At 37.3% G+C, this 144,179-nt stretch overlaps 1 protein-coding gene across 1 annotated transcript; it reads left to right on the top strand.

Annotated features, from left to right (window-relative positions):
• The first annotated feature begins 25,449 nt into the window (after positions 1-25,449).
• Positions 25,450-143,695, top strand: LOC134531813 (sensory neuron membrane protein 1-like). Its single transcript, XM_063367762.1, has 9 exons — positions 25,450-25,595; positions 109,770-109,927; positions 120,910-121,057; positions 121,997-122,260; positions 127,174-127,385; positions 131,045-131,229; positions 137,496-137,614; positions 139,428-139,553; positions 141,710-143,695. The coding sequence occupies exons 1-9, from the start codon at positions 25,452-25,454 to the stop codon at positions 142,262-142,264; spliced, it is 1,911 nt and encodes a 636-aa protein (XP_063223832.1). The 5' UTR covers positions 25,450-25,451; the 3' UTR covers positions 142,265-143,695.
• The last annotated feature ends 484 nt before the right edge of the window (positions 143,696-144,179 follow it).

The following is a 144,179-nucleotide window of genomic DNA, read 5'->3' as shown; positions in this document are numbered from 1 at the left end:
AGACAACTTTACGCAAGTGGTGCTCTGAGAACGTGTCGAACCCTCGAGAGGTGCTGAGGAATTGGGTAGCTGGGGGGGAGGGTAACATATTACTGTTTCTAATCCGATTAGGTTGTAACGATAATGGACTGCGCCCCATCCGCAGGCGAGCGCGTGGACTAGTTGGCGAGCTGGTCTACATCTACCTTGTTGCCCCGCATCCGCTATCCCCTTCTTAAATCTGTTTGTCCTGAACAGGTAACACGTTTTAAGCTTAGAGCACCTGCATTTCTTTCGTTGCGTGTTGTACAGCCGCAACAAATCGCCTTCCTGAAATCTGGTGAAGTTAGTCTTCAGGTCGTACGTTGTCTTCATCTGGTTAGCCGCTATTGAAATTTTTACGAGGCTGGTTTAAAAGTGCCATATGCTCCTCCATATGATTGACATAGTCGGTTGTGCTGGCTGGTTCTTGGCGAGGCCAGCCGAACTTGACGTCACAGGATAGCGTCATATCCTGTCTAAACACAATACTCGCAGGAGTCTGTCCAGTTGTCATGAATGACATCCGTATAAGCCAACAGGAATAATTTGATGTGTTGATCCCAGTCTTGTTGATGGTCAGCCACAACCTTGATATGGTGCTCATCTAGGGTCCTGTTGAACCTTTCCACCATGCCATCGGTCTGAGGATGTAAGGCTGTGGTCCTGTTTTTCTTTATCCCGAGTAACCAACACACCTCCTCAAATATTTCGATTCAAAATTGCGGTCTTGGTCTGAGTGCAGCTCCATCGGCACCCCGAATCTGTATATGCGATTATTGACTAGTGTGTCCCCCATTGTGGTGGTTTCCTGGCTAGGAAGAGCATAAGCCTCTGGCCACTTACTGAAGTAATCAATGGACATGAGGATACACCGGTTACCATCTTTAGTCTTGGGAAATGGCCCAGCAACGTCAATGGCTACACTCTCAAATGGGGCTCCAACATTGTAGGACATCACTTTTCCACGAGTACGATACTGTGGTCCTTTTCGGGCTGAACATGCGTCACACGGTTTACACCAAGCCTCTACATTCTGATGGCACTTTAACCAGTAGAAATTCTGATGAATCTTAGCTAGAGTTTTATTTACTCCAAGATGCCAACTTGAGGTTCCATCATGCATATGCACTTCTGATAACCACTTTCCCATTGTGGACTCACCCATGCCCAGGGCCGCAACTAGGGGGGAGCAAGCAAGGTATACGCCCCGGTAGCAAAGCTGTGGGGGCGCCGAAATCGCTTGCATTGTAATTCCTACTACAACTGGTAACTGGTAAAAAGTTTTTTAACATGCATGTCAGGAATGTCTAATCTGATTTACAATATAACGTCTCAACATATATTTAATGAACAAGTCTAGTTATTATACGGACTACTTTATGGACATAGTGGGTTCATTCATGGAAGGTACAGTAGCACAGAAACTGTTACATGTAGGTATGGAAAATGCTTAAATAGCACCATTTTTCCGTGGGAGGGCCCCCGGACCCCCCGCTTAATTGGTGTGGTATGTGCAAAAAAAGAGGGGGGGGGGGGGGGGGGGGGGTCGCATGAATCCATTCATGCCCCGGGTGCCAGAGACTCTAGTTGCGGCCCTGCCCATGCCCTCTGCAATAACCCATCCACCATTCTTAAGGAATTCCATTATGCCTAACAAGCTTTCTCAGGCCTTCGGTCACTAAATGTATGCCATGGTGTATGTCCTGTATCCCTCTCTAATCAGTATATAATGTGCCCTAGGTCAGTACCTTGTTGCTGTGCCACTTTATGGCTCGCATGGATGGGTGATTGGGGTTCTTTTTTCTCGACGTCAGATGTTGACAGTAATTATCCTTTTATTTTGATCGTCAAGTGTGCAACATTTCATAAAGAAGTATCAAAATTTTCTTTAAAAGGAGCGGGAGAAGTGAGATGGGGGTAATTTTTCGAAATCTTTTGTAGACAGTAGACTTCGTCTTGGTTTGAAGGTTCAAAATTTCATGAAGCTCGAATAAAACTTTAGATTTGTATTTTAAAAAAAACATAAAAAAATCTATTTTACGTATAAACACATATACATACGCACATGCACATATATGCACATTCACACCTATTCTATATTTATGTTTATTATGTATAACTAAAATAAAAATTATGTATCATTACCTAGTATTAAATAACCTAACCAACAGCTAAACTGCATATTATAAGTTATTATAGTATATACTTAAACAAATATCAATATCGTATATACTTTTTTTGCCTATAGTTTTCATAATGCAATAATCTGTTACATAAAAATTATATAAAGTTGCTGCTGTTGGCACCACTGTGTTACGTATACACATCTTTGTAATGTTTAAAAAATTGGAGTGACAAGGGTACAAGCCAGGTTTCTGACTTATACGCTCCTTGATTTCTGACTTATTTTTTTAGTTTGCGATTATTTCTTATGTATATAAAAGTTTACGAAATGTATGGCAGCAAAGTTCTGCATGGATGCATTTGACACTCCGATACGCTTGTTACGTCTTCCGATGTTCAAGTAGGCGAATATGTAGGCGAATATAGGTATACAGGTTTATGCCGCCACACGCGGTCGGCTATGTGGACGACTTCGGCTCGTAGGCGCATGCGCAGTTACGTTAAAGACGTCATCACGTTCAACTTCCGTCCTTGGTGCGCGCGCAGATCGACATATATTTGTTGCATGAACACAATTTTCGAATCACAATATCGGGAAGGCTGGGAAGCGATGAACGTGAATATTGTTATAACCAATCACGTTTGATAGTGACAGACTCCACAACCAGAAAATATTTTCTATTTCCATAGCGTTGCGGGCGCGACGTTACTGAGATAAACCGTCAGGATTAGTTTCCGAAAGATAGTTGAAATGGTGCGTTGGTAATAATACCACCATCATTCGTGTAGTTTTAAGGTTTTGATTACTAAATTTATTCGTGTGATCTGTGAAATGTATTCACATCAGACACGGTTATTTTTCCCAACCAACTTACTGTTTACTTTTTTTTTTTTTACAAAAGCGGAAATTAAAAAAAAAAAAAACTGCGTGTACTTAGTACGCGTGCTAGAAGTTTTATTTACATGGCGTAATAAATAAATAACTTTAAATTTGCATGCAAATAATTAACAGAAATAAATTAATTAAAAATTCTTGTGATATTACAAACACGGCTGGTAAAGTATAAATAAATTCAATCAAATTAGAAATTTTAAATAAATACGCAGTATTATATATTCATATAAACAAGTGCATAAAAATAACTATTTTATTTAATAAAATAATCGAAATAAATTTTAATTAACAATGAAAAGAATGAAATATGATAATTGTTTATTCTAATTTTTAATTTTAAATATTTATTAAATATTAATACAATTATTTATATTTTATATTGAAAATTCATTATACATACAGAAACATAACTTCACTTATATAAATCCACTTGAAAATACCCTTTAAAAACTTTATAAACATAATTTATATCAATAATATTCACAATAAATAAATTTTGTTTTGTGGATGGCTCCGTGGACCTATCTTTCTTCCCCATGAAAGAGGATGAATACAGGTGAATATTCCCTTCCTATTAAATAAAATAAAAATTAAAAAAGTCCCTATATGCTGTGAGAGTGACCGTTAACCGAACATACAAACAACCGAGCGAGCGAGAAGAGAGAGAGAGAGAGAGTACGCGCGCGATGCGCAGAACGCGTCAATCACAGCACCGTCGTGAGCCGGCTTGTATCCGGCGAGCATGCACGCGAGGAGGTGTACGTACATGTTCCGTGCTCGCTGCCTCGTCGAAGCTGGACTGTCGAAGCGGGCGAGCGCCGCGCCGTCGTATGGGAAGCGCGTGCGCCTCAAAACAACCCGTTACGTCGTTCATTGCGCTCCACGGCTACCAGGCGCTCAGCCCAGGCGTGGAGGTTGTCGTTTGTCCCTCCACGTCTACGTTGCTTTGTGTTGCCACAAGGCAGGTGCTGCGGAGCTCATATCAGACATTTAAAATAAAAAATTGGTTGTCTGTAAAGTCGGTTTACGGACGATAGTTTAATGTGACAACGTCATAACAAAACATTGATGAAATGATTGCATATTTTTATGAATAAAATTGAAACATTTTTATTGAATTATCACTATTTTGTATGGATACAAAGAAGGAGTGAAATGAAATCTACAATTTAATTGATAAATTTACTTTTATTTGCACTCATTAATTCAAATATGTTTATTACTTTAATGAAGAGATTATTTTAAATATAACTTTCATACATTTTTGCTATTTAACTTCTTCCAATCTGTGTTATTCTGTTAAGGATAGGACGATAATAGGAAAAGTAGGAAACGAATGGGAGTGTTTCAAGTTTAATGTGCCTCGAAAAAGTCAAATCGATGTTGTTCCAATCGAGTGGAAGAGAGATAGATGCGGCGCAAGCGTACAATGAGCGTAACTGGACACAGCGTAACGGGACAATGTGCGTTATGGGACACTTTTTCGTGCGTGCAGCCAGTGTTCATCGATTTATTAGACGTCACGTCAAAAAAAAAACTTAAGAATTATAAACTTAATCTGTACGCCTACGAGCACATGGTTGAGTAACATCCAGTTTATGATTGAATTAGTGGTCTTTCCATTTCAGCCAATAAAACCCGGGCGAGAAAGTAGCCATGTTATTTAAATATAATTTTTTGTTTGTTTTCGTAGGTATCGTCTGCATTTTTTTTAAGTGCATTTCGGTTCGGAATCTTTACCGATTGCTAATTTGCTAAACATAAAATTTTTATTCATTGTAAAGTTGGTTATTTATGTGCTTGAAATACCAGACACATGGCTGGCTATGTTTGAACCTAAAAATTGCAATATTTCAGCTCGTAATTTAGAATTCGTACACAAATCAGAATCGAAGATATTTAACTTTAATAAATAAAATGCTAATATTATTTTTTTAAGCCACCACAGAATGGCTCTACAGTTTGAAAATATATTCATGGATTTTAAATACTTATTTATATACTCGTATAATAATAGCAGGAATTAACCAGAAAGATATAAGAAAAATCAATTTCTCAAATCTTAAAACAAAATAAATTATCCCAATCAGAGTTTTTTTAATGTTTCATGCAATGTTCTTTCAAGCAACTTATAATTTATTAATATGATGCTTGTAATTACGTATTCCCTACTCCTTTCGTACTAAATCACAACCTGCTTTCCCAATGAAACATTATTTTGCACCAGCAACACATTCTACTGTGCTCTAATTGGCACTTCCCATTATTCTTAAAGACAAATATAAAAGTAACCATCTCTGTTAAGTCTTAAGTCAACATGTGATTCTCACGCATGCCGTCAAAATTCCTACACGACAGTCATAACACATCCCATTAGTATACACAGAGTCATATGTTAAGAACACGAACAATTCTTAATTTTTAATTGTAAACCCACATTTAGTCCCTATGCTTAACCAACCTCGAAATAATTCATCAACTAGTATGATTTAAAGTTTTTATTCGAGCGATAATATTTGTTTTCGATAACATAAATTTTTTCTTTTGCGTATTTAAATATGTAATGGTTATAAAGCTATTTTATTTTAGTTTATCGAAATTATCACCTCCATTGTAGACATAAATAAAAATGTCTGATGAATGGTCACATTGTTACACATGATTATGTATTTATGACAGATGTTTATAGTCTTACACACGTGTATACTTTCGTGGTTTATGTTGCTAGATGATTAAAAATAAAAAAAATAATGGTTTTCGAAACTTGAAAGTGGGCAGAAACACTTCTGAAACGAGAGTCTATTGAGAAAATAGACTATGAAATAAAAAGAATCAACGAAAATGCTCTCCTATATAGTCATAAAAATAAATTGTATAGCCTATAGATAAGATATTATATTTTCACCAAAGAAACTCAATATTTAAGATGAATATATTAGTTATTAGCATTAGTTTGCAGTAAATAAGCACTACTGCATACAAAACACGCTTTTTTTACATATCATTTGGTTCACCCACCTCCTTACCCCCCCCCCCCCCTCCTTTCCGGGTGAGGGTCATTACTGACTTAGGTTGGTACGCATACTGAGACCTACTTGCTATCCACCCACCACCCCCAAAAGAAAGACCATCCAATTAAAAAATCTCTCGCCGACATGGAAGTGACGTCTCTGTTTATCTTTGATTACTCTGTTTTCCAGTGGCTGGAGAGCATTGGGAATAGAAGTATACTTAGGTTCCGTCTGGTAATGGAGTCGGAATGAGGTGTGAGGTGGGGTCAATTACCGAACGCCATGACGTCACTGCGGCCATCTTATATGACTTTGACCCTCGACCTTTACTTTGACCGGTCATTTTGGATTGGCCATTTTGTTTTCCTCCATTTTTTTTCTCTTGGAATCGATTGCCCCACCTTACGTTGCAATTTTCGTTACGGCCGCCATCTTGAAAATAATTTTAATGCTCGAAAATTGGAAAAATTCCAAAACAAAAAAAAAAAAAATACTTGTTAAAATAATGATCGATCCGATCGTAAACACCGCTTGGTTCAATCCTTGAAATATAAAAAAAAAAGTAATTTAATTTAAAATATCAGAAAAGTGACAGCTTTAAGAAATGAAACAACAAAATACAAATTAAAAAATATTACAGAATTAATACTCTACTTCAAGGAAAAAAATCCATAGCGTTTCTAGATGTCTGCATCTGCTACCCACGAATTAAAGCGAGGCGGGAAGCCCCGCCACTTGACGTAGGATCGTCCATTTCTTCGTTTAAGAATATTCTCCACCAAATACGTATCAGGATACATCGTAGGCTGAATCTCTTCGGCACAGAAGCCGCCACGGATAGGCTTGTGGTCCAAATCTTTCAGATGCAGGTCATAGTCTCCGATTCGCGAACGTGGGTCACACAGAAAAGTTCGGGACTTCAATTCGCAGCGAAACCTTTCTCGAAGGTGCTTTTCTGCTTGGAGATCCGCACAATGTCGCCGTTAGTTTTAAGCTTTCGTGGATCTTTCTTCCGTGTTGGAAAGCACTGTTCGAAGGAGGTGTTCGTCCTTCACGTATTTAGGCTTCATTTTCGTGGAAATGTATTCGCTTATTAGTCTCGGAAAAATATCCAGCCACTTGTAATTTCCGTTAGCCGTGAACTGTCGCCACATCTTTGTGCGCAAAGTTCTGTTGAACCTTTCGACAATGGACTAAATGCAGAGTAGCGTTTGATGCCAAACTTCTTCAACAAAGCCTTGAAGGTCGCATATAATAATTAGGTAATTCGAACAAGGGCTCGCACTGCTTCTAGCCAACGTACACATTTATGCAATTGTCGCTGCTGCAGAAAACCCACAGAATGTCTCGCTAACACTACAGTCTATCGAATGTATGCTGCCTCACGTCCAAGTGAGCACGATCGAACGTATCAAGATGCTGAAATGACGAAGAAAATGGCAAGAACATTGACATACCATTCCGATCCTGGTACCTGTAAACGTATCCTGGCTTGCCTCAAAGTCAGCGTATTCACTGGATAGTAAAGTCTAGCTTCGCTACCGAAAAACCAAGATACTTCATCGCCGGACTTCAGACCGGAAGACAGCTCAATGCAGGAGTTAACCGCTCCGTGTTTGCTAACTGCAAAATATGTAAAGATTATTTAAAACAGCGAAAGATGCCCGTATGTCAACATGAACATGAACTTTGAAAACGTAAGATTCCTGCTCGCATATCAAATGTACGTATGTCAAGTTTCAGCAAGCGTACTATGGCCGCGGGCAGTCGCCGATACTGAGTCCCAGTAGTTTCAAGAACAAGGCTCCGTTAATGGTGTTTGACGTTTACAAACAGGACTATCGAATATATTCAAAAATTATTAACTGTAGTATCGAGTTATTGACGAGCGGAAATATTCCAGACAACGTTTATGCTTTTTCTCTGATACTTCACGATAGACTTTGGTCTGGAGTGGGACGAAGGTAAAATTCCGTACCACCAAGTGAAAAACACTCTAGATGATTTGCTACTGCAAGTTCCGCGTGGCATCATTTATTTCACCAGACGTGAGCAGAATAAATGGCTGAGCGAGTTATGCGATGGAGCCATCGAAATCGTAGACCTGCAGACCGACGCATACTGATTCAAAATTATTACGACATACAGTGTAACCTGAATGGCGTAAACATTAAAAAAAAAATATCGAATCAATCTTCCTCATTGGAAGAACCATTTAAGAACTGTAGCCTACAATTTTATATTCATTAAAAAATTCAAATACTAATTCTATTTAGTTAAAATAGCTCAAATATGCGTTGTTCAAGATTCAATATTAAAATATGAAAATCCGTATTTAACCAACAAAATATTATGTTCTATTTTTCAAAATATTGAATGTAATTAAAACAAAATTTCGACACTACGAAATAAAAATACATATTCACTAAGTAATAAATTTCTAGTTGGATTACCATTCTGATTAGAAAGTTAACATTATCTCACTAACAATATAATCTTCCCTGTAAACCGTCAACGATAAAGACGCCGTGGTGACACGTTCGTTCAGTTCCGATTTCCTCACTGAGAGGACGAGACGAAAATAAACACCCATGACTAGAAAGGCCCTTTAAGGGGCCCGCCTCGTCAGAGGTGTATCTGTGATAGGGAGGCGAGATGATAAGCACGACGCTCGCTGGTATTTATAGCGCGGTATAACCTCAGTAGTATAGGATAGCCGGTGCGGGCGCACGGGTTCTGGGTGTGGATTGTGATTGTCGGTCCGCCATATTGGATTGTGACGTCACGGCGGCCATCTTGGAGGAGTGTAACGGGACACATCGTAACGGGACAAGTTTGACCTTGACCTTTGACCCTCAAAATTCGCCAAAATTGGGCAAAAATTGCCCAAAATTCCTCAAAATTCGCCAAAATGTACATTTCTGTGGAAAAAAATTCCGCCAAAAAATCTCAAAAAATTCCACAATTCAAAAATTCCCGTTTTCGAGAGAAAAATTCCCGTTTCGAGGGAAAATTTCCCGTTTTTAGTCCTTAAAAATCCCAGCGGCTAGAAATGTCCATATGTAGGCTTAAGCATCCATGTCTACAGCCTACGATAAGCCTCTGACGTCATCATGGATGATGACGTCACCGTTGCAATTTACGTTACGGCCGCCATCTTTAACTTTTTTATTTATTATCCGATTTTAACAAAAAAAATTAAAAATTATAAAAAAAATCAAATAATAAAAATTTAATGAAAAATATTTAAAAACATTCATTTACGACACGGAGGTCAGAGTCCTCGGTTCGAACCCGACGAGGTCAAAAAAAAATTAAAAATGGCGACAGGCTCCTTCCTCAATGGTGGGTGCTAGCAGACTGACTCCCACCACTTTTACCAATGCATATATATCGTCACCTAGTATGACGTCATGTCCGCCATCTTGTCTTCGTTGCTGGAGATCACCATCTTGTTTTCGTCGGCGAGAGTGCGCTGACGCTATGTTAGTTTAGTTCTTATCCGCTACAGTGCAGTAATCATTTATTACTGTGACACCTGCCATCTTGAAATTTGGTCTCCATCTTGGAAATCCGTAATTATTTAGCTAGGAATTCGGGAAAAGTTCCAAAATTCATTAAATAAATCACTCATTAATTTACATATTGATTCGATCGATTCCCGTCCACGGATCGATACCCGAACGATGCAATAATGTTTAATTTTATGTAAAAAATAATAATTACAATAAACCATGTTCTAAATTCATTAAATAAATTTGTAATCCATATAATGATTGATTGGATCGACTTAGGTCCTTGGTTCGATCCTTGGCCGATACCAAACAACTTTAATACTTTAAAAAAGTACCACAATAGTGTCAGGTTTGAGAAAATAAAAACACCGCAAGTTCCTTTAAAAAAACTTTTATTACATACATACTACACTACTACAAGTACAAAAAAAAATACACAGACAAATTACTAAAGTTATGTGGATTTCTCGATTCAACAGTCTTCTTGTTGTATGGTACTACAAATGTGTATTACATAATCCCGTAATTTCAAGTTTTTGATCTTCTCACAGTACGTGCAGTCGGGTGATGGAACACCGCTGGATGCTCCTTCCTTCATCAATGCCACTGGAACTGTTGACAACCATTGTAACACTGCTGACATGTTAACTTCTGAAGCCTTTGAGGTCTGCTCTGCGGAAGATGTTGCACGCGTCGAAATCTCCTGCTGTGCTGAGAGAGTAGGTGTAGCTGTAGACGTCGTTGTCATCGTGCTCTGCACTGATGATGGTAGACCTTCGATCCAGGTTGGTATATATATAGTGGTAATGATGCCATCGAGTTCTCAAGAATAGCTAGATACCGGTCTATTATGTTATACAAGTCTAACTATCCGATCCGTTCATTACCGCAGCCAGAGACGGACTGAAGTCCATATCACCAGGGTCTCACTTATATAGACTCATCAGTCGGTACAACACATGAGTCAAAACAAGAACCATGTTCATTATACTCACACTTAACTTTCTCGGAGCATTTTTTATAATGAAGATGTAAGCTATCAAGACGTGAAATTAGTTTTTTGCACTTATTGCACTGAAATTGTATTCTTTTAACATTATTAGAACAACTGCTTCTTTCATGTCTGCGAGCATTTGAGGTGATAGTAAATGATGCGTCACAGTATTTGCACTGACGCAATGTATGCTCTTCATTAGTTGAAGAATCCACTGCTGACGATGAAACTTCGGATGATGGTGGTATCACATCTGTTGAAATCTCCTCCAATGTTGACACCGTCGTTGCCAACGGGATCTGCACCTTCTCCATCGTAGCTGTCGTCAAGGTTCCCGTAGACGATGGTACAACCTCCGAGTTTGACGTTAAAGACGGTAAAGATGCCATCGAGGTCTCAAGAACAGCTAATTGACACGACTTATGCACCAGAAGAAACAAACTAGGTGATCCTTACACCGCCGACGTCAGTAACAAACTGAGCGTCCTGCTGTCTAGGACTCGCTTATATACATGCACCGTATGGAATAATACTCTAATCAAATCAAGAACCATTTACAATAATACTAGAGTCAAACCTACAAATTAAAAAAGAGGATCATTTGATCGAAAAAAAATTCTATCTCTCCAATATACGCCAGGCTCCAAGAGCTACAATTCACGTCATCAGATCCATCTACATTCTGCTCCTATGCATCAATTGACCATTAGCTGCAAGTGATCCAACAGCTCCATCAGCTTCAACACGTAATGTACGCAATGTACGCGCAATACATGCAATTTACACGCAATAAATGTAATGATTACACAGTACACACAGGAAACGGAACGTACACACAGTACACACAGGAAACGGAACGTACACACAGTACACACAGGAAACGGAACGTACACACAGTACACACACACACACACACAGGAAACGGAACGTACACACAGTACACACAGGAAACGGAATGTACACACAGTACACACAGAAAACGGAACGGACACACAGTACACACAGGAAACGGAACATACACACAGTACACACAGGAAACTAAACGTACACACAGTACACACAGGAAACGGAACGTACACACAGTACACACAGGAAACGGAACATACACACAGTACACACAGGAAACGGAACGTACACACAGTACACACAGGAAACGGAATGTACACACAGTACACACAGGAAACTGAACGTACACACAGTACACACAGAAAACGGAATGTACACACAGTACACACAGAAAACGGAACGTACACACAGTACACACAGAAAACGGAACGTACACACAGTACACACAGAAAACGGAACGTACACACAGTACACACAGGAAACTAAACGGATACACAGTACACACAGGAAACTAAACGTACACACAGTACACACAGGAAACGGAACGTACACACAGTACACACAGGAAACGGAACATACACACAGTACACACAGGAAACGGAACGTACACACAGTACACACAGGAAACGGAATGTACACACAGTACACACAGGAAACTGAACGTACACACAGTACACACAGAAAACGGAACGTACACACAGTACACACAGGAAACGGAACGTACACACAGGAAACGGAACGTACACACAGTACACACAGGAAACGTAATGATCGCACACATACAGTAGCGGAAACACACAGAGGCTTAGTTGGAAATCAGAATACAAGAAATAAAAACATTAAATTTTTACTTTCAATATTTTATTACTTCTCAACATTACACAAATACAAGTAAAAGAAGCCATTATTGTATGTAGCCAGCTTTCCTCAGTTCTTTGAGTATGAAGGATATTTCTTTGATGCACGGATAGTTTCCTGCACAAAGCGAGCCATGTAGAAGTCTTAGCCGGTCAACCAATATGTTTGTATCTTTCCATGATGTGTAATCAATCTCTTCTACCACCATCTTACTTGCTTGTTTATTATAAATACTTTTAATATCACAATCGTCCCAGTGATCATAATAAGCATTATCAGATTTATTTATTATAACACGACGTTTCCATCGTTTCGGTCTCAGGACATCGCCACATTCTTCGATCTTGTCAGCTCTAGGTGCTTCATCACAGTCTATGCCTTTGTAAACAGCCTCAGAGTCACTGTAACAATCACTGTAGAAGACATCCTCTTCACCCAGATTACCGTATGAATTTGCTATCGATGATGTCGTAGTGTCTTCATAGTCTTCATGCTTCCTTTTTAGGAGTCCATCATTTTTACAAAGAATGGAGGATCTACTGAATATAGGCTTGAATGTATTCCCACTTTTCACGGTGTTGATACTTCCATTAGTTTCAGTCTTCCCGAAGCCATTAGCATCCTTCAATTTATGTTCTTCCTCACGATCGGGTGAGCTAATACCATCACGCTCAGGACAAGGAAAATTATTGTCATAATGCAGATCACTCTTCTTTAGTCTAGTGGATCCATCGGTGTCCTCTATGCCGTAAGTAGTCTTGACTTTACATGTTCTACCATGTCTTTTTAAGCTGTCAATTCGTGTTAACAACCTGCTACATCGATTACAGCTTAACATGTTGCGTAGTGGGTTTCTAGCACAATCATTCTTCTCATGACGTCTAGCATTCCTTCTCATGACAAAATCCTTGCCACAGTATCTACAGCAGCTTCCTTCCGATTCAGCTATAGATAACAAACCACGATCCATGGTAGCTTCTGTGACTAATGTTAGATACAAACTGTCAGTTTTCTCCAATTGGAACCATTTCTTAAATAGAGTTTTTGAAATATTTCATCAGCGAGAGTTAAGTTATCTAATGCAAAGCAAATTGATGCAAGTAGTTCTGACTGTCGTCAACAGATGACGCCACGTGTTGCTTGTAGGTAAATAATATATATTTCATTAATGTGGGATGCGGAACGCTCACTATCGATCGCAAAGGGAGGTTGGCTTCGATAGTATCCAAGGAGAAAAAAGTTCGTCCTTCCTGCTAGTGCTTCTCAGATTTCTCACGGTCCGCCATCTTGGATTACGACGTCACGGCGGCCATCTTGTATGGGTGTGACCTTGACCTTTGACCGAAACCGCAGGAATGATCGCAAGCACACGGATTAACCATCAAAATATTGATAAGAATAATCAGGAGCACACGGAGAAAACCGCCACAAGTTTTCTTTGATATCATTAAAATACAAAAAAAATTAATAAACAATTAAAAACAAAAACGAAAAAAAAATCCAAACATTCTGCTAGCTTGTGAACTTCTCATTGTTGAGCAAAGATAGAGTTCTAGTACAAGCCAGAAAGTTTGGATTTTTTTTTCGTTTTTGTTTTTAATTGTTTATTAATTTTTTTTGTATTTTAATGATATCAAAGAAAACTTGTGGCGGTTTTCTCCGTGTGCTCCTGATTATTCTTGCCAGTATTATGATGGTTTTCTCCGTGTGCTCCTGATTATTCTTGCCAATATTATGATGGTTTTCTACGTGTGCTCCTGATTATTCTTATCAATATTTTGATGGTTAATCCGTGTGCTTGCGATCATTCCTGCGGTTTCGGTCAAAGGTCAAGGTCACACCCATACAAGATGGCCGCCGTGACGTCGTAATCCAAGATGGCGGACCGTGAGAAATCTGAGAAGCACTAGCAGGAAGGACGAACTTTTTTCTCCTTGGATACTATCGAAGCCAACCTCCCTTTGCGATCGATAGTGAGCGTTCCGCATCCCACATTAATGAAATATATATTATTTACCTACAAGCAACACGTGGCGTCATCTGTTGACGACAGTCAGAACTACTTGCATCAATTTGCTTTGCATTAGATAACTTAACTCTCGCTGATGAAATATTTCAAAAACTCTATTTAAGAAATGGTTCCAATTGGAGAAAACTGACAGTTTGTATCTAACATTAGTCACAGAAGCTACCATGGATCGTGGTTTGTTATCTATAGCTGAATCGGAAGGAAGCTGCTGTAGATACTGTGGCAAGGATTTTGTCATGAGAAGGAATGCTAGACGTCATGAGAAGAATGATTGTGCTAGAAACCCACTACGCAACATGTTAAGCTGTAATCGATGTAGCAGGTTGTTAACACGAATTGACAGCTTAAAAAGACATGGTAGAACATGTAAAGTCAAGACTACTTACGGCATAGAGGACACCGATGGATCCACTAGACTAAAGAAGAGTGATCTGCATTATGACAATAATTTTCCTTGTCCTGAGCGTGATGGTATTAGCTCACCCGATCGTGAGGAAGAACATAAATTGAAGGATGCTAATGGCTTCGGGAAGACTGAAACTAATGGAAGTATCAACACCGTGAAAAGTGGGAATACATTCAAGCCTATATTCAGTAGATCCTCCATTCTTTGTAAAAATGATGGACTCCTAAAAAGGAAGCATGAAGACTATGAAGACACTACGACATCATCGATAGCAAATTCATACGGTAATCTGGGTGAAGAGGATGTCTTCTACAGTGATTGTTACAGTGACTCTGAGGCTGTTGACAAAGGCATAGACTGTGATGAAGCACCTAGAGCTGACAAGATCGAAGAATGTGGCGATGTCCTGAGACCGAAACGATGGAAACGTCGTGTTATAATAAATAAATCTGATAATGCTTATTATGATCACTGGGACGATTGTGATATTAAAAGTATTTATAATAAACAAGCAAGTAAGATGGTGGTAGAAGAGATTGATTACACATCATGGAAAGATACAAACATATTGGTTGACCGGCTAAGACTTCTACATGGCTCGCTTTGTGCAGGAAACTATCCGTGCATCAAAGAAATATCCTTCATACTCAAAGAACTGAGGAAAGCTGGCTACATACAATAATGGCTTCTTTTACTTGTATTTGTGTAATGTTGAGAAGTAATAAAATATTGAAAGTAAAAATTTAATGTTTTTATTTCTTGTATTCTGATTTCCAACTAAGCCTCTGTGTGTTACCGCTACTGTATGTGTGCGATCATTACGTTTCCTGTGTGTACTGTGTGTACGTTCCGTTTCCTGTGTGTACGTTCCGTTTCCTGTGTGTACTGTGTGTACGTTCCGTTTTCTGTGTGTACTGTGTGTACGTTCAGTTTCCTGTGTGTACTGTGTGTACATTCCGTTTCCTGTGTGTACTGTGTGTACGTTCCGTTTCCTGTGTGTACTGTGTGTACGTTCCGTTTCCTGTGTGTACTGTGTGTACGTTCCGTTTCCTGTGTGTACTGTGTGTACGTTTAGTTTCCTGTGTGTACTGTGTGTACGTTTAGTTTCCTGTGTGTACTGTGTGTCCGTTTAGTTTCCTGTGTGTACGTTCCGTTTTCTGTGTGTACTGTGTGTACGTTCCGTTTTCTGTGTGTACTGTGTGTACATTCCGTTTTCTGTGTGTACTGTGTGTACGTTCAGTTTCCTGTGTGTACATTCCGTTTCCTGTGTGTACTGTGTGTACGTTCCGTTTCCTGTGTGTACTGTGTGTATGTTCCGTTTCCTGTGTGTACTGTGTGTACGTTCCGTTTCCTGTGTGTACTGTGTGTACGTTTAGTTTCCTGTGTGTACTGTGTGTATTTTCCGTTTCCTGTGTGTACTGTGTGTCCGTTCCGTTTTCTGTGTGTACTGTGTGTACATTCCGTTTCCTGTGTGTACTGTGTGTACGTTCCGTTTCCTGTGTGTGTGTGTGTGTGTGTACTGTGTGTACGTTCCGTTTCCTGTGTGTACTGTGTGTACGTTCCGTTTCCTGTGTGTACTGTGTGTACGTTCCGTTTCCTGTGTGTACTGTGTAATCATTACATTTATTGCGTGTAAATTGCATGTATTGCGCGTACATTGCGTACATTACGTGTTGAAGCTGATGGAGCTGTTGGGTCACTTGCAGCTAATGGTCAATTGATGCATAGGAGCAGAATGTAGATGGATCTGATGACGTGAATTGTAGCTCTTGGAGCCTGGCGTATATTGGAGAGATAGAATTTTTTTTCGATCAAATGATCCTCTTTTTTAATTTGTAGGTTTGACTCTAGTATTATTGTAAATGGTTCTTGATTTGATTAGAGTATTATTCCATACGGTGCATGTATATAAGCGAGTCCTAGACAGCAGGACGCTCAGTTTGTTACTGACGTCGGCGGTGTAAGGATCACCTAGTTTGTTTCTTCTGGTGCATAAGTCGTGTCAATTAGCTGTTCTTGAGACCTCGATGGCATCTTTACCGTCTTTAACGTCGAACTCGGAGGTTGTACCATCGTCTACGGGAACCTTGACGACAGCTACGATGGAGAAGGTGCAGATCCCGTTGGCAACGACGGTGTCAACATTGGAGGAGATTTCAACAGATGTGATACCACCATCATCCGAAGTTTCATCGTCAGCAGTGGATTCTTCAACTAATGAAGAGCATACATTGCGTCAGTGCAAATACTGTGACGCATCATTTACTATCACCTCAAATGCTCGCAGACATGAAAGAAGCAGTTGTTCTAATAATGTTAAAAGAATACAATTTCAGTGCAATAAGTGCAAAAAACTAATTTCACGTCTTGATAGCTTACATCTTCATTATAAAAAATGCTCCGAGAAAGTTAAGTGTGAGTATAATGAACATGGTTCTTGTTTTGACTCATGTGTTGTACCGACTGATGAGTCTATATAAGTGAGACCCTGGTGATATGGACTTCAGTCCGTCTCTGGCTGCGGTAATGAACGGATCGGATAGTTAGACTTGTATAACATAATAGACCGGTATCTAGCTATTCTTGAGAACTCGATGGCATCATTACCACTATATATATACCAACCTGGATCGAAGGTCTACCATCATCAGTGCAGAGCACGATGACAACGACGTCTACAGCTACACCTACTCTCTCAGCACAGCAGGAGATTTCGACGCGTGCAACATCTTCCGCAGAGCAGACCTCAAAGGCTTCAGAAGTTAACATGTCAGCAGTGTTACAATGGTTGTCAACAGTTCCAGTGGCATTGATGAAGGAAGGAGCATCCAGCGGTGTTCCATCACCCGACTGCACGTACTGTGAGAAGATCAAAAACTTGAAATTACGGGATTATGTAATACACATTTGTAGTACCATACAACAAGAAGACTGTTGAATCGAGAAATCCACATAACTTTAGTAATTTGTCTGTGTATTTTTTTTTGTACTTGTAGTAGTGTAGTATGTATGTAATAAAAGTTTTTTTAAAGGAACTTGCGGTGTTTTTATTTTCTCAAACCTGACACTATTGTGGTACTTTTTTAAAGTATTAAAGTTGTTTGGTATCGGCCAAGGATCGAACCAAGGACCTAAGTCGATCCAATCAATCATTATATGGATTACAAATTTATTTAATGAATTTAGAACATGGTTTATTGTAATTATTATTTTTTACATAAAATTAAACATTATTGCATCGTTCGGGTATCGATCCGTGGACGGGAATCGATCGAATCAATATGTAAATTAATGAGTGATTTATTTAATGAATTTTGGAACTTTTCCCGAATTCCTAGCTAAATAATTACGGATTTCCAAGATGGAGACCAAATTTCAAGATGGCAGGTGTCACAGTAATAAATGATTACTGCACTGTAGCGGATAAGAACTAAACTAACATAGCGTCAGCGCACTCTCGCCGACGAAAACAAGATGGTGATCTCCAGCAACGAAGACAAGATGGCGGACATGACGTCATACTAGGTGACGATATATATGCATTGGTAAAAGTGGTGGGAGTCAGTCTGCTAGCACCCACCATTGAGGAAGGAGCCTGTCGCCATTTTTAATTTTTTTTTGACCTCGTCGGGTTCGAACCGAGGACTCTGACCTCCGTGTCATAAATGAATGTTTTTAAATATTTTTCATTAAATTTTTATTATTTGATTTTTTTTTATAATTTTTAATTTTTTTTGTTAAAATCGGATAATAAATAAAAAAGTTAAAGATGGCGGCCGTAACGTAAATTGCAACGGTGACGTCATCATCCATGATGACGTCAGAGGCTTATCGTAGGCTGTAGACATGGATGCTTAAGCCTACATATGGACATTTCTAGCCGCTGGGATTTTTAAGGACTAAAAACGGGAAATTTTCCCTCGAAACGGGAATTTTTCTCTCGAAAACGGGAATTTTTGAATTGTGGAATTTTTTGAGATTTTTTGGCGGAATTTTTTTCCACAGAAATGTACATTTTGGCGAATTTTGAGGAATTTTGGGCAATTTTTGCCCAATTTTGGCGAATTTTGAGGGTCAAAGGTCAAGGTCAAACTTGTCCCGTTACGATGTGTCCCGTTACACTCCTCCAAGATGGCCGCCGTGACGTCACAATCCAATATGGCGGACCGACAATCACAATCCACACCCAGAACCCGTGCGCCCGCACCGGCTATCCTATACTACTAACCTCTAAGCGCAAGGCTCTGAATTGGCGCGCAGTCTTTTAGTCGTCAATAAGACAAATGTGAAAATTGCGCGGTGACCGTATCATTATATGGCGGAGAAATGAAGATAAAGGTGTAATGCAAGTTCCTTAAGTGCTTTCAAGAATCTGAACCGGTTGTTTTACGCCTAAACATTACTCTAAATACACGCTTTTTAGCCATTTTAACTCTTCTAAAAATACTGTTTAAAAACTTAATCTGAAATCAAAAGTATATTTCGGCCCTCAGCGAATTCTTAATACTTTTCGTAAACAGACTCCACTCGGATATCTTGAGTAATTTTCAAATCGCGTTGTTTTTCCTGAAGCTCTGCGCAACGTTTGTGTGCCCGGGTAGGCGGGGGCCTTACAGGAAAATAAGAAAACTTTTGGCTCTTAGGCGTGTTTGGTTCTGAGGTACAGTCATCAGATGACACGTGGTTATCTTCAGTTTGACTCTTTGCTAGCAAGGAGGTCGTGGATACTTCTTACGGTTTGATTGTATATGTATGTTTATGTGTGTGCAAGTCATTCTTATGTGAATCAGTGGTTAAGATAGACGTCCGCACGTGAGTGGCACTTAAGTTCTAACTAATGGTGAGTCATGTTAAACTACCAATGATATGAAAACCTGAGCTTCAAAACTCATAAAAAAAAGTCGCCAGGTTTTGTGGAAACTATAAAAATTAATATATGATTTCCCTGTTACTGCGGATCTGGGGGGAGTGGAATTTTAATAGAACATCCCTCAAAAATCAATAGTGATGTTTTAAAACGCACATTTAGGTCATCTGAAAACCCTCAAGTGGCTTTTAAAAACCTGAAATTCTTAAATTAAAATTGCGACCTATGAAATTAAGATACTTATAATGTCACAGCTTCTGATTATGGCATATATGACTAAAGAGAAAGCTACTCTCTAATTTTGTTTGTTAAGTAGCCATGAATTGAGCCAAAGATAAGTAATTTTAAGTTGAGTTGCGCTTTAGAAAGGGGCCATGGAGCCTCCCTGCCTCTTCTGATGACTACTCATGTTCTCATTGACTTTATTCATGTCATAGTTTGTACGCCACGAAATAAACTGTATTAGAAAAATGTGAGTCTTTCAGTACTCACCAGTGATTTGTAACATCTAACATCGGTAAAAAACAAATTTATGCGTTCTAATGTTACAAATGCGCTTATAATGCGACATTCTGACACGAAATTTAACTTATAGTTCTTTAAAATAATGCCGGGCGTGATAAATATAAGCAAATTGTGTTTTCAACTACATTTCTGGACGCGAATCACACTAAGTTTCCGCACCCGCCGCAAGAATTCACAGCTGGAGCAGCTACGACAACTATTGAATCATTTGATTAGCAGACCGAAATTTTTAACTATATAATAGAACGGCTCCGATAAACGAATTGAAAAAAAATAGTGAACTCCGTCTTTGGACATGATTTTCGACAAGGAATTATATTGAAATACTGCCCATCTTCACTAAACAGCAAATATTCTAATGTTTCCCTTTGTCTTTGTGAACTTTGAATCGCACCATCCGTCACAGGTGGCAGCACCATGGTTGTTACACGTTCTCGTTCACGAAATTTCTCCCACCGAATGCCGTATACCAAGAGCTAAGATTTCACACACAAAAAAAAATACGGCCAAAGAGTTCCGAATGTTTACTCAAAGATTGTTGGACAGTCGTCAAAAGTCGTAGCCGGGAGAAGCTTTGACTCTGTAACACGCTGTGATCTCACTGTGGAACAACACGGACGTCAGACCGGGTGAAAGACGCTCGTCGCTGCAGAGTGCCAAGTATCGGAGCGCGTCGAGACTGCCGCCTCCCCTGCCGTCGTCGCGTCGCGGGCCAGTGTGGTTGTCGCCGACGAGGCTGACGTTCCCGTCGTGCTGAGTGTGGACACAAGTGTCTCGTCGCCGATCGCGGGCTCTGTGCAAACTGCTCTGTGCGGGCTGTTTGCCCGGTCTCTTCGGGGTTCGTCGCAGGGACCTGATCCACGGTTTTTCAACACACCCCGAATAATCCATCGACGTGAGGCATCTCAGCTCTCGGCATACGGCACTTGGCAGGAGTAGTTTCGAGAATGGAACGGAAATGTGCAACCACGGGGCCGCCATCTGTGGCGGGTGACGCGAACCAAATTTCGCTGAGGCAAAGAGAAATTTAACAGTGTTAACCGGTTAATGATTAAACAAGATGGACAGTATTTTAATAAAATTCCTTGTCGAAAATCAGGTCCAAAAAAAAAAAAAAACTAATTTAGTACATTTTTATGTCTTTTTCACGTTTACCGGAGCCCTTTCATTATACAGTTGAAAATTTCTGTCTGCTTAATCAAATGATTAAATAGCAAAACGTAGCTGATCTGGCTGCGAATTCTAGCGGCGAGTGCGGAAACTACGCGTGTTTCGCTTCCAGAAATGTACTTGAAGACACGATTTTGCATAAATATTTTATCACGGTCAGCATTATTTTTAAGAATTATACTTTTAATTTCGTGTACGAGTTTGGTATTGTGAGTGTATTTGCAAAATGAGAACACATTAATTTGCTCGTTAGCAAGTTTAGATATTACACATCACCAGCAACTATTGAGACTTGATTGCATGTTGTTTTTTTTTTTTTTAGTTTAATTCTCTTTCTTCTTCTTCTTTGCAAACATGTAAATTTTTGTCGTACGACTGGACAGCTTGGTCTCTCTGTTGAGAATGTATGAATCTCCAGTGTGTTTATTTTATTATTTGAAAGAAAAAAAAACCATACCAATAAACCTATAAATCACACTTAGAATATGTTTTAGTAATAACAGCTAAAAATCAGTGGAGTTTGACTCAGATATTGTTGAAACTGCTCCATTGGAGACAGTAGATTCCAGATGTTTGTTGTAGTAACCGAAAATGACTGCTTCATGAGCGGTTTTCACCAACTTTCGTGAAGTCCAATGATTTACCCAGTAATAACCTGTTAGCAGAATTTTCAGTTACTAACGTTGCACTGGTTAAAATCAGATTTGTCGTAAGATGACTTTGGTGGTTTACAGTATAATTCACCTGACTAAAAAATTAATTAAAATCAAACACCATAGCACTTTAACACATTATTGCAAAATTTAAATTTGCTAAATATTCTTCTCAGTGTCTGAATACGAGAGCTGTGATTGTACTTTTATTGATATAATGCCCCGTTGGAAGTACTTTAGTTCTGTCACAAAAAAAAGTGGAATTTGTTAAAGGGAATAAAGAAGAATATTAATAATAATGATGATTTAAGTCTCATACAATAATGAATTATCCGATAGGATTGAAATTTTTTGTGATCGGCCCTCACTGACCTGCACTATTAATCATGACTAGGGACTGGAAATATTCGTGGGTTCATTGACCTGATGGATTAACTGTATAATATTATGCATGCAGATGCTGATATAAATATGCTTGGGGCAGGTATTTTACCACGAAACATTATCTGTTTTTTCTTTCGCTTTGATATTTATTAATATATTTTCTGTTTTACCATACGTAATTGATTGCACTTCTTTTCTCGGTCTGTTTTGGAATCAAACTTCAAACTTAGAAATGTGTTTAAACGCAAGCTAAAAACCTTTAATGTAAGCAGCTAAACAAATAAACCAACTACAAAAACCTTTAAGGTGTTAAAGGTTGCCGGCAATACCAGGTTAACATTTTGGGGGTTATAATTTCATCCGTCCGTCTGTACGTCGAAAGTTAAAAGCTGAGAAAGTTGTTTGACGAATGGATGAAATTATTCTAGATTTCTGATTGGCTTAAGGTATCGTTACTGACAGACGGATGGGAAACGGACAAACGCAATGGATCTTTGTGAATTCAGCTTCATGGTCTAAAGTACTTCCCAAGGCTGTTATACGCCTCTGGAGTTGGAGCTGCCACAACTTCTAAATTGCAAATAACGGAGAAAGTACCTGTTTGACATGTGAGCGCTAAACGTCTGGATAGTGTTAGATCGATACAAAAGTTCTACCAACGTACGCAAAAACTTGTCGCGGTGGTAAATGATTGAGTTCACTGCAATAATGGCGTTACCCAGCAATTATTAAAAAATAATAATAATTTTACAACAAAGTTTAAATCGAGATCATAGAGAAGAAAACGAAATGAGGTTAGGGTAGCGATATATATAATATATATATCGCTACCCTAACCTCATTTCGTTTTCTTCTCTATGTGTTGTTTGTGTTTGTGTGTGTGAGTGGGGGGGGGGGGGGGGACCCCGAGAATACCTCCCACTAGTCACCGTAAAGGTCGCGCCGCATTTTCCGCTTGCGAAAAAAAAAAGAATTCCGGATTTGACCCTGGAGAGTGAGTGTTGTGACCATTCAATTATTGCAGTAGTGAAGGAGGGGGGCGGGGGTTTTTGTGCGCTCGTGATTCATTGATCTCCGATCAGTACCGAGCAAGTCCGAAGTTCACCGCTCGCTCGCACAGGAATAAGTTTCTGTACTTTAAAAAAAAATATTCCTTCAGAAAATAGTTGCCAATAAAAAGAAATAGTTTGTAATAATGAAAGAAATATATCATAACTTTTTAAAACACACGACTATGGCAATTTTTGAAATTGGAAAATAGTGTTTCGAGATAATACTTAGTATTTCTCATGAACATTGTCACATAATATTATATATTAATTGATGTTTCATTCAAGCATCATTTTTTTTATCAAACCATGGACAAAAATAATCGAATACTCAACAATTTTACTTTTTTTGTTGTATCATGCTTTTTAATGTGCGCAGTTAATACAAAAAAAACTTTTCAGGGCACTGCTTACAAATAAATTTAACAATTGGAGATTCTAGAACAACACAAAGCATAAATGCCCCATTAAGAATCCGAACCCAGTATTACTGAGCACACTATTTTGTAAGTGATGCAGTTGTTGCCAAGTAAATGTACAAATATAGCTATACCATGTGGATAGATATTTTACTTTACGAAAATTAACGTTGTATAACCCGACAGTCTACAACTTGAGCGCTCAAGACGAGATTGTGTTATTTATGGTATGAACTTGAAAGCAAGCGAAGAGCCGTTGAAATAGCAACTTGCATTTATGATTTTGTAATGATTCAGCATAACATCGATGTCAGATGGCTGTGGTGGACATCAGAAGAATGTAATACTTTTAACAATGTGCAGACTCATTCAGGGGTCGAAACCATCTACCATAAATTCTTTCAAAGAGGACATACTGAAATAAAGTGTGATTCATTATGCTATAAGATTGAAAAAAAGCCCAAGAATATCCCGGTTTATTTTCCCGAAGGGTGGGCGGAGATAACTCGAACAAGCAGGAACAATCCTCGCCCATTTATAGACAGAACAATGTTTAAATGACGATTTTTTCTTGAATTTAAGACTAACTCAAAAATAATTCCAATAAATTCCCATGAGATCCATATACTGGCTACAGACAAGTCTCAATCAATGTACAGTAAAACAGATTTTAACGAATCCTTTCAGGAAATGCAGATAAAGAGGACAGAAGGACTGCCCTCAACAACAGGAGTCACAAAGGCATACGAGACTTTATCAATCTTTGCACCCAAGTACAAAGATCTATGTTCAATGTGTGACAAGTTTATAATTCTGAGAGAACACCACGCATGTTATCGAGCATTGAAGGGTGATTAAACGTATTCATGATGCACTGCCAGTACCAGACAATGACGAGTCGGGTGAAGAATTCACATTATTAACTATTAAATATTCTGCTTTTCCACTGTCAAAGTGAATTGCTAAGTGGTAGGTACTGAACTTTCAGTTGTATTAATATTTTCACGAGTCGATAACCAATAAATGAAATTCAAAATGCAATTTTACAAATAGTATAAACATTCTTTTTATTGGTTTTAATTACTGTCGCAGATTCACAAATGTGTCAAATTTTTACTTAATTTATACTTAAATTTTGTAGGGGGAGGGGGTTGGTTTTTAATAACATTGAAGGTACGGATTACGGAGGATCCTAGGTGCGTCTCAGGCCGAAGCCCGAGACGCCTAGTCGAGCTGGTATTAGCCGTGCAGGAAGACGGTCGGATGCATCGTGCGTTTTGTTCGGGGATTGACCAGCCGTGGCAGCGATTGGCGCCTTGACTAACCCCCCTTTAAAACTAGCTTAAAACTATGGGCCAAGGTAAAACCGGCATAAGACCCTGGTCACAGATATACGGAATGCAAGGGCATGCATTAGTAGCGTAGGAGTATGCAGAAGACAGAGAGAGTGTTATGAATGAAGAGTTGGACAGAGTGGGAAAGAGTTAACCGTGCTGACGATCCGCAACGTGCGATTTATGTAACCGAAGATGCGTTGACGATCGCGGATTGACCCGGGGTCGGCGGAGAGTCGTAAGGAGGAGTGGGGAAGAGAGAAAGGTGGGGACTTGTAGTTGTGGAGGGGGGTAGAGCCGCAGGGGGAGGGGAGCAGCCGCGCCGGCGCCGGTCGGGACGGGCAGAGCGCGATGGAGAAGCGCGGCGTGAGGTCGTACCTGACGCGGACGCCGTGCGTCGCGGCGGCCGCCGCCTCCGGCGCGCTGCTGACGCTGCTAGGCGCGTGCCTGGGCTGGGTGTACATGCCCGCCGAGCTGGACCGCCAGGTGGTTGAGGTCAGTGTTCAACAGCAGTACAGCATGTCCACAAAAAAAAAAAAAAAGGCCCAGTCATAAATTTTAATAGCATCAACTCTTAGGCTGGGTTCACAATTGAAAAAAATAACAGTAACAGTAGGTCGTGTGCATAGGATATGAACGCCATGTTTCCTAACCTAACGATTCACAATAGCAGAAAGTTGGTCGTGTGCATGGGAGCGAGGTCGTTCGCATAGGAGTGAAATGAATATATTTTATTTCGGTCGCGTACGCATGGCACAACAGCCAATGAGAGAAGAGCAGGGTGCTTTTTTGGCGGGACTAGAAATATGTTTATATTTATCAACCATATTGTGGTAAGAAAATGTCGAGATAATAATAGTTTTATCGTTATTTTGAAAGTTAATATGTTTATTTACTGACACTGAAAACAGATGTCGCATAGTTCGCGAAATTTCATTGGCTGAAATTAACAGTAAGAATTCAATTGTGAACCGATTTCGCAGTTCGCACAGGTCGTGTGCACAGGTGTGTGCATGGCTTGCTATGCACTCGCTTAATTTTTTTTAATTGTGAACCCAGCCTTACGCGTTGTTTGATGTTGGTTCCAGGTCACAGTTAAAAGAGTAACTCAAAAAAACAGTTTTTAGATAAGTGCATGTTTTTTTCTCGCTTGCAGAGCCAATTGGCGACTCCTGACCGTAAAGCGTTCTGTGTTCTGCAATTTGCTAAGAGCGAATCTGTAATTTCAGTTCAACGTGCGTTTCGTTAAAAATTTTAATTGTGATCCCCCACGTGAAAAAAAACTGCCGATGGTACAGGCAATTCAAGACGACAGAGATATGTTTCGCCGGCTTCCGTGATCACCTGACATATCGCCATGCGATCGGGTCTACGTTCCGTCGCTACCTAATGCTTTCCCAGAGTTGAAGACACTGAATTAATCCATTAATCTGGACTTGTTAACCATAGTGTTGGAAAAATTTTACTTTAGCCTGGATGTGTGTCACAACTAAAGGTTCACCAATTGGACTTTTGTAAGAAAAACTAGGTTAGTTTACCTTCAATTTGAATTATGATTTGTTGTTAACAGTCTAAATTAAACTGGGCCATTATTTTATGGATATTATGTGTAACAGGATGGAAGTTCACTTTGGCTTATTTTCAAACGAATGAAAAATAGTTTCTGTAACAGATTAGAATATTGAAACAATAGCTACGACTACCAGTAACGGATATATTTTAATATTTAAACCAGTGAATACTGTGTCTGCAATTTAGTTTTCTTCAGTTTTACTTTCAATTTACTAGCAGAGAAGAATTAGTTAAAAAACAAATGCGTCGACGATATTTAACACTTTCATGGTACAATTTAATAGGACGAACCGTGCGTTGTATCGTTTTTTTGATGCTAGCTCTATGTTTATCTCTGAATAATATAAAACAAAGTCGCTATCCGTGTCTGACTTTCTATTAATAAACTTCTTTTAAGCTGGACCATATAGTTCGATGCGGTTTTCATCATAATTTAGAGAATTTCGTCCGGAAGGTTAATGTATGTAATATATTGATATTAAATTTAAAAATAGTAGAGAAATCTCTATGTTTTGTAATCAAGTCCTAAAAAGACGCTTTTAAGGCTCACATGACTGATACATCAAATTAATATAAGTACATATTACAGAATTGTATGTCTTCAAACAGAATGTTTTTGAGCACTTGAGTGCTTTTCACACAACTACATGTAGCCATTTCCTAAACAAAATATGTTTGTGTTATCTTATAAGTAAAAAATCTGTTAACATTTTTTTACAAATAAATATTTTATTTATGGGTATTACGGGCTAGTAGGTATTTAATTTTTTTTTAAACAACACCGGACTCTTGCGAGAAATCTTTGCTTAAAGGTTCTTACTTATTAAATCTAGACGATGTCACATTTGTAGATCGCATCCATGTGAAGCAGGAGCAGGTTGCTAGTTTTTTTTAAAATAATTCAAAATTTGTAATTACGCACGTACATACGACCACACACCTTTTAAAAATTAAAACTTCATTACATCCAACAGGGTAGTTCGAAATCATGACTCATCAGAGCGTAACTAAATATGCAACGCTCACGAGTGGGGCGTTCGACGGCCTTGGGGGGGGGGAGGCGTAGTAACGAATGAAATATAGAGTCAGACTACGAGAAAGATATTGTAGGCTTGTACAACTCTTGGCTGCGGTTATTTTTGCATAAATGAAATACGTTTTTCGAAATAATACTGAGTATTTCTTACGAAAACAGAATATTAATCAAGTTATAGTTATCAATACTTCTACTGGGTGCTTTGGTTAAAAATGTTCTTTAAAACTTATATTGGTTCAATATGTTCAGTGGAGTAATTAAAATCTCTGAGGTAGCAAGAAAATAATTATTCAAAAATAAATGTGGACAAAACATACATAGCTCTGGTCACATAAAACGATTACACATAGTTAACCCTTGTATTACAGAACACTACAAATCAAAAACTCAGATCATTAAAGGTGAGCAAGAAAATATTGCATTCGAAGATACTATATTTAATCATAAAAAGCAATTATTTCAATACAATACTTCAATAAATGTATATGCTGAGATGTGGTTATAAAATAAAGCCATGTCAATACGGTGAGTTCAAATCCAACAAATGTCCAGGATTCAGTAGAAAAATAAATTTGATATGTTTTTAAAATATCATGGAAATTTTCAAATAATAAACAGTTATAATTTTCCATCGTAAATAAGCCAGATATGCACGAGGATCTATCTCATCCTATGGACTTGTAACACGATATTCAGTTCGTATTTTTCACGTATTATTAATAAAAATAAGCAAATCATTAAAAATCTAGACTAACAATAATTCAAATACTTGTGCAACTGTTTATTACGTTTAAGTGCATGTGCGTGTGCATTTAGAGTGGCTAAAATAACTTGGCGTCAATAAAATTTGCAGGAAGTACCTTATAAAATGCACAAGATGTGTGCAGGAAAAGGATGCCAACTTATTTAAGTCATTTTATGCTCTAATCTCTACGCGCTTGTAAACAAAAAATTGCTAAAACAGTTCGTGTTGTATGCACTATTTCGCTACATCAATACTTCCGGATGTTGCAAATGCACACACTAATATGCGTGATTACGACGTGCTTGGTTAAGGCCTTAGCTTAGTTAGCCACTATGGCCCGTAATCCACCTAAGTTCCGTTATCCAGCAGACCTTTGTCTTAGCGTTCAAGTATCTCACTCAACAATCGAGGGCAGACCTAGAAAGTTAATAATTTCAACTGCGCGCCGTGATGACGTCAGCCAATCAAAACATTTAAGACAGATTTACGCTTGGTAATTTTAAGTAAAACTTTAAACATGGATCTAAGGGAATTAAACATTATGCACTAAATCAAGACACAAATAAAGACACAAACAAAAGTAATACAAGCATTGCTCAAAATCTATTTATTTATTTTACTTTTACAAAAGATTTATGTTGGACACCAGTTGCCAATAAATAGTTTGTAATTCTACAAGAAAGATATTGTATCTTTGTACAGCACATAGTTATGGTTATTATCGCATATAATGACATATTTTGTAGAAAGAAAAATTAGTACGTATTTCATATGAAAATTGGTGCACAATTTAATATTTTAATTGATGTTTTATTCAAACATAATTTTTCTGAACCATGTAAAAATAATAGAATATTCCATAATTCGACTTTATTTTTTTATTAGACTGATTAATGTGCGCAGTTAATAATAAACAGCTATTCAGGGAACGGTTTGAAAATAACTTTGAACTATTTGAGGTAGGCCTACTGGGACAGCATAAATACTCGGGTAAGAATTTTAACCCAGTGTTACTGCGAACAATATTTTGTAGTGATACAGTTGTTTTCATGTAACTGTACAAATTTTCAAGTACATTCAAACCTCATTACTACACGCTTTATATTAGCTTCACCTGTATGTTTGTTTGTATGTTTGTATGTTTGTAACTGACTCCTTTGGGTGCGATTTTGACCCACTTTAAACGGCCAGATTTCATTCAAACTTTGTAGATTTATCGAGGACCTATGACAATACACTAATTTGATAAGATTATTCCATTATTAAATTTGAAAAATAAGATTTTTGTCAATTTATATAATTTCACAAGAAAAGATTTCGCACATGACCGAAATGGTTTTCTTTGCAATGTGCGAACTCTTGTCTTTCAGTTGGTCTTTGGCGCGATATTAACAAAGCCTACTAAATATTGTGACATTTAATTAAATGAAAAGTGAGAGTGGGTTATGATTATTGTGAACAATATACTTTCTTGAAGAGAATATTATCTATATTTGTAAAAATATGAAAAAAACCCTGAAATAAGGGCTTTAAATGTTGTTTCTTTCGTTAAATAGAGAAACACTATTACGTCTTTGTTTCATTTTACCAATCAACCAAGAGTGAAACATTATTATAAAACAACATTTTCTGCAAATATTTCACGAACAATGGAAAAATTGAGGTTTGATTTTGCTGTGAAACCAACCGCAGATGGGAAATCAAACACCATATGCATAACCTCATTAGCTACACCTGATGGGCAGATTTTTGAAATTCCACTCGAAAACCAACCTGCAAATCTACACCAAGCAGTTACGAATACTCCAAACTATGCCAAGGTCAGTAAATCATTAAATAAAAGACATCAAACACGGAAAATATGGATAATTTTGACAGATGATATATCAAAAACATATTTGGATAGAGAGCAAAACTTACAGTGTAAGGATTTTTACCTGGAATAAATTGATGGAAAAAAGTGCTGAATCTATAGCTAGTGGATAAAATAAAAAAAAATGGAAAAATTGTTACAAAAATTTCTTGAAAAATAAAACTATATCTGAAACTCAAAATTTAGGGAAAATTACAAAATATTTCATGACTGAGAAATTCACGGGCAGAAAATCAAATGATTACCAGTGGATTAAAGATTTCAACAAAGAATGTGAACGTTTCCTAATCAAAGAAGACAAAAAGAAAATAGAAATTTAAAACATTTCTTAGAATACTCCAGTGTTGTTTGGTACAACTGCATGCAAATGAAACTTACAGTGGAATCGGACTGGAAAAAATGGGAGAAACTTTTTAGTGAGACATTTGAAAACAAAGGATGGTCACCCATCAGATATGCTGAATTAGAATAAACATCAATGACTTCCCGAATATATTGATTTCCATAGCAGGATTTTGAAATTATTGAGTACTATAGTTCTTCAACACGCTATATTGGATATATATTTTAGAAGTAGCCAATATCTACTCAAATTCACTTTAATAGCAAAGTCATGTAATAAACAAAAAATTGAGCCACATCTAGAGACACTTCTGAGATAAAACAATATTTATCGATTTTATTTTAACTGCAGCCAATATCTATTCAAAACCTACTTTAATAGTAAATTGATGTAATAACTATCAAGTTTTTTTACATTGTTATAAAATTTCTTGCATACGTCGATAAAGAAGTATCACTTTAAATTATAAATAAACCAAACTAAAAAGTAGAAAAATAATAATAGATTAAAAAAACTAAAAAAACACGCTTTATATAGAAAACCAAACTAAAAAAAAAGAAAATAAATTTTAATAAATTTGAATTAAGAAAAGTGTAAAAATTTTTAATAAATATAAATTAATAATAGTGTACTATATAAGAAAAAAATTATTTTATTTAAATAAAAGCGTGGGGTGCATGGTGTCAATAGTTATAAATATTTCATTGACATATATGAGTAGAAGGATTATCATTTCGATAATATCTTAAAAAATACCCCACGCTTTTCTGTGGGCGTTAATATTCACCACTCCTCTATATTTATTTTGGAGTGGTGAATAATTATATTCTTTATACTGCACCAGACTTTCGAAATAAATTTTATCAATAATATTGTATTTTACATATTTAATACTACTATTTTTGTCCAACCCCCCAATATTTTTTTGTCTGATAAACTTATTATTCTTATCTGACAACCTAATAATTTTGTCTGATCACCTAATAATTATCATGAGAATGCACATTTTGCGAAAATCTTCCGAGACTAGCTGAAAGTTATAAAACTTTAGCATCATCTCTGTTTTGTGATTGAGTGGGTTTCTTTCACGTTCGTGTCAATTTTTACCTACAGCACCAATCACAGTAATTCAGTGCGGAAGCAAACGCGTCTTGAGTGGCTCGGTCAAAGCAAAAACCTCTCTCGCAGACGGCCGCCATTTACAAAGAAGAAACCGAAGTTGCAGGCATACCTTGTTGCAGTCTACTGAGCAGAAGGTTTTCGCGAAAAATGTTTTATCGTCCGCTATTAATTTTTGTCTGATACCATAATAATTGTTATTATTTTCTGATTCCCTTACATTATTTGTGTAATCCCTAATAATTTTTTTTCTGAACCCCTAATTGTTTCTGTCGGTGTACATCGTCGAGGCCGGCGGGTAAGGTCGTCCCTAAGAGATTCGTTACGAGACGTAAAACGTAACGTAAGCTTTGACCGCGTGTTACGCAACACGCGCGAAGGTCGCCGCGGGAGAAACAACAGCGGTGCAGGATTACGTACATTAAAAACCCATGTCTGTGGCGAGTTCGCAGAAGCATGAATGTTCACCCGTGAGCTAGCATGGTAATGCGGCGTGAAATTACTGCCGAGGCAAGATGAAAATCGCAAGCAAGCGAACGTGATTCGTTTTGTCGGTGACTGCCCAACATTACGTTTACGTAAAAGCTACAATGATAAAACGCTAAAACAGGCAGCAAATTTTAGTGTTTATTTTTTTTGTTAACCTTCTCTATATTTAGTTTTTTTTTTTTTTTTTTTTTTTTTTTGCAGTTGCATCCATGTGTTTAGTTAGACCATTACATCACTCCTCAACTCGCTTCACAGCTCTTCTTCTAGTGGTGCGATGCACAGTCCGTATTTATTTAGTTATCTGACCGATGTAATGCGTCCACTTCTACGATTTATACCCGGCTCTGAATATATATTTTTTGATTAGTTGCATTAATTTTTTTCCGCAAAAAAAAATGGGACGCTCTTTAGATTGCAATAATGTACATCCGCCCCAGAGGTTTCTTTCTTGCAAACTGACGGCCGTCTGCAAGAGACGCATACCATTTGCCTAATGTCGCTAGGCCAATCAGGACGCGATTGCTTCCACACAAGAATGTTGTGGTTCGTGTGCCTGATACAAACTCAACAAATTACTAAACACAGACGACGCAACAGTGTTTCAACACACACACAAATACACTGCAAAAAAATCGTAAAATTTAATATACAAAGAAGTAGTAATTTCACATTTTTGTCGTGTTTTTTTGAAAAAGAAAAAACAAGTAGAGATGGTGAAAATTTACAAAAATGTTTCTAGGAAACCAAATTGTGCTACGGCCTTTGGTAAAAATATACGAATTATAATATATTGTTACAATAACTTACGCGTAACATTACACATGTGGATGTATAAATGAAATTACACGTACATCTAGTGTTAAATTAAACTCAGTAACCTTTTTTTGTCTGTTCAATGCACTTATAGGTACACACATACGTCATTGTAAAAGTAAAAAAATATTAGTCAGAGTAAATTTACAACTACCAAGGAACTGGGAAAAAAATGTATTTTCAATTTATACTAAAAAAAAACACTTACGTAGTTTATATAGGTTACGAAAGTGGCATTTACATTATTTATAAATTTATCAGTGTGCACGATGTTAGGATGATAGAATAAAAATCGAAAAGTTGTGAGTTCTATACTCCGATAAATCAGTGAGATTGTCAGAAGTGTTTACTTGAACAATTTTAAAGGTGACAAAATTAAAATTAGCTCGAAAGTACACATTGTTAATTAATAACTGTAAGTTAAAACAGATAGAATATTTTAGGAATTAGTACAAATTAACATGTTCATTGTTAATGTAAATGTACTCAATGATGCATTAAAATTATCTGACAGTTATGGCAAGAACATACATGCATGCATTATGTGAATACCTACATGTTTACTCTTTTGTTCAAGAAAAAAAAAATCTGTCGAGTGTAACAATACTAATGCTATGGTCTGGTAAATATTTCAAAACTGTTGGTGTATTTTAACTATGGTATAGTTTTTATTTATATATAGGCCCCTATTTACTATTATATATATATATATATATATATATATATATATATATATATATATATATATCAGTAAACATACACCAGATCATAGCAGTTGTACTGTTACATTCAACAGTATTTTTACTTGAACAAAAGAGTAAAAATGCATCAACACATGTAGGTGTCAAATTATAGTAACGGAGGGGGAGACTCGGTTGCCTCATACATTTTGTGTCAAATTTATTTTACAGTGACGAATTTTTTTAATTTTTTTTTGCTAAACATACATAGCTCTATCTATGAGGAAACCTTGAAAAAAAATGTAAATCTTCGTTAACGAGCAAATCTAGTACTATTACTATAACCATGATTGTTTCTCAGAATCTTCTCGCTCCGGGCTAGATTCAATTATTCCCAGAGTGTAGGTACTCATGGGTCAATACCATTATCAGAGGATTTACATCCTTTCTACCGGGTAACACCTGATTGGCTCAACGCTTCAACTCATTTCTTATTTCTGTCTCTGGATTCGTCAAAGGGCGTGTCAAGAGACATGTGGTCCAAATACAAAATAAAGGCATATGTATAGTTGGTTCAAGTCTATTTTACCAAGTGAATCCGTGAAATCCTTGTGTTTACTCTGGCATGGCGTAATGTTTTCTTAGAGAGTTATTGGTTTCTTTCTTTCGGGGCATCAGCGGGACATAATTGTTTTAACGGTAGTAATGCTTGTGAAAACTATTAGCATCGTTTCATGGTTATTTTTACAACACCATTAAAATATATTTTTATATAAATTGTTTAGGCACCTTTGGCATTACTGATTTTCCGGCAAGGCGTAATATACGTGATAGAAACTATGTTTTATGAAATAAATAGGAAGGAAGTAAATTTTAAACAGATATCTGAAAGTAACAAGTGATACTCTGACGAGAGGAAAAATATCATGGATAATAAATATACCATTGATAGGAACTCCAAAAACAGTAAGTTTTTACATATACCTTCAGTTACCAAATAATTAAACTATGTGATAGCGTTTTCAGGGAGACATCTAGTCCACACAAGTGAATCAGGATATATATTAAGTTTAATTGTATTTGTGTAATCGTAGTCTATTTATGTTTACTCAGATTCACAACATCGACGTGTACCTATAAACGAGATTTAGTTAAAGTTAATTTTGACAAGTGGGGGGATTTCACACATTTTTACGGGCTAGCAAAAATTTGGCAAAACATTTAAAACATTTTCAGTTAACTGTTTTCTGTCAACCCGCAGCTAATCGCAACAATATCGGAGCAAGAATGTATGCTGAAAATTCGTCTGGATAGAAATTTTCAACTCAGTTATGAGAGCTGTTTAAATTAAATAAAGAGCCTGCAGTCCCTTTTCGTCGACTTGAAAAATAAATTTAAAAAAAATATTTTACTATGTTTACTGCAAATATTTTTCCCAACAATTTAATTGCTTTTAATAGGCTACAAAAAAAAATTCAACTATTACGACTGTTAGCGCAGTAGGCTGTGAGAATGATGGATGCCAACCCTTCAGGGTCGATGGATGGTTGAATAAACTTTTGAAAATTTGTTAAATATTTGGTTATGTACTCATTTATACGAAATGAAAATTTAAAAAAAAATAGTGCTTTCATGCAAATGTTATAATTAGCTAGTAAAAATAATCATTTTATTAGTTTAGTAAATTTAATTGCATATTAATTTTAATATCGATTTATCTATAGCATCTCAAAGGGTTATTCAATACATGCAGATAGTTTTTTAAGGGGGGGGGATTTTTTAGGTAAACTTTGAAAATTCATTAACACAAATCCGTGTAAACATGTCCTTCCTAGTCACCGTCGCCCAAAGGAATTAATATGTTTTCTTAGTTCAGACTAACTTTTATTTTTCGACGTAATGGTTCAAAGCGTTTGAGCAGGACGACAAAAACAGAACCGTTAAATGTAAATCAGTTTCAGCTTCGTGTTTAGCTGAATGAAGGCCGTTCTACAAACAAACTCAACCACTGGTGCGTCATTGATCTTTGCACACAACGCCTGTTCTCTTTGTCGATAGCGAATGTCATTTACTTATGTGAAAGGTGAACACGTGACATTTATGTGACTTTAGCGTCAAGCCTAATGCGGGCTGCTTCATGCTCAATACTACGTAGGCCTAGTATTACTTTAACTGATCATGGAATGAATTTTTTTTACTCGATAATACTGCAAAAATATTTAAAATATATATATAAATTGTGGATTTAAGTTAGAGATGAAACAATAAAGAGCTATATTCTAACAATAGCTAAAACTACAAAAATTCGTTAACACCCGAATAATAAGCTTAAATTAAACCAACTTTGCTAACGTTTCTGATTTATGAGCATGTTATTAAAGTTTTATTGAACTAATTTCTCTATAGTAATTCAAAAATTTAATACGTTTTCAAAACACCTAGACGCTATGTACAGTAACGATGTATGTATAGTCTGTGCCCTGTAACTTGTCTAAAATTTGGCATTCCTCTAAAGCAGTGCCCAGTGGACTACGAATCCTTCTGTCATTGTAGTTCTGTCAACAGTGTTCACGAATTAACCTCATTCTTTGCTTTGTAAGGGACATTTGGGAAGTGGTGGCACTGGTACTAAATTTGAAAACCGTCATATTTGGAACATGCAATATGGCACATGCTTTATAACAAATTATATTTGTTCCAAGGTAATTATGGTCTCCATATCTTCTTAAAAGTTAATATTCCAGTTCATTTTCCTGTACACATAATAAATAAGAATTTATGTTAATCATTGAAGTGATCTTTACTTAAAGTTAAGTTAAAGAGTTTCTGCTAACTGACCAGATAGTAGGCTTAACTGCAAAATCAGTGGTTTAAGCAGTAGGTATGGGAGCTGTTGCTACAGGGTCTAGAGCGTAGTGTATGTGTTGGGTTCCGCAATCTTGGATTGTTATGTCACGGCCGCCATATTTGATTCGGCTATTTGATAATTATGACGTCATGTCCGCCATTTTGTTTTTCAGAACTTTCCCCATCTTGGATTTTAGAAATTTTTGCTTCTTTGTATTCCGCCATATTGGATTAAAGAACTTTGCACCATAATGTATTACACCATTTTGAATCAATATTTATCCCATCCGCCGAATTGAAAATCGGTAATTATTTTCCAAAAAACAGTTGAAATAATTATGATTTATAAAAAACTTAATGATAATTACAAATAACACAAGTCATGGACCTGGGTGTCCTCGTTTAGATTCCCGTCAAGGTCATTTGATTAAAAATTGCGAACAGGACCTTCTCCCATAGTGGCTACTGGCAGACTAACCCCTACCACTATGCCAACGAATATATATTACGTTAATCATTATGATTTCACGGCGGCCATATCGGTTCATTTTTCGTCTGCTGAGTTCACTGCCGCCATATTGGTTTAATTTTTACCTGTTAGAAAGAAGTAGTGTCAATCACCAGACTCTCAGCTGTCATTGAATCCACCATTTTGTTGGCCATCTTGGACGCCATATTTGAAATTTGTAATAATCAACCAAAATTTTCGAAAAAAAATGCAAAAATATTATTATATTTGTATTACATCGTAGGTAGCCTATCAGTTGGCGGGTATCAACAAACGCTAAAAACTTTAATAATTTCCTTGTTTGTACGTGTATTAGAGTAGAATTTATGCAATCAATAATGTTTGTAATATTGTGTTGTTTTATTTCATGAGCTGTAGACTTTGGTTGTTATGGTAAAATGTAAAATAAAGATTTTTTTAGCTTAATATATGTCTAAAATAAAAACAACAGAACCAAATCTTTTCTTCGACCAAGGGTCAATACGAGAACAGGAATCGATAGAATATATATATAGGCATACTGGTGTGGGTCAGTCTGCCAGCAGCCCTTTTTAATCGAATGACCTCTTCGGGTATCCAACCAGGACTACAGGGTCCATGATGTAAGTGCATCGTTTATTAAAATTTTATTGAAATATTAAAAAAAATTTTGTTACCATTTTAAAATTGTTTCTCGATTTCTTTGGATAATAATTCCGCGTTTTCAATATGGTGGACCTGACATCATAATTCAAAATGGCCGTATCCAAAACGGCAGAATGTTCCAGAATACACGATGGCGGAATCTATTATGGCAGCTGGGGTGAATATCATCTAATACTTCCGACAGGATTAAGGTCATCGAAGCTGATGGCCGGGGTCTAGGTCAAGCTCAAACAACATGATGGAAGTGGCGTCACAATCCATATTGGTGGAACACTGACGTTGACAATACACCTTGGACCCTTTACCAGTTTCTAGTTTACATTGGGAAATTCCCTGAAACATCAGGCGGAAATCGCTGTATGAGCAATTGAAACCTCTTTGCGGGTGTCATTGAAATAATCAGTGGTATTTCATTGATTTTTAAGTTGCAGTTCCATTTTATTTGTAGTCAGACTCTCCCGATTTAGAAATGTCCACTAATTTGAATTTTAAGTGTGCGCCAACTACGAAAGCGTTTTGATTCTTCCTGTTTATTACTAGTTTAGGTAGTCGTGGGCGGGTCAAGAGAACTTGGGATCAGTCTTTAAAGTAAAGCAAATAAATGGTCGTATACTCGAATACTACCTGTTACACCGATAAAAATGCATGGCTTAGGAATCAAGATAATTATTACGCACCCACAATCGTTCAAAACTTATAACATAAGAACAGCAAAAGGTGTCATAATAACTGTTACTGCAACAAACATAACTGCTTTAATATATGGTATATAATGTTCTGTATGCAAATAATTATGTTTTTGGTACTGACGTGTGGTAATCGCTACCTTTTGAACCTATCACAGAACGTCATATCTGTTATGTTGCCCTTTCTCTGCTCGTTTTTCTTACTGAAGCGAATGAGTAGTTGGGCGAAATACTAAAATTACTTAATTGTAAGCTTTATATGACCAGGCTGTTCTCATACAAGCGAACTTATTCGCTGAATTGCTACTACGAAAGCTAGTCTTTTTTTTTAAATTTGGTTTAACTTTGTCCGCTTGGTTGGTGTCTGAAATAAGAAGGAAAAAAAATCGCTACTCTTGGCACCAATAGGATAAAAACCCTCGTGCTATATAAACTTTGCAAGTAACCTTTTTTAGAGGTATGAGTCGGGAGCTACACTTCGACCTCTGCAAAACAAAATTGATACTAAAGGTAGTCAGTAACTAACAGTTAGAACAGATGTTATAAACAAAGCGATAAAACAAGAATAAACTCTCAAGGAGAAGTAACAATAAAGAAAGTGAGACAAATGGCACAGTCAATTTTGAAACACTTTTCACTTGTCTAATAAGTAAACAAAATTTAAAGGTAGGCGTTATTTAGTCGTTAATGTGATTAATTTTTCGATTTTAAATTTAAATTTTTTTTTATTTGAAGAGTTACAATTTACAGAAGTTATCAATGTGACGGTAAACTCCCATAATGAGTTTTATATAAAAATAAACTGTTTAACCAGTAAGTACAACATTTACAACCAAATATTCGCATTGCTATTTTTGTTACTCTAATCGCGAGTTATCGATATAGATTAATTATATCGATTACGAATCACGAATTCCTTGCGTCTGTGTCGGATGGATCTCGATGGATCTCGATGATCTCGATGATAATTAAATATGTTCGGACGATCGCACTTCTCTCTCTCTCTCTCTCTCTCTCTCTCTCTCTCTCTCTCTCTCTCTCTCTCTCTCACTCTCCTCGGCCGGTATTCCAAGACACAAAAATGAGGGTTTAGGTGTTGAACATGCTACACCTGCACCCTAACCGTATTCCTAGTGCACGATAGGACACAGCCAGTCCCTTATTTTTAGGGAACGGACTTTTATGTCCTATCCGTTGCCGATCTGTTTCTCAAATTCCAAGCATGCTCACAGATCACTTTTTCGTTGATTTCGTCCAGATGGCAGACCCGTGCCTGGCGCCATTAACTCGTATGTAGTCACTTTCGTGAACATCGGGGGACGTACGAATCGTGTTGGTGCGCAATGAAACTTAATGGAAACGAAACTATCCAGGAGTACATTCGGTACACAATAATGGTCATGACAAGAAATAGTCGCAACTTAAAAATTATAAAAGCGCTTCTATTTTTGTGCGATCGTGCAGTTATCTCTAGTATTTTTGCCGTAAAAAAATTGGTGTCGATGGTTGCGAAACGTCCGCCAGAATGAGTTGAAAACTATTTTCTAGCCTCGCGCAAGGCACCGTTCATTGAAACAGTGGTTGATTTTCTTCCTTGCTGGGATTCGGTTTGGACACATTCTGGAATACGGCCCGCGAGTTAGGTTACGGTTGTGTCCCAACAAGGCAGTGCTTATTCGCTACGTCTTCGAATACCGTCCCTAGTCTCCTGGGTTCGAGGTCGGGCCGCAGCCTTTCACTACGGCGGTCCACTCGCTCGCTGTTGTCACGACAAAGACAAAGGCCACCGACCTGTTCCTAGATGGCTTTTCCGTATCCAACCATTTCCGCGCTCTACCCATGCTAAACAAATTCCGCATGAACCCAGATACAGAAATTTTCGTGTTTATTTTTTAATTTCATTATTTGTAACATCTTAGCTCTCGGTATAAGGCATTTGGTAGGAGTAATTTCGTGAATGCGACGGCATCCAAGGAACGGAAGTGTGTAACGACCACGTTGCTGCCATCTGTGGAGGATGGCGCCAGCCAAAGTTCACAAAGACAAGGGGAAACGTTTTAACTGTTTAATGGATTTTAATATGATGTGCAGCATTTTAATAAAATTCCTTGTTGAAAATCAGGTCCAAAGCTGGGGTTTAGTATTTTTTATCAAGTATTTTTTTTTGCGTTAACGGGACCCGTTTCATTATGTAGTTTACGATTTAGATCTGCTAACAGAATACTGCGATAGTCGACGTAACTGTTCTGGCAACAAATTCTAGAGGTGTGTGTGTGGAGACTACGTGTGATTCACATCAGGAAATGTAGTTGGAAACACAATTTTCGTATATATGTATCACGCTCAGCATTATTTTTAAGAATTCTACGTTATATTTCGTGTCAGAGTTTTGTATAACATGTGTATTTGCAACATGAGAATACTCGGATTTGCTCGTTCCCGAGGTTAGATGCTACACATCATTGGCGAGAACTGAAATACTCGCTCACACATTTTTTTTTTTAAATTCGTAATTTGCAAAATTGAACTAAAAATATTGCTACGTTTCTTAAGAATGAGTTAGAAGCATTGTGTGTATACGCCATCTGGTTAAACAAGGAAATGATTATTTAAAAACGTAGCAAACAGGAAAAAAAGCACCCTTCTGTATCAACAATTGTGAGAAATTTCCATCAAAAAAAGGAAACTGTAAAGTAACCAATTACTGAGCTTCGAGGAACATTTCAATTCGGACTAGAGATGGCGAAACTTTTCAACGCATCGATATATCTGTCTTTCTATATATGGCTGGAATTTTATCAATACCGATAAAATATTGGCCTGAAAATGTCTATATTTTCGATCCACTGATCTTTTGTAGTACTTATACAAACTTAACCCATGGTTTGCTTATTATAAAATTTATATTTAAGTATATATTATATTAAGTTCTTTGAATATCTAAGATAATTTAAAGAAATTATTTAAAAAAGGTTTTGTTCTTTCTAGCAAACGCTTTCCCAACAGTTGACCTGTCACTGCATTGCAAGGCTTCAACGTAAATAATAATTTGCTTGTGACGCATCTATCTCGCTTCCACTCCATCGGCCGATGCGTCCGAGTAGAAGAGAGACAGCTGCAGCACACAACCTACACGTGAACTGTTTTGTCAACTGTTTATAAAGTGAAGTGAAAAGTTAATGCGGTTTCCATTGTTTATTACAAAAACAATTGCGGCAAAAGAGGTAATTAATTCTTGCATTTTAAGAATTTGATTAGCGATATAATCTCATATATTTGTTCTTTGATTATTAAAAAAAGTAGCATCGGTCGACGATTTTGACTAAAAAAAATATTATTTCATATAAACGGTCGTATAAAAGGTCAACTGCTTTTATTTAGTATTCAATGAAAAAAAGTGTAATTTTCAATTAACTCCTTCTTTGTAATATACAAAATAATGATAATTCAGTGATAATTATAGTTCAATTCAATTCATAAAAGTATGCAATTTTTCATCAATGTTTTCTTATGATTTATAACGTAAATTATCGTCCGTAAACCGCCTTTACAGGCAACCCCCCTTTTTTTTCCTTTGTACATACCAGCTTTCAGCGGTGACACCGGTAGCAGGATAATCGGGCCGGTTTCCAACCTCGCTGGATAACCTGCCTCCGGCGCCGGTGGTAAAACACGCATCGACGTGTCACGACGCTTGTAGTAGCCGTGACGTCACTCACGCGAGCTTCCAGCAACTACCACGTGCTTGTCGCTCTGCGGGATAAAAGAGTGGTCGTCGTTATCGCCAGTCGTTCACGAAGCAACAGCTCGTGAAACTGCGTGCACAGACCTGAACTCACATTAACGGTCTTTCATCAGATCTCGTCTCGATGATAATACCAGGCGATACGAGTCTAAACATATGTTCGAGTCTCTAGGAACTCCTGCCATCAAATTAGGTGACGTCACTAAATAAGAGAGAGAACATTCTTATAGAGTAATATTATGTTTGGTATTTTACATTCTGCATAATTTTTCTACCTGCGTATTATAGAATAAAAATTCTTGATTGCCTAGTACCTATTTACCCAAAGTTTACAATACAATAAATTATGTTTAGACGTGAAAATTTAATATAAATGAAGATACAACTGCAAGACAATAGAAACCAAAATTTTGTAGTCATGTTCTCAAACAACAGAAATTTAATTGCATCTGACTCACGTCTATCAAAGTAAATCGCTCTCATAAAAATCTGCTTCGAACGCGTTTTACACAGTTTTGTTAGTTAGCAATGCTACCAGAAGAGGGCGTGTTAGGGCAAAATAAAACGTATGTTAATCCTAGGTATAAAAGTGCTTCTCGAAGCTTATTTTCTTTTTATAAGTTTCGTATTTCCCACCTCAAGTGATGTAAGTCTGATATGTTTTTTTTTTCTCCCCCGTTTGTATTTTCGGGGAAGGCGCTTCTAAACGAAAATAAATGTTGTAGTTCTGACGTTTCCTTCGGCGCAGCGTACAGATGGTTCTCCGTAGCGACTTGGAACGACCGGAGGAGCCACTATTGAATATCAGAGATTAGGGAAATATACATATGGAGCATAAGGTCCGATTCCGGACGAGGGAGTTGAAGCCAAGAAGGCTACACGTACCAATGTGGCGGCCGCTTGTTTGCAAATATATCAGCTGTACCTGCATTGGAGGTTAAATTGAGTAAAAATTTCAACTCATATCATTACATTTGTATTATGAAGATTCATTTTTTACTTTTAATAATGATGATATTTTTATCTAATTTTCTTCCGAACAGCTTAACTACAGTCGTTAATACAAGCCGGCTAAAACAGCTAATACAAATATAAACAAATGTCCGCCATATTGGTATGTGCAAATCAGAAAAAAAGGTAAAAAACCGGCTTCATGTCTGACAGCTAATACTCCATCTGTATCCTTTCATGATCCATCTGTAGCATTTCCTAATCTCTGCTGGGTAGACGGAATATGGCCACTAAAAAATTAGTGCGATTGAGAAATGTCAACAGCAAATATTGAGTTTTAAATTCAAAGAAAACATAGAAATTTCTTAATCATTATAATTTAAATAAAAAAAAGTAATTTTACAAACATTCTTAGTTTAGAATTTATGGAATGGTGTATTAACGGAGTGGCGTATTGAGTATAATTGCCAAATATTGTTACGACCTATGTAATGTGGTGATAAATGGGTTCGTAAGGGATAGCCCTATTAAGTTTTATTACGGTTTTATTCATTACTAATATTTATATTAGTAATAAATAGTTGTACCTAAAAATGTCCGATCACAAATCAATGGCACTTAAAAAATGTTTATTCTCAAGTCACTCAATGTCTGTCAAGTTCCACACAGTTCACACTCCTCACTGGAGCTAGGCTCAACTGTGGTTCGCCCCCTACCTCGCGCTTGTCCACATTCAGTCGTGCGCCACTCAGTCGTCGCAATCTCACGATCCAGTCGAACACTGCATAGCGCCACTCTCTGGGAAGGGGAGGGGGGTGGTCTCTCACCCTCTTCGCCGATGTCGCACTTCCCTTCGCTTGGGATTCGCTCGGACTCGCTCTGAACCCCGTCGCGGCACTCCTCGTGGAACTCCCGTGTGGAGGCCGGCGTCGCGGCTTAAGTACTCAGGGGCGCCCTTCTCGAACCGACGAGAGCAAGCTTGACGAGTCGCGTCATCCCGGGCCGACCCGACGCCCGAACAGTCCAGAAGGACTGCGTCCATTATCGCCACTCCGCGTGGCGGCCCGCGGAATTCACAAGGCCGCTCAGCGATAGCTAACGGCGCCGAGGCAGGACGATGCGCAGGGATCGGAAGGGGAAGGGAGTAGCGACGACCCTTGTAGTGGAATGCCTTACGTCAGCGGACCGCACGTGCCCGTGCAAGGCCGCCAGCCAGCTCCGAACCTGGCATCGCGGCCTGGTCTCTCGCGTTCGTAACAATATTATACTTTGGAATAATTTTTGACAGTTTTGAATTATCTTGGCAGAAATGAAATAAGCATAACTGCCATGTGCATACGTGCAGACCACGGTCATATAGATAGTTCTGGCTACTTACCTACATTCTCCGTCGGCTTAGTGAAGCTTGCGGTGGTTTGCGAACTGACGGCGCTAACGGTATCCCCTTCATTAACACTATGTTAAATGATAGTTTCGTATAAAAGTGGGCATATTTTTTAAAACTCTGTTTAGTTTTGAATTTAGGTTAAAAGTTGGCATTTTTAATTTATTTGGGAGCTTTCTTCGTGGTTAAATTCTTTGATATAACTTGTAACTTTGCCGCAGTTGTCAGTTAAAAGTTGGAGTTTTGGAAATTCAGACCTCCCCCCCCCCCCCCCCCCCCCAAAAAAAAAACTGGGATCTTCCATAATAAAGCATGCTATAATTTTAATTGCGTATTTAAATCAAGATATATCATTTAATATACGAGCAAGTGTCATTCTTTAAAATATGATTTTTAAAATCCAATAGGTAGTTATTTTGATCTTACAAAGGGAGGGTCCTAGTCGGGGACCACCTTTTTGTCTTAAACTGTGAGAGTGGAAGCAGGTAGGTGCCCCTTGCAACGTCCTGAAATATCTCGCCTGATTCGGCACTAGGAAGCGATAAAAGGCTCTTTATAGATTTTAAAGTATATTTATAGAACATTTTTTCAAACATTTTCAATTCAGTTGCTTGGTGCGGTGGTCAAACGAATGGCTTGAAAAATCTACGGATTCAGTTTCGGTTCGCAATGGATACATTTTTTTTTCAAATTATAATTTTTTTAATGTTTTCATTACTAAACTTATTATTACAGGATTTAAATATATGTTAACAGTTAAATTACATAATTGGGTGAGTTTATAAATAACACAAAAATTTACGAAAAATCTAGCAAGTAATTATCTACTCTGCTTTTTATTTATTATCAGAAGAAACTTTAATTTTTTTTTCCATTTTAATAATATGTTTGTATGACAAAACACTGCAGACACGCTCACAACGTGCATTATGTTCACAAATGTAGAGACTGTTACTAACTGTAGGGAAAAAATAGTGTAGTAATGGACGACTACAGGAGATTTGGAACAGCTGCCAGTGCCATGTGCTCTGAATGCACAAAAGATAATAAAGAAAAAAAAGATGAAATGGGGATATAAGGAGAACAAAACGTTTTAAACGTTTACTTAACGTTGCTATTGAAAGACAAAAGTTTATATTACAAAACACGCACTACACTAAATATAATACAAAAATGTATCAAACAAGTCCTGTTTAAATATACTAATTAACTAAATTACAGTAGATTTGAATAAATTAAAATTATTAATTTGAAATATATACAATAAATGATTAAATATATTTAATTTATGTAGTTAATAGTGTAATATTGCAAGAGATTAAAATAATTAAAAACAGAGTTTCTATTGGAAATCGTACCCGAAACCGCAGATTGTTAGGCCTAGCGTTTGACCACTTTTTAAAATTTGTTTTTATTGACAAATAGTTTCAGGCAGTTTATAAATGGTACATACATTGATACATTTGTGGGCAGAGGCTCAAGTGCACATACCCAAACTTTTCACAGTTTGTATTCACAATATTGTTATATTTTCAGATCAAAAGAAAAAGAGGTAAGGACCAAACTCTGGTTCAAGAGTTTTGTTTTTTACCGCAGTCCATCGGGCCCTACGAAGGTTTTCTATAAAGTCACGTACTAAATAAGGTGTTTGGGTGTGCCGGGTAAAGTCGATCATTTTCATTACGAACCAGACCAAAGCTCGCCGTTTTACAGTGGGTAACACTGCAAAATCAAGGAAACATGTTTTATCTACATTAATGTCATGGATAGGGACAGCGAGTTGTCTTGCTAGAAGTCTTCTACACCAACCCTAGAGAGGTTCGTAACATAAACAGTTTTCACAGCGATTATCATTGTCCAGGGAAATGTGTGTCCACTGCACCAACCCAGTGACTTAATGGTAACTAAAAAAAAAAAAAAAAAAAAAAAGTTCTATAAATATACTTGAAAATCTTTAAAGAACTTCGTCTCACTTCCTAGGGCCGACTCAGGTGACATATTTCAGGACGTTGCAAGATACACCTACCTGCTTCTACTCTCACAGTTTAAGCCAAATCGGTGAGCCCCGACTAGGACCCTTCCCTTAGTAAGATTTCAGCTCGTGATTTTCCTGGTTTCACAGCTTGCAATTAATTTTTCTTTTAACCGGGTCGTTAGGTAGGTATATAAGTGAAAAAAAAAAAAACCTCACGGTTTCAAGCCGTAACTTTCAATACAGCAGACGCAATACCAGAGCGAGGCATTCTCTCTCACCACTTCAACTTAAGGGGATTGGTGCACCAGCATCGTATTAAAAAAAAACAATATATTTGTTGATGATTCAGCTGCTAGAGAAGATTTGAACCATTCTGGTGTAAAATTTATTTATTTATTTTTTTATTTTAATTAAGTTATTGCTGAATTTCGGGAATTTTTTAAATTCAAGCTTTATTAATAAACTATAAATAATTCAGTGGTAAAACTTTCGCAGATAAATTTTCAGACACGGGAGATATGACTGTGACCATTATTTTATCTGTAATCATTATTAATTTAACGTATTTACAATTTGAATTTTAATAAATGAGCTGCTACGAAATTGCGTGATATTCATTTGCGAATTTAATAACATTCGAGTTTTCATTTGTAATTCAAACGCCAACATATCTGTCGGCTGAATGATTGACTTTATTTTAGTCTTTAGCTTATTGCAGTCGGACCTAAAGTAAAAATGTAGCTGTAGAAATTTGAGCAGCGTGCAAGCTCGGATACGAGAAATTATGGAGCGCGCTGGACAGTAGTGACACCTTGCGACAGTTTCCCCAACTGTTTGCAGCCAGTGTTTTCTCTCGTTCTCACCCAGCCACAGCTGTCTGCTGTTTACGAAGGGGAGACGGGATTTCGCGCGAAACTGATATGAAGGTCAACGTATTCATTTTCAGTAGATAAGAGAACGTGTTTGGTCTATCTCGGCGTATAATTGAATGGTTATTCCCTGTTATTATTTAGCACAGTGATTTAGCCAGATGATTTTTGTTGTAAGAGTGAGATTTATTCAGGAATAAAATGCCGAAGAAACCTCCACCAAGCAGAGTACACAAAAGAACAAAACTATCGAAAGCCATTAGAGCGCTTAGAAAAAAGAATAAAGAAAGATAAGAGATTATTTTATTATAGCTTTTTTAACATACATTTATTTTTTAGAGTTGCGTATGTACAACGCGATGGACGCGATGTGACAACAAAAAGATGTGTAAAATTGTAAACATGTTTTTTTTTTTTTTTCAGCAATGCGTGAACCATTCATAAACTATACTCAACATGTATCCGTATAATTACGTTTGAATTTTTTTTATGACAGGCATCAATGTTAAAAAGTTTATTAAGCCACAATAGACTTTTTTTCAGAAAAATAAGTGTAGCAGAAAACACTCAACATAGTCTCACACAAAATCAGTTTACATGAATGCAGTTTTAAGAAGTAAGCTACGTAAATAATAGTTAAACATTATTTAATATCTGCTGGTAACGTTTCCAAAGTATCAGCTTCGCCTTCATTCACGAACAATATTCGTGGCCTTATTTATTTATTTTGCTGGCGTTTCGTTGGTGACTGTTAGGACTGCAAAATTAGTAAACATTTTTCACCCTATCCTGAGTTAAATCTAAGTGTGCGCGGTTAGATGAGGACCTAGATGTGTCTCATGCTTACGCCTTTACACTCTACTCATGCGGGTATTAACCATGCGCGTAAGGGCGCGTTGCCAATGACCTGTACGATAGTCTCAACAATCCTCTACGGACTCGAAAAATGTCACCTGCTCATTGGCTACTTGACTTGTGACAACTGTTTGTTGTAATGCCTGTGATTCATCGTTGATTTTGTTGAGGAGTTTTCAGTGATTCAGATCTTCCCATTTAACTGTAGCCGAATTGAAGAAGCAGTACAAATGTTACATGCTTGAATTCATAGCGAATGGAAACCACAAATATTTACTGATGTAGTGGTTGGTAAAAAAAAATATTATTCGTATCGCGTCCATCGCTTCGCGCCATGTTGGCTCCTATATTATATGGATTTACAAAATATAACGATTCATTTACGACACTTAAGATAAGGTGTGTAGGATTTTAAGAATTCACTTGAATTAATATTTAAGAACATATTTCAGGATAACTTGTGAAGACGCTCGTACAGACGGCACCGGTTGTGATGACTCATTGTTACCAGAGCAGGTGTACACGAAGTGGCATGTGAAACCTCAACACAACTCGAAAATCAGTACCGTAAACCGGGGTAACTTTGGGACTGGGGGTGTAAATTTGGGACAGTGAGTAATTTCTGGCTTTAGGATTTCCTGTCAAGGCAATGTATTTAGAAGTGGTACGCAATCACCGCTTCTATATTCGCTGGTATGTGCTACTATCTCATGCATTTATTTGAAGCTGTAGTTGCACTGGTGGGATAGAGGCAGTGGATTTGTTTTCAACCACATGTTGTTAATATTTTTGTTTTTGTGTAAACTTTCGTACGCACTTTAAAAACGGCAAATACTTCACGAAAGACAGGTATGTATTTGAAGAAGTACAAGCCTTGACATCCATTTAATGTGATGCTAATGTTTTTGATACTTGCATTTTATTTTATAACCTCAAAATAGTAAATTTTCATCACTTGGTGGGGTAACTTTGGGACTGTCCCAAAGTTGCCCCAAAGTTGGCGTAATATGTTTTACTGCATTTTTTCTTCATATTTTTCAGAATAAAGCGACCAACCATGCCAATAAATCCCGAACGTGCTCTTGGTACACGGCCATATAAAAATTACACAGAGGAAAACTTGAATGAAGCCTTGCAAGCTGTACGGAACAAAACATTGTCGATTCGCAAAGCTTCAACAAAATATGGTATTCCAAAAAACACTTTGCACCTAAAAAACCAGGAAAAGCATTTTAAAGCTGTCGACCGAGCTCCTGTTTTCACAAATGAAGAGTAGTTGCAATTTGTAAGTCACATTGTAGCCGTGTCTAACTATGGATTTCCTGTGGATATGTTTGACCTTCGATGTGTTGTCAAGTCCTACCTGGACCGCTGTGGAAGAAAGGAGCTACGATTTTAAAACAATTTACCAGGAAATGATTGGGCGGAAGGGTTCATGCGACGGCACAAAGCAATATTAACTCAGAGAACAGCAAAAAAATTTCTTACTCTAGAGCAGCAACAGAAGAAAAGGTTGTGAATAAGTTTTTTGATAATTTGTAAAAGGAGCTGATAGGAATTCCAAAAGTGAATATTTGGAATTACGACGAAACAAATCTTGTAGACAATTCTGGAACCAGAAAAATCATCACGAAGAGGGGAATTAAGTACCCTGAGAGCAGGGGTGCAACAATTAAATTTCCAAAGGAGGGGGCAATATAACTTTTTATAAAGAATCATCGATCCCCCTATTGAAGCGGGGGGCCCTTGTGTCTTCCCTCGGGAAAATTTGTATTTCAAGGTGGAAAATGGTGCTATTTAAGCAGTTTTATTATCTAAAAATTGATTACACAGCACTTTCTTTGCTCCTGTTTGCCCCCACTTCAAGGTTTCAGAGGGGGGGGGGGGGCAAATACCCTTGCCTCCCCCTGTTGTTGCGCTCCTGCCTGAGAGGATACAAAATTTGTCTAAAGCGTGCACATCTATAATTGTTTGTGGAAATGCAGCAGGGGATGTAGCACCACCTTATGTAAACTATAAGGCGGAGAAAATTTGGACAACTTGGACTGAAAACGGACCCTCGGGTACTCGATACAATAGAACTAAATCTGGTTGGTTTGATGGGCATGCTTTTGAAGACTGGTTTACATCTTTAATGTTACCTGTTCTAAACTACCAGGAAGGTATGGTAATTCCAGACTGAATTTTACTCTGAAATAATAAAAGTTTCCTAACTACAAGTGATTTTTGCTGCAAACGTAGATCAAAATCTTCCAGGATGCGATTTGCTTAGGTAAAAATGTTAGTATGATCGACTCTTTAATTTCTAAATTATAAATAAATAACAACAATAGAACTTCCCAGAAAGTGGTGATAAACTGACGATATTGCGCGAGTAGCAGACCCGTACGTGACTACAGAGAAAGGCTATTTTCCTTGACCGTTAGGATTTCTGGTACGAACACCCTCTCACAGCTAGGGTCATAAAATACGGTCAAACTCTTGCAAAAACATCCACCACCGCTCTTTGCCACTAGCAATTTAACGAAGTCAGCTAGGCGCAGCACTCCAATAAATTAACTTAGAAAAAAAATACTAAATATGTAATTCTATCAATACATTTTACAACACAACTTATGTTTTATTTATTTTCTGGAAAAAATAATATTATCATACGAATTATGTTATAAAAGTGACAAAACTCAATAAGTAAATTTACGGTGTATCGTTTTTTTTCAATTGTTATGTAGTAAACTAATTTTATACAATTAAATATATATTTTTTATAATATAGGCTACATTAAAATTTTGCATAGTTATGATCGAAAATAATATAATGTATTAGAAATAAAAAATAATTATATTTTTTGGTATTAAAATAATTTTTAATAATAAAATTTTTGTAACAAAATACTAACACACATATATAAAACTAGAGGTCCTCTAGAATTTTTATTTACAAGTTCCAAGCAGAAATTGTTTAGCTATTGTTAATTTTATTGTATCAAAAATCATTCATATAAGAAAAAAGAATATGTATATCTCAATAGATGTAACATGAATACACCCTATCATATGCATTAAATATATTTTAAGTAATCCTTAAATAAGACCAAGTTTATTGAGTGTCGCAGTACGCAGCGTGTTTCAAAGCACGCCGGCCGTGAAAGATCAGTACGGCCGCAGTACACTGCAACGCTCGGGCAGCTTTAATGAGGCAACTAATTATGCTAGACTCTTTATAAATATACTACCTTAAAGCTAAAAGTATAATTATAAACATTTATTTAGACATTTTATCGCATTGGGCTCTTCAAATCGGTGTAAATCGTATTTTTATCTGGGTGGCAAAGATTAAAAAAATATGTCGTGAATTAATCTCTTTATATCATATCTTAAATATTAAAAATTTAATTTTTTCTTACAATAATGGGTGAATTACAGTTTCTCGATTATTTTGGTAAGTTTACGGACAGTCAAAATTAAAAACTGTATAAATGGGTAGCATTTTAATGTTTTTAATTTGCTGTCACCTAGGACTTAAATGCAAATTTTCGGTTATAACGCACAAGGTCTACAGCGGTAAACTTTCGGTATGTTATTAAGCACAGTCAACTCTACCAGAGTACAAAAATCTGGAGTAAAACGAAAGTCTACACGGGGAAGGGCGGCTACCTGATCCGAGAATGAAGGATAGGGCGAGATGGGAAGCGAAGATAGGAGCTGGTTATCGCGGTTCGCTTTCCTTCCGTGTTCGAGAGAGAGAGAGAGAGAGAGAGAGAGAGAGAGAGAGAGAAAGGCGATATTGTGGAAGACCTTCGAAAGATTCCCGCTAGATGGCAGGCCTCAGAGCTGCAACATTCGACAACCTCCCCTCACAGAAGCTCTCTCGCCACTAACTTGCCAAATCTCACCCGCTAGCTTATATACGTGCTGGCTGGCCTTACAGTAGTAATAAACAAGCATTTATGAAATACTTAAGCTCATTTCCAACAAATTCTGACGAATGACTGTTTTTTGTCCTGCACCAATCCCCTTAACTAACAAATGTGGGAAAAATTTTAAGGCATTTGTACAGATTATGCATTTACCCAGCACCCAAAATAATGAAAAAATAGTAATTTGGGGAAAAAATTTAAAAAATCGATACGGTATATTTAGGAATAATATATCTTATATGAAACTCCCTTTTAACACAGTGTTAATGATGGGTTCGACTACTACTAGCGCCGTTAGTTCGCAGGCCGCCGCGAGCTTCACTAAGCCGACGAGACACGCCAAGGCAAATTACAGGGAGTGGCCAGACCTTTCTATATGACCGTGGTGCAGACGTGTGCACGTGTGTATTGTTTTTGTTTTTTTTTTGTTTTTTGCATTTGAAATTATTCAGGTTATGATTTTCAACTCTCATACTTTGAGGCTTTGCAGGTTTTTAGTTTTTGAAACACAATATAAAGCATTTTGACATTATGTCTTGGTTGTTCCGTGATGCAAAATATATGATCTTAAACATATATGGTTAGTATTCCCAGTATACGAACCACCACAAAAAAAATATCAAGGTTGCCAAACATTTACTTTCGATAATTGGATGACTTTTAGGTAGTTTGGGTTGCTTGTGAATGCCGCACAGTTCGCTGATTGCCAAAGAAAACAAGAGCGTCAGTTGTAGCAGTGAGTCGCGACTGCTTGCTTCGCGGGCCATCGCGTGCCTTGGAGGACGGGCGGCGCGCGGCGGGGCGGAACACCGCAGGCCCGCGGGCCCCTGGCCATAGCGCGGGGACGCAGGTCGCGCGTGACGTGTGCCGGCCTTCCTGCCGCTGGCCCCCGTCGTGCCAATCATCAGCATCTCCAAGACACGTCTCGAGTTCCACACGTCTTTTACGATGTATCGAGGATGGTATATGCGAGGTAACATGTCATTGATCAGCATCTCGAAGTAACATATCGAGTTAAATTTGTATTTTACGATGTCTCAAGAATTATATCTCGAGGTCGATATGCCATTGATCAGTATCCCGAAGTAACATTTCGAGTTCGACACGTCTTTTACGATGTCTCGAGGTCGACATGCCATTGATCAGTATCTCGAAGTAACATTTCGAGTTCGACACGTCTTTTACGATGTATCGAGGATGATATATCTCGAGGTAACATGTCATTGATCAGTATCTCGAAGTAACATTTCGAGTTCGACACGTTTTTTTACTATGTCTCGAGGATGATATCTCGAGGTCAACATGCCACTGATCAGTATCTCGAAAGTAACATTTCAAGTTCGACACGTCTTTTACGATGTCTCGAGGATGATATCTCAAGGTCGACATGCCATTGATCAGTATCTCGAAGTAACATCTAGAGTTCGACACGTATTTTACGATGTCTCGAGGATGATATCTCGAGGTATCATGCCATTGATCAGCATCTCGAAGTAACTTCTAGAGTTCGACACGACTTTTACGATGTATCGAGGATGATATCTCGAGGTAACATGCCATTGATCAGCATCTCGAAGTAACATCTAGAGTTCGACACGTCTTTTACGATGTATCGAGGATGATATCTCGAGGTAACATGCCATTGATCAGCATCTCGAAGTAACATCTAGAGTTCGACGCGTCTTTTACGATGTATCGAGGATGATATATCTCGAGGTAACATGTCATTGATCAGCATCTCGAAGAAACATCTAGAGTTCGACGCGTCTTTTACGATGTATCGAGGATGATATATCTCGAGGTAACATGTCATTGATCAGCATCTCGAAGTAACATCTAGAGTTTGACGCGTCTTTTACGATGTATGGAGGATGATATATCTCGAGGTAACATGGCATTGATCAGCATCTCGAAGTAACATCTAGAGTTTGACACGTCTTTTACGATGTATCAAGGATGATATTTCGAGGTCGACGTGCCATTGACAGTTTATCGCGGTGACATATCAAGTTTGACCTGTCACAGACGATGTCTCAATGATGATATTTCAAGGTCGCTGTGTTATTGACAAAATTTTGAAGTAAAATTTCGAGTTAAAAACGTCTCTTACGATGTATCGAGGATGATATATCTCGAGGTCGACATGCCACTGATCAGTATCTCGAAGTAACATTTTGAGTTCGACACGTCTTTTACGATGTCTCGAGGATGATATCTCGAAGTCGACATGCCATTGATCAGTATCTCGAAATAACATTTCGAGTTTCATACGTCTTTTACGATGTGACAAGATTTTGCTGTGACATATCGATTATGACATACTATAGACCATGTCTCAAGGATTATATTTCGAGGTCGTCATGTCATTGACAGTATCTCGAGGTAACTTTTAGAGTTCGGCACATGAAAAATGATATCTAGAGCGTGATACTTTTTAGTTGAATCGTCGAGGGTGACTTGTTAAAGGCGACATTTCAACAACGACACAGTAAGGGTGACATTTTGAGGCCGGTTTCAAGAAAATCACGTCCCGATGTCCTACTGGCATCTATCATCACATAGCCGACACCAAAATGTTCGATCCTATCATTTTGAAATATAAATTGTGACTGATAGTATTATATGTTGTTTGAATACCTATAACCCAATATTTAGTTTGCTTATACGATTGAAAAAAAAGTAATACTTTCGAAATTTTAATGAAATTTTCTGCAATGATAATGTACAGGTAAACTATTTTAACAATGAAATTGCCAAGCTTATGTTTTGACCACAAAAAAAAAAAGAATTCTGTAGTTTTATAAAAGATTCCTTTGGAAACTATTTACCAAGAAATATTTTGTAATGCTAGAATATAGATGGTACTTTGTACAATTCATGGCTATGTTTATTTTTTGCAAATATTAAATACGTTTTTCTAGATAATACTGAGTATTTCTTACGCAAATTGGCGCATAATTTTATATATTTATCTTATTTAAGTTATACTTATCATACAATGTTCTCACATTCAACGTTTGTGTTACTTTTTAACGCTGCCGTGGAGGAGGAAAAGAAAGAGAGGGCTAGACGGTAAGTGATTCCTCGATGGTGCGGTGTTATCGATGGCAGCAACAACTTATGATTTCATATTCTTTGAATAATTCTTGTTTGTTTCACTCACTTTCTCATACTTTTGCTTACTTTCGCATACTTTCGCAACTCACAATTCGCAACTATATAACCTCTCAACTCTGAGGTTGGATGTGAGTATTAAATTGTGACTATTTGTATATAATGTCCAATCCAGTGATTAATAATTTTTTATCCATCACTAGCTGCAAGTACCCGCTTCCCTGGTTTTTCTGATCATTTATTTATAATACTACATTTTTTTGTATAAATGACATGCGTATAAAGACTTTTCTTTATCAAATTCTTTTTCATTTTTATTATTTTTTTACATAAAAATTTGACATACTAAGTAAACACAAATATCTTAGACATACTAAATTATTTAAATAAGTCAGATTATTTTAAATTATTTAGAGTATTTGAGAATATAAAATATTTTTAGTCATATTTTCGTGTGGTATTAGTATATGCTGGTTTTCTATGCAACTTGATCTAGATAAGTCAACTTGGCCGTGGGAAAAACAGTATTTTCTCACATATATTCCGACATACTTAAAGTTTGTTCGTGCGCTTTATTTATAGTGAATGCAAACGTTACATTCACAAGAAATTGTAACATTTTCAAACTGAATGGTAACCCCGTGGGTATCATCGGAATGCGAGGTATTAGTACTGTTTGCCAAACTGCTAGCTCATTTCGTAAGGACTGAAAAATTTCACGGATTCAATGACCTCCAGGGTAGACTACACAGTCCTCAGTATGCTCGGGCAAATAACGCCAATTCGTTGGTTGGTTACTTGTGATCAGTCTCAACTAGGTTGTCTGTGATTGGATTTTTTCTTTGGTTGAGGGTGTCTCATTGGCCCAGAGCCCTCCAGATAAATAGTAAGCCAATAGCGAAAGAAACTCAAAAGGTATACGTATTTGAATTTTAGCCTATCGCGAAATGAATCCGGTCTTTTTTCCCGTTGTCTATTAATGTGGCAGCTTGTGCCGGCAGCAGGATGCCTCTTTGTGTGGAACGCCGTGCAGTATGTGACGTCATCGGCCGTCCTTGGTGACAATGCCGCAGTGTTCCCAAGGCGAGGACACGGCATCTCGCTTCCGCCAAACTCACGGAACTGCCCTCGTGAGCATTTAATTTTTTTTTCTCCAGTGTCGAGCGTAGATGGAATTTCCCGCGCCTTGGCTGGGAACTGTCTGTGTCAAGGAACTCATTCGACTGTTCTCTCATACGTACACTGTAATTTATTTTCGTAAATGGAACAAAAATATTCATGTTAAATTACAGATCATTGTAAATTTGTACATTTACATGAAAACAACTATATCACTACAAAACAGTATTTGCAGTACTACTTACTGGGTTCAGATTCATACTCAAGCACTTATTCTTTGTGTTGCCCCAGTACCTCCAATAGTTAAACGTTATTCGTAAACAGTTCCGTGGATAGATTGAAGCATTAACTGCGCACACAATAAGCATAATAAAACAAAATAAAGCCAAGTTATTGAATGTTCAATTTCTCATTTACATGGTTCTTTTTAATATGCTTGAATGAAACATCAAATTAAAATATAAAATTATGCTACAATAAAAACGTATTTCTTATATGCAAAAAATAACCATAGCCATGTGATGTACAATGTTACAATATATTTCTTGCTGTATTTCAAACCATTTCTTTGTAACTGGTTTCCAAATTCATCTCCTGTAAAAGTACAGAATTTTTTGTCTTCTGTGTAGTATCATTGGACAACGTATACCTACTTCACCCACTAATACAAAAAATGTAAAAAGTCGCGTGAGTTATAACAGTTACGAACATTTGAGCTAATTTTTACACTCAGTATTTGTGAAAGTATTATGTCGTGTTAAAATTTGCAAAATATCCCTTGAATAATAGTAATTAAGCTAAATTGAAGAAAAAAAATCGAGCCTTAAGGGAGTAGGCGTAGAGGCCGAAAGACGCCATCTTCGATTCAACCGTTTACAGGTCTCAAAATATATAATATCGTTAAGAATTCAAAAATTTTGTCTTCACAGATTTTTTGATACTTTAAAAGTAAGACTGCTGATATTATATCTGGAGCCAGGGGCACAAATCTGCAGGATTCGCAAAGGTGGAAGTGTGGCCGGTGGAAATTCACGGGTGGAGGTGGCCGGGGTTTAGCACATGGGTTTTAACCGATACAAGTCATCTCTCGGTTAGGGTGCTTGCATGTTGTAAACTGCCTATATTTTGGTCTATATGCATACAATAAACAGAAAACTGTAAGATATACAGAAAGTTTTCCATAAAACGTAAGCTTTGACGTTTACGTCTATCAACCCCGTTTCACAGTCACGATTTTGCAAGCGCAAGAGAGCACCCTCAGTCAGGGGATGCTTAATTCCAGTAGTAGTCATTCATTAATGTTTAACAGGATCTCAAACCCTCAATGATTTCACAGGGGAATCTTCTATCAGACGCAGACAATCACTGCCCAACTTCAAGCGTTCCGTTTATACACTATGCTTTTAGGGTTTACGTCCCGTTCCAGGCCATTATTTTATATTTATGTTCCACATTGTTAAACATGCCAAATTTTTGAGCGGCTGAACTTTCACGAAATGAAAAAAATATATATATATCACAAACATTTTTCATTATTAGCTGTCAAAGTTGCATTTTTAACGTTTTATGCACTATTGACAAGAATAATTAAATGGAATATAAAATTAAAATAGAACTAAACATTTTTGGGTTAAAAGTCAATTTTACTGGCCTCTACGTTATATGGTTTAATTTCTTTCAAACAAAATTTTTTTAGCTTGCCTTTAAAATCCTCAGAATTGTTATGATTTTAAAAGGTTAAATAAAATTAAGTAAATTTTTCGGTAAGAAATTTCAAACATACCACGCAGTAGCCACCATAATTTGATTTAAACCCATATTTTTTTTTAAGTTCTGCCACTAAAAAAGGTCTTCAAGTGTAACCATGTTAAACGAAAAAATTAAATAATGTCTTAAGATTTTATCAAATTTTTTATTGATAGATTAAAATTACTTTTTAAAAACAAAATCTTGTTGAAGTCAAGATGGCGTGTTTTAGTTTCTGTCACTTCCCTCATTGATCCGTATCTCCGCTCGCGGTAACGTCGTTCATCGTTCACGTCTCCTTCGGGTCTCAAAGTCCGGATGTGTGCAGTAGTTGAGGAGCAACAGTTACGACCAATTGCACTGTGTCGTACGGGGAAATAAGGAATGTTTGGCGAGCCACGAACTATCCTGATCCTCCTACTTCCGTTGCAGCGTATAATTCCCTGCTCTTCAAAACCACAATATTTTCCCTCCACAGACCGGCATAAACGAGAAGCATTCTTATTTTGTTTAACTAGTAAGTGGACCCCTGCAGAATTGGCATTATCATTTGGAGGGAGGATGAAAAACCTACCATAACACACTTTAACTGTGTATTCATTGGATCATATTCCTATACTGTAAATTTTGTTTTATAAACGGTACAGAAATTATGTTAACTTACAGATATTTGTAATTTTGTATCTACATTTACATGAATGCAACTTTATCACTACAAAATAGTGTTCGCAGTAATACAAGGCTTGGATTCTTATCCGGGAATTTATGTTTTGTGTTGTCCCAGTACATCCAATGGTTAAAACGTTCCCTGAATAGCTTTCCAGTATTAACTGCGCACATAATGATAGAACAAAATAATGTCAATTTGTTGAGTATTCGTTAGTCTTTTCCTTGATTTCAAAAAGTTATGCTTTGATGAGAAATCAATAAAAACTTAAAATTATGCGCCAATTTTCGTAAGAAATACTCAGTATTATCTGGAAAAATGTATTTAAAATATGCAAAAAAATAACCATAGCCATGTGTTGCGCAAAGTCACAATATCTTTCTTGTAACAGACATTTTACAAACTATTTCTTGGCAACTTGTTTCCAAGTGAATTTTTTTTTTACAAAATTTTCTGATTTTTTTTAGTGTAGTTCTGGCACATTCCGAAGGACAATAACATTACGAAATTCAAATGATTCCATCACATGCAATACGGCCCGAAGGTAGAATGTGGCAAAAGCCAAACGGCAATCAACGCTGCCTTTATTGTGCAAAGTTATGTCGGTTCTACCCTGGTACCAGAAAACTACGCAAATATGGTACGTGTCTATACTGATAAGCTTGTTTTCTAACAAAAGCTATTTACTCACGTTTCTTCCTATCCATTATGAAGAAATGTGTATGTAATCCAATTTTAACAAATATATTTTATGATGTTAAATTAATAAATAAAGGTACGTGTCGTTCGTTGCAACACTAGTGACAGTAATTCAGTGCGGAAGCAAAAGCGCGTCCTGAGTGGCTCGGTCAAATAAGGCGGACGACTTCTCTCGCAGACGGCCGCCAATCACAAAAAAGAAACCGCTGGTGCGGGTATACATCGTTGCAGTCTAATAGGCGCTCAGATATGTTTTGTCGCGGAAAATGCCTGCTCCTATAAAGTAGCTATTTCTCCGTCTGCAAGAGAAGCCATTGCCCTGTTTGGCCGGGCCATTCATGGGTGTTCGCAGAATTGCTCTGGTTCGTGTACCGATGTTGGACATGTGTCTGAGAGAAAGTAGTGGTCGCATGGTCGTGGAAGGGGAAGGGGGGGGGGTTACGGCCCCGCCCTCCCCTTCGAAATTGGGAAAAAATTGGTTAAAACATTGGTGAAGGCGGTTTGTAGATTTTTTTTTGTAATTCAAGGTAAGCTGTTACAACACCTGCAATTTTCAACCGCATGTGAAGCCGCGTAATTTACGATTACTTCAGCAGGTCCATATAGAGTAACTGGAGAAATTCGCGAATTCATGAGGACTTTCAGGGTAGAGAGACTACACAGTCCTCTGGGCAAATAACGTCAGTTCGTTGGTTGCTGACTTTTGAGCAGTCTCGACTGGATTATCGGTGATTGGATCCCCCCCCCCCCCCCCCCCTCCTTTTCGTTGAGGATTTCTCATTGGTTCAGAGTCGTGCAGATAATTAGTGAAACTGTAGCGAAAGCAGCCTGAAAGATAAGTGAGTTTGAATTTTAGCCTATCGCGAAATGAACCCGCGAATTTTTTTTTCTTGTCTGCCAAAACATCAGTTTGTCAATGTCAATATTATGTTATTAAAGTATTACATGTGTTCAATAATTTATTTTTTTCAATTTTCCCTTCCCCTTTTCTAAAACAGAAGTATGTATCCGCCACAGCTGAGAGAACTCGACCAATTACGAAAAACGAGCGACGCTACAGTGTTTTTACACACAGCTAGTCTTCGAAATAATAATTTTTCGCGAAAAATGCGTGTTCATAAGTAAAATATTTTTTTTTAAAATATTTTTATCCTGTTTTCACATTAATACGCGAATATATATATATATATCTTTATATATATATTTCTTCTGTGCATGTGTATGTCACTGAACTCCTCCTTAACGGCTGAACCGATTTTAATGAAATTTTTATTGTGTCTTCAGGTGGATTCGAGAATGGTTTAGATTCACAATTCAGTCCACTGGAAAATGTTTAATTCATTAGTTTTTTATTTAAAAATTGTTGTGGACCTTTGGATAGTTTAAGTTGACAGTATGTATATATGTGCGTGTTGTGTATTTATTTATGTGTAGTTGTTAATCTTTGGATGGATTCCATGAGTTGTTGTTATTACAGTAAAATTAAAATAGAATTGTTTATTGAGAATATTATATTATAATTTATTGAAATAACATTTTAATGGGTAATTAAAAATATACATTGTGCAAATTTGTGAGGTTCAGTATTGAAGTGAGTATTTTACATTATTTTTCGTGATTTTAATTATGGATACACGTGCATTCAATACCAATCAACTTAACCTGCAAATTTAAATAAATTGTCAGTTCTCTTTTTATTCTAAATTTTAAAGTGTAATAAAAATATACATTGTGCAAAATATGTAAGGTGCAGTATTGAAGTGAGTATTTTACACCATTTTTCATTACTTTTTATTATGTATAGACGTGCATTCAATAACAATCAACTTAACTTACAATTTTAAATTGTTAGTTCTCATTTGATTCTATGCAACTAATGACGCATTGAACGCTTCTTTGAAAATAAAAATATAAGTTTGTAAAATAAATTATAACATTTATTAAATAAAGATTACTTAAAGTAATTAAAGTTTACAGTATGTTTAAATTTAAAATTTTATATTTTTAATTGATATTTTATTTAAAAAATAATAATAATTTTTGGATTTATAACGTTTCAACAGGACGTCTGTTGGGTCCACTTTAAAGTTTGTGTTCAGGTGAATTCAAGAATGGTTTAGATTCACAATTCAATCCGATAAATAATATTTTTTAATTAATTTATTTAAGTAATGTTGTTATTGAACTTTGGATGTTTTACATTTGATCCGGTAGGAAGCGCTGTGATCGCGTTATCGAATATTCAAAAATATTTTATTTTTATTTCAGTTCGACCCGGCAGATGGTGTTGCGATTAGATTCAGGGAAATTTCCTGTAAATTTTCGAATTTAAAACGTTTCAACAGAACAACGTCTGTTGGGTCCGCTAGTATATATATATATATATATATATATATATATATATATATATATATATATATATATATATATTCCCCTGTGGCGCTTTTGGAGTTCACGACTGGCTCCCTTCTACTGTTCCGCCAAACTTCCGACCGGATTTCTAGGAGACTGCGTTTCGTTTTCATCACCTTCGGCTGTCCCCGTCCCCCCTTCTCCATTTCTGAAATCTCTCTCTCTCTCTCTCTTTCTCTCGCTCGGTAAGTCGCCGGGAAAAACCTCTCAACGTCATTGCTAGAGAGACTGTTGTGGTTTCGCCGGATAATTCAACTGCTCAATTTTTTTTAGGAAGGGTCCGGGTTACGGAGGGACCTAGGTAGCGTCTCAGGCCGAAGCCTGCACGCCTAGTCGTGCGGGGACTAGTCACGCAAAGAGAGGGTCGTATGCCTCGTGAGTAGGGGCAAGCATTTTTCGCGAAAAAATCTGAACGCCTATTAGACTGCAACAAGGTATACCAGCACCAGCGGTAGCTTCCTTATGATTGGCGTTCGTCTGCAAGAGAAGTCGTTGCCTTACTTGACCGAGCCATTCAGGATGCGGACTGAATTATTGTGATTGGTGTTGTAACACTCAACATGTAGATGAAAGAAACTCACCCAATCACGGAACACAGACGATGCTAAGGTGATTTAACTTTCAGCTATTCTCGGAATCTTTTCACGAAATATGCATGCCCCTACTCGTGAGCTTTGTGCGGGGATTTGCCAGCCGTGACTAGTGACCATGTTTTTATTTTGCGAGAAAAAAAATCGGATCGCTCGTTAGTTTGCAGTAAGGTATTGATTGCCTGCACCATTGGTGGCCGTCTGCGAGATGAGCCATCGCTCTGTTCGGCCGGTGCCATTCAGGAAGCGTTTGCTTCCGCACTGGGTGGCTGTGATTGGTGCGTCGACAGTGGTCCTGTACCTGAAATATACCCAGCCAAGCACGAAACACGGACGATGATGAAATTATTTTTAAAAATAATACACAACTGGTCTGGAAATTTTTTTGCGAAAAATACGTGACCCTAGCCACGACTAACTATCCTATCTTAAATATAGAATAATACAATTAGTTAATTTTGGACACAGGTAAAGTCTAGACTGTAACTGTCTACATATTTCATTAGCCTAATCATTGGATTGCAGGTTGTGGGATATTTTTACCTAACACAACTAACCCATCCACTTGTAACAGTTACAAAAGCAATAATAATAATAATAAATGCTCGAACGCGGATAATTAGCTAACTGTTCATTTATTTTAAACATTGCACTTTTAAGGGAGTGCATTATTAAAAATTATTATACATAAATTCAATTTAAGGGACTCTTGACAAAAATAATTTTAATGACAGTTGACATACTAACTTTGTATTCTTATTTAAGATAAGTCACATGTGGCGCATAGACTGAAAGTATAATATAGGGCTGTGATCGATGACTTGGCCCATGGTAATGACAATTATAGGTATATGAGTTTTGTGTGTGTGTGTGTGCGTGTATATATGTATACACATTATAAATAATATAATTTTTCAGAGCTAATGTATCTATATCACAACATTTAATTTTTCAATTTGGCGGAAAGAAAATAAGTAGTTAAAAAACTGTATTAATATATACTGCAATGTAACATGCAAATAAAAGGAAATTTTACGATTCTTAAAAAAAAAAAAAAAAAACATTCAAATCAACTGAAAAATGCTACATGAAAATATTATAAAAAATTCAGGGACTTTGCATAATAGTGTATCAGGTGCTAAGCCGAGAAAATTTATGTAATTATACAAATATATGATGTAAAGAAGGGTTTCCGTTTGTTTATTTATTTGTTTTTTACACAAATCTACAGTTTTACTCCTATCTCTATGAAATTTTGCACACTTGACCTTCGAAATACGCGGAAGGTCACTGTCTGGGTAGATTCTAAGAAAACTACCCCTTAAAGCAGAATTTTGGTAGTTTTTGATTAAAATTGATCTTTTGCATCGTTGATTGCTTTCTTCATCTCCTGGAAACGGCTATTGCATTGTGAATGCTCGCATTATGTTGACATCCACCTATTCAAATACGTTCTTAGATTTCGAGCGAGTACAGTTTACCATCCGATTTGCGTTCGCCGAGAGTATCAACAAGGCTCAGAGGCAATCAGTGCCAATCACTTTTCGTGGCAGACATTGGCGTGGAAACGCCGTGTTTTTCGTACTGGACAGTTAAACATGGCTTGTTAAAAAAGAGTTTTTTTTACAATCCGTATACACAAACGATAAACATTCAGTACTCTCAAGCTATGTAATAAAAGGTTTAAAATAAATTTTGGATAAATTATTTGTTTGGTTTTTTTTTGTAGCTGAATATAATCTACTATTATCTTCATGATATTAAAACAAAACAAAAATTTCCTTCCCACTAAAAGAAGCGTCTTCACGACACCTAAAGCCCAGGCAACGCTGGGCTAAATATATGTGTGTGTGTATATATATATATATGTACATTATATCTGTATATTTGTTCGCTTACTTCTAAACTACAGAATGGATTTTGATGCGGTTTTCACCATAATTTAGAGAATTTATTCCGGAAGTTCCATGTGTATGTGTATAATTTATTCAGTTTCAATTTAAATATAGTAGAGAAATCTCGATTTTTGTAATAAAGTCGTAAAAATACTCTTTTAGGGCACTTAAATTCCTTACACTAACTTACACATGAATGATACTGATTTTAATGCACTACATAATTGTAGGCCTTAAAATGTTTTACAAAAAATTCAGTGATAGCTTTTGTCTATCTTAAGGATAACTCACATTAACCATTTTTTATCTTTCAAAATTGGTTAAAAAAACTAATGAGTTGTTGGCGAAGCTATTTTCACCGACTTCTAAACGAATTATATGTGTTGTCTCAATTAACCATTTTTAACTTTCAAAATTGGTTAAAAAACTAATGAGTTGTTGGCGAAGCTATTTTGACCGACTTCTAAACGAATTATATGTGTTGTCTCATGAGAAAAAAGCTGTCAACATTGTTTACAAATAAATTCTTTAGCTAAGTGTTAGTATGCATATATTTATTGAAAAAACTGGACACTTATTACTTGATACTTATAAATACATACTCATTAAATCTAAGTGAAGCCACATTAGTAAATATGGAAGCAATCGTGCTTTATCTTTCGTTACTTACTTCCTTTTAAACGGGGTTTTTTCAAAAATTGTAAGTATTTAATACTTTTTAGTTTTTACGTTTACATCCGTCAAGGTTTTTTTTTCAAAAATAGTAACTTTTCTTTTTATTTTAAACTTTTAGAAAATTCTTACGTTACTGTCTATTTGATTCCGAACCGAAACAGGAAAAAACACATTTTGTTAAAAAAAAAATTCTTCAATTTACTAAATTACCCAAAATAACTCATTCTAAGAAATACATGCAATGCAAATACACATGTATTTTAGTTTATAAACGGAACATAAACTCTCGTTTTTAACTCGTATTTCTAGCTTGTTTCCATTTGTTTGTTCACGACCGTTAGTTGCTTATTTAAACATGAATTACTAGCTACGTGCCTTCGCATAGTTTTCGACGATGTTCTTCTGCTCTATCATCAGAGCCTCAGCAGTTCATATAGAAGCAAGAAGAAAAATGTTTATTACAGCACCCTCTGGTGAGTTAACACCATAACACCTTTATGAGAACTGTCGCTAATGAATCACAACCTTTTACAGAAAACCGTATTGAAATCGGTCAAACCGTTTTGGAGATAAGTGGGAACATTTGATTTTTTGCACACACAAACAACCTCTCGCCCTAAGAGCATTCACCTTCTCCATTCCGTCGTGGGTAAATATTAGTCCTGAGTAGCCAAGCATTGCCACGAAGCTGGTGTCAACCCAAAGGGCAGACACTTCACAATTTTTTTTACATGTGATATTTATTTTATGGTTTTCTTCCTTAGACAATACAAGTGTCGAAAACACTCTATGATACTGGAACGTCGCATAAAAATTTGTTTCAACTTACAAATGGATACAATATCAGAGTCGTAAAACTGAAAAAATAATCCAGATATGTCTTTTCAGACACAAGACATTTTGCAGAACTTAAGATGTTGAAATCAACAACAAGAAAATAAAGTAGGTTGTGCAAGAAAATAAATCCCACACTAACCATTCCTGTATCCCCATTGCTAATGCGAACGTCAGCCTATACTTTGTACCTCAACAATATATAAAACAATATAATTATTTTATGGTGTAACAAAAAATAATTTCTCTGGTGAAAAATATCGCTTTTTTTTACGGCATATTCCTGGACGTCTTGGTTGAGTTAAACAGCATTTATAAGGTGGTTATTTCAAAGAATAACCTTCAATTTGTGTCTCTTTGTACCGTGACCAAACGAGCAGCAAAACGCGAATTTTTCTCACTACACCGTGATGAAGGTCATAGCTACTGCACGAGTTCACATAAACTCGACATGCTGAACCAGGAAAATTGTCTGTTAGCTTTTGCGCCTTCAGCTGTGTACTTTCATTCCAACCTCGCTGCTTGTGTTCATATATTTAGCGCGAAGAAACTTTCTTATCAGACACAAGCCGTGAATGAATTCAAGTTCACAGCTCTGTTCTTGGGATCCCGCGTAGGTACTTCAATGTCCGCTGTGGTGCATTTAAAGCAGTTCGCACACGTACAATTGTAGGCCTCTACAAATGTGTAGCCAGCTGAATATGTGTTAGAATCAATTTTTTTTCTTCATTTAATCAATCAATTACAAGCAGTTTATTGAAAAAGGAATGTACACTTACTCGAAATTCTTCGTTTGATGAGGCGATAAGGGGTAAGTTTTGTTTCATCATAAAAAATTATATCCCCAGAGAAAAGCGAGCGGGAGTTGAGAACCCGAGCATGAATATCATGTATATTGAGTTACCTTGCGTGTTTTTATATTTTATCGACTTTAGCCTAAAAAAAGGGGGTAAAAGGGGCTAAGTACTGTTTTACAGTAAAATATCGTATCTACAAAGAAAACAAACAATATATAAAACACTAAGCATAAATAACTTAAATAATTAGTTATGTAGGGTGTTTTTACCATATTTCGCAATTCGACAGAAAGGTAGTGAAACAGGTTTAAGTTAGTATTTATATAAATGATTACTATATCTACTAGCAAATTAAGCGGGACGTAAGAAACTGGGAAAGAAAAACCTAGACCATATACTTTCATAGCATATTTTTATCACTTTACGGTACTCGACTGCAAAAGGGGTGAAAATGTTTTTAATTTTTTATTTTATTTAAATAATATCTCTGAAGCTAATCAAGAGGGAGGTACGGTATTCGGTATGAAATATAAACATTAAAAATCGACCAAATATTTTTTTACTACTTGCTGAAATTGTTTTTCCAAAAGCTTGAAAGGTTCCATCATAAAACAATATATACTATTTCCAATGATAAATAATTTAAAAATTGTCCATGATTTATAAACATACCTTGAACTTAAGTTGAACACAGATAAATATTGATTTAAAATTTAAAGAGTTATAAAATATGAAAACTAAATTATCAGTATTATAGTAAATTTTGCAAGATAAATTTAAATACAATATAAATATTAGTCGGTTTTAAATATTTGGTTTTCACGCCTGTGTTAGTAGAAACAGACTCAGATTGGTTTTATTTGATTAACGGATATCGCCATATCGACTAAATCTGTTGTTCTGAATTTTCACATAGGCATCCCTATGGAAAAGGGACGAGGAGTAAAAATTGTGTTAAATTAGTTTAATTAATACTAAGCATTACTACTAACCAATTAAAAGTTAAGCTAATGACATGAAACTTGTACTCTACGTTAATAAATTATTAAATTGTGATTGGTTAAAATAATATTGTAGGTATCTGTAACAAGGTAAACATTGATGTTTTATGTTATTTATGTTTGTAACATGGCCATAAACAGCCTAGGGCTTTATTCTGAGCATAGCTATAACAAAAAAAATTGAGGTGAAAGTTTAAACGATGGCAGTAGTATATATTAGTATATATCCTGCGCCCAGGTGCTGGGTGTGAATTCAGATTGTGGGATCCACCATATTGGATTATGACATCATAGCCACCATCCTGTTTTTTTTCTGCTGATGTCGCCATCTTGGATTATGATGTTAATGCCGCTATCTTAATTTTTATGCTAGAGGTCACCTTATTGTATGACGTACCTAATGTTTGCCATCTTAGTTTCTGCTGTTTATTCTAGAGTGCGCCAGCGTCACTGTCTCATGCACGTAAAGTAGATGTTCCATTACCTACCAGTAATGATATTGCCCTTGTGGACATATCAAATAGAATAATTTATACAAAATACACTGAAATAGAAGTGATTTGAACCATGACAGGTCGAACCTATGGTATGGAAAACATACGCCTTTGACCACACGGTCATCGAGAAATATACCAGCCCCATATGTAAGCAAGGTATATATAAATATAACACATATATAGTCCTGAAATATTTTAATGTGAATGGATAATAGCAGCACTCGTTAGAGTGCAGTAGTGCCTCTCACCCAACTGTCCTAGCATCCGCTATCTTGTCCACCATTTTTATCGCCAAAATAAATCTCTGTAATTGGTAGCCAATAATTCAGAAGAAAATCCGAAAATCATTACAAAAAAAATACCTATCAATATTTTAATTGATTCGAGTAATTCCTATCCTCGGTTAAATCCTTGTTTAAATAAATATTAAATCAGTTTAACATTATTTATACATACAATACAAAGTTAAAGGAATAAATCAACCGATTATTACACACAAAATCTATAATATAAAAATGAATCGCAAAATGTGTTGGTAAGCGCATAACTCAACAACGCCTGGACCAATTTGGCCAATTTTTTTTTAAATGTTCGTTGAAGTTCAAAGATGGTTTTTACGGCGAGAAAAATTCGAATAATTGCCGGAAAAACCCTAAAACCAGCCCTTTTCTTTTTCCCATACAAACGTTTTCTAACTAAAACGAGCACTCATTGTTGTTTAAACAATGTAGGTATGTTCCTAACGTCAAAGAGTCAATTTGCACTTTATTACCTCTGTACAAAGTTCAATCATATCTATCAAAACAGTGTGTGTTTTAGCACAGATAAACAAAAAAAAAAAAAATAAACCGAAATCGATTAGTTCAATTTGGTCGGCTTCGCGATATTATTTCATTTGTTTTACTTTAAAATGCATCAGTTTTCAAGTCATTACATCAGTCAAACAAAACCAGCGTTACCAAAAGTATTTCATAAGTTTAAGTTTTTATTATTTATTTTCCCTATTTTAAATACGGCTTGAAGGATTTGACTCCCAAGTCATATCAAATTTAAAAAAAGTTGAAACAACAACAAACTGTCAATGTCAGTGTTTTTTTTTCTTGGATTTTAGGTTACCTACCCTAATGAGTTTTCTTTTGTCAACTTATACACGAAACAAATTCTTACCTATATAGTGTTTTGTGCAGTGTTTATTTACCTATGATCGCTATTTATTGCAAGTGACAAAATAATCTATAATATAGATATGCCTCCTATTAGACGAATCAATTTAGGTAGAAGAACCCGAAATGCTACAAACCAAGCTAATTACCGATCTAATCATGCACTACAATGAAAATAAAAATTATTATGTTTCACATGATTAACAATAAAGAGATTACTTATTTTTTGTTTATCTTTTTATTTATATGTATTATTAAATTATATTTCTTATTCACAACACCCTATCACCAGGGTGACGGTTCTGTTTAGGAGAATTTTTTGCCCCGACTATAAAATATGTAGGAACAAGAAAATGTCACATTACAAATCATTTTGACAGGACTTTATTGCAATTTAATTAGGCAGTACGAAGTCTGCCGGGTCAGCTAGTAATCAATTAAATTCTACAAGTACATTACGTACTTAACAGTGCAACAGGTGTTGTATACAGTTTATACACTTCTGAGACTTGAGAAGTAGGGGCAGGCATTTTTCGCGTAAAGAACTGAGCGCTTGTTAGATTGCAATAAATTATGCCCGCGCCAGCAGTTTTCTTCGCTGTAATTGGCGGCCGTGTGCAAGAGAAGCCATTGCCACCTTTGGCCATGGCCAATCAGAGCGAGTTTGCATCCGCACAATATTGTTACGATTCCTGTGCCGGAAGCAGTCATGCACATGAGAGAAACTCAACCAATCACGAAACACAAACAATGCTATAGTTTTTTAACATACAGATAGTCTCGCCAGATAGTGCATTCACCCTCAGTGAAAAGGCACATCAAGAATTGTGAAGGACTGGTTACACATTCAATAGGACCAAAATGTATTTTCTTTGGGCAAAGACGTTTCGCACACAGGTTGAAGTGCAAGGCTTAGTGAAATGTGTCACTGTTCTTGTAAATAAATATATAACCACCAGGAGTGTAAAATATGCGGAGATATTCTGTCATGAGGAACATCCTTGAAAAATCACTTGCCAACATATGCAAATGACTCGCTTCACATTCAGGGAAGTCTGAGGGAATCGATAAATGCTATTTCTTTATTTGTACTTTTAGTAGTGTATAATTTATGTAATTGATTTTATTTCTAATAATGTGTTGTTTTATTTCTAGAACTTTGATTTTTATGGTAAAATGCTAAATTGAGGTTATATTTAATTAAATAAGTAACTTTAAACAATACTACTCTTTTTTCATCGACCAAGGATATAATCAAAGACAAAAATCGATAAAACTATTCGTTATATTAATAAATAAAATATTTAATGGTTTTTATAACTTTTTTCCGAATTTTTAATATAGTAATTATAGATTTTAATGTGGCGGTACAAAAGGCCTTCAAGATCGCGGATACTATGGCAATCTCTTGATTGGCATGACTGCACTCTAGAGAGTAAAAAATATACCAAGATAGTGGCAGAGCACTCTAGCAGAAAATGTGTGCAATATGCGACACTAGCGCTCCTAGAAGCAAACATTGAAAACAAAGATATCAGCAGCTAACTCTAGCATGTGCTGTAATTATTTCTTAATATAAAAATAATAAAAGTTCGCGTATATGTGTTATTTTTAAGTATGCCCTATTTAATTATTGGTCTCGTATATGTATCGATGGCCCATACCAGAAGTATAACCTGTCATGGTTCGAATAACCTTGCTTCTAATGTATTTTGTATGAAAAAATTAAATTTAATATGTCTGTATGGGGCATAACATCACTGGTAGATAAAACATTGACCAAACGTGCACGAGACAGCGACGCTGGCGCACTCTAAGAACAAACAGAAGAAACTAAGATAGTAATTCAACGATAAAGAAAAGTGCAACGTATGGGAGTGAGTCACTCGATAATAAGATGGCCACCGTGATGTCACAATCCAAGATGACCGCCGTGACAAAACAATCCAAGATAGCGTACGCCACAATCTCAATCCACACCCAGCACCCAGGTGCATGACATACCAATATATACTGCTGATGACATAATCTATGTAAAAATAAAATAGGCCCGTGTTTCACAATATTTAACATGACTACCTATCTTATATTCACATTAAATTTTATTATTTATATTTCTTTAATAAAAACTTTCGCAATTAATCACATACGTTTCTTACAAATGTAAAATATTAGCAATACCTAGAGACCAGAAAAATTCGCGAATTCTATTCGCGATAGGCTAAAATACAAATAGTTATACATCAGTGCTGCCTCTGCTATTGGCTCACAACTCACCTGGATGACGCTGGGCCAATGGGAAACACCCGACCAAAGCTTTATCGAATCACAGGCTGCTACGTTGGGACGTCTCACAAGACAGTAGCCAATGAATGGGTGATATTTGACCGACTGTACGTAGATCTATGGAGTTCATCCTGGAGGTCATTGAACCCGCGAATTTTTCCGGTACCTAGCAATACCCTGAAATTACGTGAGCGAAGCCGTGGATCATTGGCAATTTTACTATAAAAACCTTATAGTCTATGTAAAAACAACTACTTTTAATTTTATCGAACTGTATTAAGGTAACTCAATAGTGCTGTTGAAGTGCACTGTTTCTCCTGTTTCATGTCGCAGTTATGCGTAAATTCATTAAAGCATTAAAGCTACTCGTCGATAAAACAAAGTGGTTTTCAGTAGGCCTACACATCGTGTTTTGCATGCAAAGTTCAGATTCAGGGTCAAGGAAGGCGGGATACACTCATAACACGGAAACACACAACTCAGAACAGTCATAATTTAGAATTCTCAACAAAAAAAAAATCCACATAAACTAGAACTGCCAGATGTAGAGACTGTGGAAAAATTCGTGGGTTCAATGACCTCCAGGATGGACTCAGCAGTTCTCTGCACACTTGGGCAAATATCGCACGGTCATTTTGCTGCTCACATGTGAGGACTTATCAACTGGGTAGCCTGTGGTTAGTCAATCTACTGGTTGAGAGTTTTTGATTGGCCCATTGTCCTCCAGACGAACTTTGAGCCGATTCCCGAAGCAGCATAAAGCTATATGTGCTTGAATTATAGCTTATCGCGAGATGAATTCACGATTTTTTTTCCGGTTTACATTAAAATCAGGATTATCGCACATAATCTTTTCACACCAGGCTAGACTCACCCATGCTGTGGATAATAAGTTAATGCAGTGTGCTCTATGTCTGATTATAAGGTTAGAAGATTTCAATTCCTTGGACTGGGTAATTCCTTGATTGGGTCATCATAAGGGCCATGTATTTTTAGCGGAAAGATTTCCAGATCAGCTGGCTGTTAAAACGTTGAATGTGTTGATTGGTTGGCAGAGGTTTTTTTCCAGGCACATTACACTGCCAGCACACCAATTATAGCTAACCAGTGTGGAAGCAAATGCGTCCGGAATGGCCTTCCCAAACAGGGCACTGGTTTTACTTGCAAGAAAGAAACCGCTGGCGAGGGCATACCTTTTTGCAGTCTAATGAGCGTTCAGAACTTTTTGCGAAAAATACACGCCTCTAGTCATCAGTAAACCTTCCACAGCCTTGGCCCCCATACTCCACCAGAGATCTCGCGGATTCTTTTAGTCGCAAGGTATACTGCAAGCATGCTTACCTTTGCATTACTTTGATGATTGGATCACAATTGTTTGGACACGCCCTTCTACGACTGTCGGCCTGTCAACTACCATCTATCAGTAGAATCGCTGCATCACATCGACCCACAGTTCTGCAGTAAGATCAGCCAATATGAAAGTATATGTGGGTAAAGTACAAATAGTACTATGAATTTTAGCCTGACATAAAATTAATCCACGAATTTTTCGGGTCTGTAGACATCAGTTCTTGTTTTTTTTAATCACTTGTTAATAGTCATTCAGGACGTGTTAAGACAATTGTGGTTAATAATAAATTAGAGACCTGAAAAATTCGCGGTTTCGATGGCCTTCAGGATAGACTGCACATACCCCTGTACACTCGGGCAAATAACGCAAGTTCATTGGCTGCCAACTTGTAAGTCGTCTCAGCTGGTTTGTCTGTGATTCGATCCTTCTTTGGTTGAAGGTTTATAACTGGTTGAGATTCGTCCAGATGAACAGTAAGCCAATAGCAAAATTATCTAAGAGGTATATGTGTTTGAATTCTTGCCTATCACCGAATGAATCCGCGAATTTTGCAGGTCTCTACTGCAGTAAGATCAGCCAATATGAAAGTATGTGTGGGTAAAGTATAAAAAGTACTGTGAATTTTAGCCTGACAACAAATTAATTCCACGAAATTTTCGGGTCTGTAGTGGTTTTGTTAATAGTCATTCAGGACGTGTTAAGACAATTGTGGTTTATAATCATTCCAGTGAAGCAGATATATACGTATTTCAAGTCTATACGGGATGAGTCTGAATTCGACCTACGAATTCGTCTGTAGGTTCATCACGACAAAATAAGTTAAATACCTTTATAAAAATTATGGTTTTATTGCTTCTCAAGGCTGGTATACATCTTTGAAGTTGGACTAAAACACAATTTTTTTTGTAAATAATTGAAAACTTTTTAAGATGTAATACTGAACTTCTGAATTATGTTAATTGAATGATTATCTATAACCACCACGAATTTTAAGTATGTAGCAAAATTATTTCATTGAAATATTTCACAGAAATAATTTTTCTACAGCCACAAAATGCACGGTGGTTGCAGAACTTCAATCAATGAAACAATACAGACACTCAGTGTTCCATCTTAAATACGTTCTGTATTAATTTAAATTAAAACTGTTGCCCAGCACCAATTACAAAGACGTTTACCTGCTTATAGAGGTATTCATTTTATTTTGTCGTGATGAACCGTCAGCCGAAGTTGTCGGTCGAATCCAGACTTTGCTGCCTAATGAGTAGGGACCGGAAATATTCGCGGTTTCGATGGCCTTCAGGATAGTCTACGCATTCCTCTGTACAGTCGGGGCAATTGACGCAAGTTCATTGGCTGCTGACTTGTAAGTCGTCTCAGCTGGTTTTTACTGTGATTCGATCTTTCTTTGGTTGAGGGTTTATAATTTGTTGAGATTCATTCAGATTAAAAGTAAGCCAATAGAAAAATCATCTAAAAGGTACATGTATTTGAATTTTAGCCCATCGCCGAATGGATCCGCGAATTTTTCCGGTCTCTACTAATGAGTAGAGACCCGTGAATTTCGCGGATTCAGTGACCTCCTGGATGGACTCCAATATCCTCTACACACTCGGGAAAATGCCAACTGTTCATTGGCTGTTGACTTGTGAGTCGTCTCGACTGGGTGGCCTGTGATTCGACATTTCTATGAGTGAGGGTCTCTAATTGGCCCTCAGTCCTCCAGATTAACAGAGAACCAATGACAGAAGCAGCACTAAGGTACAATTATTTGAATTTTAGCATAACACGAAATGAATCCGCGAAATTCACGGGTCTCTACCAATGAGTACACGAATTTCTCATGCCTAAAGCGATCGTTAAATTTACGTAAACCGTAACTTTAAAGTTTCGCGGCTTGACTCGCGGCCAAACGAAAGAGTGAAAAATTCCGGAATATCCGACGTTAACCAACCAGCTGACAAGTCTAACGAGGTGTGTGAAGGCTGCGTCACCGCGAGGAGTTAATAACACAGAAGTGCTTTTTTATATTATTATTTTTTTTTATTTTCAACCGGGCGTGCTTTTACATTTCCCGTTTATATACGCCCGACCGGAAGCTGTTGACCACGCCACTGATTTAGATGTTCCCCTCTTCATTCCACCAACAATTCCCCTTCCCCCTCCATCGTAACATCTCCCCTTCACCCTCCTCCGGCTTGTATTGTTCGTGAGGGTCGCAATGGCCGCGGTACCGGAAATTTGGCTTATATTGTGGCACGTCCTTCCGCGCCCGCGATAATGAGGCAATAACAATAATAAAGTGTGTTCCCCTCTCCCCCTTTCCCATCTACCAAACCCTTTCCTTTCTCCCAGGAACCTCACGGCACTGTAAAAAAAAAACCCACACGCACGTGGGCATTTCGTGTCACGTGCCACGTGGGGTATATGTCAGTTATATTATGTACAGGGGGGTAGCTCTCCCTGCTGAGAGATCAAACAAGGGCAAGCAACACGTCACAGCGAAGTGACTTCGCCAATCGCTAGATTGCCCAGACCTTCCTTCGATCAAGGAACACCCATCAGCTCGTAGGTTAATGACCCTAAGGTTGGTACGTCACATCCAAGCGCGGCTCCAGAAGGGGGGCGGTGGGGGCGACAGCCCCTCCCGAGACCAATTTTATTGATTAGTGTATATTTATGTTAACTTAAATATTTAATTTCATATGTTAAACTTTTATCTCATCAAAAGTTGCATGGAGCTACTAAGGTTCTGTATTTGAAACCTGTAATTCGTAAATAATATTCCTAGGCCAATATCTGACCACTTTCATTTTTTGCAGCTACGACCTTTCTTTGTGCGATAGCCCCGCCCGAAAAACATCCCGAAGCCGCCATTGTCGTCATCATTCCCACAGACGTTGCCTCGACCTAGAAGCTGAGAGGTAGTTAGTGTTTATCGCCACTTAAGCCTTAGGTCTAGATCTGTTTGGTTGGTTGCACTACATATTTGTAAGACTGCACAGTTTTTTTCTTCTTTTGCTGCAAATAAAATACATTTTAAGGCAACATGGTTTATTTTAACAATTTTTTTCACGTAAAGATACATTTTTCTGGCAAAGAAATCGTTTTACATAACTGAAATAAATTAACATAAGGGAAATAAAATAAAGGAAAATGACAAATTGGTGAGAATGTTTTGAGTTGTGCAAGGAGTGTGAAAAATTCTGTTCCGTTAAAAAAGCAATTCATTTTGTCTTTCTGCAAAAAAAAAGTCTACATATCTAAAAAATTGTCTTTTATATTAAATTCTTATAAATGTTGGTTTAAGGGAGAACTAAATTGTTTATATCACTTGTGTGTACACTGGAGGGGGGGGGGGGGAGGGCAGGAGTTGGCGCTAATGGCATATACTCAGGCATGAAGTCGTAGTAAATAAACAGCAATAACTTTTTACGGTGTCAACGTTGTCTGCAGACACAATGAACTCAGAATGGTTTACTGCATTTAAGAGTTCTACTCAACCGTCGAAAAATCAAAATATGGTCTCAAAAAATAACGAAGCTTTACCACCTTTGAGAATCAGCATTGTTTGTCAGCATTTTTATCCGCGATTAAAAAAAAAAGTTTGTTTGCAAGCAACTTGGCTTCATTGTTAGTCTATCTAGTGTAAGAAAACCATTGTATTTATGGTCGCATTAAAATGTCACAAGTTACTAGTTGAGCAATGTCCGAGAAATAACTATGATAAGGTGAAACCTAAGAACCATAGATAAATGGAAGCTCCGACATTACCAGGAGGCTGTGATACACTGTCAAATCACGCAAAAGTTGCCAAGAGCATTGGTCACAAAATATGCAGTAATATTAACGAGTTCATGGATGTTAGTTTACTTAATTTGAACAAGAATTCAAAATAAATCATCTTGGAGAATATACGGAATCTTTAAAAATATGTTAAATCTACAATCTCGAATGTCGAAATCCATCGTAATTTCTAAAAAGATGAAGTTATCTGGAACATCGAAGAACCCAGGGGGTGACTACGTCTGCATGATTACATGTTATGTGTGTGAAGCCGTTTTATTTTATTCAGCTAATTGTTGCACCATATAGGTTAGGCACACAAAAAAATTCGCTGAAGTGTGATGTTGGCTCTGTGGAAACAGTTTTAAATGAACTTCTTATTTGGAAGGTACTGTTTTTAACAACGAAGATTCTAATTCATACTAACTAACCATCATCAGACGTTATGGTGCACCATTCTCGCAATTTTTTAAGCGTAACGATATGGCTATGGTGAGATTAGAAAGTGACTTCAACTACGTCACAGAATGGCGTCTCCTGACAATTCCTAACTCCATGGAAGAACGCTTCGCGTATTTGATGTGCGTTCTTCTTTGAAAAGTCAGTAAATTTACTGTAATTGATAACATTGCAGGGATAGTGGTTCAATATCAGTACTGATAAAGGTAAAGAGAAAAGAGTTCCAATATAATTTTTTTGGGATTCACGTCAAAAGGTGAGACCATGAAAACATTTGCCCACCGCATCGGTAACTTAGCCCAATATCCACGTCAACACTTTTTTTTTTGCAAATGGAAGATAAATATTTATGTAAAATTACAGATATTTGTAATTTTTTTATAATGTACACGAAAACAACCGTATCACTACAAAATAGTGTTCGTAATAATACTGAATTCGGATTATTACCTTTGCGTTTATGATTTTTGTTGTCCATGTATCTCCAATAGTTGAAGTTGTTAGTAAATCATTCCCTGAATAGCTTTCCAGTATTAACTGATACAAAAAAAAAATTCAAATTGTTGAATATTCGATTATCTGTTCCATTGTTTAAATGATAATGCTTGAATGAAGCATCAATTAGAAGATAAAATTACGCACCGATTTTCGTAAGAAATATTCAGAAATATCTCGAAAAAGTATTTAATAAATGCAAAAATAGCCATGTGTACAGGGTTACGACATATTCCTTGTAGTATTACAAACTATTTCTTGGCAAATTGTTTCCAAAGGAAACGTATGTAAAAGTACAAAATTGTATTATTTTCTGTTGATACTGAAGTTCGGATATTTCTGCAGTGTAAACATATGACAGGTCTGTTCTGTAGTCCATTCTGTGCTCGTTTTTTTTTTTTTTCAGTGTAATGGAAAATTAGCCAGATATAACACTGGATTCAGTATTTAAAAAAAAACGCTACTGCATAGCAGGCCACGTTCATGACTATGCACATTGGTTCCTAATTGAATACTTATGCGTTAATGTAAGGTAATGAAATTTCGCGATGAATCTAACATCGGTTGGTTGTGCTACTAAAAAAAAAGTATTTAAAGTATTGTTCTGAGACAGCTGACCGGCACTTATTTCCTATTAAGTTATTTAAATTTTGTTCATGTAATCCTTTGAAAGGAAACTTAATAAACTTTTAATACATTGTTCTGTAAATCTAAAGTGGGTAACCCTTCCATATAACTACGAATATATATTTTTTTTAAATGTACACTTTAATACATGAGCAATGTAATATCTCGATAGTTATTCTTACCACCGGATAAAAGAGACATAACAAAAAAAAATTCCCAACTCCCGGAAAAATGTCACCCTACTCTGCTCTTATTGGCTGTTGTGTCAGGTATCAGCTAAATAAACATGATCACATTCATCCCTCTCCCATTCGCAAGACCGCACCCATGCGTGGTCTGTAGTAAGCTCGAAATCAAGCGATCAAATCGTGTACGTAGGACCACCTGTATGTTTCACTTCTCTCCCCTCATCAGCGAACCCGCCTTAGCTCGGTTATCGTGCCGGTGGGCGAGTTCGTGCCGCCGTAGCGAGATGTACGAGGGTTACCTTGTGATAAAAACGCGTGTTCGCTTCACACACGTGTCGTGGTTATCGAGTCGCCACGACCCAGTTTCCGCAGCTGGTGTGGAAACCGGAATGGCGTCGGGTGAAGCCTTCCCATCCGGCCAACTACTGTAGGGGGAAAGTCACTGTTAGCGGCAGGTTTTTTTTTTCCACGAAAAAAATCAACGCTCATAAGTAGAAACCGAAAAAATTCACGTATTAATTATGCGACAGATTAAAATATAAATAGTTATACCTCAGTTCTGCCTCTGCTATTGACTCACAACTCACCTGAATGACTCTGGGCCAATGAGAAACACCCAACCAAAGCTTTATACGAATCACAGGCTGCTACGTTGGGACGTCTCACAAGACAGCAGCCAATGAGTGGGTGACATTTGACCGAGTGTACGTAGAACTATGGAGTTCATCCTACAGGTCATTGAACCCGCGAATTTTTCCGGTCCCCACTCATAAGTAAGAGAATGTATTTTCGCAAAAAAGAAAAATCTGACGCCCATTAGCACGCAGCAATTTATGTCCACGCCAGCGGTTTCTTCCTTGTGATTGGCGTCCTTCTGCGAAAGAAAACAATTGCCCTATTTGACCAAGCCACTAAGAACCTGTCTGGCTTACCCAATCACAAAACACAGATGATGCTACGGTGTTTTTAACTCTCATCTGGTCCCAAAAAAATATTTTTTTTTTTTCGTGAAAAATGCGTGCCCCCAACTCATTAGTGGAGACTGGAAAATTTCGAGGATTCAATGACCGCTAGGATAGATGGACTCCACATTTCCCAGTACGCTCGGACAAATTTCAATTACTGATTGTGATTGGATGCTGACTTGCTAGGAGTTCTAACGTAGTAGCCTATGTGATTTGATATTTATTCTGTTGAGGGTTTCTCATTTCGTTGGCCGAAATAGTAGATGAAACTCAAAGGTAAAAAGTATTTGCGTTTTAGCCTAGCACGAAAAGAATTCACGAATTGTTTCCCCCAAAATCTGCACATAAGTAGTCGTTGGGAAATTTCGCGGATTCATTTGGTCACAATTTAGAAAGCCAACCGCAGATATATGGACACGCCCCTCTACAACCGTGTGCCGACTATATCTATTCAGGAGAGAAGTAGCGAATCAGGTCAGTGCTGGTCAAATAGTTCTCACTTAGAAATCAGCCATTTGAAAAGCAAACGTTGGTATAGCAAACATTTTAGCCTGGCACCAGGTTAATTCGCTAAATTTTCCAGGGTCTCTGTCAATAAGGTATGCCCAAAGCAGCTTCTGTTTCTGCAAGAGGAGCCACTGCCTGAATTAGGCGAACCATTCAGGCCGCATTTGCTTCGCATTAAAAACTGCTGTGATTCGTGTGCTGTCGGTAGACACTTGCCTCAGATAAACTCAACCAATTATGAAACAAAGACGATTCTGGTTTAAGCACACAGAACTAGTCTCTAAATCGCGATAAAAAAAAATTGTGCGCGTGGAGTCCACGCACGACAGAAGTGCAACTTCTTGATTTTTAGGTATAGATAGAGATAAATTATTTTCATTTTCGATAAAACTATTCACATAATAATGAATGACAATTATAAATGAATTGCACAAATCATTATCTCTTTCCCACACAAATAAATACATTTTAGATTCTTTAAATAAAATAAATAAATATGACAGTGTCAAACGTCAGCCTTTACGAAAACTGAGGAGCACACAAACACAAGCAGCGTTACAAGAAATCCGTAGCATTACTGCTGCGTCATTTCTAACTCTCCCCTGCCGTCTCCTTTTCCGGTCGTTACAACTAGCATATAGCATGCTCCGCTACGTACCTATTCTACTCCCCCACCTCCTTTGTCGTCTACCAGTTTTATTTAAAGTTTGCGCATGCGTTGCAATGGCGTCGCCACTGACGTACTCTCATGCTCCCAAACCAAAGTTCACAAAGCCAAAGGGAATCATATATTATTAATTCTTTAGTGAATTTGAACAAGATTAGTAGTATTTTAATATAATCCCTTGTGGAAAATCGGGTCCAAAGACGTCGTTTGGAATTTTATTCAAGTCTCTTTCACTTTTATCGGAACCATGGGTCTTGATCCCTAGGGAGAGAGGGGCCTGACCCCTCTGGAATTAAAAAGCCCTTCGCTGAGGGGGCATACGTGCATTTTCAAAATTGTGACTGTGAAACGGGATTTACATAAATGTAAACGTCAAAACTATGTTTTATGGAAAACTTTCTGGATATTTTAAAGTTTTATGTAGTCCTGTATTCTCATAGCTTCGTAGCCTCTTAGTATCGTAGCCAAAAATCAGCTAGATCTAAGATAGCTGGAGCCAAATAGAGCTGGAGGCAAAGGCAGCTGAAGCCAAAGACTATCGGAGCCAAATAATTTTGGAGCCTTTGACTTTTGGAGCGAAAGACTGTTGGAGTCAAAGACGTTTTGGAGCCAATGACTATTGAAGCGAAAATACTTTTTGGAGCTAAGAGTGTGCCGACGACTGTGGTCGCTGAACTTCTAAATAAACGTCCGAAACGAGGTTGGGGTACCTACTGGTGCAGCCCGGACTCCAGAAGTGACGTTCTTTTACTTAATTCACATCAACTGGCTCGAGCCACTGCCAAACGCGACTTAATTCAGACGACATCGTGCAGAAAACTGGTGAGGTTGACACCTTTACAACCAGCCACATAGGGAGGAGGGAGCCACATGACCTAACTGCCCAACCACAACACAGCTTCCACAAGGCAACCAGTCAAAACACACATCAGTACAGAAAAACCTTTCAGAAGTCCACGCATGCTTCACGGTCTCTCTCTTTCTTTAGTCAAATGATAATTGGCGTGGGAAATGCGCAAGTTCAACTTTCCCAACATAAGAACGCATAGGTACAGAAATCGCCAGAAAGCTTCGGCAGCTATAAAAAATGTAAAAATATTCCAGAAAAAATTGGCGTCGCCGAGAAGCTTTTACTCAAACAATCCCAAATGTTCTAGAATCACCAAGAAAGCTTCCGAATATCTCTAAACGTAAAATATAGGCATTAGAACAACATTGAAAGTAAATATACTGAAAAATATTGCATTTACACACGTAATAACTAAGTAAGACAAATGAAAACCAGTAAAATTATAGCTAAACAGATTTTCTAATCTAAACATCTTAACACAAAAAATTATTTTAAGGATATTAAAAATAATAAAATACAAGTATAAAAAATAGTTTTCCGTAACCTTGAAACTATGCAATCAGCTGATACCTTCTAAATGCATAAAACGTATTAATTCCTCAAAATTTATTTAAAAAACTGGGGAGGGCAGGGTCCTGCAATGTTACAAGCTGTTCCGAGCAACTAGAACTCTGCGGTCCAATTCGCAAGACTTCTGGTCCGAACTGTATCCACATTTTTCTTTAGTTTTAAAATTCATGAAAACATTTCAGGACCAAGTTAATCATGAGAATGCTTATATTGTTGTAAATAACACGTTATTTTAAATTTCAACTTATTTTTTACGTGGTACTAACGTTGCTACCGAGAAACAACTTAAACTTTTAGAATTTGAAAATGCTTCGTTTGTGGCAGTTATTTCCACCAATTCTCACTGGCCTTCACAGGTATTGTAGGTGTTCGCACGGGTTGAAACACCAGTATGCTTTTTTTTTCTCTAGAAATATCACGTATGTACGCCACTGTATGACGCCGTGGAACACGTTCTTAGAGCATTTGTTTGTAAATAATCTACCACCACGTTTAACAACGCACGATAAGTATTTTTCAACAAAACCGCTCCGTGAGTGAAGGTTACTGGAGGTCGAGGCGTATAGCATTTATTATCAGTTATTTTCACTTTCAACGTGGCTTCCACGCATTTTTCATTTTTAACAATCCAATTCGAAAAAATTCAAATGAACGATCACAGTAAAAGTTAAAAAGTACCTATTCAGATTCAGCCATAACACGCACACCTAAAACAATACCGTCATAACTATGAAAAAACCCTACTTTTTTGAGATAGTGGTCATTGAAAATTGTTATGTGCAGTTTTAAGTACATTTTAAAAAATTGAAACTTTTTTAAAGTATTTTTATTGGATCACTTATAATCAAAAAGTATATTGTCAGTTTTTTGTTATTGATCATTGTGATTAGGTTTTCAAATAAATAATTAAGAATCCAAAAGCAAAATTACAACAAAAATTATGGCACTATTGCAGTATAAATTCTGCAACGTAACACGGCCAGAAATATATAAAAATGTAGCACATGATTGAGTATAGCACATTTTGAAAGGTGCCACTTTTCTATTATGTGGCACGTTGTGAAACATTGTGAACAGAGCAAAACTGCAATTAATGGGAAACTGTACTATTGCCGACAGGCTGTGAGTAATAGAGTCGTCATACGTAATGTCAAATTGTTGTTCTGCAACACCCTTAAAAAATGTCCAATATTTTTTTCATAACGTGTAAATAAAATGTATTGTTGAATTTTCATTTAAACTTCATTCATAAATTTCCTATTATTTAAAAATATTTAATGAAATAGGTAATTTTAATGTTTAAAATAGAAATCTTTACTAAATCTCATTTTTTTTTAAGTCCTTAAACTTGCAGTTTTTCCAATTATTAAGATTTCATTCTGGGGAGGAAAAAAAACATTTTTAACTACCCCGCGTTCCAAAGTTTCGATGACAAAGAGTGTGAAGAAATACTCAAATAAATTTTTAATAATCACCTACATGTTCCATTCATACATTGCTTTTTTGTATAAGCTCAAAGGTGGACTTTGTTCGAATAACTTTCTACGGGACTTTTGAATATTCACAAATTAATCAAAGGTTCTGATGCATCATATTTATGTTTAAAACATTTTTGAAAAATCGTCAAAAGTGTTATTTTTATACTTCATTTAATCACCGCGTAGGAAAAAAGAAGCATTACCTATGCGATTTGAAACTACCAAACTCTTCTTTATAATGTTTTAATGAAAATTCGTGCCTCCTACAGTGCTTATATTTCATTTTGTTTTCATTAATATTAACTAAAAGATTTTCCCTGTATATTCATTCTGTTAGCTCTCTTGTGTTTGTTGTTGAGTCAAAAATTTGCTTACCGAGGATTTTCTATTTTCTAATCGTTATTTGAAATCTGTGATAGGTTGCAAATGATCATAATCCCGAAAGCTTGCGTGAAATTTTACTGCTAATAGACTTTCTTTAGTAAATATCAGTTGGAAAATTTGAGGCGAAATGTAAATATGCAATAGCTCTATAGGTGTTGAATTCACAAGAAAAAAAATACCTCAGTTAACGGCAATGACAATAAAATAAAACAACCAGTTCAGGCGTGCGAGTCTCAGACTTAAAACCACATTGTCACGCATATTTTTCAGACAGGCTGATTATAAACACACATTTTGCGATACGAGACGCGGTAAACATCGAAGGTCGTGGAGATTTACGCGGGATGAAGCTGCGTGATTACGAACACGACGTTTTTCGTTAAACTCAAACCATTGATAACGTTCTGACGGTACGTACCGTAACCTTTGAGCATGAAGACACATTTCGGACGGCATTTATCGCACCGGTGGTGATGTAAACAAATTAAAGGTTTGTGATGTAATATAACTATAAAGAAGTATTATTTGATTTGAAATTTTAATGGCACGATATTAGATTTTTATCATATTTGCCTATTTACAATGACTTTTACATAAACAATATATTTGGGGTTAGGAACTGTCACGTTGGTAATTCTATCTATGGCAATAAACGTGTTTTCCAATGGAATCTTTTGAAAAAGCACAGATATTTTTTTTGAATAGGGGAAAAACTTGTGTGTGCTTTTACAGTAGAGTTAAATCTAAAGTTAAACTGAAGGCAAATTTGTATTTACGGGGGGGGGGGGGGGGGATAGGGGGGGATCAATCTCTTTTTTTACAGTTTAACCCATCCAAAACTTGTATTATGTGCATTTTAATTAAAACTCCTTTCGGTGATCCGGACATGGCCCAGTGCCATTTAGTCCGGATTAGCGGGACTCTACTGTAGTTAAAACGACCCAAGCATATGAAGCCTGCAATATGTAGGAGTTTGTTTGTTCGGTTAACGTCATTTTATTCTATAGAGCTCATTTTGGTATACATTTCCAAAATTTAAAACACTGAAGAAAAAAAGTAGGCAATCAGCTTAATTCGACTTCAATCTAAAAAAAAAACCGCCTGTCGCGTGTACAACTAACACATCACTATAAGCTACAAAATACATATAGTTAAAACAGTTTCTGTTGATTCCGAAAGACCTTTTTCCGTTCTGCATTGCTTTTGAGGGCATTCTACTGATCGGACAATCAGTGCCAGATGTAGTCCTAACTTCGCGGGACCCTAGACGGGGGCATAATATTTGGAAGAAGGAGCTAACCCCCCGCCCCCCTCGGGCACTCCCCAAGAAAAAAAAACTCTTTAAAAATAAGTTTCTCAAGCCAATCTGGAACTTAAACTCGTAAATTATTTTGCTCATTTATTTCGAGAAATGTTTGCGTTATAACTTGATAAATTAGCCTAGGGGTGGTTTCATAAATTCTTACGATCAAAATTACGGTAAAAATCACGTTATTATGTGAGGCAATAATTTCAGAGAAATATATTCTTTTTACTAAATCATGACTTGAAAAATTAAATTGACTAGCACTATGAATTGCGTGATAGGGGAAAAAATTAAATTTTCTTTTTCCCCAATGACGTCGATATTTTTAACAAAAAAAATGAAATGGACAGGCGTAGGGTTCTTGAAGCTCTTGTTCATAGCCGGCTGTTCAATTGCCCTTTTAGAGGGATGCCCTGAGTGGACTCGCTTGCCTTCAAGGCGAAGGTAATCCAGTCAGTGGTGCGGTTGTGACGGCTTTATCCGCGTCGAACTGATCCCTCAATACTGGGAATAGTGCCCGCATTCATGCCACTTACTTCGTTCCAAATGGCGTGAGATACAGGCCCCTGTGAGTGGTGGTAACTCCTCGTTTAATTACCCGACTGTGTTATCCTGGAAAAAAAATGATTTCTTAGGGCTCCTACATTATTCGTCTCTTTGCTGTCGTCATTGCGTTATCCAGAATATTTCTTTCATCACATCGCTGAGTTCGTCTGTTTGTCTCTGCGATGTTCGAGGTCGTGTTTCGCTGTTCTTATTATCGTCACTGTCAGTCCACTGTGTCCTCCTGTTTTTTTTCTGATTAATTCAGTTCACGAAATTTTTTGTAATGTTTTTATTGGCTTATTTTCTGTGGGTTCACATATTCATATTTTTAGGTTTATTATGACGTACTGTGTGTAACCAGCAATGGCGTCATGTCCAAAAATTACATCGTAAACTAGTCGTCCCCATTGCAAAAACCATTAAAAAAAAGAATTGAGATAATGAAGTAGCTTGGCTTCTGGGTTGTAGCCGCGTCCTTGGCGAATAATTCTCCAACGTTTCGGTCGACATTGCAGTCGCCATCATTAGGGAGCAGTTACCTACTAACTATTCCCTGATGATGGCGACTGCAATGTCGACCGAAACGTCGGTGAATTATTCGCCAAAGACGCGGTTACAACCCAGAAGCCAAGCTACTTCAGACAATGGCCGTGAAAGCCTGCGAACATTATTCATTGTGATAATGGTTCCCCGGTGTTGTTACACGGATGTGTCGTGGAATGTAATGGGAGGTCCGTGAGCGCTTCACGAGTTATTTTGTCTCCCGCGCGACTCTTTGAATGCGTCACAGTCGTCCAATGAGCGTGCGTTTACCTCTCTCACCTTCTTGCGGTCCTGCTCCACGTTTTTATCATACACTAGGTGAAGTAAACGTCATTCATTACACATCAGGTCAAGTCTGTAGGACATGTACTTGAAAGACGGGAATTTTTTTTTAATCTTCAACGTCCCTGCAACCCACCTTGGAACCCTGATTAATATCTGAAAGTGAGTAAACAATTAAACTGTAAAAAAAAAACTTCGCCAGGAAATGAAGAAGATATCAACAATGCAATAGCCTTTGCTGCGGAGGCGAATAAAGCACCAACAATGAAATCGCGTTGAAAAATAGGGAAATGTTTTATCTTTAACGTCCCCGCAACCCTCCTTGGGAGCTGATTTTCGTAAAAAATAAACCTTTCCTGGCGGCGTCTAGGTAGCAAAAGGAATACACGTGCCAAATTTCAAGTCTGTAGGTCTCATAGTTCCTGAGAACTCGTGATGTGAGAGTCATTGAGTGGTATTTCACTTCATGCAAACTTTACCACCCCTTTTCACCGCTTTAGGGATGGCATTTCATAAAATCACTCCTTAGTGCACCCCTAGGGTATGCAAGGACCATTACCTCGAAGTTTCAAATCTCTAGGTCCACCGGTTTAGGCTGTGCGTTGTATGTCAGTCAGTGTTAGAGTTTTACTAAGAATTCTAACTACAGTACCCGGCTGCGCATTGGTACATACAGTTTTAAATATTTCATGTGTAATAAACATCACAAACTTAATTATAGCAGATTTTTTAACCGATTACGGTTTCTGTTGTTACCCGACAAAGCACGCCTCGAATAAAAAAAATCGAAGCGCTGGCCGTCGCAGATGGTATCAACAATGCAAAAGCCCGTTGCCATGTATATAAATAAAGCTTCAACAATTCAGTAGCGAAATTTATATAAATATATATACATGTGTATGTATATATATATATATATATATATATATATATATATATATATATTTATACACACTTATTATCCGACACAACTCGCGCGCCACCTATTGTACGTTGATGGTGTTATGTCAGAAACTTTCGCGAAAGTGCCAACAACAACTGTACAAAGTTTCATCTCAATCGTATGAACGATGTGCGAACGCATATAAGACAAACACACAAGCATTAAATTTTATATATATATATATAAGATTTACGTTTAACACTTTTAGCCTTGTAGACTCTCCGAGTGGCTCAACTTCCATGAAATTAAACATATTTGCAGTTCTGATTTCAGTGAAATGGATTCCAGTACTGAAAACTGAAACGTTTTAGGTTTAAAAGTAATGTTACTGGCTACTTTATAATATGGTTTGAATTTCTTCCACTAAAAACATATAGCAGGACCGCTATACGTGTACTACATTTAGTTCATCTAATACTCTTATGTGATAATTCTGTAAAACAGCATTGTAGTATTTCAAGTAGTTTACCTGTAATTTACCATTTTGAACAGTTGCTTGGATTAAGTTAGCTTACATTTAAAATTCTGTTGAATCGCATGAACAGTAAGGTTTGACTAGATTAAGTAGGTTTCATTCACAACACAAAAAGATTTGGTGGACCTTTTTTGAAATAGCATTATGTTATGGTTAGAGACCCGGAAAATTCGCGGGTTCATTTCGTGTTATGCTAAAATTCAAATAATTATACATTAGTGCTGCTTCTGTCATTGGTTCACTGTTAATCTGGAGGACTGAGGGCCAATTAAAGACCCTCACTCATAGAAGTGTCGTATCACAGGCCACCCAGTCGAGACGACTCACAAGTCAGCAGCCAATGAACAGTTGGCATTTTCCCGAGTGTGTAGAGGATATTGGAGTATATCCTGGAGGTCATTGAACCCGCGAATTTTCCGGGTCTCTAGTTATGATGAAGTTAGCTGAAATAAAATACTTAGCAGCGCTTATCGGGACTCACGAACACCATTTCCCTAATAAAATTATATTTAATTATTTATTAATTTCTTTATTTCATGAGCACCTACTCTAGGAAGTTAAAATGTCTTTAAATAGCCACTAATGTGCTCTGCAAGCGACGTCATTCACCAAAAGCGACGCCAGGAAGACTTTTCGGGATCGGATATCGTACAAGGAATTTTGCGATTTGGAAAAATGCCACTCAAATAATTCGGTGGTTGGCCTCGAAAGCAAACACACACCGCGTGTTGGTTCGCAATCACCAAATGCGGCACGTGTTTCGGTGGAGCGTGGAGTATACTTTTTTTCCTAGCCTAACTAAAAACTAATTGTATTTGGGAGGGGTCCGCGTTAGGGAGGGACCTAAGTGCTTCTCAGGCCGAACCCTGTACGCCTTAATACGTGCTGAGATTAACCATACATGAGAGGTCGCATGCATCGTGTGCTGGGAGGGGATTGGCCAGCATTGACGTCAATTGGCGCCATGGATAACTCCCCTCACTGACTATTCTAGACTAAAACAAGGCAAGTTGGGTCCAGGTAAAACCTGCATGGACACAGGTGTAATCCCTGGGCACTTGCATGCGAGATGAAAAAAATATCGTGCATTAAAATCTCCAGCAGGTTGGTTGCGGGAAACGTAGGGATTTTTCCGGAAGAAGAGTTGGGCAGAGTGGCAGAAAACTACTGTGCAAGGGGGGCGGGAACTTGGACGTTGCTGTTCGCATCAGTTCGGGGGTGACTTTCGTCGTCTGCCGCCGGACTGCCGGCCAGCCCAGTGGAGAACAACGAACGCCAAGTGCCTGCGAGTGCTGCCTCGTCACGACCGCATGGACGTGTCTTGCGCATGCGCGCCGCACCTTCCTTCGACTCCAAGGTCGCGCGGGTCACCAGGTTTTCCCCGTCGTGCGGAGCATGTTAGTTTCTTTTCCCTTCCGCGTACTAAGACGTTAATTTTGTTTTTCCCTCGACACTTTGCAACAGCTCATCACTAGGTCCATCCATATACCTATATATGTATATATATATGCACACACACCCACACACACCTATATTGCGAAAAGATCTGAACTCTCATTAGACCGCGAAAGGGTTACAGGGTCATAACAGTACAAAATGTCAAAATAAAATACAATAAACTCTCCTCGGTTCGTGGTCATTTGGGGGAGGGGGGGGGGGGGGGTGGTATAACCCATGGATTTGTCAAAACATTGGATTTCTGAGCAGAACTTAAAATGCTGCACCGTCAGCTTCAAACTAGTACCTAGTATACTACACGCAGAAATGTATCCTGTGCGCTCGGTAAGGCTGGCGTAGCTGTGGCTATCGCGGTGGCTGGTGAAGGGTGAAATTCTAGAAATAAACCATTCAGAGTCTCTGCGTGTGTGCGCATTTCGTTAGGGCGTGTGACCGTATCTCGAGCAGTGTCGATGGTTGTCTCTCCCCCTTCTCTCACTCTTAATGTTTAAAATGCCTGAAAACTGAGAACGTACGCCGTTTTCACGTGTCTATCTCGCAAGGTTTTTTTTTTATGCAACTGTGCCCCAACATTGTTTTAGCGTGAGATTGTTCTGTTTGGAATAGGGTGGGCAAAGGGACACATGTTCTCTCTCTCCCCCTCTCCCCCCCCCCCCACTTTATTTACAGAAGGGTAAGATATGGACTGGATAATACGACTTCAGAAGTAATAAACAGGTATTATACTAGTTCCAGACTATTGGTAGCAACCCCCCCCCCCTTTTTTTCCCCCCAGAAGCCAGTCCTGCCCACGCCAACAGTTTCTTCCATGTGATTGGCGGCCCCAGCTTCAATTAAAGCCAATTACCTCTTAGGTCGGGCTATTGAGGACACGATTGCTTTCGCACTGATTGGCTGTGACTGGTGTGCTGACTGGGAGAAACTCAGCCATCAATAGCGAAACACAGACAACGCAACAATGCAACACCACACAGCTAGTCTCGAAGTCTTTTAGCGAAAAAAAGGTATATATATATAAGTATATATATATATATATAGCCCAACTCATTACAAGTGTATTTATTAGGGACCGAAAATATCGCGTTTTCAATTACCTCTAGGGTAGACTTCACAGTTTTCTACACACTCGGGTAAATGTCACCTGTTCATTGGCAGAATTCCATGTCCTTTTGGTGGGGAAAATAATATTTTTTTTATTGTTTTGTAAAGATATTTACAAACAACCCCCCCCCCCCCCTAATCCCTGTGTAAACATCGGGGCCCATAGTAAGGGTACATTCCAATATTTGTTTGGATTTTTTTTCGTTTTCGGGAATCAATGGAGAGCGATTGCCACAGCTTAATGACGCATTATTGTTAACATTTGTTTCTACCGTGCGAAAAATAGTAACAACTAAAAATATAACATTTTTACTATCGCTATATACGCAACACATATACGACTGCAATCAGTGTTTACAAGTATGTTAAAAAAAACTGACTGCCATTAATGTTTACAAGTATGTTTAAAATACTGTTTGACAAAAAATTATTTTATCATAATTTATATATATATTCGAAAACTATTTTGTGCGTGATCGTATCAAATGATGTTACGATCAAATTAATTTTAAAAACCTAAACAAAAACTATGATTGTATTACCAACGCACGATTTAACCATCACTGGAATAACATATTCTGACGCTCATTCAATAACTTAAAAAAAGGGGGGGGGGAAATGTGAGCAAGTCTTTACCCGCCAGATATGGGCAACAATTAACCTCAGTAACGAGCAAAGTCATGTGTCCTCACGTTGCAAGTACATTTATCTTACTAAACTCGGACACAAAATTTAACTTAGAATTCTTTAAAATAATGCCGAGCGTGATAGATGTATGCAAATTGTGTTTTCAACTGCATTTCTGAACGCGAATCACACGTAGTTTCCGCACCCGCAGCTTCAAATTCGCTGCCGGAGCAGCTATGTCGACTATCGTCATCATTCGATTTGCAGACCGACATTTTAACTATATGTATAACGAAACGTTCCGATAAAATCGGAAAATAATTGTAATAATACTAAATCCACGCTTTTTTTAGACATTTAATTTTATTAAAATACTGCCCCTCTTGTGAAAATTCATTAAATCATTCGTAATATAACATCTCCCTTTGACTTTGTGAATTGTGGCTCGCGCCACCTGCCTCAGATGTTGTTACACATTTCGGTCCTTGACCTTCGTCGCATAAAAAAAAAAGTCTTATTGTCGCGAAGCCGGTTGCGTCCATGTATTTGGTCACAATGACGTTAGAGATACCTCGCACGTGACTGGTAGAGGCCGTCACCGTATTTTGATTCCAGCAAGCGGCGGTTAGGCCTGTGTCACACGCTGTATGGTTTAAACGAAGCGGTTGCCAGTCTGCACTCGGTGATTAACTACACGTCAGTTGTTTACATATTCGATTTTGATCATTTCACTTGTTCTATTCTTCAGAGTCCTTCGTTGTGCACTTAAATAAAAGCGGCCGAAAAATATTGACAAAATTAAAAATCACTGTTTTTTTATTTTTTTATTTTTGAAGATGTTTTTTGGCCTTCCGGCTTGTCGCGTTTGAGGCCTGGTGTCACAAAATATTTTTTTTTAAATTTAAGTTATATTTCCAAACTTTTAACTCCATACCTCCCGTGCATTTGTAGTTCTGCCACAAATACTTTCACTATCATGGGTGTAAAAACAAGGCGTGCAAGTGATGATAATTTGAAGACTTTTTTTTACACCCATGATATGACTTCGAGTGGATATCGGTTGAGAATATTTGTGGCAGTACCACAAATGCAAGGGGGTGTGTCGAGTGGCCAGGAGGAGGACGCACCACAACGCCGAACGTACAATAACGCCGAATTTCGAAATTGACCACAACGCCGACAGCTAGAAAACTGCTGTGTACCACAACGCCGAATTATTACCACAACGCCGAAATACGTTAACGCCGAAAAATGTCATTGCAGAACTGCCACAAAGGTTACGTTAGGTAAGGTTAGCACACGAATTCATTCAGTTGTTTTTCATTTTGCTCCTGTGCCCCCCCCCCCCCCCCCCTTGCCCGCAAAATCATTTTTCGGCGTTGTGGTAATTCGGCGTTGTGGTACTCAGCAGTTTTCTAGCTGTCGGCGTTGTGGTCATAATTGACATTCGGCGCTATGGTATTCGGCGTTATTGTACGTTCGGCGTTGTGGTAGCGACCCGGCCTGGAGCAGGCGAGCCACGGCTCCAGACTCTCTGAGGAAGGTGACGACATGCTAGTCCTCCCGCCGCCGGCCAATGAGCGATGCGTCCCGTGTGTCGTCCTCCAAGGCGGGCGTGGACCGCGCTCCGCAGCTCAAACACGGTCTTTAGCGCGTTTCGTCACGTCACGGTCGGCAGCGGGACGTGATTCCGGCCCCCTTCCCTCCCCCTGGGACGTCGTCAAGGGCGAATTGTGTATCCCGCGAGCGTGCGTGTCGACCTTAACCTTCCCTCCAGCCAGGAGGCGTGATCGTAAACGCGACCTTCTTCCAGCCCGGCGAGGGTCGCGGGTTCCATCCTTCAATCCTCCGGTACGACTCCAGTTGAAGAGGGAAACCTGAAGAAAAAAAAAACCAATGAGGTGTGGCTGTGTCATGGACACGGCCGTGCGTTGTACGTGAATACGTGTACGTAATAGGTAGAGACCTGCAAAATTCGCGGATTCGTTTCGTGATATGCTACAATTCTAATAATTATACCTTAGCGCTGCTTCTGCAATTGGTTTACGGTTAATCTGGAGTAATGAGGGCCAATTAGAGACCCTCGCTCAAAGAAGTGTCGAATCACAGGCACTCGGTCGAGACGACTCACAAGTCAGCAGCCAATGAACAGGTGGCATTTGACCGAGTGTGTAGAGTGTAGTAGAGTCTATCCTGGAGGTCATTGAATCCGCGAATTTCGCAGGTCTCTAGTAATACTAATAGGTAATATTTTATATACAAAAATAAAATACGCTATTTTATGTATGTTATAATCATGTTTGAACACTAAGAAGTCGCGTATAGGCCGACATTATATATTTTTGATCATATATGTTTTATTTTAACACCATATATATTCACTGTAACTATTTTACACTAATGTTTTATATATTCAATCGATAGAATTTGACGAGAGCTGAAGATTACAAACGTCGTAGCTTCTCCGAGTCAAATTTTATACTAAATGAAAACCTCGAAACGCAGCAACATGACCTCAATTTGGCGGCGCTTCCCCCTCCACCGTGCGCAATGCGTCACAGTCCTCATTTAGCGTAACGAATTCTTTGAACTTTAGCTATCCAATGGTGTAATTCAATTTTGGATGGGGATGATAGATATGTAGCTGCAACACCAAACTTTATCCCCCTATTTTGTTATCATTCCTTTTTGAATTGCCTTTCACTATGGAAGCAATTGTAAAGACGTATTCACGTCAAAAAAAATCTTCTGGGTAGGATGTATTTTGGGCTACAGTCGACAGGGTTTGATTTCATGAATTTCCATCGCGCCGAACGGGAATGTTGTTTATGCATTAAATAAAATAATTTAACAAAATTTATGTTGCTTTATTTTTTTAACGTGAATTTGATGAACGTGTTACTTGACGGTCGAGAGGCCAACCCCCCCTCCCCCCCCCCCCAACCTTGAATTTTTTTTAACCGAAAATTGCTTCACTGGCTCATTTCTCTCGGCTACTTTTTGTCTTATTCGATACGTACGACACTTCTCTGCATTTTAAATTTTTTATGCTCGTGCGGTTCCGCTTATTTTCTTTATTTTCTCCAACGTAAACCGCTTTCGCTTAGGCATATTGCGATCAATGGCTCCAAAACTGAATATAGTAAATTTATACTTATTTTATTCAATTAGCGTCATTCAGTGCTCACTAACGAGCAAATTAAAGTTTAAATAACGCAAATCGGTCTATTACTTTCGGAGTCACATCTCTCACTGACTTCACCCCGCCGCTCCCCACCAACGCTCATTACTTCATCACTGCAAATGTTAACCGAGTGATCTATACGTAGCGACCGCTAGAAAAGTCTGCTCTACTAAGATATATCTATTTCAGCTCTGTGGCTTTCATGGTTAATGAGTTTTAAGCGGTGTCGAATCCTCAGCTGAAGTGGCACCCAACCCGAGATTAAAGACATTCATATTCCTGTCGGAAAATTCATGTCGAAAATTCGCTTACCCTTTTAAGTGATGTAACGGATGTCCATTTTTAGGCATTAGCGAATGCGAATGCAAATATCCTGTTTTAAAATCCTGGGTTGGTACGAATTGTTGTCGCGACTGACGCTCGCCCTAGCGTCGCCCGTCGGTACTACCGGTGAAGCCACCACACAATTATCACCGTTTGCATCTTATTCCGGGAATTGCCGAACTGATTCGAGCTAAGCCGATAGTTTGTTTGTTTATTTAACTACAGATCGATAACAGGAACATGTGAATTTTTGAGTTAGGACGTGATTGGTGATTCGTGAAGATGAGTAAATAAATTCTTAATGAAATATGGATTTATTTATAATAATAAGTCTAAAGCTTTATTGCCTATTACCTAATGTTAAAGTATAGACTGATAAAATATATAAATGCAAGGTTACTTTAGTGAAAAAACTTAAATATTTTTTAACAAAAGTGTTACAAAAATATTTTCTAATAAATAAGGTTAAGAAATCAATATTTTCTGTCCTATTTAAAATTATTTTCATGCTTAAAAATATAATTTTTTTCTGACATTCAAATTTGCTAAAATATTCGCATGAATTATGCGAATGTCAAAGAAAATGCGAATATTTGCGAATGAATGCGAAGGCGAATATTCGTTACATCACTAGTTCCTTTCATGATTGGTAGAGGCGTAGCCAGGATTTGTGGAAGAAGGGGTCCGAAGGAAGCTACATTAATAAATATTTGAAAGGCCTCTTTCTGGGCGTCTAAAAGGGGGGGGGGATAGAACTACCTCCCAGACAAGTGGGGTTCCAGGGGTTCCCCTGCCGCAGGTGAATTTTTTAAAAAATATGGTACTTTAAATGAATTTTTAGGGTACCTGAGGACCTTTGACTGTTTTTTCAAACTTTAAATTCTTAAATTAAAAGGGCAACGTATGGAATCTAGATCCTCACAACACCGATGCCTATGATTATGTCCTAATACGTGGTCAAAGAGAAGGCTACTCTCTAACTTTGCATCTTCAGTGGCCATAAATTGTGTCACATATTAGTTATTTTTGCTTGCTGATGAGTTGCTTTAGGAATGAGAGGGGCGTCCCTAACCTTCCTTGATTACGCCCCATGGTAAGATACCCGCAAAAATTCGGTTATTTTTCTGGTACATGGATGAAAGCAACATATCTGTACACAGATAAGTCAGTGTATATTTTGTCGATAGTTCGGGGCATGTATTTTTTGGGAAATAATCTGATCGCTCATTAGACGGCAATCGTTCTTTTGTAATTGGTGGCCCCATTAAAGCCGGGTCATTCTGGACACTTTTGATCGCGCGCTTTGAGGCTGTGATTGATGTGCCAAAAGTATAATTGCACCTGAAATAAACCCAGCCAACTACGAAACACAATGATGTGTAAAAATCTCCTTATGGTCCAAAGAGAGCGTGGTTCAAGCGCAAAACGGTAGTCATTCGAACCTCCCTCCAAGTATAAATGCCAAATTTGGAATGTCTCTATTGACGGGATGAAACTCAAAATCTGGTCCAAATCTGGAGTTTAGTTTTTTTTACCCAACTCTTTTTTTGCTTTTGTCGGCACCGTTTCATTATAATATGTTAAAATTTCGCTCTCAAATTGAATGATTCAATAGTCGACGCAACTGCTCCGGCAGCGAATTCTAGTGGCACGTGTGGTTACTAAATGTAACTCACGTCTATAAATGTAGTTGAAAACACAATTTGCGTATATTTATATACGGCTGGGGATTATTTGAAAGAATTCTACATTAAATTTCGTGTCCGACTTTTGTACTATAAGTTTATTTGCAACATGAGAACACATGAATTTGCTCGTTACCGAGGTTAGATGTTACTCATCTTAGTGATTGCTGAAAGACTGGCTCATATATTTTTTAAACTAATAGTCTCAACATCCTATTTCATATATATATTTCTTTTTTCTAAAAACATTTACAATTTTCCTCAAAGCAGACAGCGAAGTGTCAATTGTAGACATCGTGTTTTAATTGTATGTAATTCATGAACATGTTTTTTTCCTTATCTACTCTCCGATCGGATAAATTAAACTGAATGCCCTTATTATAATCCGTAGCTGGTCTTGTAACACATTCACAGCTCCTATAATTCCATTTGTTTGACTGTGGTTGGTTTTATTTGTATCATTGTAATTTGGCATATTGCTGTAAAAAAAATATTAGCCAATGTAACACAACCTGCACTGTAAAACCTTATATGTAAATATCGGCAAAAATCAAATTATTTTCTGGCTCCGAGTCACACTCCACAAACGTCTGCATGGCAAGTCCATGCCACGTGGTCAATTGTTGCGGCCGAATTTCTTCTCTCTTGGTCACGCATGATTTAGTCAGCTTTTTTTTAAATTGTCTCTGGCTTCTTGTCCTGCTGTCAGAGCATATAGAATAACTCGAGACCCAATATGATAAATCATTTAATTGTTAAAAAAAATTTCAATCTTGACTGATTGACTTGATTTTTGTATGCATCTAATCATATGTTATTAACTACCACACACTTGGTGTTTCACACACCTCCTGGTTCAGGTTTGTTTATTCTGTCCCTCGCTCAGATTGCAGTACACATTAAGTGGCGAACAATGTTACCAGATTGATACCACTCTGCTTGTTAACATTAAAAATCTTATTTTGTAAACCATCTTTAATTTTAATAATATTTTGTATTTTATAAGTTTACTTTTTTGTTGAATTTTTTTAGACCATAAATGCCTATTGATAGGATTATAAAAGTTGTAGTCATTCTGAAAAAAAAAATCATTACTAAACACCAATCATCATTTCACTGGAGAAACTATTTGTAGCATTCATTCACTATTAATAAGCTTTGTATAACATTTTGTGCTATGATCAAAAGAAAAAATTATATATTTTTTTAATGTTATAAAAAGGTTGCTGATGAATACAATTAAAACCTATAGGCCTATTATAGTGTCTTTCAGTTACGTTTTCTTGGAAATAATAGGTAAATTAATGTTATCAGATGATGCTCTAATGAAATACAACAGGAAAATGTATTTCCACAATTATCTTTACAATTTTTTTTAAAGAATAGAATGTTTCAGATACATTTCAGTAAATTATTATTACATTACAAAGTTTTATTAAGGTAAATTAGGAAGAACACGGGTTTTCTTATGGGCTGGTTTGGCACAGGGAAATTTTCTGCCGCTAGGTGCGCCACTGGCGCAGCAACGGAGGAACTTACAACCATGTTTAACTGAATAGTTAAGTGCTCTTCATTTGCAGAAAACTGAAATGAACAGTTCTTAAAGGAAGAATATATGAATATTAGAGTAGTGAAGTTTACGGAATATTTTGGTGTGGTATTACAGGGTAAAAGGGTATTTATTTATTTGGTATTTTATAAAGGTTTGTTTGGATCCAAGATTTACATTTACTAAACCCGTTTTCTTGTACGTCGTAATTACGTTTGCTTTAAATTATGAAAGATGTCCTTATTTAGTCTATAATCGGATATTGGCGGGAAAAGGAGGGTGGGGGTACTTATAGTTAGGGTGAACACTTAATTTATTTTTTCATGGACCTCGAAGTTGATTTCACACACACATATATACATATATGCTTTATCTTTTTTTCATCTTCGGGATCTTTCTGAAGCAGTCAATATTCTAATGTTAGCATCGTACCTTCTACAACATCGAATTTAGCACATTGACATAAACAACATTAAGCATGTTTCAAAACAAAATATAAAGCCGCTAAGAGATAAATATTAGGTATTTTTTTTATTCAAAACTAAACGTATTGGAAGGTTTAGCGTATATTTTATATTTAAATTTAAAAATCGTAAAATTACGCCTTGGTAATAATAAAACAAATGAATGTGTCGAGTTGGTTGAACACCGTTGTTATCTAGCTGCTGAACCATGTAGTGTGCCAAACTTTGAACACAGGTCTTCTTAACCTATAGTAGTGTTTTAAACGGCTTTTTCTCTGGTGTACATCTGGCAACAGAGAGCACCGAAATAAGTACAGCGCTAATGACAGGAAATGTCAATTGTAAAGAGAAAGATAATGCTCATTAAAATACACACTGCAATCTAGGGATAAGACGGGCTATAGTGCACAAAAGCCATAAAAAAACAACGCATACTGGAGATATCCTTGAAGGTTATGGACAAGGAGATCCTGTCTCCTATCTCCCAGTTACAAACCTATCTATCGAGGTTACGCGTCTCGGCCCAGACATTCATTTAACAAAGGCCGTGCGACTTCCAGATAAAACGACCGGTTTTACTGACCGTGCAATACAATTACGAGTCACTTTCCTGATGTATGTTAGAAAGCCTTGGCACACTTGCAGTAAATAACACCGCAGAAACGGCATGATACGTTAGTGTATTGGAAAGAATTTAAAATATGTTATCACGCATTAAATTTACTAAATGGGGAAACTAAAACAAAGTCCGTTATAGCACGAGCATCCATCCCATGGCTGAGACCTCGCCCTCTTGCAATTTTAAATATTTTGAAACTACTTGCATTAAGCTTGCGTGCTAATTAATTTTTTTTCCATTGCATATGACTTAGCTTTGTCTACTCGTTGAAGTCAACAATTGCAAACTATTGTTATGATCATGAGAGTTGAAGTTATTTCCTCGCGGTGCTTACAGACTACAGCCTGTTAGTAAATTAGTGGTTGCAACTAGGTAGTTCATAACAAAAGTTTAAGAATACAGGCTTATTTAAAATAAAATTACCGTATGTTTTTATTTTTTTATTTGTCATTTCATGAATATTTTGTAAATAGTGCGGTAATCGGACATCTACCTATTCAAAAACATTTCGATACATTTTGTTTTCATGATAAATGTTTTTCGATACTTATTATAAAAATATACATTTTTAACTTTAAAAATGTTGTAAATAATAGACCATTTGGTTGATTTCACTATCAATTTTTTACAGTATTTAAAGATGTGTCAAATAATCGTGAAAAAATAAAAACGTTCAAAAAATATTAGTTACTCAATATATTTTTTTTCTTTTTACATTTTGAAAGATATATATGGGGAAAACAATTAAGAGTATTTGCAGGTTTAAACGTAGACAGAAATTATTGTCGATACATCTAGCGAGACCGTATAAGCACCAATCATTAAATAGCTTGTAAAACAAGCTATGAAATGGTGTCCACAAAGTCTCGCTATCTTACTGTACAAAATTTTAAAAATAGTCTTTAAAAAGTGACGAAAAAAATCAAAATGGCACTGGCGTATGATACCAAGCCTTAAATCGATATCTGACATTTTAAAAAATAGTTATCAGGTTGATTATTTTTGCAGTAGCAAGTATACTGACTAAATAAATATAATTCTGCTCCGTGGCCAGTTTCCAGTTTAAATTTTCTGCATCCCATGTGAAGGCTCCACCATCTTAATTTTTTTTCCATCTTTTAGGTGTAATTATAATTTTGAACTATTTGTCCCCATTTTCGGCATGCCGAGGCATAAATCAATTATCCCGTACCTTCTATACCTTGTTTCAACCACATATTTACCAACAAGCTCCGCGAGGAAATAAATTATGATTAGGAGCAGGCATTTTTCGCGAATAAATCTGAACGCCTATTAGACTGCAACAAGGTATACCCGCACCAGCGGCTGCTTCCTTGTGATTGGCGGCCGTCTGCGAGAGAAGTATTTGCCTTGTTTGACCGAGCCACTCAGGACGCGTTTGCTCCCTCAGGGAATTACTGTGATTGGTGTTGCAACAATCGGCATGTACCTGAAAGAAACTCACCCAGTCACGAAACACAGACGATGCTACAGTGTTTTAACTTTCAGCTCGTCTCGGAATCTTTTCGCAAAATATGCATGCCCCTATTTATGATTGCGCGTGGGGCGGCTACAGCTGTCGTGGTAATCACACCAGTTCACAAGTATTGATTTCCACACGTCCTGTGCCATGTCAAAGAAAAAAAAACACGGAAGCTCTATTGCAAGCGGTATCAAAATATTTGAAAATAGCTGCACCCCGCAGTTTCACCCACGGTTTAAACAGTTAAATGTACTTATTTATTTTTAAAAAATCAAATATTTGCATTGCACAACATAATCTGTTATAACTTTTAATTTTTTTTACGGCCAATAGTAATAAACACTATGCCACTCGTACCCAGTATGATCAGATATAAACATATGATTTACTATGGTTTTTAAGAATTTATTTTCACAACCTGCTCAATTCTCCGCTGTTCTACACGAAGCAACGTTTCTTGCTGTCTGGCTCTCTTCGTAGGTCGAGCTTTTCGTGAGCTCTTCGAAAGATTCGACTTTGCATTTGCGAGTCATGATAAAAATAATTTTAATTCACTAATAAAAAAATTTACTTATAACCTTCAACCAAATCGACAAATAACAAAATCAGCTTAATCCAAAATACATGCAATGTAAATTGTTAGTGAAACTGATTAGCGCCGTTAGTTCGCTAACCGCCGCGAACTCCACTGAGCGGACGGGTCTCACCATGGAGAAGGATAGGAAGTGGCCAGGCCTTAGTATATGACCGTGGTGGCGTACGTAGAAAAATGACACACCCTCACTGTTTGTATGTCTATGATCTATGATTTTCTGTTGTAAAAAATGAATTTGCCCTTTTTTACACTCCGTTAGTGATGGAATTTCATAGTAACATGTGACCTATGTGTTAATCCAGGTAATGAGCTAGCTGTATGCCAAATCTCATCCAAATCCGTTCACGGTTCGGGCGTGACTGAGTAAACAAACGAACACACTCACTCACAAACTTTCGTATTGATGACATAAGTGCGATCAGTGTGATCGCAAGATGGCAAGGCCTATAGTGCCACATTAAAGTTAGTCGTTGTACCTTTCGTGGTGGTTCACAGGAGTCTGAGGACGACGGGACCTATACTAGATCAAGGATGGCTTGGAAACACTTGGCTGGCGGACCGTGGTTTGTTGAGGAGGGTCGTGCCGCGCATTGGGAGCAAACTCGTGACTTTAGCTACGTCAGCGTTACGCCACACCGCTGTAACCGAGGACATTCTCAAAGGTACAGTGAACACTACAGACCTGAAAAACATTCGTGTTTTGGCCTGTTTGGAAAACAGCTGGAAGTCATCCGTTAATTCGAATTTTGTTTGGCGCATTTAAGGGGTTTACGCTTCCTCTTAACACTGAACCATGACGCATAAACAACGTATAATAAGTTATATCTAGGAACCAAACATGAAATTGCATACTAACAAATTACAGAAATTACTGTAGAACAAATACCACTTTAACATCCAAGATTAGTTCAAACAATAACCATATTAAATATTGTATTTAATATAAAAATATAATTAAATACTAACCTAAAATATTAAATATTGTTTAAATAGAAAATATTAAAATATATTAATATTCTTATTATGATACTATTATTCTCTCTCGCACACATACACACATACAAACGTTTTTTTATTAATGCAGTTGCTTTCATGTAAAAGTACAGATTAACAAATATATGTTATTTTACGTGATTATTTAAGTTAAATTAAAAAATATATATTTACAGTGAAATGGACAAGAGATGGCCAACGACTTTTCAATGCAAAAGTGAGTGGTGCCATAGGTGGTCATTTCTCGAAGCGAAACATGGCGATATTTTAACTGTTTGAGGTCAGCAGCAGCGTAGAATAGAAGGTTGAAATACAGCTCTGTGTAAATAATGTATTTGTGCCTTATATGGCTCGGTTATAAACGGAAAACTTACGATTCACTCACCATTCTGGACATACCCGAATACTACGTTGGCAAGCCTTCTTTCAACAGACGAGCCAAACTCCCGATCGTGCATCTTCGGATTTTTTTTTTGTTTATTGTAAATAAATATACAACTCATGATAACGAATTGTCAATTAGGTTAGGTTAGCTACATTATAAATACTTTAAAACATTGTGGACGGTTGATTTGGTTAGAATAGCTACATTAAAAATACTGTGAAATCATGTAAACTGTTTACTAGCGCTGGATAGCTACATATTAAAAAGTTATTTGCTAAGCAACCATAAAATGATTTTACAGTATTTTTAATGTAGCTATACTTACCTAATATAACCAACCATCCACAATGTTTTAAAGTATTTATAATTACTTCTTGCTAATTTTAATAATGTCATCTTATAAGTTAAGCCCGCGCATTTGGATAATAATTGCCCGGGAATTTTTTTTTCTCCCCCAAATAAATACACCTGTTGTGGTACGGGAAAAAAAAGCGATTATGAACTTGGGGAACATTTTGTTTGACTCTCTCGTCTGTGAAAAGAAGGATTGCCAACGTGAGTATTCGGGTATGTCCAGAAGGATGAGTGAATCGTAGGCTTCCCGTTATAAACACCGCCCGTTGGCCACCACTTTATTAGAAACATTCACACCCACGTAGAACTTCCACAGTATATCCCTAAGGGTATGCACATAGTAAATCATCCATATATTTGTTTGTTACCTGGAATTATTAAATTTTCAAAACTTAGATGGGTAAAAAAATATTCACAGACACCTCAGATAATATTTCCTTAAAGTTGTTAAAAAAAATTATATCGTCAAATAAAACTGCATCGTAGAGGATAAATAAGACAGTGAGTCACGATTGGTCATTATTTTAAACATTATCCAAATCAACTTTGTACTAGTGAAAGAAAACTGAAAGTGGGAAAAGGAAAAATATGCAAGGCATTACACACTGCATTTATTTTTGTAAATGGAACAGAAATATTCAAGTAAAATTACTTATACTTGTACATTTGTGCACTTACATCAAAAGAACTGTCTCACTACAAAATAGTGTTCGCAGTTAGGATTCTTACCCTTGAATTTATGCAGCACCTCCAATAGTTATAGTTATTTGTAAACCGTTCCCTGAATAGCTTTCCACTATTAATTGCGCACATAATTAGCATGATAATACAAAATAAAATCAAACTGTTGAATATTCGATTATATTTTAAATGGTTAAAAAAAATAATGCTTGAATGAAACATCAATTAAAATATAAAATTATAAGCCAATTTTCGTAAGAAATGCTCAGCATTGTCTCAAAAAAACGTATTTCATATATGAAAAAAAATAACCATATCCATGTGTTGTAACAAAGTTGCAATATATTTCTTGTGGTATAACAAACTATTTCTTAGCAACTGGTTTCCCGAGGAATCTTTTGTGAAAGAACAGTGAAAGGTCCTATTTAATTTCGAGTATGCCAGAACAAGACTACTAATAGAGTGAGTTGTGTGACTTAACAAAAAGAAAGCAAATTACAAAGAAGTATACCTACTGATAGTAATGTTGAGGGTAAAGTTTCACGCGGATAAGCGAGAATATGGTGGAAAAAAATAAGTGGTAAGGTCATGTAAAGGTGTACAGAAATCAATACGCTGGAAAATGATATTGTGCAAGACTTATGTTTGAGAACCTCCTCCCGGAACATGTAGGTGATAATGTACGTGCATCTAACTTGGCGTAAGTTAAATTTATTTAGCCAGTTACTTCTCGTCGGGAACATTGCGCAACTGGGGGAATCCAGCACGTTCATGGCTTTAGCAAATATTTAGCTTTCCTCTTAGTCAAACTTAGTGGATGCCTCTGCGAATCATGCTTATTCTCTGAAAAGAAAATTTCACAATAGTGATAAGTGTCACAATAAAGATCCTCTGTTAACGTAATAAGAGAGCTTTTTTCAGTTTGTGACCTAAAGCCGTGTTTAAATGTTAAAACCGAACTGTTCATTCTGGAATCAAACACAAAACTTTTTTTTTTTCATTTTCAGCTACTACAAGCAAATTAATCGTCAATTTAAATTTTTCTTGTTACGTATTTAACGACACCGGTGACTATTGTAACAATATTTATCGATACTATCTTACTGGATTCGGCAGAGTGCTTCGTGTAAAAAAAAAAAAAACAAGGTCAGCATTAAATAATAAAAGTTATTTTATGGTTTTAATACTAACATCCTTTTCATATCATTACCAGAAAAAAATTGTTATTTTAATAACTTTACTTAAAATAACTACAATTCTTCATATGTAATATGAAGAGAAATTATAACAATTTACGAAGAATTCTTCATAAGGCAATAACAAAAAACACATCTGTTTGCTCTCTTCAAAAGAGAAAAAAAAAACGTTTTCTGGCTTGAATCCAGAAAATAATAATGACCTTTAATATGAAATTTAATAATGAAAATGTTTGTAAATATTTTTTGAAATGAAACTTCTTTTCTGAAAGCGTAACAATTTTCAAGCGTTACCAAAATTACGATCGTATGATGGGAAATAGGTTCGTTGTGGGGGAACCTATTGAGGAAACGGCAGGGGCGGTATAAATGACGCAGTAATTATACTTCCGCTCTTGCATTATTGAGTTCTTGCTCACTTGCGCTCTAATGCTCTCACACACTTGCGCACTTTCATGTGCGAGGTTGTATCGTGGGGTTGGACTTCACGCTATCCCCAATCCGGGGCCGTTGGCGCTGGCGGTGATCGCTGGAGCAGCCTTGAGCGGGCTCCACGTGGTGGCTTGCGGCTCAGGTTGAACCCTGCCATGCCGCAGGGATAGGCGGGTCGCGGCGGTAGGGACCCGCCTGCTCCTGACGACCCCTCTACCCTGACTTTAGGGAGTATTTGGGCAGAGGGCAACTACGTGGTATGAGATTATTGTCGTGTACCGTGACACGGGCCATATTCGAAAGAAGATATTGTTCTTACATGTATATATTATTAATTTAGTTAATTTTGTAAATCAGTGTTGTTAAATAGTATGTGAATATTATTTTAGCTGTGTTACAAAATATTTCTGCTGGTGTAATGCTTTTCTCGCTTTAGTTTGACATGGATAATTATTTGTCACAAATTATTATTTGATTAACTAAATCTCAGACCGTAGGGGAGACCGGGGCAGGTTGTAACAGTTTTTGTATTTAATTTTTTTTTGTGTTCATGTATAATACCTAAGAAAAATATTTACTGGGCAAATTATGAAAGAGCCCTTCTTCTTCCATCTCAGGTATTTTGGAAACAATCCTTCAGCTATTTTTTGCTGCAAAAGGGGAAAATCACTTAAGAGAAAAGTGTTACAACCAGCCCCGCTCTGGGGCTGGTTGTAACAGACCCTGGGGTTGGTTGTAACAGTATTTAAAAGTGTTTAAAAATTGAAATCCAGGAATTATTATAATTTATTGCGAACCATACAGGAAATATTAAACATATACTTGTTTTCACATATTTGGCTGAACGAAAAAGTCTTACGAATGCATAGTAGGTACCTAATGCTTACTCGAATATTCAATCTGATTGACAGTTGTGACAAAAATACTTTTTCGATTTTTTCGCACAAGAAAAGTGTGACCACAATTGGCAGTCCAAAAAACGAACCCACTCCTCACCAGGCTTGTTTGAAGAAAATTGTTCTAAACACACTAAACGAAACATTCACTGTCGTCCTCTGATGAGCTACTGTCACTTTGTAATGAATTTCGTTGTTTTGGAGGAAGTTTTGGCTTAGCTTTAACACGTCTGCACATTTGTGGTAATTTCTTCTTTCCTTTCAGGAAGACTCGATTTCTTCGTTTCTCATATTCTTCCTCCAGCGCATTCTTTTCCGGAGTGTCTGTCAAAATGGCACTTTTCCTTGTTTTTCTGCCACCATTTGTTTTCCTCGGTGCGGATTTTGGAAGTGGCTGGACTTCTTCCGGGGAAAACAATTCTGACTCGAATGAATTATTAGGACATGCTTGAGTTTGATAATCTGGAGATTTCCTTGCCATATCATGTGAACAACTTGGTGCTACGTCTAGATTTGGTCTGTCCTTCACAAACGAAGGAGCTAAATCTGTATCATTAAATATGTCTATGTTGTAAGGAAAAATTCCACATTCCTCAAATCCTTGTTTGATGTTTATCGGAGTTGTAGCTAGTGGGAAAGCTATTTTGAAGATCGATGGAATATCATAGATTTTCATCTTAACTGTTGCCTCTGGGGTTTTGTTGTTCCTTAACCATGCATCCATTGCTATGTTTATCTATCTCTTGAGTGGTGAAAAGACACCTTGATCAAGTGGCTGAAGCCGATGAGTGCAATGAGGTGGGAACGATAACATAACTATGCCATTTTGTTTTGCAAAATCTAGACAGACGGGAGATATGTGTGACTGATGATTGTCTAAAAGTAGGAGGACTGGTGTCTCTAAGCTAGGACGAACACAAGCGACAAAATGCTTAAGAAAAATTAAAAACTCGGCTTCGGTTGTCCATCCTTTGCAGCACCTATACACACTGTTGGACCATCTCTGATGAAGTGATCGTAATACCTGACTCTAGGAAAGATGAACATGGGAGAAATAGAATTGCCTGCAGCATTCACTGCCACAGTTAAGGTAACCAACTGTCCTCGTTCGGCTGATGTCATCGCTCCAAATTTCAGTTTCAGTGTGAAGCAAAATCGACACGTGTAGCTGTCAAGGTGATAACGAGCAAGAGGTAATAAATCCTGCTCGAAATAGTATCTGTAGAGTGTAGGGCAACAAGCGCAGTAGGTTTTTTTTTTTAAATGTCAAAAGCTTAAGGGTGGGGCAGGTTGTAACAGTCGACGGGGTTGGTTGTAACAACTCATTTCAGTTGTTAAAACCTGCCCCAAATGACACTACTAGAGAATTCTTACATTTTGACAAAGTAGTATATATATATATATATATATATATATATTATTTAAATGCCAATAACATGTATTGAAAGCCAGTGTTTAGAATATGTATGTACTCCAAAGATACTTTTTAAACAATGTAAACACAAATTACAATAATTATGAATATTAAACGGGAAATATTTACTCAACTTGTCGAAAAACAGTCTTTCTCTTCTTGTTTCTAACGAGCGTGTCTGACCGGCGATATGTTGAAATTCACACTGAGAGCAACTACAGGCGCTCCCGTGACTAAATGGAGAAGACTCTCTGGTGACTGGTTGTGGAACTAACTGTCGTATTACAACCTGCCCCTGTTACAACCAGCCCCGGTCTCCCCTATTATAGATACGAGCCCACGAGTGTGGGAATATGTTAAGTTCAACTAAGAGGCGTGAATATTTCTTGATCGGAGTGTAGCTGTGGGTGACTGTGGCTCAACAAAGTAGCATTGAGCTAGGTCCTATTCGTATGCCATGTTGTGACTTTCACTTACCAGATACCTACCTCAGACTACACACGTAAACTATAAACTACCTAATTATCGGCAAGCTTCAAGTTTAAGAATTATTTAAAATCATACTTTGTTTTAAATATACGAGAAAAAAAATTGTAATACATTTTTTTATTCAAAGAATCTACTATTTATTTATTCGTGTGTAAAATAGTTATTTCATTTGAGATCATACCTGCGTCCTTACTATTCTCAATTATTTTCTCTTGTTCTATTAAAAATAGTAGTAATTCATCTCTATGTATAACTAATAAGCAATAAGTTTCACTTCTTTCGAGCGCGCACTCCAGGCGCACATTTTTTTAAAATGTTAAATTTAATGTGTATAAAGAGCCACTTAGTTATTTTCAGTCTTATTTTTTCGTAAATGTATAGGTCCTTTTATTGAAGACATTGTTTTTTTTAATTTTTTCTATGTAAAATATCTGTCACTCAACTGTCTTCAGAACGTGAAACTAAACAAAAAAAAGAGAACATTTCAACTAATATTACTTATTAAATTAAATAGTTCAAGTACTTGAGTAATGCGCGAAACGCCTTTTTTTCTCGTCATTGACCGACGAATGACCCTCCCCAATCCTGATGCTAAACACACAACTCAGGCTGTGGTTCCAGTGGATGCGTGTTCTGACGACAAGAAGTTCTGACGAGTTCCTCAGAACAATCAAACAATGCGAATGAAACGGAAGTATTTACGTTGCCTGCAACCGCCTCTGCAGATTACGCACGAACATGTCAGAACTACTAGATCGTTCAAACCAGTTTGATTTTTTTTCGTGTTTAGTTGTGACTTCCACGTGCTTTTTTTCAGTTTAATCAATATGTAATAACAATGGATATAGAATAAATCAATTAGTCTTGTATTTGAAAACAAGTGACTGTGTTATAGGCAAAGAAAAAAAATACCACAACAGATATTTTTCTAGGCAGAAACAGTGAATAACAGTGAACGTTGTAGGTGTCATTCTGAAATACTCATAAAACAATATTAGTTGACTTAAAAGAAAGATCTTGAAAGAGCTTTGATACTCTTTTTATCGTCTCTTTCAGCCAACAGTCCGTTAAAATATTTGGCTTATTTAACTACTCATTAATAAACACTTGGATATCGGACTTTCAAGGAAATATGGGGTCGTTACCACAACGCCGAAACACCATAACGCCGAATGTCAAAATTGACCACAACGCCGACTGTACCACAACGCCAAAATACCATAACGCCGAATGTCAAAATTGACCACAACGCCGACAGCTAGAAAACTGCTGTGTACTACAACGCCGAAATAACCAACTGAATGAATTTGTGTGTGTTTCTTAAATGTACCTTAACGCCGAAATACCACAATCAAACCTAACCTTACCTAACCTAACCTAACCGAGTGTAATATAACCTAATCTAACTTAACCTAGCCTATCCTAGCCTAGCCTAACCTAACCTAGTCTAACCTAACCTAGTCTAACCTAATCTAACCTTTGTGGCAGTCCTGCAATGAATGACATTTTTCGGCGTTAGTGTATTTCGGCGTAGTGGTCAATTTGGCATTTCGGCGTTGTGGTATTTCAGCGTTGTGGTGCGTCCCCGGAAATATGCATCGTCTATGGGTTCCCTCTTGGCTGGTGGACAGTAGCAAACTGATACCAGAACACGCCTGCATTGAAACAAACCACTGTGTTCTGAGAGCAGATCTGAGCTACTCCGACGAACACGCGCGCGTGCGCTGTGAGCGTATGTAGTAGCCTCACGCTTGGTGTCTGCCCCTTGCAGAGGGTCGTGCTGAAGGACGACTCGCCCGCCTTCGAGCTGTGGAGGGTGCTGCCGCAGCCTCTGGTGGCCAAGTTCTACCTGTTCAACGTGACCAACCCCGCGGAGGTGCAGAGCGGGGCGCGCCCCGTCCTGCAGGAGGTGGGGCCCTACGTCTACGAGTGAGTGCTCGCCATCGGCCCGTCTCTTTCTGTTCCGGTGGGAATTTTCATTTCGAGTTGGTCCTGAGCCATTTTTACGGCACGCACGATAGTTATAACTAGGGGCATGCATATTTCGCGAAAAGATTCCAAGAATAGCTAAAAGTTAAATCACCTTAGCATCGTCATGTGTTCCGTGATTGAGTGAGTTTCTTTCATCTACCATGTTGAGTGTTACAACACCAATCACAATAATTCAGTGAGGCAGCAAACGCGGCCTTGAATTGGCTCGGTCAAGTAAGGCAACGACTTCTCTTGCAGACGGCCGCCAGTCATAAGGAAGAAACCGCTGGTGCTGTTATACCTTGTTACATTCTAATAGGCGTTCAGATTTTTTTTTTCGCGAAAAATGCCTGCCCCTAGTTATAACAGTAACTATGGTACGCGCGGTCGACATTATGGTACGTCGAGTGGTGAAATTATGGTACGCGGTAGTCGGGTGAAAGTAAGAATAATGGTTCGTTTGTGTATGTTGACAAGAAAAGTCGCATTTTAAGCCTCGTCGACAACAAAACGGCCATTTGCCTCTTGTAAGTGACTAAGAGCATCCGCCCGGAGTAATTTCGAGAAACAGAACTCTCGGTCAAAATAATTAATAGCCCAGGAAACAAAGGTTTCAACCTGTGAAAAATTTGTCCAAAGCTGAATTTTTGCACAGTGGTAGAGTCGACTATGCTTAATAACATACCGAAAGTTTACCGCTGTAGACCTTGTGCGTATCACTGAAAATTTGCAGTTAAGTCCTAGATGACAGCGACTTGCAGCAGTTCATTAAAATGCTTCCCATTTTCGCACTTTTTACCGTAGTCTCTCGATAGCTATATGAAAATAATCGTAAAGCACTACTACTCACATTTATAATGAATAAAGTTCTAAAAGTTAATATTAAAGGTAAGAAAAAAATGTTAAATTAATGAAATAAGTATTTTACATCAGTCAAGGCAATAAAAAGACAATTCACTTAAAAATAAAGGGTCTTACGCAAATATTTCTTTGACAAAAGTTGTTGTATAGTTCTTAAGCTTTACAGGGACATATCTCTCAAAAGTCTAGCTTAATTTATAGGATCACTAGAGACTCCCGAGCTTATCAATGCCGTCTACGCACTGCGACAGAGCCACAGCCGCAAGCGCTGTGGCCACACTCTCCCACGAAATCGAAGATTTTTAATCTTTGTAAAATTTGCTCCTAACTGAAATTTATAACAGTGGTAACATTCAAGTTTTCTAGCAACATTTGAAATGTTTACCTCCGCAAACCTTGCGCGGAACACCGAAAACGAGAAGTGAAGTCCTAAATAATACTTTATTGACCACTCAACAATATGGCACTAAAACGTAATTACTATACCTAGTATACTTTCAGAATAGCAAACTAAAACTTACTCAAAACATTATTCTCATTGATTAAAATTAAAAATCTTTCACTACGTTTGACTAAATATGATATTTATTCAATAATATTATAAAGGTGTTCTGAAAAAAAGGGCACAAATGAAAATACGTATTACAAAAACACGTAGAGCCCTATGTGAAAACATTAAATAAAAATAGTTGCAAAGTTCTTAAAATTTAAATTAGTTTATTTGTTAAGAGCTTGGCACAATGTGTCTGACCGCTAAAGCGATCCGAGCCGCGTAGTGTATACGACTGCGAGGTTGTCGAAGTAGGCTCGGGTCGGGACGAATTTCGCCGTAAAGAAACAAAGGTTTTTAATACATGGAAAATTATCCCAAAGAAAAAACTTTGTACAATTGCAGAATGAACGTTTCTTAGTAACATATCAAAAGTTTACCGATGCAAACCTTGTGCGTCACACCAAAAACGAGCAGTTAAGCCCAAAATGTCATTTTTTTGCAACGATCCACAATAATGGATATTGCAAATGCAGTTTAGAGAGTAGACTGACAGTATGGAACCCAAAATAATCTAGAAACATTGCCCGATCTGAGAATAGTGATAAAAAGTACAAAGTCTAAACATCTTTCTATAAAATAGACATTTTAAATAATTAAAGTTAACGAATTCACTTTCATTCAATTTTTAGGAAATATAAATACATTTTACATAAACTTAAAGAGCCCAAAATGGAAATTGCTTAGAGTAAACGTTGTTGCATATTTATTCATCTTTAAATTGGTATATGTTTTAAGTGTCTCATACAAATATTCTGACCGCTGAAGCGATCCGAGCTGCGTAGTGTATACTACTGCGATGTTGTCGAAGTTGGCTCGGGTCGGGACGAATTTCGCTGTAAAGAAACAAAGGTTTTTAATACATGGAAAATTATCCCAAAGAAGAAACTTTGTACAGTTGTAGAAAGAACGTTTCTTAGCAACATATCAAAAGTTTACTGATGCAACCCTTGTGCGTCACGCCAAAAACAAGCAGTTAAGCCCAAAATGTCATTTTTTTGCAACGATCCACAATAATGGATATTGCAAATGCAGTTTATGGAGTAGACTGACAGTATGGAACCCAAAATAATCTAGAAACATTGCCCTATCTGAGGATAGTGATACAAAGTACAAAGTTTAAACAACTTTCTATAAAATAGACAATTTAAATCATTAAAGTTAACGAATTCACTTTCATTCAATTTTTAGGAAATATAAATACATTTTACATAAACTTAAAGAGCCCAAAATGGAAATCGCTTAGAGTAAACGTTGTTGCATATTTATTCATCTTTAAATTGGTATATTTTTTAAGTGTCTCATACAATTAGTCTGACCGCTGAAACGATCCGAGCCGCGTAGTGTATAGGCTACTACTGCGATGTTGTCGAAGTAGGCTCGGGTCGGGACGAATTTCGCTGTAAAGAAACAAAGGTTTTTAATAAATGGAAAATTATCCCAAAGAAGAAACTTTGTACAGTTGTAGAGTGAACGTTTCTTAGTAACATATCAAAAGTTTACCGATGCAACCCTTGTGCGTCACGCCAAAAAAGAGCAGTTAAGCCGAAAATGTCAATTTTTTGCAACGATCCACAATAATGGATATTGCAAATGCAGTTTATGGAGTAGACTGACAGTATGGAACACAAAATAATCTAGGAACATTGTCCTATCTGAGGATAGTAATAAAAAGTACACAGTTTAAACATCTTTACATAAAATAGACAATTTAAATCATTAAAGTTGAGAAATTCATTTTAATTCAATTTTACGGAAAAGTTAATACATCTTACATATATATAAAGAGCCCTACGTGAAAATCGCTTTCAATAAACGTTGTTGAATATTTATTCTTCTTTAAATGGGTGTATTTGTTAAGGGTCTCATACAATTTGTTTGACCCCTGTAGCTATCCGAGCCGTGTAGTATGTACTACTGTGAGGTTGCCGAAGTCGGCTTGGGGTCGGGACGAATTCCGCTGTTAAGAAACATGGAAAATTATCCCAAAGCAGAAACTTTGTACAGTTGTAGAATAAACGTTTCTTAGTAAAATGTCAAAAGTTTACCGATGATCCCTTGTGATTTCACCAATAACGAGCAGTTAAGTCCTAAATGATAATTTCCCAAACGATCCACAAAATTGTGTTTCGTAAATAATTTAATAACTCTATAAATACTTTTTTTAAGTAGGCTCCCAGTATACAGCAAACTTGGTTTGTCCTCAAACACCATACTACTACGGTAATAGGAATATTAAATCACTACATACAAGATTTTGTTCCGTTTACTAAGGTGAAACCAGAGCTAACCGAGAAATGACCGAACGTCCCGGAAAGTTGTGATATTTGACGATATTGCGCGAGTAGCACACCCGTACGTGACTACAGAGAATGAATAGTTTCCTTAACCGTTAGGATTTCTGGTACGAACACCCTCTCCCAGGTAGGTTCATAAAATACGGTCAAACTCTTGCAAAAACATCCACCACCGCTCTTTGCCACTAGCAATCCAACGACGTCATCTAGGCGCAGCACTCAAATACATTAACTTATTAAAAAAAAAAAACTGAATATGTAATGCTACCTATACGTTTTACAACACAACTCGTGCTTTATTTATTTTCTGAAAAAAAAACCTATTATTATAGGAATTATGTTGTAAAAGTGAAAAAAAAACTCAGAGTACATTTACGATGTATCGTTTTATTCAATTTTTATGTAGTAAACTGATTTTAAAGAAGTAAATATATAATTTTTCATTTTGTCGAATACAGGCTACATTAAAATTTTGCATTGTTCTGATCGAAAATAAAACAATGTATCAGAAATAAAAAAAATTGTTGCTAAAAAAATAATTTTTCATAATAAAATTTTTGAAACAGAATAAATCCATGCAGATATAAAACCAGAGGTCCTCTAGAGTTTTTCATTTACAAGTTCCAAACAGAAATCGTTTATTGTAATTTTATTGTATCAAAAAACATTCATATAAGACAACAAAATGCATATCTCATTACATGTAACATACACCCTCTCATATGAATTAGCTATGTTTTAAGTAATCCCTAAATAAGACCCAATTGAATGAGTGTCTCAGTACGCAGTGTGTCGTAATGCCGCGCTGGAACGGCGGTGGCCGTGAGAGATCAGTACGGCCGCAGTACACTGTAACGCTCGGGCCGCTTTAATGAGCCAACTAATTACGTTATACTCTTTATAAATATACTGTCTTAAAGCTAAAGGTATAACCAAAAACATTTATTTGGTCATTTTTCGCATTGGACTCTTCAAATTGGTGTAAATAGTATTTTTATCTGAGTGGAAAAGATAAAAAATAATATGTCATGAATTAATCGCTTAATATCAAAACTTTAATATTAACAATTTATGCTTTTTACAACATTAATGGCTGTATTAGAGTCTCAAGATTATTTTGGTAGTTTTATGGACAGTCTAAATTAAAAACTGTACAAATGGGTAGCATTTTAATGGACTGATGTAAGTCGCTGTCATCTAGGACTTAAATGCAAATTTTCGGTGATACGCACAAGGTCTACAGCGGTAAACTTTCGGTATGTTATTAAGCATAGTCAAATCTACAACTGTGCAAAAAAAACCCTAGCGGAGATGGGAATACTGAAATAAATTACCGGTGTCGTGTATTCCTTACAAGGTTATGTTCCTACCAAATGTCGTAATACGACAACATGGGAAACTCTAGTCAATTAGCATTGGCGAAGCGTGAGACAATTATTTACTGCATTGCATTCTAGTAATTTTCCACGCCACGCCGTTAGATACCACTACTGTAATTAAACCCACGCACTAAAACACACTGTACAAAAAAAACTTAGGTACATTCCACTCCGCCAGGTTCGCTGACATCACTTGTCTCGCGTATTTATTACGAGTTTACCATATTGTCCCTATTTAAAATATTTGTTCTTACTGATCGTGAAAATTATAAATGGTAAGACAGATAGCTATCTCTAGATAGCATTAAAGAAGACATTATCCACGTGTGGTTATCCGCTTACTTATAAACTACACAATGAATTTTGATGCGGTTTTCACCGGAAGGTTAAAGTCATATCAAATTTAAATATAGTAGAGAAATCTCGATGTTTTGTAATCAAGTCATGAAAATACGCTTTTAGGGTTTTGCATAGCTTACGCTGACTTATGCATGACTGATATGTACATAAAATAAATGTAATAGAAAATTATGGTTCTTACAAAACCCTACAGAGAAGACCACGATAGCATATGTCTATCTTCTAAGTATGACCCAGAGTAACTCATTTTTATCTTTCAAAATTGGTTAAGAAATAATGAGTTTTGCGAAGCTATATTGACCGACATAATATCAATCATTATCCAGTTAAAGATGTTATTTACATTAGACAGTTAATTTGGTTCAAAATTTACATTATCACGAAATCATATGAAATCCATCAAACAATGTTTTTTTGGCACAATATTATTTAATAGGTACCATTTTTTTTTATCGGTTTATGTGTAATACCTGCCTAATTTATGATAGAATGTGGTTGATAATTAAAATTTAGGCGCTGTCAACGCATCTTGAGTGCTTTTTATTTATCAGTCAATTATATAAGCGCTTTTAAGTATTTACTTATGAAATCTAAATGACGTCACATTAGTAGATCGCATTCATACGAATCCGGGGCGGATCTCTAGTTGTTAATAAGTCCTTTGCTTAAAGCTGCATTGACGTTTGTGATTCAGTGGTTTATCATAACATTTCCATCCCTCCCTCCCTCCCTCCCCCTCCCCTAAGTTTTTTTAAAATATAATTCATGGCAGTGTTGTAACGTTTTGGCCCTGACCCTAGCCAACACGTACAACTCCCGCGCCTCGCCACACCGTCAAAAGACTCTAATGACTCGTACCGCGAGCGCAGGCAAACCCCAAAAACAAATATTTGAATCCAAACCGATAGCAGACACAACAACACTACTAGTAAGATTTTGAACAGTGACAGGGGACAGCAAGTTATAAAAAAAATGAGAAATTTATATGGCACCATTTAATAGTTAGATAAATATATCATAAACGGATTTCTCACAAATCGCCGCGAACCACTTCCAATACATACTGTATCATATAAAAAAATTACCGTTAAACTATACACAAAATACTTCATCAATTACTACCAACGGTATACTCTGATCTTATATTTCGGAGCTCCGAAGAATTAATATAATTACCCCAAAAAAAATATTAACTATAAATATATATATATAACATATTAAAAAACAACCTCTGACGCGCCAGGCATAGTACAACTATAAATATTAAAGGATAAACTTTTGCATCTGATAAGCGTAATGTAACAACATATTAACACATATTAACATCTCACTAAATATCTTAAAAAATTTTATCTAGTTCCAAAATTTTGGCTTAAAACAAAAAGGCCTTTCACAGTTTAAGTCATAGTCTAACGCTGACGGTCTTTTCACTTCAACGTCTGTCGAGTATAGTTATTTTTGCACGCGGAAGGTAACCAACTGCTGAACAATCAGGTTGCGTAGTAAGTTATTTAAATTTGCAAAATCCCCGCTTTATCATTTCTTGCTGCGACTAAAAAGGGTCAATGGGGCGGTGGCATGGCTGGCACTTACTTGCGTTCCACGTCGAGAAGTCCGGTCACCTGGTACACTCAGTTACTCACGAGCGTAAAATGATGGCGAACCATCACCATTAGACGTTGCCGGAGTTGCGAATTTCTGCTGTGACGAGTTCCCGTCATGCTGGTTCGGAGGTGTCGTCGACGCATGTATTTCCTCCTTAATACATGCTCGCGATATTCACCAACCTCTTCACCGCTCACTCGCGTCCTACGTATACGGCTTCCCCAACCTTTTTCAAAAGGGCAAGCCGTTCATAATCGCTTCGTAGTGGAAGCATCACCACGGCCAACCCGCTTTATTTCGACACGTCCGCCGCCGGCTAGGCCCACGGGCCGACTCCCGATCACTCGTCCTCTGACGTCACACCCACTCCATATGTCCGCTGACGTCAGACACACAGCTCTTCCGCCACGTGCGTTCGCCGCGGAGCGATACAATCGATAATACTCTCGAACCTTCCAGACCAATATAATAACTAAAGTCCATTAAAATTAACAAATTAAGAAGACTAAATAAAAATTACAGTTTCATATATTTTTTTACGTTAAACCAAATATAACAAACGTAAATCAAAATAACTTCTATTGCCAGGGAGGCCAAAAAAATATAAAAAATCTACCTTTTCTGACCACATAAACCTTATCCAGGCCAGAGCTGTAGCAGACATGCTACAAATCACCCCGCTCAAAAAAAAATTGAAACAATTAAAGAAAAGGTTTTATCCGAACCATTATCGTTTTAGCGGTAATCATCCTAGGATCAAATAGCCTAACAATAATTAAAGTACAATTAATAGAGCAAGTAAGAACAAGAATAAAGATAAAAAGGAGAGAAAACTACACAAAGTCACCTAACAAAGGAACAAAGTATTGACAAGATAGCACCAACAATTAACAAAGGTACAAAGACTAACCGCTATAACCGACAGTACTTAAAAATAAATCAAATACCATAACAAAAAATATTCCACTCTTAACCTACCCAACTCATTATCCACCTGGAATAATATATTTTTTTAACTGCGAAACATGCGCCTTCTTTACTTTATACACATTCTTAACATCTCGTAGCAAAACCGTGACTGGACCTAGAAATCTAGTTATTTCAAAGGGCCCCGCTAAAGCGTGCTGAAGTTTCCCAGAAATAAAATCCTTTTTATTACTAAGTATATATTGTCTGCACAAAACCTTGTCCCCTATCTGATAAGGATTAGGAATACGATCTTTGTTATACTGCGAACAGATCTTATTCCTAGCTTTGTCCAAATTGATGGCAACTTCATTCCACATATTTTCCAGTCGCCTGGGACTATGTACCTCTAAACATTCCGGATTGATCCCCCAAACATTTAATAGAGGGTGACAGAGTTCTCGACCCAAAAAAATTTCTCCAGGAGTAAAACCTGTTCCACTGTGTTTGCTACTGTTAAACGCCAAGTTCAGATAAGGCACCGAATCATCCCAGTGGCGGGGGTCTTTTTGGTGAAAAATGCTTAAGGCTACCTTGATATTCTTGTTTACTCTCTCAACTAAATTGGGTTTGGGATAATAAGGGCTCGTAGTAATATGTTTCACCCCCCATCGGAAACACATTTGTTGGAACATGGTACTCATAAAATAAGTGGCATTATCGGAAACCAGTAGCTCCGGACCCCCATACAAACTCCAAACTTTATCCACCAATGCCCGTACCACCTGCACACTCTTCATGTCCCGCAAAGCCATCATTATACAAAACTTACTAAACCCGTCTACTAATACTAACAAACAGTTATTTCCTCGCTGCAAAACTGGATTAAGTCCTCCGGATTTTTATATTTTAAGTAAGGAATATTTTTTATCGCCTCGAAAAACAATTTCTGATTCAAGTAATGATCACTTTTATTAACCTCTCCCTCTGAAACATTTCCGTCAGCTCCATGCAAAACGTATTCCATAAACGTCACCTGGAGGAATTCTATGTCCTCCTGCCCTTCCACTGTTATCCCCACCTTTTCCAGGTTGTTTATCAAGTCCGGGCGCTCCAAATTAAAAATCCAACTCACATTCACTGCCATACTAGCCCTTATTATTCCAAACACAATAACCCCTACAAGAAATAACATTACGCCTGCTGCCCTCCAGCCACTGCATAAAGCAGAGTGGCGCACTTTGTAACGTTTTGGCCCTGACCCTAGCCAACACGTACAACTCCCGCGCCTCGCCACACCGTCAAAAGACTCTAATGACTCGTACCGCGAGCGCAGGCAAACCCCAAAAACAAATATTTGAATCCAAACCGATAGCAGACACAACAACACTACTAGTAAGATTTTGAACAGTGACAGGGGACAGCAAGTTATAAAAAAAATGAGAAATTTATATGGCACCATTTAATAGTTAGATAAATATATCATAAACGGATTTCTCACAAATCGCCGCGAACCACTTCCAATACATACTGTATCATATAAAAAAATTACCGTTAAACTATACACAAAATACTTCATCAATTACTACCAACGGTATACTCTGATCTTATATTTCGGAGCTCCGAAGAATTAATATAATTACCCCAAAAAAAATATTAACTATAAATATATATATATATAACATATTAAAAACAACCTCTGACGCGCCAGGCATAGTACAACTATAAATATTAAAGGATAAACTTTTGCATCTGATAAGCGTAATGTAACAACATATTAACACATATTAACATCTCACTAAATATCTTAAAAATTTTTATCTAGTTCCAAAATTTTGGCTTAAAACAAAAAGGCCTTTCACAGTTTAAGTCATAGTCTAACGCTGACGGTCTTTTCACTTCAACGTCTGTCGAGTATAGTTATTTTTGCACGCGGAAGGTAACCAACTGCTGAACAATCAGGTTGCGTAGTAAGTTATTTAAATTTGCAAAATCCCCGCTTTATCATTTCTTGCTGCGACTAAAAAGGGTCAATGGGGCGGTGGCATGGCTGGCACTTACTTGCGTTCCACGTCGAGAAGTCCGGTCACCTGGTACACTCAGTTACTCACGAGCGTAAAATGATGGCGAACCATCACCATTAGACGTTGCCGGAGTTGCGAATTTCTGCTGTGACGAGTTCCCGTCATGCTGTTTCGGAGGTGTCGTCGACGCACGTATTTCCTCCTTAATACATGCTCGCGATATTCACCAACCTCTTCACCGCTCACTCGCGTCCTACGTATACGGCTTCCCCAACCTTTTTCAAAAGGGCAAGCCGTTCATAATCGCTTCGTAGTGGAAGCATCACCACGGCCAACCCGCTTTATTTCGACACGTCCGCCGCCGGCTAGGCCCACGGGCCGACTCCCGATCACTCGTCCTCTGACGTCACACCCACTCCATATGTCCGCTGACGTCAGACACACAGCTCTTCCGCCACGTGCGTTCGCCGCGGAGCGATACAATCGATAATACTCTCGAACCTTCCAGACCAATATAATAACTAAAGTCCATTAAAATTAACAAATTAAGAAGACTAAATAAAAATTACAGTTTCATATATTTTTTTACGTTAAACCAAATATAACAAACGTAAATCAAAATAACTTCTATTGCCAGGGAGGCCAAAAAAATATAAAAAATCTACCTTTTCTGACCACATAAACCTTATCCAGGCCAGAGCTGTAGCAGACATGCTACAGTGTGTTTATTTAAAATATCTTGTTTCATAATATTTGATTTACTTTCAAGTGTTCTTTTCTTTTTTTATTCTTAGCATGTGTCTAACTACCTACTTTTCTGTTTTACAGTTTCCGTACTGTAGACAACTCCTGCTGCTATTATTTCTGTACTTACTATTATTCTTAAGGAATTTTTGTAATGTATCCAATGAAACGATGTTTTGAGAACTGATACATCACACGCATCTTTCTTTGATAGCGAGTACTTGGAAAAAGTCAATATAGAGAAGCACCAAGATAGCGGAACCATTTCTTACAACTTGAAAAGTACATTCATCTTCAATCCGGAGCTGTCCGGCGAAGCGTCGACGTCCGACAACGTCACAATTCTCAACCTGCCGTTGTTGGTACGTACAAGATTTCACGTTCTTTAAATGATTCATGCAATGGGCAATTTTGATTTAATATAGTTTTTTGGACATACGCCATTGCAGTTTTGCAGTGTTCATCATGGAAAAATTCCGAAAAATAAGATATGAAAATATGAAGATAAAAAATTCACAGAAAAGTGAATACAAGATATATCTTCATATTTTTATATATTTATTTTATCTTCGAAAATTTTCCATGACAAACAGTGCAAAACAGCAATGGCGCATGTCCAAAAAACTGCATTTGTACAAGATTTTGTTAGGATGGACTTGATTCCCGTCCGACTGGCAATCACGTGACCTAAGCCAATCAGATTGCCAGAAAAAAAAATTCCATCCTTCCGTCCAACAAAAAGCTTTACAAGCTTTCACTTTTGCTGGATGGACGAAATAAATGTAGCTTACTAAATGTTAGCAAGGTATTACCGGCAACCTTTACTATCTTCAAAGGTTTTGTAGTTTGTTTATTTGTTCAGCTGCTTCCATTAAATGTTTTAAATTTATGTTTGAATACATTTTAAAGTTGATGTTTTACACAATTGTTGAACTACGTAATTAACTACGTATGGCAACACTGAGAAAAGTTAATAAAAATCAGAGCGACAAAAATTGAATTTAATGAGTCATATAAAGGCCCGTCTACAAATAAAATGTCCTAAACTGATCATTGATTGGCCCACGTAACCTTCTGACGTCACGCTCGGATGGTGTGGGTGATGGTCCGAATCTCCCTGGTCCGAATACATTGATCAACTCAAAGTTTTTGTCCCAATCTGCGTACTTTAGTAGATGAGAAGAATGAACACTTGCGATATTTCCTGTTTTTCTGTTCCCGTTCCACTGACGAGCTCGGCTCGTGTCTTCTGCCTTTGCCCGGGTACAGGATACAGAGGGAGGGTCGTTTGTCCGCCGCAGGGCACGGCCTTGAAGGTGAAGCGGCTGTTCCCGTTCGCGCTGAAGCTGATGGACCCCGTCCTGGCGGAGATCTTCCCGAGCTCGGGGTCCGTGTTCCTGACGGGCAGCGTGGCGGAGGTGCTGTTCGACGGCCTCCCCGTCGTCGACTGCTCCTCCAACACGTCCGACACGGCGGGCATGGTGTGCGAGCAGCTGGACGGCCAGCTGCCCGAGAACGTGCAGAGGACGAGCGACGACGTCTACAAGTTCTCCTTCTACGGATACGTGAGTGCCTCACTCACCGACTAAGTTCTCCTTCTACGGATACGTGAGTGCCTCGCTGGGAACCACACATAACTTAGATCAGTCATTACTTAGAAACATCGAAAAAATCCACGTAACTTAGAACCATCATAACTTAGAACGATCATAACTTAGAAACACATAACTAAGAAACGTCATAAATTAGAAAGTCATAACTTAGAACCATCACAACTTAGAACTGTCATAACTTAGAAACGCGTAACTTAGAAACACGCAACGCAGAACCACACAACTTAGAAATGTCATAACGTATAAAGTCATAACTTAGAACTATCACAACTTAGAACTGACATAACTTAGGAACACGCAACTTAGAACAGTTATAACTTAGAAAATTCGAATAAATCCACGTAACTTAGAACTGTCATAAGTTAGAACGATCATAACTTAGAAACACACTACGTAGAAACACACAACTTAGAAACGTCATAAATTAGAAAGTCATAACTTAGAACCATCACAACTTAGAACTGTCATAACTTAGAAACGCGTAACTTAGAAACACGCAACGCAAACCACACAACTTAGAAACGTCATTACGTATAAAGTCATAACTTAGAACTATCACAACTTAGAAATGTCATAACTCAGAAACACGTAACTTAGAAGCACGCAACGCAGAACCACACAACTTAGAAACTTCATAACTTAGAAACACGCAACTTAGAACAGGCATAACTTAGAAGATTATATCTTGTGTGTTTCTAAGTTATGTGTCTCTAAGTTGTGTGTTTCTAAGTTGTGACAGCACCCCTGCCTCGCTCACCGACTAAGTTCTCCTTCTACGAATACGGGAGTGCCTCGCTGACCGACTAAGTTATCCGTCTACGGATACGAGAGTGCCTCGCTCACCCGACTGACCGCGCGGACGGGAAACTCTCAAGTCCCGTGGAAGTCTCTAAATTAATTGCCCAGAAAATTTTTTTTATGTCCAATTACTAAAGATTCCTTCGGAAACCAGTTGCCATGAGATAGTTCGTACACATGGTTATGGTTATTTTTACATACTTGTAATACTTTTTTCGAAAATATACTGGGAACTTAAATCTTACCAAAAAATTTAATTTATGTTTTATTAAAGGATTTTTTTAAAACCTTGAATAAGATAATCGAATATTCAATCATCGGACTTTATTTAGGTTTTTTTAAGGTATTCAGTGTACGGTTTCCAAAGGAATATTTTGTAAAAGTGCAGAAATTTTTTGTAGGTGTGAGGATTATTTGCATATTTTCTCACTAAACTTCCCTGCTCCTTGTTTTCCCTACTGTGGAAAAGAAAGGGGGTAGCCGCCTGTGAGCGACTTTGTGAACACTCATTAAAGAGTCCAGCATCCATCGACTTTACGGTGTGGGCTGCAATTTAGTTAACAGTCGTTACTAATATCATCGAGTGTTTTTCACCCTTCGCCTTATATATTATTTTTGATTTAATTTGGGCCTAACTACGAGGTCATTATAGACAGTAACACACTACACATGCCAAGGATATTAAGGAACTATTTGGCTGGAAAATTTGACTGTTGGTTATGTTTAAGTACGCTTTCTTTACGTCCTCAGCATTAATCTCTTTACTGACTCTTTCCGGTAAAAATTAAAAAGTAAAACCGTCATGGTCTTTGAATTGGTCAATGAAAAATGCAGCTGTAACGCTGTGGGAAAATAAATTGTGACTTTCGGAAAAATTGCAACGTCCTGTAAAAAAAATGTTATTTTTTTTCGAACTGAATAATTAACACGAAGAATTTTCTGTGTTTGGTATGCCATCTTGACGCAAAACATTTTCATAGAGAAATCGTTATCTCTTACCATGGCCCACCGCGAATTATCATTTCCAGCATTTGCCTGGAGTGATTTTTGGAGAAGCCATGGAAAAAACGAAATGAGGATTTCAATGAGTTTATTTCACATTCGCATAATATAATGTTTTAATAAGTTAATATCAACTAAAAACTCTAATGTATTTTATGTTCTAAGACTTTGTTACTATAGAGGTTTTTCTTATTTGATTTTAATATTTTACGGCCCAAATTGTTTTCATATTTGTTTTCTTTTTGTTTCAAGCCCTTTATTTTATCAAAACAGATTGCAATTTTTTAATCCATATTCTGTATTGACTATTTTTGTACATTCAGATTTCCGTGGTGAAAATATCGAGCCGAAAAAACCCCATCGAAATTCTATCTTGTCCTTCAGATTCTTTTTTTTTTTTATATTCTTGTCATTCATGCAGGATGCGACCTTTCCAATCATGGAGTTAGCATTTGGCAGGAGACAGCGTGCTGGGACGTAGTTTATTTTTAATCTCGCCATCACCATATTTTTCAGCTTAAAACTTTGCGTAAATGGTGTTTTGATAACTTATGACGATGATTAACAAGATTGAACGTTAACAAAACAGTCACTTTCATTTAAAAAAAAGTCATTTGAAGCTGTGACTACAATGTAAACACTACATTTCAGCCAACGTTTTGAAGGCGTCTAACCAACATGACGCAACGATTAACTGGAAAGTGTGGCGGGGGGGATGACTTTACGCACTTAACCAAGTAATGAGGCGATTGTGGTCACCGTCTGTTTCCGATCCTCTTAAGAAACCGCAGCTCAGACTGACAAGTATGTGGAGACTCGTGAGTGGACCAGATTCAGGCCTGCCACACGTGGAGCTTTGCAACGCGCTTCAGAGCACGCCTTTGAAGGCGGACACATTGCTCGCGTTGAAGCGACCGGTCTAGCGTTAAATCAACGTCAGTATGACCAGCCGCCTCCATGGTAGCAGGTCTGTCCTTCACGAAATAGCGCAATAAGGCCTCACACACACTCTATCAGGCGGAACTGCCGTGTGTGAGTAAGTAATTTGACGAACTGATGGCTTCCCATCAAATCATACTGTGGGTTCGAGAGCCCTCGGTACGAACTGCCGTGTGTGGGAACAGAGTCTTGCCAGTCCAAAACTGTCAGTCCAGACAATCAGTCCATCAGCAGACATCTTTGTTTATACTCTTTGGTAGCTTTGCTATTTAGTTTTTACCTCATTTTCTAACTAAAATTTCAACTGTAATCGCAACATCCAAGGTTTCTTCCATATTCTACGATGAAACGATACATCCAATAGCGACAGCAACCCGAAGACTGATCGTGTTTGAGGAAGGCTAGAGTTCAGTCCAAACTGTCAGTTCAAACTGAGCAGTCCAAGCTGAGAGCTGTACTGATCGAGTGTGGGGGGTCCCTTTAACCTGAATAGTCCTACTGGACACTAGGTGCCTCGACACGGCATTGAGGAATAGCGCGCGTTATCAGGTGTGCGCTTTCATCCACACCTGGGCCTGGTACAAATAGGGCGTTTGGCGATAGCAGTGCACACACCACGTGCGTTTAGCTCGGCGTTCGCACTGTCCCAGTCTGGATATGGACGTGGAAGTGATTGGTTGTCTATCGTCGCTATAAAAGACGACGGCAGAGGCAAAGAGTGGCCCCCCCCCCTCCTTCCTTCAAAATTTCTTCAGAATCACAAAACACTCCAACCATTTCCTCCCAATTTCTTGGCTTCAATGCCCTACTTCTGTAATAATAACCATCCATGTCCAAAATGGCTGGTCTCTTTTGTATTCCATCAATAAATAGATCAGTATCGGAATGCGTCCGCTCTACCCGAAAGCGCGCGATCGAATGCACAGCACAATGGCGTCACGTGTGTCTCGAAGCGCGTAGCCGCTCAGACTGTTTGCTCGATCAGACAACACTGGGACACTGGGTGCTGCAAACTGTATTGTCATCATAGCTATCGCGGGCCTCGTGGCCCTTGTGCCAGAACTGAGCATCGAACCAAGGGCCCGCGAAGAGTTCCAGGCCGCGGAATGCCGCCCACTACCTCTTGTTGTGAAACAGAGTTTATGTGTGGATGTATGTGAAAAAGATGATACTGAGTTACTTCTAAAGTGTTGCTAAAATTTGATTTCTTTGTCGGTATCGCGGTAGGGACTTGAACCCACGTGTTGCTGAGGGTGATGCGATGAATAAAGAAGTGGGAGGAAATAAGTGAGTGAGATTTGAAAAAGAAAAAAAAAACGAATTTAAATCCCAGTGTGAACTGTTTCAGTCGTTTATTCCTGTCCTGAGCTCTAATTGCCTGAGTTTTTGTAGATAGATTACGCAGAGACTGTGCATCACCCTTGGAAGATAGTGTACATTTGACGTTTTGATGCCCGCACAACGCGCGTTCTAAAAAAAAAATCTGACAACGCGCGTTTGTGCGCGCGCTTGGCCAGATGCAGGAGCGCAAAAACATGGGGGGGGGGCAAGGGTATTTTGCCCCCCCCCCCCCTCCTTTGAAACCTTGAAGTGGGGGCAAACGGGGGTAAAGAAAGTGCTATGTAATAAATTTTTAGATAATAAAACTGCTTAAATAGCACCATTTTCCACCTTGAAATACAAAATTTCCCGGGGGAGGACCCCTGGACCCCCCGCTTCAATAGGGGGGATCGATGATTCTTTATAAAAAGGTATATTGCCCCTCCCCCTTTGGAAATTTAGTTGTTGCGCCCCTGTGAAAGACGATGGCAGAGGCAAAGATGAGAGTTTTTTTTTCTCTCTCCCCCCCTTCAAATCATCTTCAGAATCACAAAACACCCCCAGCAACTTTTCGTTACTTCAATACCCTACTTCTGTGATAGGGACCATCCATGTCCCAAATGGCTGGTCTCTTGTTTCGCCAATAAACAGATCAGTATCGGGATGGTCGTTCTCCGCTTCGGCCAACGTGCGTCCGCTCCACCCGAAAGCGCAGCGCAGTGGCGGCGCGTGCGTCAGTGTGCCTGCACCGGACCTCTCAGTTGTCGGTCGGTCACGCGACGCTGTGTTTCTCTCGCGGCCCGCAGAAGAACGGCACTTCGACGGGACGGTTCACGGTGGACCGCGGGCTGGCGGACGCGCGCCGCCTGGCCGAGGTGGTCGCCTACGACGGCGAGAACAGCACGGCGGCGTGGGGGGACCCGCGCTGCGACCGCTTCGGCGGCACTGACGGCCTCTTCTTCCCGCCGCTGCGCAGCCCGGGCGACCCGCTGCTCGCCTTCTCGCCCGACATCTGCAGGTAGTGCCGTCTGTGCTCCGCTCTCTTGCCAACATGTAGCTCGTAATACCGGATCGGTATAAACTATGAGTAGGGACACCTGTATTTCGCGATTTTTTTTCATGTCAAGGTATTTCACAAAACACTGTAGCTTTTTCTAAGAGTCATAGCAAATTGTGAAGGTGCAGCAGTACGGTGACCACATTCTCATTGGCCCTGTCAAAAGCGGGACGACACCTCTCACCGACCTCAGCCAATAACCACAGGAGAAAAGCTACAGTATTTTGTGAAATACCTTGACACGAAAAAAAATCGCGAAATACAGGTGTCCCTAACTATGAGTAGAGACCTGGAAAATTCGCGGGTTCAATGACCTCCAGGATATACTCCAATATCCTCTACACACTCGGGAAAATGCCAACTGTTCATTGGCTGCTGACTTGTGAGTCGTCTCGACTGGGTGGCCTGTGATACGACACTTCTATGAGTGAGGGTCTCTAATTGACCCTCAGTCCTCCAGATTAACAGTGAATCAATGACAGAAGCAGCACTAATGTATAATTATTTGAATTTTAGCATAACACGAAATGAACCCGCGAATTTTCCGGGTCTCTAACTATGAGACTGTTGAACTAGTCGCCACACCTTAGTGGTGGTTTCTCATGTCCAATAGCACTGAAGAGTTTCCAGCTCTCTTGAACGACCAATCAGGATAAAGGGGCGTGCAGTAAAGAATTTGAAGTCGGCAGCTGGCCATTAACATTAGTTATTGCTTTTAACGTTATTTGTTATGATTACCGCCAGAAAGATATTTGTAATAATTAGAGACCGGAAAAATTCGCGGATTCATTTCACGACAGCATAAAATTCATATAGTTATACCTCAGTGCTGCCTCTGCTATTGGCTCACAACTCACCTGGATGACTCTGGGCCAGTGAGAAACGCTCAACCGAAGCTGTATCGAATCACAGGCCGCTACATTGGGACACCTTCGCAAGACAGCAGCCAATGAGAGGGTGGCATTTGACCGAGTTTACGTAGAACTATAGAGTTCATCCTAGAGGTCATTTAACCCGCGAATTTTTCCTGTCCCTAGTGATAGGTTGAAATTCAAACGTGTACAATTCTGCTGGTTCTGCTGTTGGCTCGCAGTTTAACTGGAGCTCTCTGGGCCAATGAGAGACTATCGACCAAAGAAGCGTCGAATCACAAGCTACCCAGTGGAGACGCCTCACAATTTAGTACCCAATGAACACGCGTGTTTACTTGAGAAATGCAGAGGATAATGGAGGCTATCCTAGAGGTCATTGAATCCGCTAATTTTTCCAGTCCCTAGTAATAATGTTCGTAGGCTTTCACGGCCATTGTCTCATGTAGCTTGGCTTCTGGGTTGTAGCCGTGTCCTTGACAAATAATTCACCGACGTTTCGATCTACATTGCAGTCGCCATCATCAGGGAGCAGTTACCTACTGAGGTAACAGTAGGTAACTGCTCCCTGATGATGGCGACTGCAATGTAGACCGAAACGTCGGTGAATTTTTGTCAAGGACACGGCTACAACCCAGAAGCCAAACTGCTAAATATATTTGTAACTTTGTACAACACACGGCTATGGTTATTTTTGCATATATAAATTACTTCTTTTTTAGAGATAATACTGATTTATTCATAAGAAAATTGGCGCATAATTACAGATTTTAAATAATGATTAATTCAAGCATAAATTTTTGAACCATTGGAAAGATAATCAAATAATCATTAATCCGATGTTTATCAAGATTATTAACGTGTGCAGTTAATGCTGGAAAAATATTCAGGGAACGGTTTACAAATAACTTTAAACTATTGGCGGTACTGGAACAACCAAAAGCATAAATGACCAGGTGAAAATCTGAACCCAGTACTACCACGAACATTATTTTGCAGTAATACAGATTTTTTTTCCCCATGTAAATGTACGAATTTACAATCATCTGTAATTTTACATGAACAATTCTGTTTTATTTACAACTGAATGCAGTGTGCTGTCGAGGATTGTGTTTGGAATCACTAAACTGTTAGAAATTACAGTAAATTCATTGAATTTTCAACAAAAAATTTAATTTAAATAAACCAAGAGTTCTTCGTAATTTATAATAACTGAATCTTCGTAGAAACTACACCGTATTTTGACTTCCGAGATGTATGTTTCGTTCTAAACCAAGGTAAACACACATGTGTAAAAAAGAATGGTGTTTTTTCTGTAGACTTAACCAGTTTCTGAATATTTTTTAATGTAACATAAATGTTATTTTGAATTAATGTTCAAAGTAATTAAACTCAATGTCCTTAAATTTACGAAGATTTCTGGATAATTTGTTACCAGCATTCTTTGTAGATTTAAGGTAAAGTATTTTAACATTTTATGGACAGAGAAAAAACTATCTTTCTCAATTATCTCCTCAGCCCTCTTCATACTCGGGTATATGTCGCCTGTTCAATGGCTGTTGACTGGAGAGACTGACGTCTTAACTGGGTAGCCTGTAGTTGGGTACTTGTTTGACCGAGGGTTTCTCATTTGCCAAGTGTCCTCTCCCACCCTTCCTAAATCAACCGTGTGCCGATAGCTTAGCGGTACTCGCATTGGAATTTAATCCTATCGGGGAATGAATCCGCGAATTTCCACTAAGTACTACGCGAAGCTTCCTGTCTACTCGCTAAACTGCAGTGTAGTGGGACCACACCTCTGTTTTTTTTTTCCTTCTCTGAAATCATTAGTAGGTGTCAGGACAGTTGAAAGCCGATTTTCAATGCACGATGGATCTCGGTGCGAAGTATCCAGGGTTCGAGTCCCGGGTTAGATTTTCTTGGTCACAAATCTTCCATAGTCAAAGAAATGTCAAATGATAAATTGACTGTCAACTTCTCAATAAATTGTAATTCTAAAAAAGGGGGATGTGTCTCATTGATAAAATATTAAATTTTTTAACAATTTTTTTTATTTTAAAGAATGTGAACGAGTCATTTAGTACTCGCCAGTTATGTGTTAACATCTAACCTAGGTAACGAGCAAATTATGTGTTCTCATATTTCAGATACACGTAAAATACGAAAATCGGACACGAAATATAATGTGGCGTTCTTTAAAATAATGCCAAGCGTGATAAATATGAAAAAAAAAAATTTCAACTTCATTGTTATTTTTGCTCTCGGTATACAGCATTCGGTAGGATTAGTTTCGTGAATGGGATGAGGTCACATGGAACGGAAACCAAAATTCGTAAAGGCGAAGGGAAACTTTCTGGAATCAACTGTGTAGTGAATTTTAACAAAGTAGGCAGCATTTTTAATAAAATTCCTCGTTGAAAATCAGGTCAAAAGCCTCGGTTTAGATTTTTTTTTTTTTAAGTATTTTTCACTTTTACCGGAGTCGTTCCATCGCATAGATTAAAATTTCGGTCTGCTAATAAAATGACTCAATAGTCGACGCAGCTGCTCCAGCAGCGAATTCTAGCGGCGGGTGAAGAAACTGCGCGTGGTTCGCGTCAAGAAATGTGGTTTGAAAACTAAATTCTCGCTTCTACGTAAAAAATTACTGTGTCCATGTTTTGGTGAATTTGCCCGTCGCCAAGGTTAGAAGATGAGGTTGCACGCATCTCTGGCGTGCGCTGAAAGACAGTTCCCCTTCCTTCCCTCCAGGACCGTGACCTTGAAGTACGAGCAGAAGACCCGGTACCGGGGGCTGCCGGTGCTGCGCTACGTGAACGACCCGGCGCTCCTGCAGGACCCGGGGGAGAACCCCGACAACAAGTGCTACTGCGCCGGGCGTCCCGGCCGCAGGACCTGCCTCAAGGGCGGCGTGCTGGACCTGTCGCCGTGCATCGGTGCGTGGTTCGCACCGGTGCGTGGATCGCACGCACCACGCGAGTGTTCCGTTAACAACAAAAAAAAATTGTTTGTCTGTAAAGACGGTTTACGGACGATAGTTTAACGTGACAACGTCATAACTTAACATTGATGAAATGATTTCATAATTTTATGAATAAAATTGAATCATTTTTATTTTAATAATAAAAGAATAAATACTTGAAATTATACTAGTAACAAAATTTTTAAAATTCAAGAATAATTAACCTTTATTGCCGAAATTGTTGTTGTAATAAGCAATGAAAACCAAAATAACTTTTCACTTCACTTTATAAACAGTCAACGAAACAGTTCACGTGTAGATGACTTGTAATTAGTTTTAAAAACTGGCGTTTAGCTATAAAGTTTAAATATAATTATGAACAAGTTTTCATATAAATACTAAACTGTAATCAAATATCTATCATCAATTATAAGAATCACTATAATTTTTTAGTCAATTTATTAGCGTAACGGAACACAGCGTAACGGAACAATGTGCGTAACGGGACACTTTTTTGTGCGTGCAGCCGGCGTTCATCGATTTATTAGACGTTTTCACACTCGGTGTTCAAAATTAACACAAACTTGTGCAAACAATTAATTATTACATCCAGTAAAATAATCCAGGTAAATTTTAAACAACAGTGAAAATCAATAAATATGCTGTAGGTTTATACTGATTTACTAATTTCAATTATTTATAAAATAATAATGTTAATAATACGGGAACATAACCTCACTAGGCTATAAATACACTTGAAAATACACCTGAAAATAAAATACGAACAGATTTTTTTATTATTATTCACATTCACAATAAATAAATAGTTTTAATTATATGGACCAGTATTCAGTGTCAGTCACTGAAGTAAGTGATTTAAAACCACATATATAATTTTTATTTGTATATAGCCTCTTTTCATCTTTTTTTTTGCATGCTGCGCGCGTGTCGTAAAAAATATTCTCGTCATTTTTTACATAACGCGCCTAAACATTTATACCTCACCTATATAAATACATTTAAAAAATTTATAAACACCATTTCTCTCGCTAATGTTTACTATAATTAAATGTTTTTAAGGATCGTTATTCAGTATCAATTACTTAAGTATAAGATTTAAAAGCACATATATAATTTTTATTTGTATGTAGCTTTATTTGTATGAACTATTTTTTTTTCATCCTGTGAAAATTTTGTTGCATGTTGCGCGCGCATCGTAAAAATTCACTCATAATTTTTTTTTCATATCGTACCCCTTTATATTTCTATTGAGTCTTACACCGTGGAGTTATAACTATAATTTTTTACTGTGCGCGTGTGTGTTAAGAAACATGGAGATATTATTCTTTCTACTTCCGTGCTAAAAAAAAAAAAAATAATCCCGATTAAACCAGCCTTCAATTTAAAAACAAAAAACAGTTTTGTATTCGATCCACCCGTTTGGCATCTAGAATTCCTCACACAGAAACACTGTCAAAGGCTTCCAGCTTATAACGTCTCTCTAATTGCTTCGGGAGTCTTAGAATATGGAAACGAATTTTAACTAATAGGTACTTACGTTTTGCAGTTATATAATGTATAATATTCTCATTACATCCAACTAGCTAATTCATCTTACAGTAAAAACTAACCGTGAGCCTGGTCGTTACACACTTGTATTATTACCTGCAAACCTGTTTCACACGCCAAGACTGTTCGCGATGATGAGGTTGTACTAAAGGCCTGTTATTCAAATTAAACCGGTCCATAATTAAAGTAACAAAGTAATTACCATATATAACATAAAGCTTCACATCACTTAGAGTGAATTAACCTACGATTTAAAGTCCGTTCTCATGATACTTAAGAAATATTTTGTCTAGTTACTAATACCAAATTTAAATAACTATCACATAATTCAAACGTTTTAAACCTTTCCTATATGGTGATAGTTTTATGCCATTTAATATAATTTTCTGTTGCCGTTATAGAACACTCCCAGATATCAGACAAAGGTAATTTTCATTTTTAATTTTCTTACCTAGAACATTTCCGAAAAAGTAACAAAAGTTTTTTGTTATAAACCTTTTGGAAATATAATTATTTTCAATCTTGCTGTGTTTTTTAAAGAGTTTAAACAATCAGAATAGATATATATTTGCATTTAAAAAATCCCTTTCATCACAGCCTAGAGGCGTAGGTAGATTTCGAAGTACCAGAAATTATATTTGAATTATTTTTAACTCAATGCATCCATCATTGAATGTCTTAACGAATTTCATATAATGCCTACTAAGGTAGTTAGTTATGGAATTAATTTTGACCAACAAATATTATTTTTCATCCCTTGCACTAATACGTGGTCGTATAACTTAAAAAAATAGATTTAATGTAAAATTAAGATGATCAAAAATAAATCCCGTCGAATTTTATTCTAAGGAAACATTTTTTTTTTAATATAACCCCTGTTTTACGGGTACTAGTTCGTTTCATCAAAAATTGTTTTAGCCAAAGGTTTTAGATAAAGTTTAGGAGTTTAACAATAAATTATAATGGATTTGGTAGTATATTTATTAAAATAGTAATGACTTTTGTCTTTCAACCCTTGATAATTCCACCCCTTGCAGTAATGATGGTTTGTTACATAAAATTTACTTTAGACGAAAGTTTTCAACAACATTTAAAAAGTTAATAAAAATAAACATTAATTAGATAGAGTACATGGTAGGGAAGTTTTTTTTTATTTCAACACCAGATTTTATTAACCCATTGCAGTAATGGTTTGTATTATTAACAAATGTTTCAGATAAAAGTTTTAGATAAAACTTATAATATTTACAAAAACTGTGAAAGGAATTCATGACATGGTTACTTAGGGAATTATTAATTATTTTTTGCATTTTAACCCCTCTTAATCCACTCCCTGCAGGAATGGTTTGTTGTATCAAAAATTATTTCAGTCAAAAATGTTGATACTATTTATAAGGTTTACAAACAATTAGAACTTATTTGATAGTGTGCCTACTAAGGGAGTTATAAAAAATTTTTGGTCATTCAGTCCCTGTTTATTCCATCCCTTGAAGTATAAAAAATTATTTCAGGCGAATGTTGTAGACAATAATTTAAGGTTTTACAATAAAACAGAACGGATTTAACAGTGTACATGGTACGTAAATTAGATTTTTTAAATTCTACCCATTTATTTTTTAAATCCCCTGCAACAATGGTTTGTCTTATCAAAAATTGTTTTAAACAAAAGTGTTGGATAAAAATGAAAAAAATTACAAACAATTTGAACGGATTTGATAGTGAACTGACTAAGGGAATTATTATTTTTTTTAAATTGTACTCATTTTTTCAATCCCTTTCAGCAATAGTTCGTCTAATCACAATTTTTTTCAGACAAAGGATTTAGAATAATATTATAAGATTAATACAAAATGTGTACGAATTCGATGATGTGCCTACGAAGGGAGTTATGATTATTTTGTCCTCCAACCATGTTTTTTCAAACCATTGCAGTTATGGTTGGTCATATCAAAAACGTATTCAGACAAAAAAATCGCATTACTCCGACGAGTTATAATACGTACAAACAGATATATTTTACATATGATGGGAACTACAGCGGATTTTCGGTTTTTCAAAAATTGGTTGTCTGTAAAGTCGGTTTACGGACGATAATTTAACGTGACAACGTCATAACAAAACATTGATGAAATGATTGATCCAGAAGAAAAGGAAATATCATATTCGGCCTGAGACTGAGCCGGAATAGGTTTTTGCAACCAAACCATTTAGGCATTAAAAATATTATATTCTTTGAGGAAGAATTTTTTTTTAATTTTTCTATCTTTTGTATGATAAAATCTACCTCTGCATACTTTTATGAATTAAATTGAATCATTTTTATTGAATTATCACTATTTTGTATGGATACAAAGGAGTGAAATGAAATGTACAATTTAATTAATAAATTTACTTTTATTTGCATTCATTATTCAAATATATTTATTACTTTTGAAATGTTACGTGCGCCGTATTTATTTTTACAAGTTCAAAAAAAATTACGCACCGGCCGGGATTCAAACCGATAACCTTACGATTTTTATATATATGACCGCTCAGCCACGAGGCCATATTTTGAGAATTGGTAGTTTCAGATTTTATAAATATACCTTTATAAAAATTTTGTTCACGGTAGGAGAATAATATTATTTCGTTTTAATAACTCGATTTTATAACAAATACGCATCCCAAATACACCAAACTTATTTATAAGGTGTTACAATATTTTTTAAAACATTGTGCAAAAGATCCCGGTTGTAATTTGAATTATTATGTGTAACTGTAAAACACCATTGTTGGTTCAAAACGTATTTGAATATTCAACATTACTTTTAAATAACCGTACCGATTGTGCTGAAAATCGGTGGACGATCGTTAAATTACATAATATTAATAATTCAAACGACGAAAATATGATTGAAAAGTCAAATCGATGGTTGTTCCAATCGAGTGGAAGAGAGATGCCACGCATGCGTACAATGAGCAAACACGTCACATCCGTAGTGGGACATCCGTAGTGGGACACTTTTTCATGCGTGCAGCCGGCGTTCATTGATTTATTAGACGTTGTCACGTCAAAATCTTCCCCGTTTCTACCCCTTAGGTCGGATATTGCCCAATTCGGCCGAGATTTTCCACTACTTGATTTTATGTATCAGTTTGGAAGTGATTTGTGGAAAATTGCGATAATTATCGTGTTCCCAAAATAGTGATATATGTATGTATAATATAAGCTTTTGAGTTGACGATGGTTTTAGAGTCTATGGGCCATGAAAAGAAAAACTATATAAAAGTTTTCCAAAAGTTGCACCACGGTAACGGCTACAATATAGTAATTCTAAGAAATCTACCATAAAGGTGACAATCAAAACAAAATACTTTGAATGTGAGTAGTAACTATAATAAAATATTGACAAACATTCATTTAAGAAACACAATATTCGAAATATTGTTTTGGCTTTCAGAATAGTATTATATGGGATTATATAGTTTTAATAGGTATATGAAATTACAGATGAAAGTTTTTACTATTCATATTGTAGACTACTACTAATTTAAGCATTAAATAATGTTAGGATAGTGTTTAATTAATTTTATTCGCATAATTTTTTTTTAACTTTCCATCTCATTACACAAATTTTCTCGTCTGAGATAATATAATGAAATAATACAATTTCCTGTCATGTAAAAGAGATTGATTTTACCACGTATAATAACTGATATGATTATTTTATTTTTACAAAATTAGCCGGTTCCGTTCGCCCATTGTACGAATCACACGTTTATATTTGTTTTCGAGCTTCTAACGAAGTTTACTAGATTTTCAATTCACCTAGAGAGCATTTATCGAATGCGTTCGTATATGGCATTAGTTTTATTTTCCACACATTTTTTCAATGCTATATTTCACTGAATTTAAGCTAAAGAAAATTTCTATGAAATTATTTACTTTGACACTGTACCTTTACTAAAAAATAATTACCTTATAAAAAGTTCTAGTCGTGTAGTCCAAGATTCTTTTGTAAATGTTACCAGTTATTGACTAAAGTTAAGTGTGATTCAATGTTTGGTTGCATGAATCAACTCCTGCTTCAAGGCTGGTAAAAAGAGGCTAGTTTTAAATTACTTTATGTAAAGAGGGCTAATATAAAATTTGTGATTAATTTTAATTGACGCATTGTCCATACTTCTAAATAACTAGCTAAAGTATTTCCTCCGGTGTATTTTCCAAAACTTGTAACGCATGCATTATTCCAAAGTAAGGAACATAATCCTTCCACTAATGCTGGGGTGAAGTAAAGCTAGGAATTGCTTCATGTGTATGTATATATCACACGAAGCACACTTTATGTGAAAAAGTTAGTTTAATCAGTGATTGTTATATTCATTAATTTAAATTTAAACTTAACAAGTTTCCGAGGAGAGCCCAATCAGTGTACTTCAATACATATGACGCAATTAAACCTATTGGAAAATCAGTGTGAATCACTGATTTCAGTGGAGTTCACTTAATAATTATGAACTTCTGTCACTGAAATCATCATAGAGAATTCACAGATTACGATAGCGCATTTCAACGGATTTTTGGTCATGTTTCACTGAAAACTGTTTACACTTTTCCATATTAAGAGTGTGTTTTTGCCTTCATAAATGGCTAGACGTGCGCTATGTTCGTTTTGTCTTATGTCGCAGGGTTTTCCGTCATACTGAGCTACCCTCACCTGTACATGGCAGACCCGGAGTACCTGAAATACGCCGTGGGCATGAGTCCGGCTAGACGAAGGCACGAGACGTTCCTGGAAGTAGAACCGGTAAAGTATGAACGCGTTATGCATAGTTCTTATTTCCGGGTGGTTTCCGTCACATGAGCGGTGATCAAAGAAGACAGCTTATATCATGAACAGAACTAACGCCTCTGGGATTTTTTCGTCACTGTTCATCTTCTGCTCGAACCCATAACTTACGAGCAACAACCTCTCATGCCATGTACGCGTTTAGTTTCTTGAAACTGACCTCTACATAAAACACAGGAGGCTTGAAGAAAAAAATGGATGTTGCTGTAAAATACGTGTATTTAATGTGCATCTCTTTACGATGAGATATTAGTTTCCATAGTTTTTGTTTCATAACAGTTTTTCATAATTTAGTTTAAAGCAGAGATTATTCATTAAGAGATTTGCAAAGCTGGTACATGGTGTATGTTGACATGATTATTTACCCTACAGATGTCGTCATTAGAAAAATTTACTAAATACTAAACACCAATTACTTAACCAGTTAATAATTTCAGGCATTATTACATTATATATAATATTTCAATGAAGTACAATTTTGAAAACAATAAATGACAAAACATTTAAGGCATAAAACGTTTTGACTACAAGATGAAATCTTTTGGTCTTTGTGTCTCCATCTTAAAGTGTTCCTATTGGCCGTGCACTCTCGTTCAAATGGCAAGAAAACCAGTCTGGTACTGATACCGCGCTATGCCCTCCAGAGTATATATCAAGTTGTAAGCAACAGTCCTATGCATTGGCACCGCAATTTTTTGACGTCACTGTCGTCTTAGAAGTTCCATGGTTTCAAACGAGCCTAAGAACAACCATTTGATCTTATTTTAGAGAATTATTTTAAGGTTTATTAACGTTTCCTCTTTTATACTGGCATGCTTACAGGGCAGCGGATTTAGGTGAAGTAAATCAAACATTACAACGTCACACTCTTCCACAGTTTCAATCTTAACCTGGGATTTCATCCCAGAAATCTCTACCAAATACTGCCTCACACTTTACACAATTACACAACGTAGGTTGAACCCCGGGAAAATTACCGAGGAGGTAAAATCCTGGTATTATTTGTAAAATAATTTGATGTAGAAAAAAACCATCGATATTTAAAAAAATGTGAGCATGTCTTTCAGTACTCCCTAATGATGTGTACCATCTAACCTCGATAACGAATTTAATATATTCTCGTGTAGCAAATACATTTATAATACAAAACTCGGACACGAAATTTAACGGTGAATTCTTTAAAACCATGCTGAGCGTGATAAATATTTGCAAACTGTTTTCAACTACATTTCTTGACGCGATTTTCCGCAGAATTCTCTGCAGTAGCAGCTACGTTGAATATCGAATCATTCTATTTGCAGAACGAAAGCAGCTGATATAGAATTTTTCTCTAGGGGTTCATGTTTTTATTTTTATTTCTTAATTTGCGTTCTTGAATATTTTCCATTGACAAACAATGCAAAACTTCAATGTCATATATCCAAGAAATTGTATGAAATTAATCATCTTATTGTAATAACAAAACATTCAAAAATACTTTGAGTGTTGTGTTAACCTTGTCAACAATGTAACACAGAACTCATCATCAATCATCATCAGTCAACATCTTTCATCTTCAATCATCATCAATCAACATCTTTCTTCCCCGATCATCATCAATCAACATCTTTCATTCCCGATCATCATCAATCATCATCAATCAACATCTTTCATCCCCGATCATCATCAATCATCATCAATCAGCTATCTGAAATTACAAAGATCTCTTCGTATATTTGAGATTAATTATTCATTTGAATGTCCGTTGATTGACTATGATTGTCTGTTCCAGAGGACGGGCGTGCCCCTGCGCGGCTCCAAGAAGGTGCAGCTGAACATGTTCCTCACGCGCATCCCTGAGGTGACGGTGTTCAGGAACGTCTCGGAGGGCCTCTTCCCCGCCATGTGGCTGGACGAGGTGAGGAGACGAGTCTGTTTGGTTTCAGGTTTGGCATGTTGTCGGCGGCGAGGACTTCAGAGACGGTTACTCGCCAGGGATATTGCTTATCGCTTCTGCCTGGAGTGATTTCGGAGAAAACATGGATAGTATAAATCGGGATTGTTGGTACGGGTGTTTGATTCTTGGTGATCTGAAAAGTGAGTCGAGTCCATGCGGTTCAACTAGAGAAACGCGTTTTACGTAACATTTTCATAGAGGATCCTATTTTGGCTTGGATTTACGTTTTGTCGACAAACTGGAAAAAAAAAAAAAAAAAAAAAATAGCGCGTGTAACTCAGTACACATGATAGAAGTAAAACTTCATTAGCTATCAAAACCTCGACTCGTAAGTATATCATAAAGGGTAAAACGGCAGAGAGAGAGAGAGAGAGAGAGAGAGAAAGAAGACAGTTTTCTAATTAATTATTGACCAATCAATAACGATTAAATTTCAATTAATACTACTCATTGGTGAAATACTCTAACCATAAAGAAAAAACTGCGCGTGTTACTGTTTCTTCTAACAATTCTGCAGATTGGAATATGCCAAATATCTGTTCGAAATATTAAATTCATAATAGGTAGCGCTATCTATGCTGGAAATGCAAAAACTGTCTCACAGTTCTCTCTATGCTGCTGGTTGAACAAGGAGGAACGCGAGCTCGCTAGTAGCAAATATAAAATTAATGGGATTCACAGCTGAAACAAGCTCATGCTCACACTCTCTGTCTTTATCTTTGAAAGATTTGTGCAATGGGAGTGCATGACTTGATGTAAGCTTTTGGACATACGTCATTGCTAATCAATGGCGTATGTCTAAAAGCTTACATCAAGTCACTCTCTGTCTTATCCTTTCGTTCATCTCTCTCGCTTCTATATATTTTTAGGTGGGGAACGAATCATTGCACAAAGAGGAGAATGAAAACGAGCCCAGAAACATATATAGCATTGTGCTTTCTTTATACCTCTTTACCCAAGTACCTGTTCTCTGTCATTTTCGTGTTAGAAACGTTTCACAACAATGTTTAATGAAAACGTTCCATTAAAATTCGGTCTTGAAATTGCACTCTCATCGCTCCATAAGAGGTTTTACTTCAATTTTTTTTACTTTTACAACGTAAATCCTTGGAAACTCATATTCCAATGATATCACTCGTAAAACTGCGTAGGGACAAATTTGTAAAACTAAAAATGGTACAAAGCTCTGTCTTGCAGTTTTACAAGTGATATCGTCTGCTTTCATTGTAAAAGTACACAAAAAATTTACAGAGCATTGAGGTCATAACATTGGACATATACTTTTAACACAACACATGGGCAATGGGGAAGAAGTCGTCCATGGCCTATAAGGAACCATCCCCCAGTTGCTTGCTTTTAATGGTCAGGCGCATAGAGAATATACCCTACCATAAATCTTTGGAAAATTTCTTATACAACTGTACACAATTACATGTTTATGAATGTTGCTAAGAATTTCTTACAGTGTAATTTTAAAAAGATAACTAATTATGTGAATATTTGTCTATATTATACAAAAAACAATATTTATCATTACAGATCCGCTTGATATGGATTTTTATTTTCTTGTGCCAGTTTAGTGTCCACAAAGTATGTGTAATTAAGTCGATGCAATGCGTTTATTGACTACTGCAATATTCCAATTTCTCTCCTGGTTGCATATGATTTGGTAACTTGAGTTTGAGATGATTGTCATTGGCTTTTAGTCCTTCAAGGTATGTTTAGTAACCTGGGGAAGCCTTCTTTTCACAGACGAGAGAGCCAAACCCCCGATCGTGCATCTTCGGTTGTTTTTTTGTTCATTGTAAATAAATATGGCGGTGTTGATAAAAGGATTCTAATGGTCAATTAGGTTAGGTTAGCTACATTATAAATACTTTAAAACATTGTGAACGGTTGATTTGGTTAGGATAGCTACATTAAAGATACGGAAAAAAGCATGAACTTCGGGTTTTGGCTCTCTCGTCTGTGAAAAGAAGGCTTCCCGAGTAACCTGTGCTCCAATGACACGGTTCATTTAATGTAGATTGTCTCCAAATGTAAAGCGAATTTCGGAGGTCTCTGATTCATCGGTGATCCAAGGCGGGGGAAAAAAAAAATTTCCTTCGCTTTTTCAGGGGATCGAGGTGAACGACAAAAATCTGGTCCTCCTCCGCACGCTCAACAACGTGGTCAACACGGTCTACACGACCAGGTGGATGGCCATCATCCTGGGCCTGGCGCTGTGCGCCGCCGCGTGCATGGCCTGCTACTCCAGGAAGAAGAACTGCGGCTCGTACGACAACCGCGTCGTCCCGTTCAAGGGGCGAGGGACCTTGAACATGGGCTTCGAGCACGACGGCCCCGTCAAGGTTGCGGCGGCGGCGGCGCAGCCCCCGGACGTGACGCGGACGTGTGTCCCGGCGGTCGACACCAGGAGGAAGGGGTCGACGTCTCCGGTCGCGGACTCGAGGCGGGAGGGTTCGCCGGACAGCCCGGGCGCGACCGTCTCCGCCGCCGACGGCTCCCCGGCCCGGCCCGGCGGCGCGGACTCCGACAGCGTCCACTCGTCGGCGGAGGACACGAAGAGCACCTCCTCTTTGCGGTCCGTCGACGAGGCCAAAATCGCGACGAGCGCCGCGAGTCCAATCAGAGGCCCGGGCGAGTGCGCTGACGGGGACAGCGCCCGATGATCGCTCGCCTCGCCTCGCCTTTCCCTTCCCGGAAGGAAAAAAAAAAAAAAAACAATTCTCGACATTGGTGCTGCACAAAATATTCGTACTGCCTGTAAGCACTCCAGGGATTTCTTTACTTTTCCTCGTTTTCAACCTGACGCACACGTTGATTCAACTCGAGCAAGATTAAATGGAAGTATAACAAATTTTGTTAAAATGCAAAAAAAAAAAAAAAAAGCTTACTGACCTTCCAAAACCAAGAGTGCAAGTAATATAACGTATAATAATGGGCATAATAAAGGAAAAGTTTTAAAGTTTTTATCAACTGATAAGTAAAAAAAAATTTTTTTAAAGAATAAAATCAAACCAATCTTTTGTGTTATGGGTATTATATGAAGTTGCAATTATTGCAAACCAATAAATTTCTTAAACCGACTTTTAAGCGATGCCTACCCACAACAGTGTCAAAGCCGAAAGTAATACGTCAGTTTAAACACAAACAAACCTAAATATAAAAATTTTCTCTCAGATTTCCACACATAGCCTAAAATCACTGTATCATTACATTTTTGATACATTTTTCATTTTAAAAGTCATCTAGTATTTTATTAATCCCAGGATTTTATCGAATCAATACCAATATAGTATTTTGACCAAACCCGCTCTGGATTATTTTTCAGGGCATTACATTAATTTTAAATTATTTATTATAAACTATGGAAATAAGTGAAAACATTACGATTGACTAAAATTTCAGCAAATGTTAAAATGGTTTTTAATGGAAGCATTTATCTCTAGTATGCAGTAGCTGATTTACTGTAAATAAAATTAATTTCAACATGACAGTGTCTTACAAATTTAAAATTATGGTTTTGAACTTTCTGGTAATGTTAAAATATGTCCCACATTTGACAGTCACGTTTTCATTTTAAATCCCTCATAAATAAAACGGTTGTAGTATACTAATGTGAAGCAATTCCTTCTAAATATTGTGAGATTTGGAAATCTTGTGTTTTCTGTACTGATATTTTTATATGTAAAATAAATATCCCTTTATGTTAAAAATCGTTTACACACAAAGTAATTTTTTTAAAGTGTGTTTCGTATGTAATTCAAACCATAGTATTCATTTATAAAATAATGAATCCAAAAAAATTTCACTTTATCTTAGTATTGCTCACGGATGTGTTATCAGTTTTATAACATCCCATGGCCAGTTTGTTAAGTTATCTGAAGTCAAATTTACAACCTATCAATAAAAAAATCCTCAACAATTTTTCATGGCTTAGTTAAAAATAAGTAAAGTTGCCTTGAAAGTAGTATTAAAATTTTCCTACTAGGACAGGCTTCAGGATGAGGAAGCGACCAAAACTTTTGTGACGTTACGGCGGCCATTTTGGATTACCTTGAACTTTGAACTTGACCCTTAAAATTTGCACAAAATTCGCCAGCATCAGCCTTAATTTCAAGGAAGTTTTTTGGGAAAAAATTCAGCAAAAAAATTTGAAAAATAAAAAATTTCTCTATTTCGAGGATAAAATTCCCGTTTTGAGAGAAAAATTCTCGTTATAGTCCTTAAAAATACCAACGGCTTGAAAATTCCTAAAAGCAGCTTAAAGAGTCCTAAAAGCTAGCCGCCATCAGCCGCGGAGGTCATGACCACGACCATTAGGATATCACGGCCGCCATCTTGAATTATGATGTACCCTTACAATTATCGTATGGCCGCCATATTGAAAAATTCTTATTTTTAATGCTTGAAAATCTGGAAAAATTGTTTTAAATTTATAAATAAAATTAATTAATAACAATTTAAATAAAAAAAACATTCCACCACCTTGGATTGGACGTCACGGCAGTCATATTGAAAATCCAAAATTACTATCCAAAAATTTCTGAAAAAATATAAAATCAAATAAAAATTTATTAATAA

This window comes from Bacillus rossius, chromosome 5, assembly GCF_032445375.1.
Source record: "Bacillus rossius redtenbacheri isolate Brsri chromosome 5, Brsri_v3, whole genome shotgun sequence".
In the NCBI taxonomy this organism is placed as follows: domain Eukaryota; kingdom Metazoa; phylum Arthropoda; class Insecta; order Phasmatodea; family Bacillidae; genus Bacillus; species Bacillus rossius.
Note: the sequence above shows the minus strand (reverse complement) of the source record. Positions and strands in the feature narration are given on the sequence as shown.

What these genes read in the sequence shown, in the direction of transcription:
- LOC134531813 (XM_063367762.1), top strand. Translation starts at nt 25,452, where the DNA reads ATGGAGAAGCGCGGCGTGAGGTCGTACCTGACGCGGACGCCGTGCGTC. An exon ending in TTCTCAACCTGCCGTTGTTG is followed by an intron (nt 121,058 to 121,996) that starts GTACGTACAAGA and finishes TGTCCGCCGCAG; the next exon opens with GGCACGGCCTTGAAGGTGAA. An exon ending in CCGCCATGTGGCTGGACGAG is followed by an intron (nt 139,554 to 141,709) that starts GTGAGGAGACGA and finishes TCGCTTTTTCAG; the next exon opens with GGGATCGAGGTGAACGACAA.